This window comes from Rhinopithecus roxellana, chromosome 7, assembly GCF_007565055.1.
Source record: "Rhinopithecus roxellana isolate Shanxi Qingling chromosome 7, ASM756505v1, whole genome shotgun sequence".
Classification (NCBI taxonomy): domain Eukaryota; kingdom Metazoa; phylum Chordata; class Mammalia; order Primates; family Cercopithecidae; genus Rhinopithecus; species Rhinopithecus roxellana.
The window spans coordinates 93,018,307-93,162,485 of NC_044555.1; the positions used below are offsets into that span (position 1 = coordinate 93,018,307).

Sequence of the window (144,179 nt, forward strand, 5' to 3'; positions counted from 1 at the left end):
GGAAAGGATATGAACAGACATTTCTCAAAAGAAGATATTCATACAGCCAACGGACACATGAAAAAATGCTCATCATCACTCGCCATCAGAGAAATGCAAATCAAAACCACAATGAGATGCCATCTCACACCAGTTAGAATGGCAATCATTAAGAAGTCAGGAAACAACAGGTGTTGGAGAGGATGTGGAGAAATAGGAACACTTTTACACTGTTGGTGGGATTGTAAACTAGTTCAACCATTATGGAAAACAGTATGGCAATTCCTCAAGGATCTAGAACTAGATGTACCATATGACCCAGCCATCCCACTACTGGGTATATACCCAAAGGATTATAAATTATTCTACTACAAAGACACATGTACACGTATGTTTATTGCGGCACTATTCACAATAGCAAAGACTTGGAATCAACCCAAATGTCCATCAATGACAGACTGGATTAAGAAAATGTGGCACATATACACCATGGAATACTATGCAGCCATAAAAAAGGATGAGTTTGCGTCCTTTGTAGGGACATGGATGCAGCTGGAAACCATCATTCTCAGCAAACTATCACAAGAAGAGAAAACCAAACACCGCATGTTCTCACTCATAGGTGGGAACTGAACAATGAGATCACTTGGACTCGGGAAGGGGAACATCACACACTGGGGCCTATCATGGGGAGGGGGGTGGGGGGAGGGATTGCATTGGGGAGTTATACATGATATAAATGATGAATTGATGGGTGCTGACGAGTTGATGGGTGCAGCACACCAACATGGCATAAGTATACATATGTAACAAACCTGCACGTTATGCACATGTACCCTAGAACTTAAAGTATAATAAAAAAAAAAAAAAAAGAAAGGGTCTTGACATAGAAATATGTTGGCATGGGTGAAGAACAGAAGGGCTATTAGAACTTGATATGCATGGGATATAAGAGAGAGGAAAAAAGTCAAAGATGACTAACTAGGAAACTGAGTGAATAGTGGGAGCTATTGACTGAGGTGTGGAAGAATCTAGGAAGAATGAAATGGGTCAGGGTAGGAAGCAAAAGCTCAGTTTTAGTCATGTTAAGTTGGGAATCAGTAAATCTTCAAGTGGGAAACTGAATATATAAGCTTAGAGCTCAAGAGGAAGGCGTGGGCTGGAGATAGAAATTTGGGATTCATCAGTATAGGTGGTATTTATAGCCCTGGAACAGGAAAGGATTATCAGCAAGGGAGTAAGTGGGGCTAGAGAAGGGAGAAGGGCCAAGGACTGAGTCCTGGGGCATCCTGACTCAGAGATTTGGCTTTGTCAGATCTGCATTGTCATCCGAGACTCTCCCTTCTCAACTATACTACCTTTCCCCTTTCTATTCGCAAGTGTCAAGTCTGTGTCATGGTCTGAGGCATTTCCTGACCAATCTTGCTTCCTCCCCTTTTGTAATTCACAAGCAAGACCCCAATAAACTTCTTACACTGCTAATTCTGTCTCAGTGTCTGCTTCCCAGAGGACCTGAACTGACACAATTGGTACCAGGATTGGTCTGAGAAAGTAGGAGATGATTGGGGTTTTGGCATTGGATCACTTAATGAAATGAAATGAGGACTTCTTCTCAAGTAGTATGTGGACCATGGATAGTCCCTGGTACAAGATGGTGGCCCAACTGCTAAAACTGTCACTGGTAGTAACTTGGGAGAGTGTTCTGGTAAAAAGAAAATGCTCTGGCAGGTGCAATGAAGGACAGTGGACTTGGCTGGCTGTCATTAAAGTTCATGGATACCGTATGAAGGGACAATTAAGTGGCTGAGGGCAGTTAACAATTGAAAACTAAGCATGAAGGCCAGAGGACCTCTTTGGTAGCTCATAAAGATGTTCTTATCTCCTTCAGTGAGAGAGCAGAAAAACCTAGAGATCAAACTCAGGATAACCAAGCTTCAAAGATGACTGAAAACTCATCCAAGGCAGGTCCACGATACCCAAGTCAGCACTCCAATTAGGCAAACCCAGGATCGTGGCAAACAGCATGAGAACGTCTAAGTGGGTGCTCCCAAAGATTTTGACTCTTCAGACTGCTCTAAACCTTTAGAGCCTGCAGCAGTAACTCATCTCTCCCTATTAAGGGCTGGCATTCACCCCATCCTTTGTGGAAAGACAGCACAAAGGCCTTTCCCTTATAAGGCACCAAGTTCTGCCTCCACCTTTTCTCCTGGCTATAAGACCAGCAACTAGGGTTAAATCAGGGTGTAAGCCAGCCAGGGATGTGCTGGGCCTGGTAAGGAAGGAAAAGATCTATACCCCAAAGGAGCTGTAAGACCTAGCCAACAGATACTAGGAGTCAAGAGAGGTCCCATGAACTGGATTTAGAGTATTTGAGCAATGGGGCCAGAACATAAGACTAGGTAAGGGGAGTTTATTGATTTGGCAGCACTGTCTAGGAAAACAGGATTTAACACTGTGACAAGGACCCTAGGAGTTGGTGGGAACTGGCAGTTAGGGTGGCCACTAGAACCCTGGGGAAAGTGATAACTCACATTGAGTGAGGATGAAATGCCTAAATTGCCAGGGCAGATGGTTAGGAAAGGAACTAAGTAGCACAGGAAGGTGAGCATGCTGGAGTAGTTATATAAACTGAGTCCAGAAGACCAGCCAGAGAATTATGTTGCACAGGAGGGCTCAGGAGATGCACCATTTACCAATGCCATGTGGAATGCCCTGGTGAAAGGGGTGCCAGCATCACCAAGATGTTCCATGGTGTTGTTCCTCTGCAAGCCAAGGTGGACTACAGGAGAGGCAATCACAGAGCTGGGCTTGCTAATGGAAGCCAAAGTTATAAGGGCCAAGTGGCTGAAGTCAGAAGGCTGCACTTACCATAATGATTAGCAATCCAAGGAGCAGCCAAGGACACTTGACCCTCGAGGAGTCAAGAGGATTACTAGTGCATATTGTCCCTAGAGGCAAAATAGGTGGACTGCCAACAAGAATATCATTTAATTACATAATTTTTAAAGTGGCAATAGATGAACAGGAGGTTGAGGATCAGCACCCCTATAAAAAGCCATGATCTCCTGCTTAGTTCCTGGATCTGAGTCAGTTATCAGACTTAGGACTCACTGACTGAAGAGGTGGCTAGGTCCCCTGGAAGAAGAACCCTACATCACCGTGGCAATTATAAACCATAGTTTGAGTCCTTCTCCCAAAAGGACCTAAGACTTAAATGACTCTACACGAAGGACAGACATTTAGAGACTACTGGAAATTGATGTCTAGAGACCCAAAAAGTCTCTCTAACAAGGGATTCCAGGTAATAAGCAATGAGGTAGAACACAAATTTGGATACAAGTTAGTTTACCTATATAGGAGTACTCTCCTGGTATACACCTAGGGAAGGACCCTGGAAGACAGCACAAACACAATTCTAGGATAGATCCTAGTAGCATGAAAAACATGTTGTCTGACACTAAGTGCAGTAGAAATGCCTACATTGCCCTGGCAGATAGTGAAAAAACGAATGAGAAGGCTTGGGGAGGTGGACATGCTGGAGTGTGTATGTTATGTCAGGCCAGAAGACCCAATGGAGAATTCTCTTGTACAGAAGGACTCAGGGAACATCCAGTTCACCCAGGCCATAAGGAATGTGCTGGAGACAGGGATGCCAGCATCACCAGTAAATTCAACGTGGCTCTCCTCTGCAGGCCAGAATGGATGGTAAGTGGGGCAATCACAGAGTTGGGCTCATAACTAGCAACAGGGATGATGGGGCCTCTTCCATCCTGGAAGGGCCAGCAATTCATTCTCACAGGATGGACATTCATTCTGAATATGGTTTTGCCTTTCCTGCCCACAGAACCTCATCCAGCACCACCATACAGGGGTTAAGGAGTACCTGATCCACACCATGGAATCCAACACAGCACAGCATCCAAACAGGGAATTTATTTCATAGCAAAGGAAGTTTGGGAGTGTGCCTGTGACCACAGGATCCCCTAGGCATGTCACATTCCACACCATTCATAAGTAGCTGGCCTGACAGAGCAATGGAATGGCAAGGAGCAGCTGAAGCACCAGCTCAGAAACAACATGCTGCAAAGATGTGGTAGCATCCTCCAGGATGCAGTGTAAGCACTAAATTAGAGAACTCTATATGGCAACATCTCACCAAGAGTAAAAATACATGGGTACAGGAACCAAGGGGTGAAAGCAGGAGTACCATCATTCTCAATAACCTACTAGTAGCAAGACATTGTGCTTTCAGTCTCCACAATCTGGGGCTCTACAGTATAAGAGGCTGGCACACTCTTGCCAGGGGCATAGCAGGAGTCCCATTGAACTATACGCTACAGATGCCACCAGAGCATTTTGGAGGTCAGAGACATGGTAAGTAAGAATTAGAAATACTCTGTCATAAGGTGCCTGAACTACTCATGAAGCCTTATAGTGTTAGTTGAAGGCTGACTTACATTAGTTAAAAATGTACGTTATAGGCTGGGCATGGTAGCTCATGTCTGTAATCCTGACACTGGGAAGCTGAGGCAGGAGGATCGCTTGAGCTCGGGGGTTTGAGACCAGCCTGGCCAACACGGTGAAAACTTGTCTCTACAAAAAAACACAAAAATTAGCCAGGCACCATGGCACACATCTGTAGTTCCAGCTACTTGGGGGGCTGAGGTAGGAGGATCACTTGAGTCCAGGAGGTCGAGGCTGCAGTGAGCCAAGATCGAGCCACTGCACTCCAGCCTGGGTGGCAAAGTGAGACCCGGTCTCAAAAATAAATTAATTAATTAAAATGTATATTATAAGCTATAGGGCAACCATTGCAACTGATACATTAGGAGAGGAGATAAAATGGAATCATACAAAAAGCTCAATTTAAACCAGGAAAGGCAGAAAAAGACGATGGGGAAAAAACAAAGAACAAGAGCAATAAATAGAAAACAGTTATAAAAATGGGCACAAATACACACTTAGAAGAAATAAGACCTGGTTTTCAATCATCAGTACGGTGACTAAAGTTAATGTGAATCAACTGTACATTCCAAAATACCTAGAAGAGGCCGGGTGCAGTGGCTCACGCCTGTAATCCCAGCACTTTGGGAGGCCGAGGCAGGTGGATCACCTGAGGTCAGGAGTTCAAGACCAGCCAGACCAATATGGTGAAACTCCATCTCTACTAAAAATACAAAAATTAGCCAGGTGTGGTGGCATGTACCTGTAGTCCCAGCTACTCGGGAAGCTGAGACAGGAGAATTGCTTGAACCCGGGAGGCAGAGGTTGCAGTAAGCTGAGATTGCGCCACTGCACTCCAGCTAGGATGACAGAGCGACACTCCATCTCAAAAAGAGATGAAGAAAACCTAGACAATGCCATTCAGGACATAGGCATGGGCAAGGACTTCATGTCTAAAACACTAAAAGCAATGGCAACAAAAGCCAAAACTGACAAATGGGATCTAATTTAACTAAAGAGCTTCTGCACAGCAAAAGAAACTACCATCAGAGTGAACAGGCAACCTACAGAATGGGAGAAAATTTTTGCAATCTACTCATCTGACAAAGGGCTAATATCCAGAACCTACAAAGAACTCAAACAAATTTACAAGAAAAAGCAAACAACCCCATCAAAAAGTGGGCAAAGGATATGAACAGACACTTCTCAAAAGAAGACATTTATACAGCCAACAGACACATGAAAAAATGCTCATCATCACTCGCCATCAGAGAAATGCAAATCAAAACTACAATGAGATACCATCTCACACCAGTTAGAATGGCAGTCATTAAAAAGTCAGGATACAACAGGCGCTGGAGAGGATGTGGAGAAATAGGAACATTTTTACACTGTTGGCGGGACTGTAAACTAGTTCAACCATTGTGGAAGACAGTGTGGAGATTCCTCAAGGATCTAGAACTAGAAATGCCATTTGACCCAGCCATCCCCTTACTGGGTATATACCCAAAGGATTATAAATCATGCTGCTATAAAGGCACATGCACACGTATGTTTATTGTGGCACTATTCACAATAGCAAAGACTTGGAACCAACCCAAATGTCCATCAATGACAGACTGGATTAAGAAAATGTGGCACATATACACCATGGAGTACTATGCAGCCATAAAAAAGGATGAGTTCGTGTCCTGGAATCATCCAGCTGAGAATGCTGGAAACCATCATTCTCAGCAAACTATTGCAAGAACAGAAAACCAAATACTGCATGTTCTCACTCATAGGTGGGAATTGAACAATGAGATCACTTGGACACAGGAAGGGGAGCATCACACACTGGGTCCTATTGTGGGGAGGGGGGAGGGGGTAGGGATAGCATTAGGAGATATACCTAATGTAAATGATGAGTTAATGGGTGCAGCACACCAACATGGCACATGTATATATATGTAACAAACCTGCACATTGTGCACATGTACCCTAGAAATTAAAGTATTAAAAAAAAAAAAAAAGGATCTGGAACTAGAAATGCCATTTGACCCAGCCATCCCATTACTGGATATATACCCAAAGGATTATAAATCATGCTGCTATAAAGACACATGCACACGTATGTTTATTGCGGCACTATTCACAATAGCAAAGACTTGGAAACAACCCAAATGTCCATCAATGACAGACTGGATTAAGAAAATGTGGCACATATACACCATGGAATACTATGCAGCCATAAAAAAGGATGAGTTTATGTCCTTTGTAGGGACATGGATGCAGCTGGAAACCATCATTCTCAGCAAACTATTGCAAGAACAGAAAACCAAACACCGCATGTTCTCACTCATAGGTGGGAACTGAACAATGAGAACACTTGGTCACAGGAAGGGGAACATCACACACTGGGGCCGGTTGTGGGGTGGGGGGGGGATAGCATTAGGAGATATACCTAACGTAAATGACGAGTTAATGGGTGCCGCACACCAACACGGTCCATGTATACATATGTAACAAACCTGCACGTTGTACACTTGTACCCTAGAACTTAAAGTATAATAAAAATAATGACAATAAAAAAAGAAAATAGCTAGAAGAGAATAATTCAACAAAAAGATTTATGTTTAAGGTGATGGATATTCCAATTACCCTGATCCGATTATGTAAATGCATCAAATCATCAAATTATCACATGTATCCCAAAAATATGTACATCTAATATGTATCAATTTAAATAAATATACGAAAGAAAATAGTTATCAAAATGGTAGATATTAGTCTGACTATATCAAAGTCACTTTAAATGTGAATGGTTTAAATGCACCAATTAAAAGACAGAGATTGTCATAGTGGATAAGAAAATAAGACCCAATTACATACTGTTTATAAGAAACCCACATTTAATATAAAGACAGAGACATATTAAAAGTCAAAGGTATGGTGGCTCACACCTGTAATCCCAGCTCTTTGAGAGCCTGAGGCGGGAGGATTGCTTGAGCCCATGAGTTTGAGACCAGCCTGGGCAACACAGTGAGACTCCATCTCTACAAAAAAATTAAAAATAAAGTAAAAAGATAGCCACAGATATACAAAAAGAAAAAAAAAACACTAACCAAAAGAAAGTTGGGGTAGTTATATTTCTATCAGATAAAGTAGGTTTCAGAACAAGGAATGTCATCAAGAATAAAATGGGGATCATGCTGCAACTGGCACTCCACAGGTCAGGTGGCTGCACAGTAGTGGCGGAGGTGACCATAGCCACATAATGTCCATGGTTTGTTCATCCATCCATGCCAAATGGATTGTGGGGAAGGTGACTTGGACAAAAATGCAAACGACTGCTAAAGTGAGAGTGACCAGGCTTGTTCTGGATCCCTATTTATTAAAGCATTATAATAAGAGAAAAACCTACTTTGCTCACAATGCCCTTCAGCAGTGCACAATTGGGGATATTGTGCTTCTCAAAGCTTTACCTGTTCCACGAACAAAGCATGTGAAACATGAACAGGCTGAGATAGTTTTCAACGTTGGAAAAGTCATAGATCCAGTGACAGGAAAACCCTGTGCAGGAACTACCTATCTGAAGAGTCCATTGAGTTTGGAAACCACCCAGCTAAGCAAAAATCTGGAAGAACTCAGTATCTCTTCAGCACAGGGAAGGAGGAATGGAAGAAGAAGCCAAAGGGAAAGACTTACATGCTTATTTTATGGAAAAAGAAATTTTTCTAAGTTTCATCATAAACTGTGTCCAATTTCTCTTGGTATTTATAAAATAGCTAAAAACAAATGAAGTAAAGGGCATATCATGGTTTTTCAAAAAGGTTTATGGTCATGCTTCAAATTTTCTTTTCAGTGAATATACTTTCACGTTACCACTAAGTGTGTCTAGCAGTGTGTTGTATTTTGTAAGCTCACTGTTTTAGAAGGTTTTGTTTTTGTTTTTCGAGACAGGGTCTCACTTTGTCACCCAGGCTGGAGTGCAGTGGTGCAATCTTGGCTTACTGCAGCCTCAACCTCCCTGGCTCCAGCAATCTTTCCACCCCAGCCTTCTGAGTAGCTGGGAGCACAGGAGCGTGCCACTACACCCAGCTAATTTTTTGTAAATTTTGTGGAGACAGGGTCTCCCTATGTTGCCCAGGCTGGTCTTGAACTCCTGGGAGTGAAACGCTCACATTGGCCTCCCAAAGTGCTGGGATTACAGGCCTCAGCCACTGTGCCCAGCTGGTTTTCTTTTTTTCATTCAAAGGAATCTTGAATTTATCTTAGAACCTTTATTTTGAGGGAAGAAAGCCTTTGAATATAAACAGATAAGGCCACATTAAGTGAATATTTTGGATGCTATATATTCAAAATAAATATTTTATTTTTCTGACTTCACCAGTTCCAAAGGGAAATAATCAACATGCTTATGGTCAGAATTTTTTTCAATCAAGCTGTATTAATAAGAATGTTGACGTGTGGAAAATAAAATTTTACAATTCTGAAAAATAATAAAATAAAATGGGGCATCATGGGGGTCAAGTCTCAAGAAAACTACAATTTTAAAACGTGTATGCACCTAACAACAAAGCATCAAAATAAATGAGACAAAAACTGATAGAACTGCAAGAAGAACTAGATACATCTACTATTATCATTGGAGATTTCAACACCCCTCTGTCAACAATGGATAGACTAAGCAGGCAGAAAATCAGTACAAATATAGAATGGATTGTAGAGAAGGAAGAAAATGAAACCTAGTGGCAGCCCTGAGACCAACTGCAGCAAGATGAGCTGTAGTTCTTCCCACTAACCTCCTCTTCTAAGTCTTCCCTCAGGAAGACAGAGGTTCACAGGAATTCTGAACAGGAACTCTGAAGTTAATCCAGGCAACACCAAGGGTGGACTGTGGCAAGCATGGAGCTGCATAGCTCAGAGCTCCCATCAAGAAAGACTTTGCCATGAAACTATGAGGAGTGAAGTTAAGCTTACAGCCTCAGGTTGCAGGACCTTCCAAGACTGGCTGCAGTATTCTTGACAAAACCATGCTTTCCCTGGGCAGCCTCCAGTCAATAACTAAGAAAGGTGGCAGTTCTAGGGCCTGGCCACTTCTGCCCAATGTGAGACTCTTTTAAGAGGCAGTCTTTCCTCCAGAACTCCCCACTGGGTTGAGACCAAGACTTTGTCATATTTGCCTTAAAATCTAAGGCAACTCTGCCCAATTCTGTTTCCACCCTTTATCCTTTCACATGTGTCAGATAATGCATCGTAGTTTGAATGCCTTTCCTACCCAATCTTGCTCTCTGCCCTTTTATCTTTCACAGGTATTAGTCACAATCAACATCCTGCATTCCTAACTCCTTATTAGCATCTGCTTCCTAGAAGACCCAAATAGACACAATTAGTCACTCACCACTGCCATCCACGTTGGGGAAATTCTTTAGAATACACTTAATCAAGCATTTCAAGAGTCTCTTCATTATGATCAAAATGTTTTCAGCAAGTTCTTCAGTTTAATTCACAACTAGGAAAATCAGATAATGAAAACCATTTAATACCACAGCCTCACAATCTTCATCAAGGCATGTGTGCTGCCTGGCGCGGTGGCTCACACCTGTAATCCCAGCACTTTGGGAGGATGAGGGGGGCAGATCACAAGGTCAGGAGATCGAGACCATCCTGGCTAACATGGTGAAACCCCGTCTCTACTAAAAATACAAAAAATTACCCAGGCGTGGTGGTACGTGCCTGTAGTCCCAGCTACTCCGGAGGCTGAGGCAGGAGAATGGCATGAACCCAGGAGGTGGAGGTTGCAGGGAGCCGAGATCGTGCCATTGCACTCCAGCCTGGGGGACAGAGCATGAGACTCCATCTCAAAAAAAAAAAAAAAAAGGCATGTGTGCTGCAGCTACAGTTTTTGTAATCATTGCATTCAGTTTATCTGACAGGATAGAACACCGATGAAGCTTATCATATAAGCATACATTTGGGCTGCGTAAAGTTAATCCTAATCATGCTTATGATCATTCAGATTAAGGGTTTTTGTTCCAGAAAGACACAAGATTTTTCTTGAAACTCAGTCAAGTGATGAATTTTCCTTAGGGAAGTCAGTGACTTCCTTGAGCAAAAGTAGTTATATATGGTCATTACCCTAAGCTCATAACAAAGCTGGAAAAAAAAACTTTAACATAACTGTCAAGCATTAAGTGCTTCCCATAATCTTCATGTGTAGCTCAAGTAGAGGAGGCTTTCTTGTGGTCAACAGTGTGTAGATGTGTTAGTTAGTGCTACCATTTGGATGTTTGCTCCCCCAAAACTCATGTGGAAATTTGACCCCCAGTGTTGGAGATGGGGCCTATTAGGAGATCTTTGAGTAATGGGGCAAATCCCTCATAAATATATTAATGCCCTAGGGAGGGAAGTGGTGAGTGAGTTCTCACTCTATTACTTCTCATGAGAGCTGGTTGTTATAAAGAGACTGATACCTCCCCCTTCTCTCCCTTGCTTCCTCTCTCTCCATGTGATCTCTGCACACACTGGCTCCCCTTTGCCTTCTGCCATGAGTGGAAGCAGCCTGAGGCTTTTACCAAGAGGCCCAACATTCCAGCCCGTGGAACCATGAGCCAAACAAACCTCTTTTCTTTATTAGCTCAGATATTTCTTTTTCTTTCTTTCCTTTCTCTTTTTTTTTTTTTTTTTTTTTTTTGTTTGTTTGTTTGTTTGTTTGACAGAGTCTCACTCTGTCACCCAGGCTGGAGTGCAGTGGCACAATCTCAACTCACTGCAATCAACCACTGCCTCCCAGACTCAAGCGATTCTTGTGCCTCAGTCTCCCGAGTAGCTGAGACTACAGGTGTGCACTACCACATCCAGCCAAGTTTTTGTATTTTTAGTAGAGACGGGGTTTCGCCACGTTGGCCAGGCTGGTCTTTTTGTTTGTTTTTGTTTTTGTTTTTGTTTTTGAGACAGAGTCTGACTCTGTCACCCAGGCTGGAGTGCAGTGGCATGATCTTGGCTCACTGCAACCTCTGCCTCCTGGGCTCAGGTGATTCTTGTGCCTCAGACTCCCAAGTAGCTGGGACTACAGGCACACACCTGGCTAATTTTTTGTATTTTTAGTAGAGACAGGATTTTACTATGTTGGCCAGGCTGGTCTCCAACTCCTGGCCTCAAGTGATCTGCCCGCCTTGGCCTCCCAAAGTTCTGGGATTACAGGCATGAGCTACTGCACCCAGTCAGATATTTCTGTATACCAACACAAACAGAGACAGTCAGGTAGACTAGAATCTGCTGCGGTAACAAAGAAACACTGAAATTTCATTGGCTTAACCAAAGGTTGATTTTTCACTCACACAAAGTCTCATGAGATGGTTCCTGTATGAGCAACTGTCCAGGGTGGTTGTCCTCTGAGGGGAAACCCAAGGACACAGGTTCCTTGCATCATGTTCCACCATTTCAGAGTCCTTTGCTTCCTGCTGTACAACAGCAAAGAGATTTATTAATAGCATGAAAAATCATGAAGGGTATTACATGGGTCAGGCCTAGAAATGGCAGTTATCAATCCTACACATGTTCCCTCGCCAAAACAAAACCACATGGTTCCACTTAGGCAAAAAGAAAGCCTGGAAATGTAAGGGAGCATGTAGATATTGGTGGATAGTCTCTGGCATAATAGACTTTTCTTTTGATATAACAGTTTGAAAACATGAAACAAGCTCTAAAGTTGGATTTACCTAAGCTTTTACTCTTTATAGTTTATCCTGACACATCACCTTCAGTCTAAGTTACTCACATAAAGTCATCAATAACCTTAAATTCCTTCTCTATCTCAATTAATTACATCACCATCCACCCATTTGCTCAAGTGCAAAACTTAAAAGTTATCTGTGTTTCTGCTACATAGAAACTGGATAAAAGAGCCAGGCGCGGTGGCTCACGCCTGTAATCCCATTACTTTGGGAGGCCGAGGCGGGCAGATCATCTGAGGTCAGGAGTTCGAAACTAGTCTGACCAACATGGTAAAACCCTGTCTCTATGAAAAATACAAAAATTAGCTGGGCATGGTGGCGGGCGCCTGTAATCCCAGCTACTCGGGAGACTGAGACAGGAGAATCACTTGAACCCAGGAGGCAGAGGTTGCAGTGAGCCAAGATCCCACCAGCGCACTCCAGCCTGGGCAACAAGAACAAAACTCCATCCCAAAAAAAAAAAAAAAGAAACTGGATAAAAGAAAGCCAAAGAGCCCTGTGCAGGAGTGATCCCAGAGCAGCTTCTATGAATATTACAATTCTAATTGGAAGGAATATTCCTAAAGTGAAGATGGATTGGTAGAATTACCTGTGAAGATATGCTCACAATGTCAGGTCCATTTAAAAAAAGAAAATAAAACAGAACGACCTATGAAGAGTATTTTAATATTTCCCTTTGCTCTAAGGCTGTGTTTTATACTAACTTCTTATTGCAGTGTGATAGCCCCTTAAGACTTCCCTAAAGCGAAGAGGGTTCCCTGAATATCCTATGTGAGTATTCAGGTCTGCTTAACAGTTATAGTTCTCACTGTCAATTAATAAACAGACATTTTGGTTCATACATATCTGTATCTTATGAGTAGAATCATTCATTCATTCATTCATTCATATATTTAATAAATATTTATTGAGTGCCTAGTAGGCTACAGTTTTAAATGCCAAAAATATGGAAGTATACCAGATAAAACTTCTGCCCTCATGGAGCTCACATCTTAGTAGGCTAAAGAGAGACAGATTTTGGCCCAGAGTGGTGGATCATGCCTGTAATCCCAGAACTTTGGGAGGGTGAGGTGGGCGGATGACTTGAGGTCAGGAGTTTGAGAACAGCCTGGACAACATGGTGAAACCCCATTTCTACTAAAAATACAAAAAATTAGCCAGATGTGGTTACAGGCGCATGACAGGCGCATGCCTGTAATCCCAACTACTCAGGAGGCTGAGGCAAGAGAATCACTTGACCCCGGGAGGCAGAGGTTGCAGTGAGCCAAGATCGTGCCACTGCACTCCAGCCTGGGCAACAGAGCAAGACTCCACCTCAAAAAAAAAAAAAGAGAGAAAGAGAGAGGTTTTTGAAGAAAAATATACAGTGTATCAGATGGATAGTGGTAAATTCTATAGAGAACAAGAAAGCAGGGAAGGGGGACAGGATGTACCAAGGTGGGGGCTACAATTTTAAACAGAGTATTCAGGCCTCCCTGAGAAGAAGACATTTGAGAAAATCTCTGAAGGGGGTGAAGAAAGTAGCCATTCAGATGCTATGGAAAAACATTCCAAGCAGAAGAGACACCAAGTGCAGAGGCCTGAGGTAGGGAGTGCCTGGCTTGTTTATGGATCAGCAGAAAGGCCAGTGTGACTGAAGTGGAGAGAACGCAGGGGAGAGTAGTGGTGAGGGGTCAGAGAGATAATGTGGGGACAGTGGGGGAATGAGGGAAAGATTGTGTAGGGCCTTGCAGAGCAATGTTAGGATTTTGGATTTTACTTTGAGATGTAGAGTCATCGGAGGGTTCCGAACAGTGAAGTGACACCATCTGACTTTCATGTTAAAAGGATCAGTTGGCCGTATGCGGTGGCTCACGCCTGTAATCCCAGCACTTTGGGCCGAAGTGGGAGGATCACGAGGTCAGGAGTGCGAGACCAGCCTGGCCAACATGGTGTAACCCCGTTTCTACTAAAAATACAAAAATTAGCTGGGCGTGGTGGTAGGTGCCTGTAATCCAGATACTCGGGAGGCTGAGGCAGGAGAATTGCTTTCAGGAGGTGGAGGTGGCAGTGAGCCAAGATCATGCCACTGCACTCCAGCCTGGGCCACAGAGTAAGACTCTGTCTTGATTAAAAAAAAAAAAAATTAAAAGGATCAATCATTCTAATTGCAGATTTGAGAATACAGTGTAAGAGGGCAATGGTGAAGCAGAAAGACCCATTAAGAGATAATCCCAATAGTGCAGGTGATGGATGATAGTTTTTAAAGAGAAAAAGGGGTGTCAACCATGACTACAAGAATGAAGCTTCCGCCAGGTGCGGTGGCTCATGCCTGTAATCCCAGCAATTTGGGAGGCCGAGGTGGGTGGATCACCTGAGGTCAGGAGTTCGAGACCAGCCTGGTCAACATGGTGAAACCCTGTCTCTACTAATAATACAAAAATTTGTCAGGCATGGTGGTGCGCACATGTAGTCCCAGCTACTCAGGAGGCTGAGGCACAAGAATTGCTTGTGCCCAGGAGGCAGAGTGTGCAGTGAGCCAAGATCGCACAACTGCACTCCAACCTGGGTGATAGAGTAAGACTGTGTCTCAAAAAAAAAAAAAAAAAAAATGAGGTTTCCATTTGCCAAGATGGGGAAGGTTAGGGAGGTACAGATTTGATGGGGTAGATCAGGGGTCTCATTTGAGACACTTCATGATTGAGATGTGTATGAAATATAAAAGTGGAGCTATTAAGGGGGTATCTGGACATGGGAATCCAGAGTTTGGGGAGAAGTCCAAACTGGAGATATAGTAGTCCTCTCTTATTTGCAGAACTATTCCAAGATCCCCAGTGGACGCCTGAAAACATGGATAGTATTGAACCCAACATATATACTGTTTTTCCACCTGATAACTGAGAGAGCTACTAAGAGACCAACAGGCAGGTATCATGGACAACTTGGGTACACTGGACAGAGGGATGATTCACATCCCAGGTGGGACAAAGCAAGATTTCATCACACTACTCGGAATGGTGCATAATTTAAAACTTACGAATTGTTTATTTCTGGAATTTTCCATTTAATATTTGCAAACTGTAGTTCACCACAGGTAACTGAAACTGAGGAACATGAAACTTCAGATGAGGGAACACTACAGTATATATTTGGGAGTCATCAGGACATAGATGACATTTAAACCCATGAGACTAGATGAGATCAGCATGGAAATCAGTTTAAATGGAGAAAAAGCTCAAGGAGTGAGCCTGGAGCACTTGAATATTTTAGAGGTCATGGAGATGAGGAAAAACCAACAAAGGAGAACAAGGAGTGACTGGTAGTTATTAAGAGTCAGCCTTCTGAGCCTGCTTGCTGCAGGGTACCCTGATAAAGCTGAATTTCTGGATCTGCAGAGCTAAGAAGTCAACAGCAAGGACTGCTGTCTGGTGAAGTCTAGCTAAGTAGTCAGTCAGCGTTTTCCTTTGACATCTTTTAAATGCAACAAAATCTCATGCAAATTATATGCAAAAACAACAGAATGGCAATATTGTGGTAGATATGGCTAGTCTGTGGTTTAGGGACAGACATTAAACCCCAGAACCATGCATGCCACACTGGTAGGAGGAGCTCCACCCTGTGACCCTCCAACCAGGCCCTCAGGTCAACCTTGGAGAACACCCAGCAGAGACACTGAAAACCACTCCCAGTGAGGCAGAATAGGGACTGGAGTTATGGACCCTAAGGCCATTTCACGCTGACTTCCTAGAACTAAATTGAAAGGAAAACCCTAACTTTCCATGCCTAAGTAACAAAAGGACCAGAGGCTACTCCCTTTCCAAATCCCCACCTTTTCTGGATGGCAGATGGGAAATTGAAAGTACCTCTCACTGGTTGCAAAAGGCAAAGGAGTGCAACTTTGTAACTTCACTTTAGCCTCTGATTGGTTGCACCAATCAGATGTTTGCATAGGAGTATGACCTTTGTAACTTCACTTCAGCCTCTGATTGTGGGCCACCACTTCATTTACATGGGGTGAACACCAAGTGGCCAATGGGAACTCTCTAGGGGTTATCTGGCCCCAAGAAGTTTCTGTATCGGGGGTCTTGAGCCGCTGCTCTGCCGCTCCCACAGAGTGGAGTACACTTTCATTTTAAATAAATTCCTGCTTTCATTCTTTTGTTGCTTCATTCTTTCCTTGCTTTGCTGTGCATTTTGTCCAGTTACTTGTTCAAAACTTCAAGAATCTGGACAGCTTGCAGTCAAGACCCTCTACCGATAACACCAGTGCCCCAGTAGCAAAAGGCTAGTGACTCACTGCACCCCCTTTCATTGCTGCCACAAATACTAACTGACCTAGAAGTAAAAGAACACTTCATACTCCAACAGCTGGACCTTATCAGCAGGTTAGGTTGAGAGAGATTTTAGTTAAGGTTAGCACTCCAAGTCTATGATGGGTTAAATCCCAAAGCCTCAAATCTCTCAAGATATTCTTCCCCCATCCCTGCTGTAATTGAAACCTTGGCTGTCTGCTGACCCCTTTCAAGCCCAAGTTGTTTATTTTCTCATCCCCCCCAACAGCTAAATGCCTCAGGGAGTGCCAGGAGGTGGAGCTCCAGCTCTCCTCGCTCCCCAAGACCACTTTCTGATCTTCGTTCCTCCTCCCTCCTGAGAAATCTCTAGCTCTTCCTTGGCTCATGCTATCTACTTGTATCATCCTCTCCCATTCCTGGTGGCAGTCTTCTATCACCTTCCCAGTCACTACCCTCATTTGTGAAGAATTTAGTTCTGCACTCACAGTCTCTCTGTCCTCTTTGTTCCAACTTCCCTTGCCATTCTCAGTGATTTCAACATTCATGTGGCCAATAACCCAGCATGCACACCTCATGTTTCCTTGATCTGCCCATTGCAAATGACCACTGCCATTTTGGGACATACTTCACAACCCAGAGCAGCAAGATGGGGCCTTGTATCTTGAAGGTTCATATATTTCAATGCATTTTTTTCATTGGTACACCAGCACATGGTTTATAAAAGTTGACAACTCCTTAGTACAGGAAATAGGTAAAAGTGTGTATTGTTTTTACTAGAAGTTGGGCCTGTGCTTCATTCTTTCTGTTTTGTTTTCTGTTAAACTCACTGTGGGTCAGTGATTACAAATGGGATTTTATTTTATTTTTATTTTTATTTTTTAGAGATGAGGTCTTGCTCTGTCACTCAGGCTGGAGAGCATAGCTCACTAGGGCCTCAAACTCCTGGGATCAAGGGAGTCTCCCACCTCAGCCTGCACAATAGCTAGGGCTACAGGTGCACAACACCACACTCAGCTAATTTTTAAAATTTTTTGTAAAGACGACATCTCACTATGTTGCCCAGGCTGGTCTCAAACTCCTGGCCTCAAGTGATCCTCCTACCTTGGCCTCCCAAAGTGCTGGGATCATAGGCTGAGTCACCATGCCCAGCCTATAAATAGGATTTTTAAGTGTCACAGTAGATGAAGATAAACCCCTAACAATCCAAAGATACATATGCACAAGGTCATTCATCACAACATTGCTTATAATTGCAAAATATTGGAAATAATATAAATGTCCATACATAGGTTTATAGTTGAATAAGCTATGGTACCTCCATACAATAGAATACTATGTGGCTGTAAAAAAAAAAAAAAAAGTGAGAAAAGTCTCTACAAACTGAAGTGGAGTGACTTCTAAAATAAAGTCACAGTGAAAAAGCAAAGTGCCAAAGATATGTCTATAGAATGCTACTTTTTAGGTAGTAAATAAAAGGAAGCATTTTCATACAAACACCTGTACATGAATGTTCACAGCAGCATTATTCATAATAGCCAAAAACCAGAATCAGACCAAATGTCCATCAACAGATGAAGGGATGCTATCATTTGAATGTGTCCCCTCCAAAATAAAGGTGTTGCCAATGTGATGGCATCAAGAGGTGGTGCCTTTAACAGGTGATTAAGCCATTAGGGCTTCTCCTTCATTGAAGGGACTAAGGCCCTTATAAAAGAGGCTTCAAGTTGCATTTGGTTAGTTTGCTATTCCACCTTTTGCCATGAGGTGGTGCAGCAAGAAGGACTCACCATACCAGATGCCAGCACCTTGGTTATGGACTTTCCAGCTTCCAGATCTGTAAGCAATAAATTTTTGTTCTTTATAAGTTACTGAGTTGCATGTATTTTGTTGTAGCAGCACAAACTAAAACAATGGATAAACAAATTATGGTACATCCATACTATGGAATACTACCCAGCAATCAAAAGGAAGAAACTATTGATGAACACAACATGGATAAATCTCAAAGGTATTGTGCTGAGTAGAAAAAGCCAATCTCAAAAGGCTACATGCTATATGCTTCCATTTATATGACATTCTTAGAAGGCAACACGATAGGGATAGAGAACAAATCTGTGGTTGCCCAGGTGGGGGTTGGGGAGGGCTTGACTACAAAAGGACAGCACATGAGAAGTTGGGAACAGTTCTGGATCCTTATTGTGGTAGTGATCACACCAGTCTATACATGTGCCCAAATTTCTAGGACTCTACAACAAAACATGGTGATTATGCTGTATATCAATTACACAAAGTATAGTGGTGGAATCTGTGTGGTAAAAATGTTACGACTTTAATTGTAGGTCTTCAGATAGTTATTAGAGATGTATCACTCCAACACTTGGACCATCTACTGGTGTAAAAAAAAAAAAAAATACTGGCCAGGCACGGTGGCTCATGCCTATAATCCCAGCACTTTGGGAGGCTGAGGTGGGCAGATCATCTGAGGTCAGGAGTTCGAGACTAGCCTGACCAACATGGAGAAATCCCATCTCTACTTAAAAAAAAAAAAAAAAAAAAAAAAAATTATCCAGGTGTGGTGGTGCATGCCTGTAATCCCAGCTACTCAGGAGGCTAAGGCAGGAGAATCGCTTGAACCCAGGAGGCAGAGGTTGCAGTGAGTCAAGATCACACCACTGCACTCCAGCCTGGGCAACAAGAGCAATACTCTGTCTCAAAAAAAAAAAAAAAAACCAGCAGTGCCAGGCACAGTGGCTCATGCCTGAAATCCCAACATTTTGGGAGGCTAAAGCAGGAGGAGAATTGCTTGAGCCCAAGAGTTCAAGACCGGCCTGGGCAACACAGTGAGACCTCATCTCTACAAAAAAATTTTGAAAATTAGCTGGGCGTGGTGGCACATGCCTGTAGTCCTAGCTACTGCAGAGGCTGAGGTGGGAGTATCACTTAAACCCAGGAGCTGGAGGCTGCAGTGAGTTATGATCATGCCACTGCAGTCCGGCCTGGGTGACAGAGCGAGACCCTGTCTCTGAAAACAAAAATAAACAAACAAAACAGCAGCAAAGAAACCAAAAGTATCATGCAACTCCCATGAAAAATAACTGAAATTTGGATTACCATGGCCCGGTGTATTAGTTCATTTTCACACTGCTGATAAAGACATACCTGAGACTGCGCAACTTACAAAAGAAAGAGGTTTAATGGACTTACAATTCCACATGGCTGGGGAGGCCTCACAATCGTGTTGGAAGGCAAGGAGGAGCAAGTCACATCTTACATGGATGGCAGCAGGCAAAGAGAGAGCTTGTGCAGGGAAACTCCCATTTTTAAAACCATCAGAACTTGTGAGACTTATCCACTATCACGAGAACAGCACAGGAAAGAGCCATCCCCATGATTCAATTACCTTCTAGTGGGTTCCTCCCACAACATGAGGGAATTGTTGGAGTTACAATTCAAGATGAGATTTGGGTGAGAACACAGCCAAACCATATCACCTGGTAATGAGAGAAAATTAAACTCCATTATGTGACATATGTATCACTTGCACAGTTCCTGATATAGAGTAAGTATTCAATAAACATTTGCAGAATGAGTAAATGAATAAATGAGTGAATGAGAGAGTGAATAAATGAAAAGGCTCATATATTTTGATACAAAATCTTCCTGCTTCAAATATCATCAAAAATTTTGAAGCAGAATAGAAGGACATTTCATCATCACCTAAAGCTAAACACAACAGTCCAAAGGCAAAAGCTGTGGAAACCACATTTTATAAGGTTGTACTGAATTGCAAAGGTTAGACCTGCTGAATTCATTGTTCACACACTTACCAAAACTGCTGCCAAAGACAGAGTGAAAATGATGACTGGGAACAAAGCAAGTGTCTTTGTCAAATATCACAGTTCTTTTTAAAATTACAGATGTGGCTGGGAACTTAAAATAGCAAATATCCAACTTCTGAGGAGGTTGATATTATTTGCTGCAAATTGATGAGTCTATTGATCTTGTGAATTACGCTAATATTTTGGTATTTATCATATTTAACTGAAACCATTTCATGAAGACATCATGTTCTGCCAATCTTTTGCAACTTGTACAACTGAAGAAGAGATTTCCTTCCCTCCCTCCCTCCCTCCCTCCCTCCTTCCCTTCCTTCCTTTCATCTAACTAATGATTGCTGGGCACTAATGTGCCAGCCACCATTCCAGGTAACAAGGACACTGCTGTGAACAAGAGACAAGATCCCTTCCCTCATGGATCTTACATTCTGGTAGGTGGAAATAGACAATAAAATGATGGGAAAGGAAAACAGCAGACAGGGATAAATGCTATACAGAGAATTGAAATGGGGCAATGTGGTAGACTGAATGAGGGCCCTGTAGATTGGGCAGTCAGGCAAAGCCCTCTGAGAGGAGGTAACATTTAAGTTGAGCTCTGAATGACAAAAAGAAATCAACTCTGCAAACTGGGAAAAGAACATTCCAATCAGAGGAAGCAGCTAGAGCAGTGGTTCTCAGCAAGAATAGCACCACCTCCTAGGAAGCATTTTGGAAATTTGCGGGGAAGAGTACCACAGTGATTGGGGTATTCTGCTGGCATTTACTGAAGAAAGGCCAGGGAAGCTGCACATCTGCAAGGCACAAGACAGTCCTGCATCCTTCATGGCTCTCAAAGATCCCATCAGACATTCATGCAGGTGGAAAACCTGTTTACAATTATCTGTGTCGAGAACTTAACTTTGCTTTACTCCTAAAGATAAAACATTTTTTGCACAGTATTTTTGTACATGGCATTTTCCAGGATCGCAAGTACCATGTAAATAGAAGGAAGGTTGTATCTTGCTTGTTTCTTTCGGAACTTCATCAAGAGTTGTTTAACATAAAAAAAAAAAAAAAAAAAAAAAGTTGCCGGCCAGGCGCAGTGGCTCACGCCTGTAATCCCAGCACTTTGGAAGGCCGAGGCAGGTGGATCACCTGAGATCAGGAGTCCAAGACCAGCCTGGCCTACATGATGAAAACCCATCTCTACTAAAAATACAAAAATTAGCCATTTGCCAGGTGTGGTGGCAGGCGCCTGTAACCCCAGCTACTCAGGAGGCTGAGGCAGGAGAATCGCTGGAACCCAGAAGGCGGAGGTTGCAGTAAACCAAGATTGTGCCACTGCACTCCAGCCCACACAACAGAGTGAGACTCCATCTCAAAAAAAAAAAAAAAAAAAAAAAAAAAAAAAAAAAAAAAAAAATTGCCAAGGAAATAAAGATGTGTCATTAAAAGGAAAAAAAAAAATCTCACCAATGGCAAGGCAATGTCACAGAAAACACTGCACCTTCAGAGAAAATTGATAGAGAAGAGAATTTTTTTAATTAATGATACATGGCCATGGCAAAAAAAAAAAAAAAACAGGAGAAAAAGGCAAACAGTATAAAAAGGCACACAGGCTTGGGTGCAGTGGCTCATGCCTATAATCCCAGTACCTTGGGAGGCTAAAGGGGGCAGATCACTTGAGGTCAGGAGTTTGAGACCAGCCTGGCCAACATGGTGAAATTCTGTCTCTACTAAAAATACAAAAATTAGATGGGTGAGGTGGTGGGTGCCTGTAGTCCCAGCTACTGGGGAGGCATGAGAATCGCTTGAACCTGGGAGACAGAGGTTGCAGTGAGCTGAGATAGTGCCACTGTACTCCAGCCTGGGTGACAGAGCGAGACTCTGTCTCAAAACTAACTAACTAAATAACTAAATAACTAAATAATAAAAGAAAATAAAAAGGCACACAGTCAAAACTCAATCTCCCTTCCACCTCTGTTCCCAAGTCTCCCAGTTTCCTTCCCCAAAGATAACCTGATTATCAGTTTTTTGGCTATCCTTCCAGAGGAATTATTTCATTTCTGTTTCAAAGAAAGGAAAGAAGGAAGGTAAGAAGGAGGGAAGAGCGGAAAGGAGGAGAAAGCAACCCCATATAATATTTATTGGTCTGAGCATGAAAAAAATATGAGGAAGAACATTCACACACACACCAAGCTCTTAACTGTGGTTACCTCAGGGCATGGGCAGGGGAACTTAACTTTCTTTAATACACTTCTGGACTATTTGTCTTGTTACAACAGGTATATACTACTTTATAATTTACAAATTTCCAAAAAAGTAAAAAATAAAATTAGGAGAGTGGGAATCAATCAACATTAGTATAAATATAACAAGATAAATTATATTTTAAGAACTACTAGCAAGTTAAACTAAAGTAATGTACTGAGAGATTTCAGTTGGTGAGAAGACAAACTGAAAAATGAAAGCTGGAGAATTTAAAAACCTGCTAGCATCTCCCAAGCCCTGACTGGGGTAATAGGAGGCTGCCTATGGCTTAACTCTCAGCTGGCCACCTTTCTCCTTACATTACAATATCACTTCTAAGATTTTTTTTTTTTTTACTCACTGCCTCTTCCCTTTTTTTCAGTTATCACACATTGATTTTTAGCATAGCACCTCAATTTCACATCATGTACATTTTCCAAAGTTGGAGATTGTTAACCTACTATGCTCTCCACAGACTTTTCAACAAGTGTGAAAAAGGGGCAGCAAGGTTGGCCTGAGTCTACAAGTCACAATCCAAAATAGGATATCCTCAGAGATTTATTTATGTTTAGGATCAATATACATAAGGTGCCCAATGCTAAGCAGATGAATGAGACTCTGGCTGAATAAAATATGAACACCTGGTTAGCACATGATCATGAAAAGACATAACTAAATATATAGTTTTTCTATATATTATTTTCTATATAATATATATTTTTTATATATTTATATATATATTTATATATATATAAATTATTATATATATATTTATTTATTTATTATAAATATATATAAATATATATATATATATTATATATATATTTATATATATAATTTATATATATAATATATATTTTCTATATAAAGAAGGCATCCAATATATAGTTTGGTGTTACTCATTTTACGGTTCAGTGTACCTGTAGTGAAAAATACACATTTTACTTTCAAGGTTAAAATAGGCCAGGCACGGTGGCTCATGCCTGTAATTGCAGCACTTTGAGAGGCCAAGGCAGGTGGATCATCTGAGGTCAGGAGTTCGAGACCAGCCTGGCCAACATGGCGAACCCTGTCTCTACTAAAAATACAAAAAAAATTAGCCGGGCAAGGTGGCACGCGCATGTAGTCCCAGCTACGCTACTTAGGAGGGTGAGGCAAGAGAATCACTTGAATCTGGGAGGCAGAGGTTACAGTGAGCCGAGACCACGCCACTGCACTCCACCCTGGGTGACAGAGCAAGACTCTGTCTCAAAAAAAAACATAACTTGGCTGACCCAATCTCCATACAATGGGGTTATCGCATGAAATGTTCCAGACCCAGGAACTTCCTGAAGGAGCTTTATAATCTTGTCCTGTTGTCCAACAAAGTGCTTTAGGAAGTACCAGTACCCGAAGGTTTCCTTATTGTAATCCCCAAATTCCAATTCAAGCCCTTTTAAAGTCAGGGTCCTCGGGTCTTCAGAGTCATACATCTTTCTCAAGCTTCCCCCAGCCATGAAATTAGCTTACAGCAAGACAGGAGAATTCACAAAACATGAAAATAACCGTTCCCCAATTGTTGAGAGCAGGGCAAGGCTTCTGCAAGTAGAACAAGTTCTCACAGTCAAAACCTTGTAATCTCAAGTGAGACTAACAGTGAAAAATAAAACAGGAGAAACCCTGCAATGCCTTTTAGAAAAGGTTCCTACAGCATTGTGTGTTAGTAAATGTAAACAACTATACAAGCCTAAAAGCAACTATGTATGCGGAACATCTTGCTCACACCAACAGACTGCTGACTGTTCCTTTCCTTGTAATTATTAGTGACATGGCTTTTTTAGAAAAAAAGAGACAGAAATTCTGAAATTCTGAAATTTTTGAACTGATTAAAGAATGCTTGGATTCTGGTCAAGCCTCTCTTAGCCATTCTTTGCCTCTATTCTGTTAGCTTACAGAACCACTGAAAATGTCCCTACTGGAGTTAACTCTGCAGTCCTAGTAGATGCACACTGTAGCCGTTAATGGAAATTGACATAAACCGACCTAGATTTCAAACCAGTCTCTGCTTTGTAGGTAGCTGTGTGAGCCTGAGCAAGTCCTCTCTGTGTCTTGGTTTCCTCTCCTGTAAAAGAATATCTAATCAGAACTAACACATATAAACTGCTTACTCGTACCAGTCATTGTTCATTAACCCTTACAACAACCCCTAGGAGAAAAAAATTATAATCTCTATTTTATAAAGCAACTGACGCACAGAGAGGTTGAGTGACTTCCCCAAGGTCCCACAGCTGGTAAGCTGCAGAGCCAAGAATCTTACGCAGCTTCAAGAGTCCAGATTCAAATCCCCACACCCACATAGCCTCTGTCAATGAGGACATACGTACTTAGGGCCGTTTTGAGGATTACATGAGAACGTCTATAAAGCCCAGTACTTGACAAGTGCCTGAGAGATAGCTGTGGTTGTTAGAATTTTTTACCTTCTGCACTGGGAAACCATCAGGGCTTTTTGGTCAGGCAGGAAAAAAAAAAAAAAAAAAAGAGGTTGGAAGGAAGAGGAGGAGGAGGAGGGAAGAGCCAGGGGAGGAAGACAGAGAAGTGGGATGTGACAGGGAGAAAAGGGGCAAACCAGAGGAGAGGCAGAGAGGGGCGGCGGGGACGCACTGAACATTCAGAAAGCAAGATGTCTAGCAGGCCGGGCCTTGAAAGAACAGTGACTGTTTCGCAACTGAAAGTCGCTACTCGAGCCTTGCCAATTGGGGAGACTAGGCCCATGATATCCGCGGCCTCGGAGCCCAGACCATCCGGGCCCTCGCGCCCCAACCCCCACCAGCCTCGGGCCGGGCTAGGGCGTGGATGGGGCTTCCCGTCCCTCACGCGGGTCCGCCCCATGCCGGGCGGGGCCTGGGGCCCGCCCCCTCCGCCCCCTCCGCCCCCTCCGCCCGTGGCTGGGGAGCCCCAGGCCCGAGCCACGCGGTCTCCCGGGTCCGGGCCGGGGCTCGATGGCGACGTGGAGGCGGGACGGCCGACTGACAGGCGGCCAAAGGCTGCTGTGTGCTGGGCTGGCGGGGGCGCTCAGCCTTAGCCTCACCGCGCCCCTGGAGCTCGCCACCGTGCTGGCCCAGGTTGGCGTCGTGCGAGGCCACGCCCGGGGGCCGTGGGCCACGGGGCACCGCGTGTGGCGGGCAGAGGGGCCCCGGGCCTTGTGGAAGGGGAACGCGGTGGCGTGCCTGCGCCTCTTCCCCTGCAGCGTCGTGCAGCTTGCCGCCTACCGCAAGTAAGAGCGGGCGGGGCCTGGGAACCGGGAGGCCGGACGGGGGTGGGGGGGCGGGGAGCCGCGGCCCGACGCCGCCCTGCTGCCTGGACTCGGGGCCCTGGAATAGGGACGGCCCCCTTGTCGATCACATGTGGGCCCCTCGGGGCAGTGGGCCACTTCTGTGGTCCCCAGCGTGCAGTCCCAATGTTTTTCACGTTCTCTTGGGGTTACCGCCCTGCAAGATGCAGTTTTGTGGTCCGCAGCCCTGGTCCGAGAGGCTTTCCGGATTGGACCAGGCGAGGAGGTGGAATGCAGCAAAGGGTTTGGAGGAAAGGAATAAAAAGCTCTCTAGAGAGATGAGCCCTAACCATTTCCACCGTCCTCCAATTTGGAAACTTCTGCTTTGGCTGGCGTAGGAGGAGAGAGACCCTTTTAAAGGTGTTTTTGTCTATGTGGCCCAAGCCCCGAGAAGAAAGTGCTTGGTGTGAGGAAAGGACCCAATCCATCGATACGAAAAGACCGCAGATTTCTGCCCACACATCTCCCCAACTTAAATGAAGCTTGACTTCAGGCTCCAACAGAGGCTGCAGCTTCCCCGCCCCAAGCAGAGAACGGCCCCCTCAGCCTACTGCTTCACCCCACTGGCCTCATTCTTTGGGCCTTTTCCGCCTTTTGCCACATCAACAGCTGCTCCTTAGGGAAAGATCTTAAGGTGTAAATGCAGCCTTAAAGCTTCCACCGAGCTCAGAGGTACCTGCATTTGAACTGGAAACCAAGCGTAAAAGAATCAATTGGTAGTGATGGCATTTCAGGAAGCAGAGATGTTTCTGTATTGGGGGCATGGTCCCTGTGTTCCTCATTCAGTGGGCACAGTGGCATCTTTGACATCGCCTTGGCTCTGAATTAGACAAACAGCCCACAATTGGGAGAGTCGGTCTTGACCACATAGTTTAGCCTTGGCGGCTAATAGTCAAAGGATTTTGCGTTGACACTGTCACTCACTTGGGAGGCCAGAGCTGGAAGGCTCACCTGGCAGGTGACAAGCCAAATGGAATCATCCTTATCACCTAGGCCTCTAGGCCAGCACTCATTTTGCCTCTGCCTGGAAATAGAGTTCCCTTCTCTTCCTCTGCAGAGGGACTCGTGGGTAGGATCATGACATTTAGTTAAGGCCCTTTTTCCTCCCCACCCGTGCTTGCCCTCATCAACATCTGGCCTGCAGTCTGTAAACAGTTCTCCTCTGAGTCTTAATGACTCAGTTTCTCCCCCATTTCACCCTCTTCTCTACAAAGTAGTGTGGAAATCTTCCTTTGGATGGGATAAAATATGTCCAGAGCGGTGAGGGGCAGAACTTCAAAGGCTGGTTTAAGTATTGTGGCTCTTCTGCTAACCACCTAGTATATGCACATCATTAGACTTTTACAGCTGATGCCTCCTGCCCTGTAAGGTCCATAGGACAGGAAGCATTGTGCCTGTTTTACAGATGCAGAATTTGGGCTCAGAATGATCACACCTCTTATCAGTGACAGAGCTGAGCTCCACTACCTGGCCTTCTGACTCCAAATCTCATAGTCTTTCTGTTATATCTTGCTGCCTCCCTGCATCCATTTGACACTAATTTAGTTAGGCTACATTAAGTCCCCACTGTGTGCACGATGCTGAGAACAATACCAGGATGGAAGGGGCATGGTCCCTGTGCCCCAGGAGCTTACAGAGTAATAAAAGAGTAAGACTAATATGTCCATGACCATAACACACAAGGTAGCATGTGATTGTCGTGAATAATGTGCTCTAGAAATGTACCCTTCTGATAAGTGATGAGGAGGAGAAAATGTGAAGACTTCATAGAGGAGAAAAAAAATTCAGTTTGGCATTGGGAGAATGAGTAGGAGTCTGCTGGGCAGAGATGGGGAGAAAGATACTGCAGTTGATGTCAGCAAAGACACAGAGGTGGGAAGGCAAGCAGCACAACAGGAAATCCAACCAGAAAAGCAGGTTGGAATGAGATATTTAGAGGGTTGGATTAAGGAATTTGGACTTGACTTGGTATCCAAGGGTAGCCATGGGAGGTTTTTGTGGGGGGGTGGGGGGAGGCGTGTTGTGATTAAAGCAATTCAATGGAAATGATCATCACATCGTGGCAAAGATGACTAGATAGGAGGAAGAGTGGAGACAGCAGGGCCAGTTAGGAACCTGTTGCACTAGTCCACATAGCAGCTGAGGGCACCGGCAATAGGTGACCATGGGAGCAGAGAGGAGATGTGTGGGAGAACGAGAACAGAGACTTACATGGGCTAGGTTTGCTAGGAATTTTTTTTTTCCCCTACAGGATTATTTTCTTTCTGAAAACTAAAAGGAAGTATTTTGTTGAATGGCAAGACATAGTTGGAAAGCAAAGTGGTTGATTAATCACAATGCCGTCCTTCCTACATCAACATGATACTCTTGATTCATCATTATACTGATTCATTTCTACTCTTTTCTGACCATGAATTTGCAAAACAGTTGGCTGGGGGCCTGTGATCATGGGTTTGAACAAAACATAAAACATCCAGAATGTTCAGGAAATGGGGTGGTTAAGTGACTTGTCCACAAACACGATTAATGGAAGAGCTGGAACTTGAAGCCAAGTCTTCTGGCTCCTTAGTTCAGGTCTCTGTCTACCATCGCACAGCAGAAATATCTGCTTAGTTGGATTTACGATCAAGAGTCCACTCAGTAGTCTATTGGGAGCTAGATTATTGTAATGGGTGGCTTTCAGATGTATCGAATAGAAGACCCCCCCCTTCCCCCGTAACTTCACAACCGCTTGTCTATCTTGTCTAATAAACATTAGTTTGGGTCCCTGCAACTCTGAAATTGTTCATAACCAACACTATTTCTTTATTGAATAAGCATTTCATGAGCTTATATTTGGCTGCATTGGCTGCTAACCTGTTAGGTTGAAGTATATCCAGGGTGTGTGTTGTATCTGTGCTGGCTGAAAGGAAGGGGTTGCTGCAGTTCACCAGTGTATCCAGTCTCACTGGAAAAAGCTTCTGTGCATGTATGTGTAGGGGTGGGAGGAAGAACAGAAAAGGGAACAGTGCCGCCCTACCTAGCCAATCGAGAGTTTAAGATGCATGGACCAGGATGACGTCACTGGCGGATTATCAGGGTTGCCTGCCCTGACTCTGAGATTCTAGGGGGAACAATTGGTAGGCCTTATCTCTGTATCAAATGGGAGAAGTCTGAGAAGAAAAGGACTTCCTATGGTTCTTCTTTTTAATTGTGTATATTTGATATTGAGACTGTATAAAAGAAACTGATATAAAATACGGCTCCTCTTCCTAGTTCATCAAGTCATTCAGTGAATTAAGGGCCTGTTTCCTCTCCGCTTGCCCCTACCAGTCATTTCCTTATCAGAAGTGTTGAACTCCCTTAGGCTCTATGCTGAGGACTAACACAGGGTTTGATACATTGTAGATCTTCAATAAAGGAGTAGTGAATTAACTATGCCCTAGAAGTGACCAAGTGGGATGGGGAATAAGAGTGGGACAAGGAGAATGAATGGTGTTTCTTTGGGCATTTCAAACTCCACCTTCTAGGTGGTTCCAGCTTGCTGCAGACTGCCCCTCCAGTCAAAAATTTCCTTTTCTTTGTTGGAAGAAGTATCGCTCTGTCGCCCAAGTTGGAGTGCAGTGGAGTAATCTTGGCTCACTGCAACCTCTGCCTCCCAGGTTCAAGCGATTCTCCTGCCTCAGCCTCCCGAGTAGCTGGGATTACAGGTGCGCACCACCATGCCTGGCTAATGTTCGTATATTTAGTAGAGACGGGATTTCACTATTTTGGCCAGGCTGGTCTCGAACTCCTGACCTCGTGATCCACCTGCCTTGGCCTCCCAAAGTGCTGGAATTACAGGCGTGAGCCACCGCGCCCAGCCCCAGTCAAAAATTTCTACTTCCTGAGGTCCCCCTCCAACTTGAGGGTATAGAAGAGGGAGGAACGGTATAGAAGAGGGAGGAACGAGGAAGTAGGCAGGCAGGCAGTACAACTGAGGCAGATGGTCTATTGGTGAATGCCACCTGTTTGAGAAAACCCTCTGTCAAACTGGGTTTTTCCTCTGCTCTCATACCACAACAACAACCCTCAACACAGAAGAAGACTTCTGTGACCAAATGTGTGTAGGGTTTTCCCCACACTCTGATAAATGGACACCAACTAGGTGTCCTCTGATTCAGTTCTGACACTGTCTACCCAGACATAATGTCGGATACCACAGGTTAAGGGCTTGGTCCCCAAGAATGGCCCCCAACCAGACACTAGTCACAAGTCCAGCCTCCAGAACTTTTTTTTTTTTTAAGACTGAGTCTCACTCCGTGACCCGGACTGGAGTGCAGTGCATGATCTTGGCTCACTGCAACCTCTGCCTCCCGGATTCAAACTATTTTCCTGCCTCAGCCTCCTGAGTAGCTGGGATTATAGGTGCCCGCCACCATCCCTGGCTAATTTTTGTAATTTTTTTAGTAGAGGTGGGGTTTTGCCATGTTGGCCAGGCTTGTCTCGAACCCCTGACCTCAAGTGATCTGCCTGCCTCGGCCTCCCAAAGTGCTGGGATTACTGGCGTGAGCTGCCATGCCAAGCCAGGCCTCCAGAACTTCTGACCAACCAGCTTCAAGTTGGAGTTCCCACGACCCCCTCTTTGGATTCGATTAATTTGCTAGTGTGGCTCACAGAACTCAGGGAAATAGTTAATGTTTATCAGTTAACTACAGAGGATATCACAAAGGATACAGAGAAGAGATGGGCAGGGTGAGGTAAGGGGCAAGGGGCATGGAGCTTCCATGCCCTCCCTGGGCACACCACCCTTCAGGAACCTCCACATGTTCAGCCATCCAGAAGCTTCCCAAACCCTGTCTTCTCGGGTTTTATGGAAGCTTTGTTACAGAGGCATGATTGACAACCATGTAGAAAGGTGATTGGATGAAAAGCACATGACCTAAACCCAGCAAGGCCTGTCTGTTCAGACATTTCTTGGCCTCTGTGCAGCATTCCTTTCTCTAGGGCAGAGGTGTCCAATCTTTTGGTTTCCCTGGGTCACACTGGAAGAAGAAGAATTGTCTTGGGCCACACATGAAATACACTAACGATAGCTGATGAGCTAAAACAAAAACAAAAAAAGTCGCAAAAAAATCTCATAATGTTTTAAGAAAGTTTACAAATTGGTATTGGGCCACATTCAAAGCCATCCTGGGCCACGTGCGGCCTGTGGGCTGTGGGTTGGAAAAGTTTGCTCTAGGGTATGGGGCAGGACCCTCTCTGGAATGAGGATCTTTTAACCCACAATCAGATTAGAGTCCTACCTTGGGCAGGTAAAAGGAGGGCAGGAGAAGGTCAAAGAGAGAAAGATTCTGTTTCCTGAGACGTAAAGTGCCCCAACATTATAACAAGGACTAGGGAAGTTAGGAGCCAGAAACCATGGGTGAAAACCAATGTATGTATCATAGCACCACATCACCTTTACTTCCCTGTATGTTTAAAAGCAACTGATTAACTCAAATGACTATTTCAGTTAATGTGGCTAAGATGGGTTGACAAAATGAAGTCAAGACTTGTACAGCTTGAAGGAGATGTTTTTAATCAGTGAGTGTTTACTTGAAAGCAAAAGAGCTGGCCTAGAACCACTTAAATGGTTTCACCTGAATGCCCACTCGTATTTCTCATGCAGCAGCCTCTGGCCTACGGGCAACTGAAAGAACAGGAAATGTACCTCTTCACTGGGGGTTTGAAGGCTAAGTAACTGGGGATGCTCTCATTTTAAAAAGATAGGCCAGGCACAGTGGCTCACACCTGTAATCCCGGTGCTTTGAGAGGCTGAGGCAGGCAGATCACTTGAGCCAGGAGTTTGAGACCAGGCTAGCCAATATAGCAAAACCCTATCTCTACAAAAAAAAAAAAAAAAAAAATTCGCCAGGCATGGTGGCACACATCTGTAGTTCCAGCTACTCAGGAGGCTGAGGTGGGAGGATCTCTTGAGCCTGGGAGGGGGACATTGCAGTGAGCCCAGATCGTGCCACTGTACTCCTGCCTGGGCAACAGAGTGAGACCCTGTCTCAAAAAAAAAATTTTTTTTTTTTTTCTACCAGAGAGTGGGGCTAGGGAGGGAGGGAGAAGGATAGGGAGAGTTTGGAATCAAAGGTAAGTGAACAGAGCTTGGCTAGAATAAAAGTATTTTATCTCTTTTTTTTTTTTTCAGACGAGTCTTGCTCTGTTGCCCAGACTGGAGTGCAGTGGCGCAATCTCGGCTTACTGCAACCTCCACCTCCCTGGTTCAAGCAATTCCCCTGCCTCAGCCTCCCAAGTAGCTGGGATTACAGGCACATGCCATCATGCCTGGCTAATTTTTTTTGTATTTTTTAGTAGAGATGGGGTTTCGCCATGTCGGCCAGACTGGTCTCGAACTCCTGACCTCAGGCGATCCACCTGCCTCGGCCTCCCAAAGTGCCCAGTTCTGGGCTGGGTACGGTGGCTCATGCCTGTAATCCCAGCACTTTGGGAGGCCTAGCAGGGGTGGATCACCTGAGGTCAGGAGTTCGAGACCAGTCTGGCCAACATGGTGAAACTCCATCTCTACTAAAACTACAAAAATTAGCTGGGCATGGTGATGTGTGCCTGTTGTCCCAGCTACTTGTGAGGCTGAGGCATGAGAATTGGTTGAACCTGGGGAGCAGAAGTTGCAGTGAGCTGAGATCGTGCCACTGCACTCCAGCCTGGGCGACAAAGTGAGACTCTGCCTCAAAAAAAAAAAAAGAGAAAAAGAAAAGAAAGAAAGAAAAAACAATGCAATTACTGAGATGCTCAAAGTTATCATTTCAAGAAATTTTGTTCCTTTTAAGTTTCAGCAGAACTAAAAGACTGCATTCCAGTTGGTATTTACCAGGTACTTCTGTGCATTTACACCCCACAGGCAAGCCAGGGTCGACAATTATGTAGCTAAAAGTAGAAAATGCTTTAAGTGGGAAGGACTTGGGATAGATGTAAATAAGAAAGTTGGGCATCTCTTATAGCCAACTAGCGTCATATAAATATAGAAAAATGTAAATGTGTTATTCATGAATGCTTATGTAGTACTATAGTAACTTTTCACTTTGTAAAGTTCTTTGAAATGCTGGAAAATATTTCAAGAACTAGTGGAGAGAACTCTAGCACAATCCATAGCTGATTCCTCTGGCCTTTCCCCCTATTTTCTCCCAGGTTTGTTGTGATGTTCACAGATGACCTGGGCCACATTTCCCAGTGGAGCTCCATCATGGCTGGGAGTCTCGCAGGCATGGTTTCCACCATTGTAACATATCCTACAGACCTCATCAAAACCCGGTTGATCGTGCAGAACATGCTGGAACCATCGTACAGGGGGCTCCTCCATGCTTTTTCTACTATTTACCAACAGGAAGGGTTCCTTGCCCTTTATCGAGGGGTTTCCCTCACTGTTGTAGGTAAGATGGACCTTTTCACCTTGTCCAAGAAAAGGCTATGTCCTCTGAAATTACAAATGTATTGTATACCTTTGTGAGCCACTAAATCAGTTTTACTGAGGTCAAGGTTATATGGGTTCAACCTATATAGAGTCAATTAGCTTTATTCTATTCCATAGCCATACACTTCACTCCTAAACTTTGGCCAGTTACATCCCTGGGAGGGGAGTAGAACAGAAAGTGGAGGTGACAGCAAACCGGTAAGAATGCAATTCTAACCACTCTCCATCTGACTGCAGAAGGAGTCTTCAGTGTACATACACATTGATATGCCATGAGGGCAACTAGGGTAGCAACTGTGTCTTCCGGGGTCTTTGTAACCTTTGCCAAAGCTACACATTTATGGCCCAATTGCAAAATCCAGCAGACTTTTGCCCTTTATCTGAATTTGATAAGGTTGACCACCCCTTCTTCTGGAAACGTGGCTTCGAGGACTCATCCAAGTCCTGGGTGTCTTCCCATCTCTCTGGCAGCTCTTTCTTATCTGACTTATCCGGCCCATCTGGGTCATCTGATACTGCCAGCCCCTGCATGTTGCTCTTCTCCTGGGCTCCTTCCTTAGCTTTCATTTTAGCCTCCCCTTTAGCTTGCTTCTCATCCTCCAAACCCTCCCTAGGTGGCCTCATCTGTGCTAGTGGCTTAAACAAGCGTCAGTGTACTCTGTGACCCTCATTCTCTACCTCTTTAGTAACAATGACCAACTTTTGGGGGGAAGTGCTTACCACATGCTGGGTACTGTGCCAAATGCATTGCATGCACTTTCTCATGAGGCCTTATTTTACAGATGAGGAGATAGATGCTTCAGGAAGCTAAGTGACTTGCCCAAGTCCACATAGATAGAAAGCGGGAGAAACTAGCCATAGAACTCCAGAGCCCTCTGTTAGCCCCTGACTGATACCAATTCCCAATGGTAATATGAGTCCCTGCCGTTGGACACCTTCACCCCATGCTCCCTAGGCACATCAAATTCAAGATTAACCCTAATGTCCTCATTGGTCTCAAACTAGCTCTTCCTCCTCTGTTCCCTAATGAATGAGACTACCTTCCTTTCACCCCATGGCCCAAGCCAGAAAAAAAACCTAGGGATCACTTCAACTTCTTCTCTCACTCCACCCCCACTTGAATCACCAAGCTCTGTCGATTTGACTCATCCTCTTTCCCACAGATCCTTACGTCTCACACTCTCAGGGTCTCCCACAGACTCCAGCTCCTACCTGCTTCTACTCTTGGTCTCTCCTGCCCCAGTCTTCCCCGTGCACCGCTGCCCGGCTGAGGTGATCTCTCCACATGCAATTTCATCGTTTCATGGCCCTCATTTCACTGCTGTCCTTAAAAGTGTTCAGCGACTCCTGAGCTACAGGAGAAAGCCCAAATTCCTTAGGACATTCCAGATCCTTCAGACCTGGCCCCTGCCAGTCTGTCCTACCTCATCTCCTGCCACACCTCCACCTGCATTCATCCTCCAGCCATTCAGAAAAACTTGGATTTCCTGGAAATATGACTCCCTTTATACATGCTGTTCCCTTTGCCTTTCCACTCTGTCAAAGTCTGATGAACTGCTACTCATTCCTCAAGATCCAGTTGAAAAGTTCTCTCTTCCATCAAGTCCCTCCTGAACCCCCAGGCAAAATTAATCCCTTTGATCCTTGTGTACCTAATGCATTTCATATAGCCCCCCTGTTGTGGCACACATCAGGGGCGTTATACTTACTTTTCCCTGACTGTCTCTTCTCCTCGATGATGAGCATCTCCAGAAATTAACCTGTTGCTCTTTAGATTCCCAGCACCTGGCACAGGGCCCGGCACATAACCTAAGCTTTCCAGATGTTTTCTGAATGAAGGTAAATGGAAGGTTGGTGAGCCAATTAAATAAACATTACATTTTTCTAAAGATAAGCAATCTCACTTGTATTATCCCCTATTTTAAATTTCATTTTGAGGGAGAAATTTAGTCCCTCTGTAAACTAAAGATGGCTCCTCAAGTTTCTGGAAGTTTGTGAAAGTGCCACCTACTATATTACTTACCATCTCAGTTCTTAGAAAGGTGAGGAAGCCACACGGTGTAGAGTGCCCACTGGGCCATGATATGACAACGTAATTCCCAAAGGTGAGGTCAGGTGACTTCCCTCACCACCGAGAGTCTCTCACTTTCCAGTTTTCACAGAATGTTTCCTTCTCAGCTAGAGAGTAGTCCCTCCTGTCCTCCAAAACATAATGAGGTGCTGCCCACTGACTTTTTTCACTTGAGTGATTTTTCCCCAAACATTAAAAAAAAGCTTCAAACATCTAGAAAAATTAAAAGAAATATAGAGTACACATCCATGGACCATCTAGATGCTACAATTAACATTTTGCTACTCATCCCTGTCACCCGGGCTGGAGTGCAGTGGTGCAATCTCGGCTCACTGCAACCTCTGCCTCCCACCTTTAAGCAATTCTCATGCCTCAGCCTCCCAAGTAGCTGAGATTACAGGCACACACCACCACACCCAGTTACTTTCTGTATTTTTAGTAGAGACCGAGTTTCCATTTTAGTAGAGATGAAGTTTAGTAGAGACGAGGTCAGGCTGGTCTCGAACTCCAGACTTCAAGTGATCTGCCCACCTCGGCCTCCCAAAGTGCTGGGATTATAGGCATGAGCTACTGTGTTCAGCCAGTCCACTTTTTTTTTTTTAATGATTTCAGTATAACTTGCAAATATCAGTATACTTCACCCCTAAACCCTTCAACATGTGTGTCATTAACTAGATTCAGTATTTGTGTATGGTTCTTTTTTTTGAGATGGAATTTCTTGTCGCCTATGCTAGAGTGCAGTGGAGCGATCTCAGGCTCACTGCAACCTCCACCTCCCGGGTTCAAGTGATTCTCCTATCTCAGTCTCCCAAGTAGTTGGGATTACAGGCGCCCACCACCACACCCAGTTACTTTTTGTATTTTTAGTAGAGACGGGGTTTCACCATGTTGGCCAGGGTAGTCTCGATCTCCTGACCTCGTGATCCGCCCACCTCGGCCTCCCAAAGTGCTGGGATTACAGGCGTGAGCCACCAGGCCCAGCCGTATGGTTCTTTTTTAAAGTACAATTTACATCCAGTAAAGTGGACAAACTTTTAGTGAACCATTTGATGCATTTTGACAAATGACAACCCCTACCAAAATATAGCACATTATCGTCACTCAAGAAAGTTCCCCCATGCTCCTTGAGTTGGAGGGATTTTAGCAACCCCAGAGCCCCTTCTGTTTTCTTTCCCCAGAATTCCCCCAGGAATTTATGTTCTCAAGCCAGTGTTTTCCCAACACAGCAGCAACCTCTCCCTGGCCTTGTTTCACAGGTGCTCTCCCGTTCTCTGCTGGCTCCCTTCTTGTTCACATGAACCTGGAGAAAATCTGGAATGGACCCCGAGATCAGTTTTCTCTCCCACAGAACTTTGCTAATGTCTGTCTGGCTGCTGCAGTGACCCAGACCCTCTCCTTTCCCTTTGAGACCGTGAAGAGAAAGATGCAGGTGAGGAGTTATCCGAGCGGGACGGGGGGTGGAATGCTTTACAGTGTTTGTGGGTGGGTAACAACAGCAAAAAACACTGACCCCAAGTGATGCCAGGTTTCCAAGGAGCTTCCAACTGCTCACACAAATACTGTGCAAACCCCCACACTGTGGCATTTCTGCTGCTAACCTCAGAGCTGTTGGCTTGAGCCCAGGCTGCCTCCTCATTCCCATCCTCTGTTTTTTGGTCTTTTAAGAAGCCTCCAGGCCAGGTGCAGTGATTCACGCCTGTAATCCCAGCACTTTGGGAGGGCTGAGGAGGGTGGATCACTTGAGGTCAGGAGTCCAAGACCAGCTTGGTCAATGGTGAAACCCCACCTCTACTAAAAATACAAAAACTAGCTGGGAGTGGTGGCAGGCGCCTGTAATCCCAGCTACTCAGAAGGCTGAGGCAGGAGGATCACTTGAACTTGGGAGGCAGAGGTTTTAGTGAGCTGAGATTACACCACTGCACTCCAGCCTGGGTGACACAGAAAGACTCTGTCAAAAAAAAAAAAAAAGAAAGAAAGAAAAAAGCCTCCAGATGAAGCTTCCCTTTTCTTTCCTGACTTCCTGATTATATCACTTGTGGCTCTCCTTCCTCCAAGACCAGCAGAGAGTAGAATGTTAAATGCAGCCTGCTAATAATGCTCCCTGTCCTTCCTGCCTCCACAGCAAGGATGCCACTCTTGCTTTCCACACTGTGCCTTACCTCAGTGAAGCAGACTGGATAGGACCAACATAAGCTAGGAACTATAGCTAACAAGGATCCAGCATCCCTGACTCCCTCGCTGAGGGAGGAACTGCATTTAAAATGGGGCAGTATCGGGCCGGGCGCGGTAGCTTATGCCTGTAATCCCAGCACTTTGGGAGGCCCAGGAGGGTGGATCACCTGAGGTCGGGAGTTTGAGACCAGCCTGACCAACATGGAGAAACCCTGTCTCTACTAAAAATACAAAATTATCTGGGTGTGGTGGCACTTGCCTGTAAACCCAGCTACTCGGGAGGTTGAGGCAGGAGAATCGCTTGAACCCGGGAGGCAGAGATTGCAGTGAGCAATTGCACCATAGCACTCCAGCCTAGACAACAAGAGTGAAACTCCGTCTCAAAAAAAAAAAAAAAAAAAAAAAAAATGGTGGCACCTTAGTGAGACCACTGAGGCAAAATCTTAGAATCAGAGGTTCCAAAGTGAGTAATTGACTTAGCCTAGAATAAGCCAATTTTGATCAAAGAAAAATCAGACTAGTTCAAATAAGGTTGGATGGGTAACAGTTATATCTGTACAGTGGCGGCAGGCCCAGAATCCTAGCAGGGCTGAGGTGCTGTATCTTCTCTTAGCCCTGCTCAGGCCCTTAAAATTCAAAAATAGCTAATGCATGCTGGACTTAATACCCAGGTGATGGGTTGATAGGTGCGGCAAACCACCATGGCACGTGTTCACCTATGTAACAAACTTGCACATCCTGCACATGTACCACAGAACTAAAAATTAAAATTAAAATTAAAAAAAATATTCCACTTCCATGGGCTAGCCTGTCTCCATGGCCTCTTCTGGGCAAACCCTGATTTATACAAGCAATATATTCCTGAAGAACTCTGTAGAAATTAATTTGGGGTCAGCTAAATCCAAGTTTAAATGATCAGTCCCAACCAAGTTTGGTTTTCCCCTGTGACTCTAACTTGTCCTTGCTTGCTCAATGCCTCTCCCCGCTCCGCTTTCCCTCTGTAGTTTCCCCGGCTGCCCTGGGCCATCTCTTACCTCAGCACTAAACAGCCTGAAGGTGCTTATCAAAACTGCCTTCAGACAAATACACACTATGATTACACTCAATAATGCCACTCCACTCCCTGAAACTTTATCTGTCTGGGTTGCATTCCTTTCCTGTCCTTGTCCAAACAGATAATTGTCACATCATTGTAACGGTAGTATAGGTGCAAAGTTTTTCTATTCAGTATAGGTGCAAAGTTTTTCTATTCGTTGGTAAGAAGTCTTTATATATTAAAGATATTAACCCTTTGTCATACATCTCACACATTTTTCCCAGTTTGACATTTGGCTTCACTTTTTTTTTTTTTTTTTTTTTTGAGAGACAGAGTCTTACTCTGACACCCAGGCTGGAGTGCAGTGGCACAATCTCAGCTCACTGCAACCTCCTCCTCCTGGGTTCAAGCGATTCTCCTGCCTCAGCTTCCCAAGAGCTAGCACTACAGGCATGTGCCACTACACCCAACTAATTTTTGTATCTTTGGTAGAGACGGGATTTCACTATATGTTGACCAGGCTGGTCTCGAACTCCTGAGCTCAAGAGATCCACCTGCCTCAGCCTCCCAAAGTGCTGGGATTACAGGCATGAACCTCCGTGCCTGGCTGACATTTGGCTTCTAGTGCTGTTTATGTGTTGGTGGTGGTGGTGTTTTGTTGTATATATTTGTAGAATTTTGTCTAATTATATCTATTACTTTTTTTTGTTTCTGACTTTGCTTTTCTGCTTAAATGTAAAGTCTGCTTAGTGCATGCTTATCTTTTTTTTTTTTTTTTTTTTTTTTAGTATTTCTAATTTTAAAAATAATGCACATTTGGAAGGCCAAGATGGGAGGATCACTTGAGCCCAGTAGTTTGAGACCAGCCTTAGCAACATAGCAAGACCTTGTCTCTACTAAAAATAAAAAATTACCTGGGCATGGTGGTGTGTACCTGTGGTCCCAGCTACTTGGGAGACTGAGGCAGGAGGATTACTTGGGCCCAAGAGGTCGAGGTCACAGTGAGCTATAATCCTGCCACCGCATTCCAGCCTGGGTGACAGAGAGAGACCCTGTCTCAAAGAAAAAATAATAATAATAATGCACATATACTTTAAAATGGTTAAAAATGGTTCATTTTATGTATATTTGACTACAGTGAAAAAAAAAGTAATACACATAAGTCGTAGAAAATTTGGGAGATACAGAAAAATGCAAAAAGGAAAATAAATTACCCACAACCCAACACCCATGGATTATAATGATTAATAGTTTTCCTTCTATGGATCTTCATACATATACATATACACACACACACACATAAAAATATATGTAAGGTTATTTCTTTTACAAAATTGTGTTCACACTGTATATAAAAAGTAGTATCCTTAGGCCGGGCGCGGTGGCTCACGGCTGTAATCCCAGCACTTTGGGAGGCCGAGGCAGGTGGATCACCTGAGGGCAGGAGTTCCAGACCAGCCTGGCCAACATGGCGAAACCCCGTCTCTACTAAAAAATACAAAAATTAGCTGGGCATGGTGGCACGTCCCTGTAATCCCAGCTACTTGGGAGGCTGAGGTAAGATAATCCCCTGAACCTGGGAGATGGAGGTTGCAGTGAGCCGAGATTGCACTACTGCACTCCAGCCTGGGCAACAGAGTGAGACTCCATCTCAAAAAAAAAAAAAAATTGGTATCCTTTTTTCACTTATTATATAATGGGTATTTCCCTGGGCCATTAAGTATTTAATTATCAAATAATATTGCACCATATGGATGTGCCAAAAATATGTAACAATTTCTCTTTTTTTTAGTATTTAGGCTTTTTCTAATTCTTGAGTTGTGATAACATTGTAATGAAAACCTTTGTATTCTTTTAATATCTGTGACGATATCCTTAGGCTATATTCCTAGAAATTGACTTACAGGTCACAAAATATGAACAATTCTAAGACTGTTCATGAAATATGCACTCCAGAAAGGTTGTAAGTTTGTAATTTCATCAGCACTAAAGGAGTGGTTCAACTTCTAAACTCTAAATATTAATTGATATTAAATATCAATATTGTCACTTTTTAAATAATTGTGAACCTAATAGCTGAAAAGTAGTATCTCATCATTTTAATTTTAACTTGATTGATTATAAGCAGGGTTGCATTGGCCCTTTGTATTTCTTTGTAAATTTTGTATTTATGTAGTCCTTGCCCTATTTTTCTAGAATATTCAACTTTTTCTATTCATTGGTAAGAAGTCTTTATATATTAAAGATATTAACCCTTTGTCATACATTTCATGTATTTTTCTCAGTTTGACATTTGGCTTCTAATGCCATTTATGTGGTGGTGGTGGTGGTGGGTTTTGTTGTTTTGTTTTGTTTTGTTTTGTTTAGACAGGGTCTCGCTATGTCGCCCAGGCTGGAGTGCAGTAGCAGTTCAAGTGATTCTCCTGCCTCAACCTCCCAAGTAGCTGGGATTATAGGCACCCGCCACCATGCCTGGCTAATTTTTGTATTTTTGATACAGACGGTTTCACCATGTTGGCCAGGCTGGAGTGGTGATGTTATATTGTACATATTTTTAGAAATTTATCTAATTATATCTATTAGTATTATTTTTTATTTCTGATTTTGCTTTTTTGCTTAAAAGGCCTATTCTATCCCATAATCCTATGACTGTTCACTTATATGTTCTTTAAATACTTTTTTTACACTTGGCTTCTTTTTTTTTTTTTTTTGAGACAGGATCTCACTACTGCCCAGGCTGGAGTGCAGTGGTGCGATCTCGGCTCACTGCAGCCTCGACTTCCTAGGCTCAGGTGATTCTCCCACCTCAGCCTCCCGAGTAGCTGGGACTACAGGCATGCACCACCATACCCAGTCAATTTTTTTTTTTTTTTGAGACAGAGTCAGGCTCTGTTGCCAGGCTAAGGTGTAGTTGCGCCATCTCGGCTCACTGCAACCTCCGCCTCCCTGGTTCAAGCAATTCTCTTGCCTGAGCCTCCTGAGTAGCTGGGACTACAGGCACGCGCCACCATGCCCAGCTAATTTATTTTATTTTATTTATTTATTTTGTATTTTTAGCAGAGACGGGGTTTCACCATGTTGGCCAGGGTGGTCTCGACCTCTTGACCTCGTGATCCACTCACCTCAGTCTCCCAAAGTGCTGGGATTACAGGCGTGAGCCGCCATGCCTGGCCATCATACTCAGCTAATTTTTCTACTTTTTGTAGAGACAGAGTCTTGCCATGTTGCCCAGGCTGGTATCAAACTCCTGGACTCAAGCAATCCTACTCATCTCAAACTCCCAAAGTGCTGGGATTATAGGCGTGAGCCACTGTGCCCAGCCTTATACTTAACATTTTAATACATTTAGAATTTACCTGGTGTGGCAGGGTGCAGTGGCTTGTGCCTGTAATCCCAGCAATTTGGGAGGCCGAGGTGGGTGAATCACCTGAGGTCAGGAGTTCGAGACCAGCCCGGCCAACATGGTGAAACCCTGTCTCTACTAAAAATACAAAAAGTGGCCGGGTGTGGTGACGTGTGCCTGTAGTCCCAGCTACTCAGGAGGCTGAGGCAGGAGAATCATTTGAACTCAGGAGGCAGAGGTTGCAGTGAGCTGAGATCGTCCCACTGCATTCCAGCCTGGGCGACAGAGCAAGACTCAGTCTCAAAAAAAAAAAAAAAATTTACTGGTGCACAGGTGCTGTGGCTCCTGCCTGTAATCACAACACTTTGGGAGTTTGAGATAGGTAGAATCACTTGAAGCTAGGAGTTCGAGACCAGCTGGCCAACATAGCGAGACCTGTCTCCATAAAAAAATACAAAAATTAACTGGGCACACCTGTAGCTGGTGCACACCTGTAGTCCTAGCTACTTGGGAGACTGAGGAGGGAGGATCACTTGAGCCCTGGAGGTAGGGGTTGCAGTGAGCCATATTTGTGCCACCACACTCCAGCCTGGGTGACAGAGCAAGATTCTATCTAAAAAAAAAAAAAAAAAAAAAAAAAAAAAAAGAATTTTCCTGGTGCATGATGTGAAGCAGTCATCTAAGTTTTTTTTTTTTTAATAGTTTACCAATTGTTTAAGCACCATTTTTTAAATAATTATTCTTTTCTCCACTACTTTATGCTGTGACTTTTGCCACATACTAGGGTCTCTGTCTATCTTAATGACCATAACTTTAGAAAAATGCCGTTTTTTGTTGTTGTTGTTTTTGAGATAGAGTGTTGCTCTGCTGCCTGTGCTGGAGTGCCGTGGCGAGATCTCAGCTCACTATAACCTCCGCCTCCTGGGTTAAAACGATTCTCCTGCCTCAGCCTCCCAAGTAGCTAGGACTGCAGGCGTGTGCCACCACTGTGCCTGGCTCATTTTTTGTATTTTTAGTAGAGATGAGGTTTCACCATGTTACCCAGGCTGGTCTCAAACTCCTGACCTCGTGATCTGCCCACCTTGGCCTCCCAAAGTGCTGGGATTACAGGCATGAGCCCCCACCCCTGGCCGAAAAACACCTTTTAATGTCTAGTGGAATATAGCCTTCCTCATTGTTTTTCTTTTCAACATTTCCTTGATTATTTTCAGGCATTTGTTCTCCTGATAACTTTAGAATTACCTTGTGATTATGATTGCAATTATGTAAAACCCATACACTTGGAGTAATTTATGTAAAATATTTCATCTTTTATTCAGAGACACAGTATGTCTCTCCTTTACTTTCAGTCTTCTTTCTTTAGCTTGAACCAGATGAAATTACCAATATTCAACTTTGTTGACATCATTCAAACAGCAATTTCATCTAGTTCAAACCTTAGAAAAGTTGTTTTCTTCACAGGGTAATTATGCTCTCTCCAAACAAACAAACAAAAAAATAGTTTCTCTTTAAAAATCTGGGGAGAAGTAGGGTGGGAAAGAAGTATGATATACTTTAAGTGTTTTATTCATTTTTTTTAAAATCCTGGTCCTAAGAATTTCTCACTGCCAGTGGCATCTCTCCAGCACTTTCTGCCACTTCATGCATAGTTCAAGGCTTCTCGAGCTTAGCTTCCTCCCCATAGTGGGCCAGTCCAAAACCAGGGCGTTGAGCCTCAAGGGGTAGGGCTAGTCAGTGAAAAAGGGTTTCAGGCCAAACGCAGTAGCTCACATCTGTAATCCCACCACTTTGGGAGGCCGAGGCAGGTGGATCACCTGAGGTCAGGAGTTCAAAACCAGCCTGACCAACATAACGAAACCCCATCTCTACTAAAAATACAAAAAAAAAAAAAAAATTACCCAGGTGTGTTGGCACATGCCTGTAGTCCCAGCTACTTGGGAGGCTGAGACAGAAGAATCGCTTAAACCTCAGAGGCGGAGGTTGCAGTGAGCTGAGATCACGCCACCGCACTCCAGCCTGGGTGACAGAGTGAAACTCTGTCTCAAAAAAAAAAAAAGAAAGAAAGAAAAACGGTTTCAGATGAAGTCCAATGACATCTAAATGGGAGGGGGGAAGGGTCCCAGTCTTCCCCATAAACCTTAGTTTTGCTTTCTCTTCCTGGAAGCTAGAACAGTGACCTCATCTGGGAGAATCCAGCCAACACTGCTTTCTACACCATCTGCATGCTATACCCCTAGCACAACAACCCACTATAAACTGGGGTAAGATACACTAGAAGTGGGTATTTGGGGGAAATCCTGATCATCTTTTTCCTTGTATGGGAGCCTTCCAGATAATGCATATATAGAGCATAAGAAGAAGTTTTTAAATAGATGCAAAGTCATGATGATTGTAAAAAAAAAAAAAAAAAAAATCTGAAGAGGTAATTGCACCGTTTTTACAAAATAGGATCAGCATGTAATTATGAATAACAATATAAATGTCATCCAAAGATATAGGAAGTGAACTTTTAGGGTTTCAGTGAAAATGCCATTTTGCAGGGGTTAATAAACATACTTTGTCCACCCTATATTAAAAAAAATATATCACCCCCAAGACAGAACTGCACGCTGCTTTTAAATGCAAACATGGCATTGGGTTTTTCTGGCCATTAGATGTCACTGCAGTAAATAGAGAGTAGCTGAGCACCACCTGATTGGAGCCTGAAGTTCAGTGATCTCTGTCAAGTTAAAAACTTCATAATCCCTGCTTGAAATCCATCTTCGGTTTGCAGACTAAGAGGCCTAGAAACCACAGGCTAATGCTAAACTTGTTGGTTTTGTTATTGTTATTTGTCCTACAAAGCACACACTCCAAATTTACTGAAAAGAGAGGGCTTTAAAAACAGTCTGTCCCCGCTGGAGCAGGCAGGGTTTGCCAGCAGAATAAGTAACGAGGGACCTTTGCAGGGCCACTGGGCTGCTCTAACCTGAGCACACTTAATGGCAACATTTGCATTCCATTGGCTTTCCTCACTGCACTGTCTGTCATGAAGCAAATCAATGGCAGGTGTCTGTTGGATAATGAGCTACACAGGGAATTTTTCTCAATCCCTGCACTGACTGGCCCCTTTGTCTGGATGTCTCTTTCTCTTAATATGCTTTTCTCTAGACACACACAGCCCATTTAATGGCACATCAGGTTGGAACTCCTTTGAACATAATGACAGTAATCAGAAGTCTTGTTTAACCAGCTGAGCCCTTCCTTCATCATGCTTACACTCATTTTATCCCTTTTTCCTTTTCTTGCCTTTGCTCCTGGCTGGCATGCTAGAGAATGGAGAGGTAAATAAATATGCATGTGCATGTCTTGATAGAATGACTTCTGGTGGGAAGGGGGGGTGGGGCAGGCCTGTGCAGACATGGAATGAGGTGCCCCCAACTTGGTGTGCTTTCACGAACCCCAACCACCCTGCCTGAAATCCTCTTCTCCAGGCTTCAGTGCATCTTAGCTCAAGCCCTTCCAGGTATAGCCTGGCCTTTTCGTCTATTTCCCACACCTAGCCCAGGGCCTGGGCCAGAAGAGATGGCAGAACTTAGTGTATTCAGAGAACAGGTAAGAGGGGTAAAATATTGACAGAGATGAATTCATCTGATTAATCTGTGCACCCCGAAAAAGAACCAGGGAGTCCTGAGAAAATGGCTCTCTGCACAGGTGCATATGGAAAAGAGAGGGAGATAGGCTGGGGAATACTGCCCTGAAAATCCAGGGAGCAGCTGAGAATGTAGGAGCCTTGGAATCTGGCAGGCCTTCTGAAAGGATCAGGAGGGAGGCACCAGACACATGCTTGGTTCCCCCACAACTCTGCCCGACACCCTCCCCTATTGCCCATATTAGGTGTCTCCATTTCATCAAATATAAAACCAAGTATGAGCCTGTTGCTTTATACCCCAGTGGACTTTGACCCCATCACAGCTCACAAGGTAAGCAGGATTGGGCCAGGTCAGCATTTGAACTGAAAGCACATAAGATGAAGGACAAAGGTGGTATCCGAGTGGTACAGCTGACTGAGCAGAATACACATGGTCAGTGAATAAACAGAGGCTCCAGCCTACTCAAATAGAGATGCTCGACACCTCGGGTTACCTTTGCTGAATTGGACACAGTCACTTCATTCATTCCCTCTCAGGGCGCTCATCCCCTCTTGTAGTTTTTCATTTTCATATCTACATCTTCAACCCTGACCTCCCTTCTGAGCCATGGTCCCACATTTCCCACAGCCTGCTCGACATCACTATTTGGCTATTGTATCCCCACTGTCACCTCTAACTTAATATGCATCAAGCTGACTTCTTCTTTTCCTAACACTGTCATCCCAGAGTTTTCCATTTCAATTCCATCGTTGCCCTAATGACTCAGGCTGGAAATCCACAACTTGTGTTTGACTCTTCCCCTTCCCCTCACCCGGTCAACCTTGAGCCCAGTTGCTTCTTCGTTCCTAACATTCCCATGCTGGTCTTTCTTTCTGTCACTGCCTCTTGCCCTAATCTTGGACCTTATCAGCTCATATCTAGGCTATGACAGTAATCTCCTCATTGGTCTCCAGGATTAATTCTAAAAATGACCTTAAGCATTGAATATTAATATGTACCAGGCACTGTGCTAAGTGCTTTATGTTCATTATCTCATTTAATCCTTACAACAGCCCTACAAGGTGGGCACTGTTATTAAGTCCATTTTACAAATGAGAAAACTGAGGCACCGAAATGTTCTATAGCCTGCAAGTTCACCCATCCAGTAATTGAGCTGGGATATAAGCCCAGGGAACTTGTCCCCAGAGTCAGTGCTCATTTCAGTCCTCTCCAGCCCAGCCCATATGGGATTCTGTCAGATGAGTCTTTCTCAGATCTGTCTGTATTATAGCCTCTTTTTTTTTTTTTTTTTTTTTGTGAGACAGGGTCTTGCTGTCTCTCCCGGGCTGGAGTGCAGTGGCACAATCACAGCTCATTGCAGCCCCAACCTCCCGGGCCTAAGCAATCCTTCCACCTCAGCCTCCCAAGTGGCTGGGACCACAGGCATGCACCACCTATGCCTGACTAATTTTTTAAATGTTTTGTAGAGATCAGGTCTCCTGGTCTCCTTATGTTGACCAGGCTGGTCTCAAACTCCTGGGCTCAAGCCATCCTCCCGCTTTGACTTCCCAGAGTGGTGGGATTGCAGGCATGAGCTACTGTACTCAGCCTATTGTGTCCTTCTTGATTGTCCCCAGAGAAAAAAGGCTGAGCCCCTTGGCTTGGCATGTTTCCCTTACCAACTTTGCGATCCTCGTTGCACAGAGGCTCTTTATATAAGAAGTTACAAAAACAAATGCCTGCAGAAACTTGGAAGTAACATGAAAAACAGAATGTAGGGAATCCCAGATAACATATACTCACCCTGTAAAGAATAAGCCTTTAGGCTGGGCCTGGTGGTCCACGTCTGTAATCCCACCACTTTGGGAAGCCAAAGTGGGTGGATCACTTGAGGTCAGGAGTTCAAGACCAGCCTAGCCAACATAATGAAACCCCATCTCTACTAAAACACACACACACAAAATTAGCTGGGCATCGTGGCAGGTGCCTGTAGTCCCAGCTACTCAGGAGGCTGAGGTGGGAGGATCAGTTGAACCTAGGAGGTGGAGGTTGCAGTGAGTTGAGATTGTGCCACTGCACTCCAGCCTCCGTGACAGAGCGAGACTTCATCTCAAAAAAAAAAAAAAGCCTTCAAATGCATTCGGAGCCATCATGACTTTCAAAAGCATTCTGAAGAGCTAAACTTCACTGTGCTAACAAAATGTGATTTGCATCTAAATATGGATAGCAGAAAGGAATAAAGAGAGCCAGTAGAGGCTGTGGCCAGTTCCTCTCCTCCAAAGGACGGATGCCATTTAGAAATGTAGGCCCAGTTTTCAAAGGAGTCTAAAATCCAGATTTTTATGTAAAATCTCCCAGTTTTTCACTGCCGGCAAATGAAAATTGTTAGGTACTGGCTGGGCTAAACAAAACACACATTTGTTTGACCTCTGCTCTATTCAAGCCTCCAAGTTCATCAAACTAATCTTCTTAGCCCCTTCTCCCAAGCCCTGAAGACTAAGTGCATTTCACATTCCAGTCACCAGGCCTTTGTTCATGAGGTTACCTCTGTCTTGGAACATCTGTCCCAATTTTCTTAAAGGCTCAGCTGAGGCTTGTCTCAGTGATGGCTGTCTTTTCTCACCTACTATAGCACATACCTGTTGTTTAAGAAATGAGTTGGCTTTTCCAACCCCCAAAACAGCTGTCCTATCTTGATGGATCAAGGTAGATGTTTTGCCTTTGTAGAACCACAATGGAGATGCTTCAGCCCACTTCGGAGGGGATTCTGGGGCAAGAGAAGCTGGGTTAACTAACAGTCTACTCAGTTAATAACTACAGATGCTGTATTTTCACTGTCCCCCACCCAACCCCCAAGGGCATAGTTATTTTGTTCTAAGAGCTTTGTGGGTGAATACCACCCCCCACCCTTTTTTTTTTTTTTTTTTTAAACAGAGTCTCGCTTTGTTGCCCAGGCTGGAGTGCAGTGGTGCAATCTTGGCTCACTGCAACCTCCGCCTCCTGGCTTCAAGTGATTCTCCTGCCTCAGCCTCCCGAGTAGCTGGGACTACAGACATGCGCCACCACGCCCAGCTAATTTTGTATTTTTAGTAGAGATGGGGTTTCACCATGTTGGCCAGGCTGGTCTTGAACTCCTGACCTCAGGTGATCCACCCACCTCAGCCTCCCAATGTACTGGGATTACAGGCATGAGCCACTGTGCCTGGCCCAATAACCCCTTTTAAATGATGCTTTTAGCCTATATATGCCCTCTGATCCAGCCAGTTTCTTTTCCATGGCATTTCTCTCCATGCCCTACCTCTTCCCATCTTAACACTATTGCCCTGCTGTCCCATCACTATAAAAGCCGCCTCCTGAAGTCTTCTCCCATCTCCCCAAGCAGTAGTCTCCCACTCCTGAATAGCTCACTCTTGCTAGAGCTGTCTTATGACCCATGCTACATGCTTCCTTTTGTTATTATCTTTTGTGTCCCTTATTTCCTCTAGATTGCAAACTCTTTGCCTGTGGGAAGTATGTCTTACACATTTGTATATCCTCACAACATACAGCCTCATGTAGCAGACACCTAATACTTGTTTTAAAATGAATGAAGTTTAGGGACAGCTTAGGAGATCTCACTGTCTGCTGGGTGAGTCCCAAGTCCGTGTGGTTGTACCTACCCAAGATGAAAGTAAGAACACCCAAGCCTGCCTCCTGCTCAACTTGCTGCCCTAAGAAAACCTCTGCATGTCCCGTGTCTAAAACTGTCTATGCACTTCACTCTGAGAATGCATTGTCTTCCATCTCCTACCCTAGCAATCAGGTTCTATGCATCTCAGTGCAAACAGCCGTTAACGTTTCAGGATAGACAAATATGCTAAAAGGACAGAAGGAAAAATTCTTGACACCATCTTGATTTATACTTCCTCTTCATTCCAGCCTCCTGGTGCTTTGTATGGTGGCTGGAAGTGCTTGACAAATCATAGCACCATCAAATTTATACAGTCGTCCCTAGGTATCTGCAGGCCATTGATTGCAGAACCCCTTTCTGATACCAAAATCCACTCATTTCTCAGCCCTGAAGTTGGCCCTGTGAAACCCGTAGACACAAAAAGTTGTCCCTCCTTATACAAAAGTCCCACATCCCAAATTTGGTTGTGGATGCAGAACCCACAGAAACAGAGGGCCGACTGTATTTATTGAAAAACATCCACATATAAGTGAACCAGGACAACTCAAATCCATGTTGTTCAAAGGTCAACTGTAGGCCAGGCACGGTGGCTCCTGTCTGTAATTCCAATACTTTGGGAGGCTGAGGCAGGCCAATCACCAGAGGTCAAGAGTTCGAGACCAGCCTGGCCAACATGGTGAAACCCCCCCATCTCTACGAAAAATACAAAATTATCCCAGCATGGTGGCCCATGCCTGTAATCCCAGCTACTCAGGAGGCTGAGACAGGAGAATAACTTGAACCCAGAAGGTGGAGGTTGCAGTGAGCTGAGATTGCACCACTGAACTCCAGCCTGGGCAACAGAGCAAGACTCCGTCTCAAAAAAAAAAGAAACAAAACAAAAGAAAAGAAAGAAAAACAAAGGTCCACTGTATTTTGTTAGTTGATTGCTTTCTGTAAATGTGACCAGATCTGAATGAATGCATGTAAATCTATGCTGTACTTTCTTGGGGAGGTTTTTGTCAGGGATAAGGATGGGGACAAACTATGTTAAGGGAAGTGATGACAAGAAAGCCTTCCCTGCGATTAAGAAATTATAATAATATATACTTACCTAGCAGGCGAGATACCATGATCATGAAGGTGGTTTTCCCAGGGCGAGGCTTATCCATTGCACTGCAGATGTGCTGACCCCTGCGATTTCCCCAAATGTGGGAAACTCGACTGCATAATTTGTGGTAGTGGAGGACTGCGTTCATGCTTTCCCCTGAGGGAAAAAAAAAGAAATTAAAATAATATAATAATAACTACCACTTATTGGTCATTTAATGTGTACAAGGCCGTTGATTCCATTTAACTGTCTTTATTGACCCTATGAAATAAGTACTCTTAGTACTCCTGTTTTATAGATGAGGAAACAAGGCACAAGGTGTAAGTCACTTACCCAACTATCACATAGCTAGTAAGTAATGGCGGAGCTGGGACTTGAACCTATGTCTCTCCTTCCTCAGGCCCTTCCTTATTCACCAAGAGTACAGGAGCCTAATCCTGTAGGCGAGGTAATCGGATCATTTCGACTTCAGTTCCCTTGCCCCAGGTGCTGGACTAGAGGATGAGGGAGCAGGAAAGCAAACCTTGATATTGGGAGTCCACAGCCTCAGTGCAAGACTCCGGAGTTGAGAAAATCAATACTTTGCAAGCTCAGAAACTGACAGGCCAGAGTCTTGTCTTATTCCGTTCAGGCTGCAATAACAAAATATCATAAACTAGATGGCTTATAAACAACCAAAATGTATTTCTCACCGTTCTGGAGACAGAAGTCCAAGGTCAAGGCAGATTTGATACCTGGCGAAGGCCAGCTTCCTGGAGCCTTCTTGCTTTGCCCTCACATGGTGGAAGGGGGAGCTAGCTTTCTTGCATCTCTTTTAAAAGGACCCTAATCCCATTCAATGAGGGCTTTGCCTTCATGGCCTAATCACCTCCCAAAGGCCCTGCCTCCTAAAACCATCACCCTGGGAGTGAGGATTTCAGCAGATGAATTTTGGGAGGACACAAACACTCAGAGCATAATGAGCCTGGCTTTGGCCAGGGAATGGTTAACTCGAGTTAGAGAGAGAAAAAAAATCTTTGGAAAACTGGGCTGTCCTGGGGCCTGCTTTAGTCCCTGGCAGTCTGGCAATGGAAAGCCCTACTTGTGGTTTTGACTTGAGAAGCCATAATGAGCAGTGAGCCACAGGCATAGACCATTCAGTAGCCACAGGCCTTTGGCCAGCCTTGAACGACAACTGCTCAGAGGGACTGGGAAGAAAGCCCGCCTACCACAGGGGGCAGGGCAGGGAGCAGAAGCAAAGCCCCAGAATGGGAGAGTAAATTGTTGTAACTATCCCTGGGAGGAGGTGCAGGTTTTCTGCCTACTTCAATATTTCCCGGTTGGCATAGCATCTACTCTCAGTAGGAACAGAGTTCTATTTTCCTAACAGAGTCAAATTACCTGTCCAAAGGTACAAACACTGCTAGGTTCTGAGCCTTCAGGGTAGTGGGAGAGGAGGGCAGCCTTACCTTTAGTTTGTTGTATTTTCAACTCTCCCTGCTGTCATCTTACTTTTAGGTCTGGCCCCTTTGTGAACCAAATTCTTCTAACTGAGTAGCATTGTGTTAGCAGTCAGAAAAAAAAAGATGCTTTTCAAATATAGGTAGATATCTAGGCAAGGTGGCTCTGTATGAGCATCACTATTAAAGTGAAAGGAAATGAAAAGTCTCCTCCCACCCTTTTTTTTTTTTTTTTTTTTTTTTCAGAAGATATAGCGTGCCCGAAATACTTTAGGGATGGCAGCTGTAGAGCATAGAAACAAGACTAGTCCCTGGAGGGAAGGCAAGGAAGGCATGGGGAAGAGCTTTCCTAACTCCACTGAGTGTAAAATCACTCTGTCCTCTTCACCTGACCTGAGCTGGCTTATTCCTCGGAACAGATAAAGATCTGGGAGTCAAAATGACCACCCTGTGCAGAGCAGGCTTCTTTGAACTCCAGCTAAACAGTAACAGCACCTAAGATAGGATCTTCCCACCCTCACTCCCCACCTCAAAGTGGAGGTGAAGAGGGAGGTAAGGGAAAGGGAGAGAAAGGTCCCAGGAAAGGTCTGCTGTCAACAGGGAGGACCCGCAGCTGGCTGGGAGCATTCACAGGAAGCACCAATTTTCACCTTCTTTTTTCTGCAGAGCTGTCACTTATTTGCCTATGATGGCTGTGTTCCTCTTGAGGCTGTAATGGTTAGACTAGCTCAGTGGGTAACAGTGTGGACTTTGGATCCCATTCTTGCCCCTTACTCCCGCTTGAACTTGTGTACCCCACATAACCCTTCTGAGCCTCATCTTCCTCATCTGTTTTGAGGGTAAGAATGGTGCCTACCTCATCTACTTGCAGAAAAGACTAAATTCGTTTAGTGCAAATGCAGAGCCAGGTCCGTAATAAGTACTCTCAATAATGCTAAGATGCCATGTTTATTGTTCTTGAAGCATCACTTCAAAATCTGTGCACAGCATGGAAGGCCTGATTAGAACCATAAAAGCCAGTCCAAGGCCAGGCGCGGCGGCTCATGCCTGTAATCCCAGCACTTTGGGAGGCCGAGGTGGGCGGATCACTTGAGGCCAGGAGTTCCAGACCAGCCTGGCCAACATGGCGAAACCCCGTCTCTAATAAAAATTTAAAAATTAGCTGGGCATGGTGGCGTGTGCCTGTAGTCCCAGCTACTCAGTAGGCTGTGGCATGATAATCACTTGAACCACGGAGGTAGAGGTTACAGTGAGCCAAGATCGCGCCACTGTACTCCAGCCTGGGCGACAGAGTGAAACTCCATCTCAAAAAAAAAAAAAAAAAAAAAAAATCCAGTCCAGATGCGTTTCCATGCTTCCTATGATTACTGTAAACACACAAATGAGCTGGGGTCACAGAACCTCAATAGACCCTCAATATGTATAGCTAATGATGAGCAGCAACAGGAATCGAGAGTTAGTACAGAATTTTTTGGTTTGGTTAGTGTAACAACAGGCTTTACAGAGAGGCTCCATGCGCAAGCACTGCACACATCTGTATGTTCCCAGCCTTCTGAGAACTGTCACTGCCAAATCTTTTCCTTCACCCTCCCCACCCTATCTCACCCCCAGGCAAGGTGACACTCTCAAAGTTGGCACAGCAGGCAGCACATGCCAGGTCTGTGACCTGGGCCTCAGCAGCTCTGCTCACTTGCATGGCAATTGCTTTCTGCAGTCGGGCCCAACTGCACTTTGGGTTTCCCCACCCCCACCCCCAATCACCACACAGGAACTGGCTGTTTCTCTTCTCTCTGTCCAAGCTGAATACTAACCTACTGTGGTTTGCTTGCTTCCCCCATCGTGATCGCAGGCTTTCTGAGCAGCTAGTCAGCCCTCTAGCCTGCCACTGAATCGGGAGGCATTCACGCTATAGGGGATCAAGGGGAGCTTGTAGGCTTGCCTTGCTGGTGGGCAGCTGCCTACAACCACTCATACCTATGTCCCCGCTGCAGAGCCCAGGTGCTTCTCAGATGTACAAGGACAACTATTTGGGTCCCGGCTATGCCAAGAGAAACATGGGTCATGTGGTTCACAGGATAGAAAGGTTCATTTACTCCAATATGATTGGCATGGTTTTTTTTTGTTTGATTATTAGAGATTTGCCAAAAGACTGGAGCCTTCTGCCACAACTGCCTCCCCCACATATATGTCCTCAGATGGTTTGTGAATTGGGCAGCTTAGTCATCAGGTCATGTCCTCCACATCCACAGAAGATACAAGTTGTTTCCAGATAACATGCAGAAGGTTCTGAGCTCCTTCCTGTGTGCTCCAACTCGAAGACTCTTTTCCTTTCCCTATGAATTTTTTTCCTTTTCTTTCTCTGGTCTTTCCTTTTTAATGCCCTTTTAAAATTAAGTATTCTGTCTTTTGAGTGGGTAACACATACACATGATACAAAATCCAAAAGGTGCAACGAGTATATGCTGAAAAGTCAACCTCTCTAACCTTTGTCCTTAGCCACCCAGCTCTCCTGTGAGTCAATATTGTTGTTAGCAGTTTCTTACCTGTATCTTCCCAAGGATGGTCTATACAAAGATCCACATAAACTTGTATATTTATGTTCTGTTTTTAGGTCAGCAGCAGCACACTACATACACTCTTGTGTGCCCTGTTTTTTTCCACCTGAAAATGTATCTTGGCTGGGCACAGTGGCTCACACCTGCAATCCCAGCACTTTGGGAGGCTGAGGCAGGTGGATCACTTGAGGTCAGGAGTTCAAGACCAGCCTGGCCAACATGGTGAAACCCCGTCTCTACTAAAAATACAAAAATTAGCTGAGCACGGTGGCAGGCACCTGTAATTCTAGCTACTCGGGAGGCTGAGGCGGGGGAATCACTTGAACCTGGGAGGCAGAGGTTGCAGCGAGCCGAGATCACACCATTGCACTCCAGCCTGGGTGATAAGATTGAAACTCAGTCTCAAAAAAAAAAAAAAATCTTGGAAATGATATCACATCGAACCAGATAGAGCTGCCACATATTTTTCATTTATGACATAGTATTCCACAGTATGATACACTGTTTATTTAAGTAGTCCCGGATTGATGGACATATGGATTATTTCCAGTCTTCTGCTATTACTAACAATGCTGTAACAAATCTCCTTGTTACATACATTTTTCACACACATGCAAATAGATCTGTAGGATAAACAGGGGTCCCCAACCCCTGGTCCGTGGCCTGTTAGGAACCGGGCTGGCCCACACAGCGTGAAGTAAGCGGCCAGCAAGTGAGCATTACGGCCTGAGCCCTGCCTCCTGTCAGATCAGTGGTGACATTAGATTCTCATAGGAGTGCAAACCCTATTGTGAGCTGTGTGTGCAAGGGACCTGGGTTGCATACTCCTTATGAGAATCTAATGCCTGATGATCTGAGATGGAACAGTTTCATCCCAAAACCATTCCCCCCAACCCCTTGTCCGTGGAAAAATGGTCCTCCGTGAAACCAGTCCCTGGTGCCAAAAAGGTTAGGGACTGTTGGGCTAAATTCCTAGAATTTTTGCTTTGGTCAAAGGGCATATGTGTCTTGCATGTTTTTTTAATTTTTATTTTTTTGAGACAGAGTCGCCAGGCTGGAGTGCAGTGACACAATCTCAGCTCACCGCAACCTCCACCTCCTGGGTTCAAGCAATTCTCCTGCCTCAGCCTCCCGAGTAGCTGGGACTAAAGGCACATGCCACCATGCCCAGCTAATTTTTGTATTTTCAATAGAGACGGGGTTTCCCCATGATGGCCAGGATGGTCTCCATCTCCTGACCTCATGATCTGCCCGCCTCGGCCTCCCAAAGTGTTGGGATTACAGGCATGAGCCGCCGTGCCCAGCTGTGTTTTACATCTTTATGAGTATTGTTCAGTTATTTCAGTACTCATGGAAAGGTTGAACAACAAAAACGCTGCCTCTGTTGGAAGACCTCTGAGGAATTTATCACAGGAATAATCCAGTGCTTTGCTTTTAAGTCTTTGTTCTTTATTTGTATCTACTGCATGTTTGTTCTTTCTTTCCTTCAATATGTATTAAATACCTCTACTGTGCACTAGGTAAGCTTTGAAGCCAAAACCATAAACAACAAATGTGGTTGCTGCCCCCACGGTATTTACAGTTCTATGAGATGGAGCAGTTGGGGGCAGGAGTACACATGAACGAAATAATTACACACTGAGTCATTACAAACTGTGTTAAGTGTCATGAGGGAGAAACACAGGGTGACTGAAAGTGTTCAATAGGCTCCTGACTTCGTGTGGAGGTCTCAGAAGACTTCCCTGGGGAAATGATGTTTATTCTGATCAATAAGACAGACTTAGCAAGGCTGAGGAAATGGCAGGTTTGAAGTCCTAGAGGAAGGAAGGAGCACGGATTCTGGCTAGCAGCATGGATTACAGGATCTGGAAAGGGTCTTCAAGGTCATTGTGTTTCAGTCTCCTCATTTGACATGTGAGAAAACTAAAGTTCAGGGAGCTAAATGACTTGACCAGGGTTATACAGATAGTAACAAAGTCAGGCCGGGCTACTCTGATTGTTTCAGATGATGCCAGGTTGCAGAATCCAGTGTGCTCATCCTGGGAGCTGTGGGTCTGAACTAGACAGCTATGGAATAGTTGCCTGGGTTTGTGTAGGAGGACTTAAGTTGAGGTTCTTGTGACAAGCTGCCGGACATGTTTCATTTCTCTTTACTAGTAAGATACAGTTTGGATGAATGGCCATTCCAATCTAGCGGGTTGGTTTGGTCTTCAGCATACTTGTCTTTCTTACAAGTTTGAATAATAATAACAACAATGGTGGTTAATTCTTTAGCGCTTGCTCTATGTCAAATACAGTTCTAAGCAATTTACATGTATTAAATCATTTGACAGCAGTTCTGTAAGGTAGATGTTATTATTATTACCCCACTTTACGGATGAGGAAATTGAAGCTCCAGAAGCTAATTTGCCCACCATCACAGAGCTAGTGAGTGGCAAAGCGGGGGGACTCAGTCCAAACAGTCTGGCTTCAGGACCCATGTGCTTTGTCTCCCAGGCACTCTCAGTGTCAGCAGCAGGTTGATGAACTCGGGTTTGAGCCCAGAGATGCCTTGTGCCATGGAAGGTCCACATCAGTGGCTCTCAATGCTGGCTGCACATCAGAATCAGCTGGGGAACTCGTAAAAAGTGCTAGTGTCCAGGCCCTCATCCCCGTTCCGTTAAATTGCGATCTCTAGGGGTGGATCCCAGTCACTGAGGGTTTTTAAAAGCTTCCGCGGTCAGCCTAATGCAGCTAAGGGTTGAGAGGTACTGGGATCTAGCCTTGCCATTCCTTTGCCCTTTGGGAGCAACCAGCAGCCCATACTTGCCTTTGTATTTTGGACACCCAATTAGTAGGACACTTGTAGAGGCACTTACTCATACCACAGCACAGGCTCCTGTCTCGGCATAAAGAACTCATTCAGTGTACATGCTGTGGCAACCACATCCACCAATGATGTGTGGCAACAAGTCTGTAAAGGGCTGAGAGAGTATTTTCAGTCCTGAGCATCAGGAGACAGTGGAGCTTAGTGAAGTGGAGCTTGGCTCTGAGTCAAACAGACCCAGATTCAAGTTGATGCTTTGTGTCATGGTCTGTGATTTTAGAGACTGGTGTTTATCCTCTCACCAACTCCATTTTGTCATCTATATAATCAAGCTAATATGATAATACTACCTCTTTCATGAGGCTTTTGTGAGGATTAAATGAGATAGTATATAGAAAGCAATCAGTGGGCCAGGCGCAGTGGCTCAAGCCTGTAATCCCAGCACTTTGGGAGGCCGAGGTAGGCGGATCACCTGTGGTCAGGAGTCCGAGACCAGCCTGGCCAACATGGTGAAACCCCGTCTATACTAAAAAATAGAAAAATTAGCCAGGCTTGGTGGCAGTCACTTTTAATCCCAGCTACTCAAGAGGCTGAGGCAAGAGAATCGCTTGAACCTGGGAGGCGGAGGTTGCAGTGAGCCAAGATTGCGCCACTGCACTTCAGCCCAGAAGACAGTGAGACTCTGTCTCCAACAAAAAAAAAAAAGAAAGAAAGAAAGAGAAAAGAAAACGAAAGAAAGCACTCAGTGCTAGGCCATTTCTTTATTTCATGACTATCCACATAACTTATGTGAGTAAACAGCTGTGTTTGGGAAAAGGTACTAGTGACACTGATATTGACAGAAATTTGACTTGACATTTAATGAGTGCCTGGTATGTACAATGGAGAGTGAAAGATCCTGAAGAGCTAGGATGACTAGGAAGGCCCCGTGCCTGCTGATTGGCTTGCTGGCTGGGAGGGAGCATAAAGACTTACACCCAGATAACTCATATAAGGTAGAGTGTGCCACAGCAGAGGTCTAAATGAGAAGCTAAGGGAGGCCAGGTGTGGTGGCTCATGCTTGTAATCCCAGCGCTTTGGGAGGCTGAGGCAGGTGGATCACTTGAGGTTAGGAGTTCGAGACCAGCCTGACCAGCATAGTGAAATCCCGTCTCTACTAAAAATACAAAACAGCTGGACATGGTGGCGGGCACCTATAGTCCCAGCTACTTGGGAGGCTGAGGCAGGAGAATCACTTGAACCTGGGAAATGGGGAGGTTGTAGTGAGCCGAGATCGCTCCATTGCACTCCAGCCTGAGTGACAAGAGTGAGACTCCATCTCAAAAAAAAAAAAAAAAAAAAGCTCAAGGAGCACAGGATATGGAGAGAGAGAGCCCCAATTCAAACAGAAGCTGGAAAACAATTATAAAATAACCAAGGAAATATGAATACTAACTGAACTCAATATATGATGATATTAAGGAATTATAAATTTTTAGGTGTGATAGCAGTATTATTATACATATTTTTTAAGGAGCAATTATAGTTTAGATAAACATAATTCCAATTAATAATATGTAAGTCAGATGAATTGAAATGATGTGTCATGGGGGTAGAGATGAAAGAAGATTGGCCACGTATAGCTAATTGTTGAAGTTGGGTGATAGAACTTTGTGTTCATTTTACTGGCCTCTCTACTTTTATATATGGTTGAGATTTTTCATAATAAAAAGTTTTAAAAAGAGGGCCGGGCACAGTGGCTCATGACTATAATGCCAGCACTTTGGGAGGCCAAGGCAGGCATATCACTTGAGGCCAGGATTTCGAGACCAGCCTGGCCAACATGGTGAAACCCTGTCTCTACTAAAAATACAAAAATTAGCTGGGCGTGGTGGCACACACCTGCAATCCCACCTACTTGGAAGGCTGGGGCAGGAGAATCACTTGAACCTGGGAGGCAGAGGTTGCAGTGAGCCAAGATCGTGCCACTGCACTCCAGCCTCAGTGACAGAGTGAGACTCCGTCAAAAAAAAAAAAGTTTTAAAAAGAGGTAAAGTTGCGGCCAGGTGCAGTGGCTCACGCCTGTAATCCCAGCACTTCGGGAGGCCGAGGCAGGTGGATCACGAGGTCAGGAGTTCAAAACCAGCCTGGCCAAGACGGTGAATGCCCATCTCTACTAAAAATACAAAAAAAATTAGCCGGGTGTCTGTGATCCCAGCTACTCCGGAGGCTGAGGCAGAGAATTGCTTGAACCCGGGAGGCAGAGGTTGCAGTGAGCCGAGATCGTGCCATTGCACTCCAGCCTGGGCAACACAGTGAGACCCCGTCTCAAAAAATAAAAAATAAATAAAAGAGAGAGAGAGGTAAAGTTGAAGAAAAGGAAGGAAACAAGCAGTACACAATTGTGGAATCAGGAAAAATTTCAGGATGAGGTAGCATCAGACTTGGGCATGGGTGACTAGGGTGAGTTGATGTTGCAGTTTAAATCTGAAGGTAGTCTGCTGGCAGAATCTCCTCTTCCTTGACAGGCTTCAGTCTTTTTTCTTTTAAGGCCCTCACTGATTGGATGAGGGCCACTCACATTATGGACAGGAATTTGTTTTACTTAAAGTCTACTGATTTAAATGTCAAACTCATCTTAAAAATGCCTTTACAGCAACATCTAGACTAATGTTTTCCCAAATAGCTGGGTACTGTGGCCTAACCAAGTTGACATATGAAATTAATCATCACAGGGTGGCAGTGGGAAATGATACTAGGAAAACCGGTAGGGGCCAAATTGTAAAGGGTTTTGAATTCTGTTAAAATTGTCTTTAGTAAGCTTCTTTGGAAAAGTTGTCTTCTCAAAATGTTTTCTTTAGAAAATTGAGAATTATTGAAGGCTTCTGAGCAAAGCAATGGTAGCATCTGATGAGTTTGGAAGGGTACTTGGCTGCAATGTGGAGGATGAGTTGGAGAGGGCAGAGACTGAAGATCAAATGATGGGTAAGGAAACTGACCCTCAAGAGAGATGATGTGAGGTACTAGGAGCAGACTTGAAAAGTATCCAAAGCACAGATTATAATGCAGGTAGCAGCAAGAGATCAGACTGAGCAGTAGGCAGAGGCCAGGTCATGGAGCACCTGGTAAGCCAGATTAAAGAGCCTGGAGTTTATCCTGATGATAATGGGGGACCCACTGAAGAGTTGAAGTCAAGGGAGTAAAATGATTAAATCACTCTGACTGCTAGATGGGGGATAAGGGCAGGTAGACCAGCTAGTAACAGTTGTAGTAGTATGGGCAAAAGATGATGGTAGCTTGGACTAGGGTGAGAGTGGAACAGAAGAAAAGTAAACAAATTTGGAGTCACTGGAACTTGGCTAGTGATGGAGAAAGGTGAGAGACAGAGAAAACTTAAAAGTAACTCAGGTTTTGGGCCTGAGCAAGTAGGTTGATGACAGTGCCATTTGCTGACATGAGGAAAACTAGAGGACAGTCAAGATTGGAGTGGAGCAAAATCAAGAGTTCTGATTAGGACATACAAAGTTTCAGATGTTCAGTAGACTTCTGAGTGGCAATGTCAAGTAGGTAGTTGACAACATGATCCTGTGGCTCAGAGGAGAGATACAGATAGAAATTTGGAAATCATCAAGCAGAGGAGAACAGAAAGAAGGCCAGCGCAGTTGAAGGGTTTTGTGACCCTTGGGTAACAAAAGAGTGACCCAAGATAAAGTTGAAAAGGTGGGAGGGTCGGGCATGGTGGTGTATGCCTGTGGTCCCAGCTACTAGGAAGGCTGAGGCAGGAGGATCACTTGAGCCCAAGAGTTCTGGACTGTAGAGCACTCAGCTAATCAGATGTCCACATTAAGTTCAGCATCACTATGGTGACCTCTTGGGAGTGGGGGACCACCAGGTTGCCAAAGGAGGGGTGAACCAGCCCAGGTTGGAAACAGCAGATCAAAACTCCTGTGCTGATCAGTAGGTGGGATTGCACCTGTGAATAGCCTGCGTTGCCCACTCCAGCCTGGGCAACATAGTGACACCACATCTCTGCTAAAAAAAAAATTTTTTTTTTTTGAGACAGAGTCTGCTGCGATGTCCAGGCTGGAGTGCAATAGTGTGATCTTGCCTCACTACAACCTCTGCTTCCTGGGTTCAAGCCATTCTCGTGCCTCAGCCTCCCGAGTAGCTGGGACTACAGGCATGCACCACCACACCCGGCTAATTTTTGTGTTTTTAGTAGAGATGGTGTTTCACCATATTGGCCAGGCTGGTCTCAAACTCCCAACCTCAAGTGATCCGCCCACCTTGGCTTCCCAAAGTGTTGGGATTACAGGTGTGAGCCACCGCACCCAACCTAAAAAATATTTGAAAAGGAAAAAAAAAAGGTGGGCAGAGCAGATCATATAGGACCTTGTAGCCTACAAGCATGCTGGAACCACTTCCTACTGGCTCAGGAAAACTGACTGTTAAATTTCAGGAAATTTGGGAGCTGGTTGACTTCCCATTTGGCAGCCTGAAATCAGCCATAGTAGGAGTACTGATGCTGTTGAAATTGGTAAATGCTACAATTCAGCCCTTTTTCTTTATTTTCCCCCAGAGAACCAGTTGTTAAACTTTACCACCATATTAGTACTATGGCTTGTAGGCTCCAGTAAGAAATTTAGATTTTATTCTAAGAGTGATGTAAAGTCATTAAAATGTTTTAAGCAGGTGAGTAAAAGGATCTGATTTTTAAAAATCACTGTACGTGGCCAGGCACAGTGCCTCACGCCTGTAATCCCAGCACTTTGGGAGGCTGAGGCAGGTGGATCACATGAAGTCAGGAGTTCAAGACCAGCTGGGCAACATGGTGAAACCCCGTGTCTACTAAAATACAAAAAAATTAGCCGGGCATGGTGGTGCATGCCTGTAATCCCAGCGACTCAGGAGGCTGAGGCAGGAGAATCGCTTGAACCCGGGAGACAGAGGTTGCAATGAGCTGAGATTGCGCCACTGCACTCCAGCCTGGGTGACAAAGCAAGACTCCATCTCAAAAAAAAAAAAAAATTAATTAATCACTGTACAAGAATGAACTCTCAGCAGGAGAAGGCAAGATTGCTAAGAAAACTGCTGCAACAATCCACATACACACTGGTGCCTTGGCAGTGCAGGTAGAGTTCAGTCAAGAAATTTGGAAGATTGTTAAGGTCCTAAGACTGGCTATAGATGGGTCTTGATTTATCACAAGTTGATTATAATTGACCTGTTATGTAATTCGTGTTACTTAGTGTCTTTTTGTTTTAGCTGTGGGGAGCACTAGATTACAGAATGATTCCCTTGACTCATGACTCGGGGCTTTTTACAGTTCTTACCAGAAACTGGCAGATGATAAATCAATCATCTCATTTGGTAGCAAAATAAGGAGGTTACTTTCCTGCATGAACATAATTTCCTTTTTTCAATATTTCAGTCTTACATTAGCAGGAGGAACTTGAAGGCTTGTGATTAGGCAGATTCTTTGTAAGGGAGAAGGAGGCTTAGTATCCCTTTGGTAACAGTTCTTTACTGAGAGGGTAATAAGGAAAGGAGCTTGAATCTGAACAATGCTAAAGGAAACACTTTAAAGTAAGACATCCAGCCATTTTGAAGACCCCTAGCCATTTTGCCTACTGTAAAACAGAACCATCTACAGTGTCTTATGAAGAGAGAAATGAAATGAATTTTGATATTTGTCTTCTACAAAGATTCTACATTACATTGTATAAGTCTTGATCCTCCATTTTTATAACTCATGCATAAAATTATGTGAAAATGCTTTAAAAATTCCAGCCCACTTTTATACTGAGCATTTTATGTACTCATTCAGCAAGCCATTCATTGAGCACCGGTCATGTGTCAGCTGCTGGTTAAGGCACTAGAGATATGGAAATTAAAAAGACCCAGTCCTCACAGAGTTCATAGAACACTAGGAAAAACAGACATGTAAATTGGACATGATTACAGTACAATTGTGAAAGAGAACTCTTTGAAAGAGTTGTCTGTATTTATGTACCATCTCCACTCTTTCTCTTCCCATTCTCTCTCTCTCTTTTTTTTTTTGAGACAGAGTCTCACTCTGTCACCCAGGCTGGAATGCAGTGGCACAATCTCAGCTTACTGCAACCTCTGCCTCCCGGGTTCAAGCAATTCTCCTGCCTCAGCCTCCCAAGTAGCTGGGATTACAACCAGGCTGGGAGATTCAGCTTGTCCATTTCATATTCTGTTTCTCACGATCATCTGTGTTTGCTTGTCACTGCACCTTAAAGAGAAGGCATAACTCTAGTTTCACCCTTCACCTTGATAGAGAAATCTTTTTTTTTTTTTTTTTTTTTTTTGAGACAGGGTCTTGCTCTGTTGCCCAGGCTGGAGTGCCGTGGTACAATCTTGGCTCACTGCAGCCTCAACCTCCTGGGCTCAGTCTATCCTCCTACCTCAGGAGCTACGCCCTCCTGAGTAGCTGGGACTATAGGTACATGCCACCATGCCTGGCTAATTTTTTTTCTTTTGTAGAGATGAGGTTTCATCATGTTGCCCAAGCTGGTCTTGAACTCTTGAGATCAAGCGATCTGCCAGCCTCAGCCTCCCAAAGTGCTGGAATTATAGGCATGAGCCACCGCACCCAGGCATTCTATATTTTTAAAGCATAGAATATTGATCCTCTGAGCTGGATTAATGAGGAAAGATATAACAATCATTAAAATAAAATAAAGAATTGTGAAATTGCATTAATTTGCATGCCACCAACCTAAAATTCTAATAACCCAGGGCTTAGTAAGCAAATTAGTCATATAAACAGCATAATTATAGGGATATTTAAACTGTTTACCAAAAGAAGCTGCTTTTAAAGCCTGCTGAAGTACCTATTTATTACTAATAATGGCTAACATTATTGACACTTATAATGTTGCTGGCACTCTTCATTGTCTTGTTTAATGTTTACAGCAACTCTAAGAGCTAGGTATTATCACTCCCATTTTTGAAATAAGGAATTTGAAGCTCAGAGAAGTTAAGGAACTCACTGGGTGCGGTGGCTCACGCCTGTAATCCCAGCACCTTGGGAGGCCGAGTGGGTGGATCACTTGAGGTCAGGAGTTTGAGACCAGCTTGGCCAACATGGCAAAACCCTGTCTCTACTAAAAATACAAAAATTAGCCAGGTGTGGTGGCACGTGCCTGCAATCCCAGGTACTCAGGAGGCTGAGGCAGGAGAATCGCTTGAACCCAGGAGGTAGAGGTTGCAGTGAGCCAAGATCATGCCACTGCACTACAGCCTGGGTGACAGAGTAAGACCCTGTCTCCAAAAAAAAAAAAAGAAAAGTTAAGGAACTTGCTTAAGATCAAATAGCTAGTGAGTAGAGAGACAAGGGTTCCAATCCAGGTGTGTGTGATGCTAAAACCCACATGCAGAACATTCGTGCTCTACCTAGGCTTCCACAGATCACTCAACCATGCATGAAAGTAAGGCCTGAAAAGTGTCTCTACTAGGTTGCCTTTCATTAATCTAGTTCCAGTCATATATAATAAAATGGAGTGTCTTTCCAAAATTTCATAATTTAGATTTCACTCATTTAGGCCGACTCCCCGCCTATACATACCCACTAGTTGGAATTAGTGGCCTTTTACTATGTGCTGTATTGAATGTCCTTATAGTTGAGGATCATGAGAGAAGCTGAAGTCTAACTTGGACAAGATGATGACTGGCATTGCAGGGTTATGCAGCAACAGTAGTGGGGTGGGGTGTCCTGCAAGGGCATGAGTTATGTGACTATCAGGTGTGGCATAAGTTGTAGTACAAAGCCTTGGAGCCTAGAGGCCAAGGTCACAGAGTCACCAGGAGGCAGGATCCTGGAGTGCAGATTGCAGTGGCCCAGTAGGCAGAGCATCTGACCTCTAGGCCTGCCTCTGCTACGCACCAGCTGGGGGCTTTGGTTAAGTTGCTCTGCTTCTCCAGGTCGTAGGTTTTCGTTTGTGAAACGAATAATTGGAAGGGAAGATCTTAGGGTCCCTTTCAGATTTGGATCTCTGGTTTAGGGATCTGCGTTATCAGAGCCTAAAGTAATCAAGGCCTTGGGGATCTAGTAATCAGAAGGAGAGCAAGAAAGAGCCAGCTTTCATGGTCAGGGGCAACAAAGAGGTGGCTCATGCCTGTAATCCCAGCAATTTGGGAGGCCGAGGCAGGAAGATCACCTGAGGTCAGGAGTTTGAGGCCAGCGTGGCCAACATAGCGAAACCCCACCTCTACTAAAAGTACAAAAATTAGCTGGGTGTGGTGGCATGCACCTGCAGTCCCAGCTACTCGAGAGGCCAAGGCAGGAGAATTGCTTGAATCGGGGAGGCAGAGGTTGCAGTGAGCTGAGATCACATCACTGCTCTCTAGCCTGAGTGACAGAGTGGGACTGCATCTCAAAAAAAAAAGTCCAGAAAGCCTGATTTGAATCAGTAAAATCGAGTTTTCACACAGCTTCTCTGATTGTAATTCATTCTTCTACAGATTTTTAAGGAGGGTGAAAGAGAGAAAAGCTAAGTAAAATGTGGTCCTAGCCATCACAGGTCTCATAGTAACCTGAGGAAAAGAGACAGGAAACAACTAACAATGAAATGTGTTCATTACCTGCTGTATGACCTTGGTCAAATCACTTAACCTGTCCCGAAGCCTCAGTTTCCTCAACTGCAACAGACACATAAGCAGTCAATAAATGTCAGCAGCTATGTATCAGTAGTGGCAATAGTAATATGGACTACATGTGTGATATTCTGTACTATGCCATTACATCTTAGTAAAATAGAACCATCTGTCTTGTGAAGAGAGAAATGAAATGAATTTTAATATTTGTTTTCTGCAAATATCAACTGCTGGTTAAGGCACTAGAGACACGGAAATTAAAAAGACCCAGTCCTCATAGAGTTCACAGAACACTATGACAAACAGATATGTAAATTGGACATGATTACAGTACAATTGTGAAAGAGGCCTCTTTGAAAGAGTTGTCTATATTCACCATCTCCAATCTTTCTCTTCCCATTCTTTTTTTTTTTTTTTTTTGAGACAGAGTCTCATTCGGTCTCCCAGGCTGGAGTGCAGTGGCGTGATCTCGGCTCACTGCAACCTCCACCTCCCAGGTTCAAGCAATCCTCATGACTCAGCCTCCTGAGTAGCTGGGATTACAGGTGCCCACCACCATGCCTGACTAATTTTTGTATTTTTAGCAGAGACAGGGTTTTGCCATATTGGCCAGGCTGGTCTTGAACTCCTGACGTCAGGTGATCCACTTGCCTTGGCCTCCCAAAGTGCTAGAATTACAGGCATGAGCCACCGTGCCCGGCCCCATTCTCTCTTGAATCCATTCCAGTCAGACTTTTGCTCCACCACCCAATAAACTTCTCTTTTATTTTTTGAGACAGGGACTCACTCTATCGCCCAGGCTGGAGTACAGTGGCACAATCATGGCTCACTGCAGCCTCAACCTAACGGGCTCAAGCAACCCTCCCACCTCAGCCTCCCAAGTAACTGGGACTATAGGTGTGCACCACCACACCCAGCTAATTTTTATATTTTGTGCAGAGATAGGGGTCCCACTATGTTGCCCAGGCTGGTCTTGACCTCCTGGGCTCAAGCAATCCTCCCACCACGGCCTCCCAAAGTGCTGGGATTGCACATGTGGGCCACTGCACCCAGCCAGAACTTCTCTATTTATGATAACCAGTGACCTCCATGTGTTTAGATCCAATGGTCACTTCTCAGTCTTCATCTTACTGGGCCCTCAGCAGCTCACCACTCCCTCCTCCTTGACATACCACTTTCATTCGGCTTCCTGGACACCACACTTTCCTTTTTCCTTCTTCACTGACTGCTCCTTCTCAGTCTTCTTTTCTGGGCCTACTATTCCCTTGACCTCTAAATGTGGAAGTACCCCCAGGCTCAAACGCTAACTGATCTCATCTGGTCTCCTTGCTTTAAATACCATCCGTGTACTGATGACTCCCTAATTATGTCTCCAGCCCTGACCTCTCCCCTGAACTCCAGACTCCCCATCTCCATTTGAATGGCTAACAGGCATTGCACAGTTGAACTCCTGATGTTTTCACCCACCCTCAAAAAACAAACAAAAACAAAAAGCCAACTTGCTTCTCCCATAGCATCCTCCATCTCAGTTCATGGCACTTCCATCTATCCCGTCACTCAGGCCAGAAACTTTAGAGCCATCCTTGACTCTCCTCTCACACCCTCATCCAGTCCATCAGCCAATCCTGTTGACTCCACCTTCAGAATATATGGAGTCTGACCACTGCTCACCACTCCACCACTAGCATCCCAGTCCAAGCTACCATCATCTCTTGCCTAAATTACTCTAGTAATCTCCTAACTAGTCTCCATCCTACTTTTCCCTCCATCCTTGAGTCTTTTTCAACACAGCAGCCAAAGTGATCATGTGAAAATATAAATTAGGTCATGCCATTCTTCTATTCATAACCGCCCCCCAGTGACCCATCTTCTCAGTAAAAGGCAAAATGCTTACTGTGTGTGTGCCCTACCAGCCTTATATGACCTAGCCACCATTTACTTTTCTGAAGTCATATCCCATTACTCTCTATTTTGTTCATTCCATTACCACCACATTGGCCTCTCATTGCCTCTGTAACACCCCAAACATGCTCCTGTCCCAGGGCCTTTGAAGATATCTGTACAACTTGCTTCCTCACTTCCTTCAGATCTCCAAAAAGCCATCTTCTTGGTGAGGTTCTTCTCTGATTACCCTAATAAAAACTTTAGCATCCTCCAGACACTCCCTATGTTCCCCCTGCTTTTATTTTATCCAGAGCACTCACCTCCTCTTAGTATTTGGCATAATTTGCTTTTTTATTTTCTTTGTCTACTCTTCCCCTGCAATTAGAATTTCAGCTTTATAGGAACAGGGACTTTTGTCTGTTTGGTTCACTAATGTATCCTGAGTGTCTGGCATATAGTAAGTATCAATAAATATGCAAATAAATAAATAGGTTTTACAGGGGATAATGGGAGTATAAAAAAGAGCTAAGGAGTGCAGTCAGTATGATTGGGGTGAGTGATGCTTTTCATGCTGGAAAAGTCATGAAGGGCCTTACATGTCATTCTAAGGAGCTTAGATTTTATCCTATAGGCAGTAAAAAGTCAGTAAAGGAGTCAGTGGTCTGAATTGGAATCTTAGAAATGCGTTCTGGCTATAGTATAAAGAATGAGGCCAGGCATGGTGGCTCACACCTGTAATCCCAGCACTTTGGGAGGCTAAGGCAGGTGGATCGCCTGAAGTCAGGAGTTCAAGACCAGCCTGCCCAACACAGGGAAACCCCGTCTCTACTAAAAATACAAAAATTAGGCAGGTGTGATGGCATGCACCTGTAATCCCAGCTACTCAGGAGGCTGAGGCAGGAGAATCGCTTGAACCCAGGAGGCAGAGGTTGCAGTGAGCTGAGATCATGTGACTGCACTCCAGTCTGAACAACAGAGTGAGACTCTGTCTCAAAAAAAAAAAAAAAAAAAAAAGGAAGAAGAATGAATGGGAGGCTGCATGTGGGGGCTTACACCTGTAATCCTAGCACTTTGGGAGGCCAAGGTGGGAGGATCACGTGAGCCCAGGAATTCGAGACCAGCCTGGGCAACATAGGGAAACCCTGTCTCTACAAAAAATACAAAAAGTAGCAGGGCGTGGTGGCGCACGCCAGTAGTCCCAGCTACCAGGGAGGCTAAGGTGGGAGGATCACCTGAGCCCAGGAGGTTGAGGCTGCAGTAAGCCGTGATTGCACCATTGCACTCCAACCTGGGAAACAGAGCAAGACTCTGTCTCGGAAAAAAAAAAAAAAAAAAAAGGAAAGAAAAGAAAAGAAAAAGAAAAAAGAAAAGAAAATAATTGAACAGGACAAGAGTGGGTCCAAGAGGCCAGTAACAGACTGCTGCAGTAATGCCCACATGAGATGGTGGTAGCCTGAATTATGGGAGTGCCAGTGGGGATGGAGAGGAGGAGCTGCATTTGAGAAATGCTCTATTTAGAAGACAAGATTGATAGGACTTGATGATTGCTTGGATAGGGCAGTAAGGGTGGGCAAAATGAAGGAATCTCAGGTTTCTGGTTTGGGGTAGCTTGTTAAAGAGTTGGGCCATTCATCACTGAGATAAGAAATACAGAAGAAAGAATAAATCTGACACCGTCAAGGAGAAAGGCAACAATGGGTTCTAGGTGTGTCGAGTTTTGAGTACTTGTGTACTATCCAGGTAGAGCTGTCCAGTAGGCAGTTGGGTGCTTGGTTTTGGAGGTCAGTGGGAAGTCAGAGCCAAAGATAAAGATTTGGGAGCCATCTGCCTATAGGAGGTGTTTAAAGCAAAAGCTATGGTAGAATTTCCTAGAAAAGGTATATAAATTGAGGAGGACCAAAAGAGTTGCTGGATATCAGTGCCAAATATTGCCCCCTAAAAAATCCAGTATTAATATAGCCAAAAAGAGCCACTGGATTTGGCAACCTGGAGGTCGACAATGGAATACATTTCATTTATTCAAATGTTTATTAAATATCTTCTGTGTGTTAAGGATACTAAGGATACAGAAGTCAATAAAACAGACCAAAAAATCCCTCCTTACATGTAGCTGAAATTCTAGTTGCAGGGAAGGAGCAGATAAATAAAGGAAATAAATAAGTAAATTATTCCAAGTATTAAAAGGCAGTGAATGCTCTGAAGGTTAGATAAGCTGCCTAGGATCACAGGGCCAAGTAAGTGAAGAAACTAGGACTCGAAATGAACCTGCTCAACTCCAGAGTTGTGCTCTTCTTACTGCTGTACCACACCTCCTCTCCCACATTGATAGTCTTGCTTCCATTGCCACAGAATGCCATATAGCCCCAAGTAAATGTTTCAGAAACAAACCAAAGTACATGCATAGCTTAATCTAAACTCAACACCATTTCTGAAAGCCAGGTATGAGGGGACATCCCCTTCATAGTGGACAGGTAGTACCAGTTTTATATGTAGATGGTATATTGAAAAGTCATTTCATCTGATCGTAAAATGATTTTTCTAAGAGGATGGCTGGATGCAGTGGCTTATGCCTGTAATCCTAGCATTTTGGGGGGCCGAGGCAGGCGGATCACTTGAGGCCGGGAGTTTCAGACCAGCCTGGTCAACATCATGAAACTCCGTCTGTACTAAAAATATAAAAATTAGTCAGGTGTGGTGTTGTGCACCTGTAGTCCCAGATACTCGGGAGGCTGTGACAGGAGAATCACTTGAACCTGGGAGGTGGAGGCTGCGACAGGAGAATCACTTGAACCTGGGAGGTGGAGGCTGCAGTGAGCTGAGATTGTGCCACTGCACACCAGCCTGGGCAACAGAGTGAGATTCTGTCTCAAAAAAAATAATATTATTAAAGGATAAAACGTTCCTTTCAGAGATGGAGCATTTTGGTAATAATAGGGTTCGGTCAGGATGGCTCTGAAGGTGGTGATGATATCCAAGGGGTGGCCAAAATGGTATAAAGGTGAGGATCACTGAAGCCAAAGGCCAGAAAATGGTCATGGGCTGGGTCATCTTTATAGATGCCAAAGTTACCTAAGATGATGGCAAGGCTAGGAGAAGGTGAGCAACCAGGTGTCACAGTCTTCAATGAATGTGGGAGAGTGGCCAGATTAGTAGATCATAGTAGGCCAAGGAGTACGGTTCAGTGACATCAGCCCCAGCTAAGTGCTTCTGTCATGAGAGTGAAGGAGGAAGGGTTTGGGAACAGCAACAGAGAGCGAGAAGAATGCCACCATCGCTCTGCTCCCCACCTTGTCACATCTATGAGGTGGAGAAATGAACAGCCTCCACTTGGGAGCTCCACAGGGGAAGGACCAGTAAAGACAAGGAAACAGAAGAAGACTTTAAAAAGGCTAAGGGCATGGGATTATGTTTATCATGTCCAGAAGGCATAGGTTGGGAGGGAATGTAAGTATGAAATTGAATCTGTCCCAAATGTCTGCTTCCATCCAGGCAAAATAAACCACAAATATATGGACAGGGTATCATGATTGTATTGCATGTTAATATCCATTCTAAGCCCATAGAACAAGAAGAACCCCACAGCAGCCATTCTTTGCCATCATCTTGGCCAGGAGCCCAGCATCCAGAGTGTAGACTTGAGACCCTGGCTCCTTCTGCTAGGACATTTATTTCCTAGTGTTTCACTCACCTCATCCCAGCTTCTGTTCCCTGCCAGGCTCAGAGCCCCTACCTCCCGCACAGTGGAGGAGTAGATGTCCATTTCTCAGGAGCAGTGGACTGCTTCCGGCAGATAGTGAAGGCCCAGGGGATCCTGGGGCTCTGGAATGGATTGACAGCCAATTTACTGAAGGTGAGAAGAGCCACCAGTCTCCGCTGCTCCTCTGCCTCTTCCAATTCTACCCTCTTCTTTTGTCACCCCCAACCCCCACCACAGTTTGCTTGGAAAACCCCCTCTAGCACTAATGGGTAGCACAAGGCCCATGAATGCACACTGTCTGTTAGCCCTGTAGAGAAGGAACCTGTGCAGTGGTGGAGTATCTTATACCCCATTCCAGAGGAGCTGAGCATTTAGTGCAGAGATATCTAATATGGAGGTTCATAGGCCCCTAAGGGGAACCTAACCCCTCATCCTAAAATTCTATGCAAAAATATATGTGTATATGCATATGTGCATCATATTCCCAAAGAACTCCATGACCAAAAAAAAAAGTTAAGCACTCTGGACTAACCTTGCACTAGCTGGCATGTAAATGATTCCAGTCAAGGTCAGCATATAGTGACAGGCAGTATCAGATAGTCTGCGTGCATATGACCCAGATCCAGCGCCTCCCAGGCAGGTCATGCCCTTCAATCACTGTCATTCCTCTCCCAACCCACACTGAACCAGCTTTCCTTTTGCCATCTTCCCTGATTCCAAAAAGAGTTACCATTTGTGTTGCCACCACCATTATCTCACTTTACAAGATAATTTACTCTGATCCAAGTTGACTGCAGACACATTGATGTTTTCTTTTTAAGAATTTAACTTGATTTTCATTTTCGGTTTTAACAGATAGCTCCATATTTTGGAATTATGTTTAGCACCTTTGAGTTCTGCAAGAGAATCTGTCTTTATCAAAATGGTTACATTCTGTCTCCACTGAGCTATAAATTGACCCCAGGAGTCGATCAGAGTTTGCAGCCACAGGAATTACGAGAATTAAAGAAGTTCTTCAAAACGAGAAAACTGAAGTCTAAAAAACCAACTCTATAAAATGGAATGGAACGAGAAGTGCACTGACTGACAGCGTGTTGCAATCACAGATAAATGTAGCCTCATAACTGTACACCTGAGAAGGGATGAGAAGCTACTGTTATCTGCTGCTCTGGGAAATGAGACGGTTTGGCCATGCACCACCTCAAATCTCCAAACTGATGTCCCTGTGGACACCTGCACCATGAGAAGGTTTCCCAACAAGAGTGTATCATGATGGCATTCCACGAGATTTTATAACCAGAGTCTAGCAGTGATAAAATGTACAATTTACGCTCTGAATAGAAACATGACACCAAAGGGCATTGCCATGACATCTCAAAGCAACAGGTAATTGAAGTGGCTGAGTGAGGTCAGCCACTGGGTCACTTGTAATCAGTGCAAAGCTTGCACAAACCAACATCAGCCTAGTTTCACTCAGTTTGACCAGAGACTTTCCAATACAGTCTGTTGTTGTTTTGTTTTTAGAGATAGGGTCTTGCTTTGTCACCCAGGCTGGAGTACAATGACACAATCATAGCTCACTGCAGCCTCGAACTCCTGGGCTCAAGACATCCTCCTGCTTCAGCCTCCTGAGAGTTGGGACCATAGGTGCACACCACCACACATAGCTAATTTTTTTTTTTTTGTGGGGGCGGGGGGACGGGGGTCTTGCTATGTTGCCCAGACTGGTCTTGAACTCCTGGGCTCATGCAGTCCTCCTGCCTTGGCCTCCCAAAGCCCTAGGATTACAGGTGTGAGCCACTGCACCCTGCCCCAGTACAATCTTTCTTGAACTCAAATTTTTGCTGACTTCTGAGTACACACACCACAGTGTAAATTATGCCTTATCAGAAACTAAATGAAAATAACGAACATTTAAAAGCTATCACCATTGTAGTAGAGTCATCCTTATTTTTTGAAATTTGAAGCATCCCAGGCTTATAAATCTTGTGTTTCACAAAGACAGTTTATACCATGACTGCTTAATTATCCCCCCAAAGAACTTCTGATTGAAGTCATGTACAGTTCAGTGGCCTAAATTCTCTGCCTTTTTAACTTGCTTTGCAAGCCTACCCTGAAAATAAATTATTTAGTCAAGTTATTCTCAAAGATGTCCCAGTTGCCTAGAAAGGATCAAATGGAACATTTGACACACATACCCAAAAGAATGTAACTGACTATAAACACTTTAACCTAATCATCTGTATCAAACTTCCTAAAAATCAAATTTCAGGACTGTTCCACCTTAGAGATTCTATGTAAAGTTTAAATAACTATATTTTTCAAATAGCACCTATCTATGCACTTAAAAATGCATTAATATCCAACATTAAATTGTTAATTTATACACACACACACACTCCTACACAGAGATTTTCAGTATGTTGCAAGTATTTTTTCTGATTAAATGTATTTTCCAAAGAAAAAACGATGTGTTGGTCATTTATTGCTAGTCTGAGTTATAAAACTATGGTCAAATACATACTGGCCAAATCTGTAAACTCTCAGAGCCTTATCCTATTTAAGTATACCAAAATAATTCACTTTTCCAACTGCTGCGGCATTCTGTTTTATGGAGAATGGCAGTTAACACACACACATGGAAATCTCATCTGTAGCTCAATCTGTTAGAGTTTGGAGGGTGGCAGATTCTTTACCCAGAGTGAACAGTTCATGTTTATTACTCTTTATTTTCCTTGAAACAGACAACTTTTCAAACAGTTATGAAAGCTGCAAAAATATGTTTTCCTTTTTTTTAACTAACTCTAAAATCCTAACCTCACATTATTTCATGATAATATCTTGTGTATTCTTCCACAAGTAATTTTTTTTTTTTGAAAAAAAAATTGTCACCCAGGCTGGAGTCCAATGGCATGATCTCAGCTCACTGCAACTTCCTCCCGGGTTCGAGAAATTCTCCAGCTTCAGCCTCCCGAGTAGCTGGGATTACAGGCACCCGCCACCATGCCTGACTAAATTTTGTATTTTTAGTAGAAACGGGGTTTCACCATGTTGGCCAGGCTGGTCGCGAACTCCTTACCTTAGGTGATCTGCCCACGTTGGCCTCCCAAAGTGCTGGGATTACAGGTGTCAGCCACCGCACCCCGCCCTTCCACAAGTATTATTAAATAGATAGCTAAGCTCTTGCAGTTGTCATGCACAGAAATGTTTTCTGAGCTGCAGTTTTGATTTTTTCTTCATTAAATTAAGTGGAGAAAATAATATGCCTGATTTTTCTAATTTCAGAAGAGCTCTAAAACTTTTGTTCTGTTTCTAAAATAAACTTCCAGCTAATTTCATTTTCTTGGAAGTATGAAAAGAGAGTTCTGCCTTTCTGCTTTATGGCTGACAGTGAGCACCACACTGAACTAAGTACTTGAGAAGGATTATAACGATGTGTGATGTAATATTGACTCAGGAGGAATTTATGGTCTTAAGGAACAAAACGTACCTACATATATGAAATGACTGATTACAAAGCAAATACAAGCAAAGGCATGATAATGTAGTACCAACTGTTCATAAGATTGCCAAGGAGCTCTATACAAACTTAGTGAATAAAAAACTAAAGGGATCATCACATGGGAGAGAGACTAGTGATCAACAGGGATTTGGGGAGGTTGTGAGTCTTTTTTTTTTTTTTTTTAAACAGAGTATCGTTCTGTCACCCAGCCTGGAGTGCAGAGATGCAATCTTGGCTTACTGCAACCTCCACCTCCCAGTTCAAGTGATTCTCATGCCTCAGCCTCCTGAGTGGCTGGGACTACAGGCGCCTGCCACCATGCCCGGCTAATGTTTGTATTTTCTTGGTAGAGAGGGGGGTTTCACCATGTTGTCCAGGCTGGTCTTGAACTCGTGACCTCAGGTGATCTACCTGCCTCAGCCTCCCAAAATGCTGGGATTACAGGCATGGCCTACCGCACTCAGCCATGAGTCTTGAGCTAAGTTTTGAAGGAAGTTAAGGGATATGTATTGGTCATGAGTAGGAAGACATTGCAGGTTAAAGGCAGGGCATATGCAGTGTCACAGAGATGGAAGCAAGCAAAAGTGGGTCAGAGCAAGAAGAGTAGCTTTGTGCATTTATTCAACAACTGTTAGTTACTACAGACACAGTGGCACAAAAGGCAGATAAGGTCCTTGCCCTCAAGGAGCTTATATTCTAGTGAGAGTGGCAGTCAATAAACAAGTAAACTAATCAATAATTTAGGTAATCATGGACTGTAATGTTACAAGGGTGCTTATATACAGGGTGCTTTATTAGAGAATTATGTGGAGGTAAGGGGAATATTTTATTTTTGGTTTTTGTTTTGTTTTGTTTGAGACAGGGTCTCACTCTGTCACCTAGGCTGGAGTGCAGTGGCGCGATTTCAGCTCACTGCAACCTCTGCCTCCCCAGTTGAAGCCACAGGGGAATATTTTAAATCATGGAGCCAGAGAAGTCTACTCTGACAGGTGACATTTGAGATGAGACCTGAAGGATGAGAATGAGCCAACTATGCAAAGAACTAGGGAGGGCTGGTCAAAGTGCAGTGATGTTTACAAGTAATTGACCACAACCTGCTACAGATTTCTTTGTTCTTCCCACTCCCACTGCTTCACTTGACTTGCCCTACAAAAAAGAAAAAAAAAAGGGGCCAGCGCAGTGACTCACGCCTGTAATCCCAGCACTTTGGGAGGCCAAGGCAGGCGGATCACTTGGGGTCAGAAATTTGACACCAGCCTGGCCAACATGGTGTAACCCCGTCTCTACTAAAAACACAAAAATTAGCCAGGTGTGGTAGCACACGCCTGTAATCCCAGCTACTCAGGAGGCTGAGGCAGGAGAATCCCTTGAACCCAGGAGGTGGAGGTTGCAGTGAGCCAAGATCGCACCACTGCACTCCAGCCTGGGTGACAGAGCGAGACTCTGTCTCAAAAAAAAAAAAAAGAAAGAAAGAAAAGAAAAGAAAAAAGAAAGAAAAAAAAGAACGAGGGAGAAGAGCATTCCTGGCAGAGGGAAGAACAAGTGCAGAAGTGTGGCAGTGGGAAAGCCTTTGTGAACAGAAAGGAGGTAAGGGTAGCCAGAGTGTGGTGAGAGAGCAGGATGACATGAGATTGGAGAGAGAGAGCCAGATCTTATGTGGCCACGTGGGCCAGAACAAGAAGTCAAATTTTATTCTAAATGCTGTGGGGAGGCATTGAAGGTTTTTAAGCAGAAAAGCGACACAATCTAACTTTGATTTTTTAAAAGATTTCTCAGTTGCTGTGTGGAACATGGATTGGAGGGAAGCAAGGCTGTGAGTGAGAAGACCAGTTAAGAAGCAATTTCGGAAGTCCAAGCAAGAAAGGATGGCGTGGACTAGAATGGTGGCAATAAAGATGGAGAGGAATGAATGAGTTCAAGATGTATTTTGGAGGTGGACTCAGCATGATTTGCTGAGGGATTGAATGTAGGGAGTTAAAGAAAGGAGTCAAGGGTGGCACCTAGGTTTTTGGTTTTTGTTTGTTTTCATGAGATAGGATATCACTCTGCTCCCCCAGGATGGAGTGTAGTGGCGCAGTGGCGCAATCTCGGCTCACTGCAACCTCCGCCTCCCAGGTTCAAGCAATCCTCCCACCTCAGCCTCCCGAGTAGCTGGGATTATAGGCATGCACCACCATGCCTGGCTAATTTTTGTATTTTTTTTTTTTTTGCCTTTATTCCATATCTTTATTTCTCCTGTAATGAAGCAATATGAAACAATGCAAAGTATACAAGTTTAGGGTTAACATAGACCTTGGTACAACTTTTCTGAATTGAGGGTTTTTTTAGCCACAGTCTCTACAACCTGTGGAATAGACTTAATACCTCTCTCAGTAGGTGTTTTCTGGTGTAAGATAGTAAATACAAAGTTCATAGCACCGTACCTAACGATGATTCCTTTTAGTCAGCTTTTGCTGAGAGCTAAGAGAGAGAAACAACACCAAAAAAAAAAAAAAAAGAAAGAAAGAAAAGAAAAAAGAAAGAAAACTAACTATAAAGCTTTCAGATAAAAATTTAAGACGGTGTTCATCTCAAATACAGAATTACAGAGTATGTAGTGCCCGGGCCTAAGGTTCTTTTTGGGTAGTAGACATCGAATTATTCTTGTGTTGCTTCTGGTAAAACTCTCATCCCACAGAAGTAACAACCAAAGCACAGAGAAAAATCGTGACTTTTGCTTGGGGGCATGATAAATCAGAGAGAAGAAGGAGCTAGAACCCAGTGTTTTTGTTGCACAACATTACCTCTAATGACGCAGTCATTGGTGATGTCTGCTGTTTTATTGAATTTTTATTTTTATTTTTTTTATTTTATTTTATTTTTATTTTATTTTTTTTTTTATCAATTCATCATTGATATCATGTATAACTCCCCCAATGCAATCCCTCCCTCCTCCCCCCTCCCCCCTCCCCATGATAGGCCCCAGTGCGTGACGTTCCCCTTCCCGAGTCCAAGTGATCTCATTGTTCAGTTCCCACCTATGAGTGAGAACATGCGGTGTTTGGTTTTCTCTTCTTGTGATAGTTTGCTAAGAATGATTGTTTCCAGCTGCATCCATGTCCCTACAAAGGACGCAAACTCATCCTTTTTTATGGCTGCATAGTATTCCATGGTGTATATGTGCCACATTTTCTTAATCCAGTCTGTCACAGATGGACATTTGGGTTGATTCCAAGTCTTTGCTATTGTGAATAGTGCCGCAATAAACATACGTGTGCATGTGTCTTTGTAGTAGAATAATTTATAATCCTTTGGGTATATACCCAGTAGTGGGATGGCTGGGTCATATGGTACATCTAGTTCTAGATCCTTGAGGAATTGCCATACTGTTTTCCATAATGGTTGAACTAGTTTACAATCCCACCAACAGTGTAAAAGTGTTCCTATTTCTCCACATCCTCTCCAACACCTGTTGTTTCCTGACTTCTTAATGATTGCCATTCTAACTGGTGTGAGATGGTATCTCATTGTGGTTTTGATTTGCATTTCTCTGATGGCGAGTGACGATGAGCATTTTTTCATGTGTCTGTTGGCTGTATGAATATCTTCTTTTGAGAAATGTCTGTTCATATCCTTTCCCCACTTTTTGATGGGGTTGTTTGTTTTTTTCTCGTATATTTGTTTGAGTTCTTTGTAGATTCTGGATATTAGCCCTTTGTCAGATGAGTAGGTTGCAAAAATTTTCTCCCATTCTGTAGGTTGCCTGTTCACTCTGATGGTAGTTTCTTTTGCTGTGCAAAAGCTCTTTAGTTTAATTAGATCCCATTTGTCAATTTTTGCTTTTGCTGCCGTTGCTTTTGGCGTTTTAGACATGAAGTCCTTGCCCATGCCTATGTCCTGAATGGTACTACCTAGATTTTCTTCTAGGGTTTTTATGGTATTAGGTCTAACATTTAAGTCTCTAATCCATCTTGAATTAATCTTCGTATAAGGGGTAAGGAAAGGATCCAGTTTCAGCTTTCTACTTATGGCTAGCCAATTTTCCCAGCACCATTTATTAAATAGGGAATCCTTTCCCCATTTCTTGTTTCTCTCAGGTTTGTCAAAGATCAGATGGCTGTAGATGTGCGGTATTATTTCTGAGGACTCTGTTCTGTTCCATTGGTCTATAGCTCTGTTTTGGTACCAGTACCATGCTGTTTTGGTTACTGTAGCCTTGTAGTATAGTTTGAAGTCAGGTAGCGTGACGCCTCCAGCTTTGTCCTTTTGACTTAGGATTGTCTTGGCAATGCGGGCTCTTTTTTGGTTCCATATGAACTTTAAAGCAGTTTTTTCCAATTCTGTGAAGAAACTCATTGGTAGCTTGATGGGGATGGCATTGAATCTATGAATAACCTTGGGCAGTATGGCCATTTTCACGATATTGATTCTTCCTAACCATGAGCATGGTATGTTCTTCCATTTGTTTGTGTCCTCTTTTATTTCACTGAGCAGTGGTTTGTAGTTCTCCTTGAAGAGGTCCTTTACATCCCTTGTAAGCTGGATTCCTAGGTATTTGATTCTCTTTGAAGCAATTGTGAATGGAAGTTCATTCCTGATTTGGCTCTCTGCTTGTCTGTTACTGGTGTATAAGAATGCTTGTGATTTTTGCACATTAATTTTGTATCCTGAGACTTTGCTGAAGTTGCTTATCAGCTTAAGGAGATTTTGGGCTGAGACGATGGGGTTTTCTAAATATACAATCATGTCATCTGCAAACAGGGACAATTTGACTTCTTCTTTTCCTAACTGGATACCCTTGATTTCTTTCTCTTGCCTGATTGCCCTAGCCAGAACTTCCAACACTATGTTGAATAGGAGTGGTGAGAGAGGGCATCCCTGTCTTGTGCCAGTTTTCAAAGGGAATTTTTCCAGTTTTTGCCCATTCAGTATGATATTAGCTGTGGGTTTGTCATAAATGGCTCTTATTATTTTGAGATACGTTCCATCAATACCGAATTTATTGAGCGTTTTTAGCATGAAGGGCTGTTGAATTTTGTCAAAAGCCTTTTCTGCATCTATTGAGACAATCATGTGGTTCTTGTCTTTGGTTCTGTTTATATGCTGGATTACGTTTATTGATTTGCGAATGTTGAACCAGCCTTGCATCCCAGGGATGAAGCCCACTTGATCATGGTGGATAAGCTTTTTGATGAGCTGCTGAATCCGGTTTGCCAGTATTTTATTGAGAATTTTTGCATCAATGTTCATCAGGGATATTGGTCTAAAATTCTCTTTTTTTGTTGTGTCTCTGCCAGGCTTTGGTATCAGGATGATGTTGGCCTCATAAAATGAGTTAGGGAGGATTCCCTCTTTTTCTATTGATTGGAATAGTTTCAGAAGGAATGGTACCAGCTCCTCCTTGTACCTCTGGTAGAATTCAGCTGTGAATCCATCTGGTCCTGGACTTTTTTGGTGGGTAGGCTATTAATTGTTGCCTCAATTTCAGAGCCTGCTATTGGTCTATTCAGGGATTCAACTTCTTCCTGGTTTAGCCTTGGGAGAGTGTAAGTGTCCAGGAAATTATCCATTTCTTCTAGATTTTCTAGTTGATTTGCGTAGAGGCGTTTATAGTATTCTCTGATGGTAGTTTGTATTTCTGTGGGGTCAGTGGTGATATCCCCTTTATCATTTTTTATTGCATCTATTTGATTCCTCTCTCTTTTCTTCTTTATTAGCCTTGCTAGCGGTCTGTCAATTTTGTTGATCTTTTCAAAAAACCAACTCCTGGATTCATTGATTTTTTGGAGGGTTTTTTGTGTCTCTATCTCCTTCAGTTCGGCTCTGATCTTAGTTATTTCTTGCCTCCTGCTAGCTTTTGAATGTGTTTGCTCTTGCCTCTCTAGTTCTTTTAATTGTGATGTTAGAGTGTCAATTTTAGATCTTTCCTGCTTTCTCTTGTGGGCATTTAGTGCTATAAATTTCCCTCTACACACTGCTTTAAATGTGTCCCAGAGATTCTGGTATGTTGTATCTTTGTTCTCATTGGTTTCAAAGAACATCTTTATTTCCGCTTTCATTTCGTTATGTACCCAGTAGTCATTCAGGAGCAGGTTGTTCAGTTTCCATGTAGTTGAGCGGTTTTGATTGAGTTTCTTAGTCCTGAGTTCTAGTTTGATTGCACTGTGGTCTGAGAGACAGTTTGTTATAATTTCTGTTCTTTTACATTTGCTGAGGAGTGCTTTACTTCCAATTATGTGGTCAATTTTGGAATAAGTGCGATGTGGTGCTGAGAAGAATGTATATTCTGTTGATTTGGGGTGGAGAGTTCTATAGATGTCTATTAGGTCCGCTTGGTGCAGAGATGAGTTCAATTCCTGGATATCCTTGTTAACTTTCTGTCTCGTTGATCTGTCTAATGTTGACAGCGGAGTGTTGAAGTCTCCCATTATTATTGTATGGGAGTCTAAGTCTCTTTGTAAGTCCCTAAGGACTTGCTTTATGAATCTGGGTGCTCCTGTATTGGGTGCATATATATTTAGGAGAGTTAGCTCTTCCTGTTGAATTGATCCCTTTACCATTATGTAATGGCCTTCTTTGTCTCTTTTGATCTTTGATGGTTTAAAGTCTGTTTTATCAGAGACAAGGATTGCAACCCCTGCTTTTTTTGTTCTCCATTTGCTTGGTAGATCTTCCTCCATCCCTTTATTTTGAGCCTATGTATGTCTCTGCATGTGAGATGGGTCTCCTGAATACAGCAGACTGATGGGTCTTGACTCTTTATCCAGTTTGCCAGTCTGTGTCTTTTAATTGGAGCATTTAGTCCATTAACATTTAAGGTTAATATTGTTATGTGTGAACTTGATCCTGCCATTAGATATTAACTGGTTATTTTGCTCGTTAGTTGATGCAGTTTCTTCCTAGCCTCGATGGTCTTTACATTTTGGCATGTTTTTGCGATGGCTGGTACCGGTTGTTCCTTTCCATGTTTAGGGCTTCCTTCAGGGTCTCTTGTAAGGCAGGCCTGGTGGTGACAAAATCTCTAAGCATTTGCTTATCTGTAAAGGATTTTATTTCTCCTTCACTTATGAAACTTAGTTTGGCTGGATATGAAATTCTGGGTTTAAAATTCTTTTCTTTAAGAATGTTGAATATTGGCCCCCACTCTCTTCTGGCTTGTAGAGTTTCTGCCGAGAGATCTGCTGTTAGTCTGATGGGCTTCCCTTTGTGGGTAACCCGACCTTTCTCTCTGGCTGCCCTTAAGATTTTTTCCTTCATTTCAACTTTGGTGAATCTGGCAATTATGTGTCTTGGAGTTGCTCTTCTGGAGGAGTATCTTTGTGGCGTTCTCTGTATTTCCTGAATTTGAATGTTGGCCTGCCCTACTAGGTTGGGGAAGTTCTCCTGGATGATTTCCTGAAGAGTGTTTTCCAACTTGGTTCCATTTTCCCCCTCTCTTTCAGGCACCCCAATCAGGCGTAGATTTGGTCTTTTTACGTAATCCCATACTTCTTGCAGGCTTTGCTCATTTCTTTTTCTTCTTTTTTCTTTTGGTTTCTCTTCTCGCTTCATTTCATTCATTTGATCTTCAATCGCTGATACTCTTTCTTCCAGTTGATCGAGTCGGTTACTGAAGCTTGTGCATTTGTCACGTATTTCTCGTGTCATGGTTTTCATCTCTGTCATTTCGTTTATGATCTTCTCTGCATTAATTAGTCTAGCTGTCAATTCTTCCACTCTTTTTTCAAGATTTTTAGTTTCTTTGCGCTGGGTACGTAATTCCTCCTTTAGCTCTGATAAGTTTGATAGACTGAAGCCTTCTTCTCTCCTCTCGTCCAAGTCATTCTCTGACCAGCTTTGATCCGTTGCTGGCGATGGGCTGCGCTCCTTTGCAGGGGGAGATGCGCTCTTATTTTTTGAATTTCCAGCTTTTCTGCCCTGCTTCTTCCCCATCTTTGTGGTTTTATCTGTCTCTGGTCTTTGATGGTGGTGACGTACTGATGCGGTTTTGGTATAGGTGTCCTTCCTGTTTGATAGTTTTCCTTCTGACAGTCAAAAGGACTGTCTGTTGGTCTGTTGGAGATTGCTTGAGGTCCACTCCAGACCCTGTTTGCCTGGGTATCAGCAGCAGAGGTTGCCGAAGATAGAATATTGCTGAACAGCGAGTGTACCTGTCTGATTCTTCCTTTGGAAGTTTCCTCTCAGGGGTGTACTCCACCCTGTGAGGTGTGGGGTGTCAGACTGCCCCTAGTGGGGGATTTCTCCCAGCTAGGCTACTCAGGGGTCAGGGACACACCTGAGCAGGCAGTCTGTCCGTTCTCAGATCTCAACCTCCGCGTTGGGAGATCCACGGCTCTCCCCAAAGCTGTCAGACAGAGTCGTTCGCGTCTGCACCGGCTCCTGCTACTTCCCCTGTTGGTCTTCAGCTGTGCGCTGTCCCCAGAGGTGGAGACTACAGAGACAGGCAGGCTTCCTTGAGCTGCTGTGAGCTCCACCCAGTTCGAGCTTCCCAGCGGCTTTGTTTACCTACTTAAGCCTCAGCAATGGCGGGCGCCCCTCCCCCAGCCTCGCTGCTGCCTTGCGGATAGATCGCGGCAGACTGCTGTGTTAGCAGTGAGGGAGGCTTCGTGGGCGTGGGACCCTCCCGGCCAGGTGTGGGATATATTCTGGTGTGCCTGTATGCTTACAGCGCAGTATTGGGGTGGGAGTTACCCGATTTTCCAGGTGTTGTGTGTCTCAGTTCCCCTGGCTAGGAAAACGGATCCCCTTCCCCCTTGCGCTTCCAGGTGAGGCGATGCCTCGCCCTGCTTCAGCTCTCGCTGGTCAGGCTGCAGCAGCTGACCAGCACCGATTGTCCGGCACTCCCTAGTGAGATGACCCCAGTACCTCAGTTGAAAATGCAGAAATCACCGGTCTTCTGTGTCGCTTGCGCTGGGAGTTGGAGACTGGAGCTGTTCCTATTCGGCCATCTTGCTCCGCCCCCTAATTTTTGTATTTTTTGTAGACATGGGATCTCATCATGTTGCCCAGGCTGGTCTCGAACTTCTGAGCTCAAGTGATCAAGGCCTGCCTCGGCCTCCCAAAGTGCTGGGATTACAGATGTGAGCCACTGAGCCTGGCTGGTTTTTGCCTTTTGACTTGAGAACAGGTAGATGATCTTGCCATTTGCTGATGTGAGGAAGACTGAGGAGGGACAGAGTTTTGATGGGGAGGAATTAAAAGTTCTGTTTTGGACATGTTAAATTCAAAATGCCCATGAGACATGCAAGTAGAGCAGTCAAGTAGACAGTGGGCTGGAGCACATGCTGTCTGTGTAATTGTCCAAACCAGTCATGGTGAGCAGAATAATGGCCCCCACCAAAGATGTCCACACCTTAACCCCCAGAACTTGTGAATATGTTACCTTTCATGACAAAAGAGACTTTGCAGATGTGATTACTGTTACAGACATTGCGATGGAGGGATTCTCCTGGATTCGTTGAGTGGGCCCCATCTAATCACAATCCTTAAAATCACAAGTGGGGCCAGGCACGGTGGCTCACAGCTGTAATCCCAGCACTTTGGGCGGCTAAGGCAGGCGGATCATTCAAGGTCGGGGTTTGAGACCAGCCTGGCCAACATGGTGAAACCCCGCCTCTACTAAAAATACAAAAATTAGCCAGATGTGGTGGCACATGCCTGTAATCCCAGCTACTCAGGAGGCTGAGGCAGGAGAATCCCTTGAACCCAGGAGGTGGAGGTTGCAGTGAGCCAAGATCACACCACTGCAATCCAGCCTGGGCAACAGAGCGAGACTTTGTCTCAAAAAAAAAAAAAAAAAAAAAAAATCACAAGTGGAAGAGGAAGACAGAAGAATGGGTCAGGGAGATGCAAGGATGGAAGAAGAGGCAGGAGAAATGAGGCCTGAGAAGAACTGGACTCGCCATTGTTGGCTTTGAAGACAAAGGTTTCCGGGTGCCAAGAAATGGGTATGGCCTCTAGAAGCCGAGCATGACCCTCAGCTGACAGCCAGCAAGGAAACAAAGGACTTCAGCCCTACAGTCACAATGAACTGAACTCAGCCAAGAACCTGAATGAGCAAGCTAACGGATTCGCCTCTGGAGCCTCCAGAGAGGCACGCAGGCCTGTCGACCCTTCAATTTTGGCCCAGTGAGACCCACATCAGACTTGTGACTACAGAACTACAAGCTAATAAATTTGTGTTGTTCAAGCCAATGCATTTGTGGTAATTTGTTATAGCAGCCATAGGAAACTAGTATATCAGAACATTATTGATAATTATTTCAGGATAACAGGGACAAGTCTAGAGTGTGGGGAAGAGTGATGACTGGAAATAGGAATTTGGGTGTCAGCAGATAGATGGCAAGGGACTGAGTAAGAGCAGCAAAGGAGTGGATGGGAAGAAACTTCTGGGGGAGTGGGAAGCAACAAAAACTGACACTGAGGATGGTGGCTAAAGAAAGGCCTTGGGGGGAGGGATTGCATTGGGAGTTATACCTGATGTAAATGACGAGTTGATGGGTGCTGACGAGTTGATGGGTGCAGCACACCAACATGGCACAAGTATACATATGTAACAAACCTGCACGTTATGCACATGTACCCTAGAACTTAAAGTATAATAATAATAAATAAATAAATAAAAAGAAAAAAAAAAAAGAAGGCCTCAAGATGTGACTTGAGGCCAGGCACGGTGCCTCACGCCTATAATCCCCGCACTTTGGGAGGCCGAGGTGGGTGAATCTCTTGAGGTCAGGAGTTCAAGACCAGCCTGGCCAACATGGTGAAACCCCATCTCTACAAAAATACAAAAATTACCTGGGTGTGGTGGCGGGCACATGTAATCTCAGATACTCGGGAGGGTGAGGCAGGAGAATTGCTTCAGCCTGGGAGGCGGAGGTTGCCGTGAATTGAGCTCACACCACTGCACTCCAGCCTGGGCAACAGAGCAAGACTCTATCTCAAAAAAAAAGAAAAAAAAAAAAGATGCGACTTGAACCAGGCATGCTGACTTGAAGCCCTAATACAGTCTATTGTGATGCAGGTGCCCCTAATCTAATCACAAAGACAATGAGGAAGAAAAAAACAAATACAACAACAATAGAAGACTGGAGAAGGGATAGACACGGGGAAAGTCGTGTACTAGCAGAAAGCAAAAATAAATTATTCAGTCATTCACATCTCTCCCTTTTGTTGTCATTGCTAGCCAAATATGAAAGTAATATCCAAACTAATTGATATAATATTCAGGTCCATTTGACAGCTGTTACTTAGGAACTGTCTAAAATATTCCAATGGGGCCAGGCACAGTGGCTCATGCCTGTAATCTCAGCACTTTGGGAGGCCAAGGTGGGAGGACTGCTTGAGCCCAAGGAGTTCAAGACAACCTTGGGCAACACAGGGAGACCCTGTCTCTACAAAAAAATTTAAAAATTAGCCAGGGGTGGTGGCAGGCGCCTGTGGTCCCAGCTAATCAAGAGGCTGAGGTGGGAGGGTCACTTGAGCCCAGGAGGTCAAGGTTGCAGTGACAGTGAGCCAGGATCACGCCACTGCACTCCAGCCTGGGCGACAGAATGAAACCCTATCTCAAAAATAAATATAAATAAATAAATAAAATATTACAATAGGATGATGGAAATGAGGGGTGTGTGTTTGACATACAGCAAAGCACATACAGCTAGAGTAGTCATCAGAAGATAAATATCACATATTAGATCCTGAAACAAATATTTTTGCTCACATTTCTAAAAGGAAACTTGAAATAAAATTTTGTGTGCTCATTATGTTTACTTTGGAATTAGAATAAATTATACATCTTTATCAAAGATGAATCTGTGCTCCATTTTCAGTAAGCCCACCTGGGGATCCTGATTGTTATGCCAAGGTGCCTGATTTTATATATATCAAATTACATTTAATTATATAGATGCAATATGTCATCTTCCCCATAAAGTTATTTAGTCTTATTCAGACTAAAGTTGGAGATCCATAAAGCAAAATGTATATGTGCAGGGGGTGTTTTGTGTAAATTTAGGGGTATACGTACAATTTTGTTATATGAATATATTGTTTAGTGGGGAGGTCTCATCTTCGTGTAACCATCACCTGAATAATGTACATTTTACCCTGCACAGGTTTAGAAGATAGTCACAGCTTATAAAATTTATTAAAATATATAAATATTTCTAAGTTAAATTTTTCTGAGTTAAATTAGTTCTATGCAATTGGGCCATGTGCAATGGCTCACGCCTGTAATCCCAGCACTTTGGGAGGCCGAGGCTGGTGGATCACTTGAGGTCAGGAGTTCAAGACCAGCCCGGCCAAGATGGTGAAACCCCATCTCTACTAAAAATACAAAAATTAGCCAGGTGTAGTGGTGCGCACCTGTAATCCCAGCTACCTGGGAGGCTGAGGCAGGAGAATTGCTTGAACCCGGGAAGCAGAGGTTGCAGTGAGCCAAGATCACGCCACTGCACTCCAGCTTGGGCAACAGAGCAAGACTGTCTAAAAAAAATTATTTATATACAATTGCATTTAAATGGTAACTAACCACCCCCATTGGGCAACATAGGGAGACCCTGTCTCTACAAAAAATTTAAAAATTAGCCAGGGGTAGTGGCAGGCGACTGTGGTCCCAGCTAATTGAGAGGCTGAGGTGGGAGGGTCACTTGGGCCCAGGAGATCAAGGTTGCAGTGACTGATGTGGAGGAACTGGAACTCTTGTACCCTGCTGTTGAGAATGTAAAATGGTACAATCACTCTGGAAAAAACTTGGGCAGGTCCTCAAATCGTTCAACATAGAGTTACCACGTGACCCAGCCATTCCACTTCTAGGTGACAACTCCAGAAATAAAAACATATGTCCACACAGAAACTTGTATAGGAAAGTTTATAGCAGTGTCATTCATAATAGGCAAAAAGTGGAAATTAGCCAATGTCCATCAAATGATGAATAAACGAAATGGGGGCCAGGCATGGTGGCTCATGCCTGTAATCCCAGCACTTTGGGAGGCCAAGGCGGGTGGATCACCTGAGGTCCAGGAGTTCAAGACCAGCCTGACCAACATTGTGAAAACCTGGATCTACTAAAAATACAAAAATTAGTCAGACGTGGTGGCACATGCCTGTAATCCCAGCTACTTGGGCAGCTGAGGCAGGAGAATCGCTTGAACTCAGGACGCGGAGTTTGCAGTGAGCCAAGATCATGCCATTGCACTCCAGCCTGGGCAACAAGAGTGAAACTCCATCTCAAAAAAAAAAAAGTGGCATATCTGCACAATGGAATACTACTTAGCAACAGAAAGTAAATAGCTATTGATACACACAACATGAATGAATCTCAAAAAGTAACATGCAAAGTGAGAGAAGCTAGACCCCAGAAAGAAGAGTACATAATATATGATCTCATTTATACAAAATTCTAGGAAATGCAAAATTCTAGGAAACTAATCTATAGTGACAGCATATCAAAGGTTGCTTGGGGATGGAGAGATTACAAAGGGGCACAATAAAATTTTATGTGGTAATGGATATGTTCGTGATCTTGTGGTGACAGCTTAACACGTGTATACATGTGAAAAAACTTGGCAAATTGTGCTCTATAAATATGTACAGTCTTATTGTCTGACAATTACATCTCAATAAGACTGTTGTTTTAAGCAGTCACCCATGGGCTGGAATCCACCGACTGTTGTTTTGTTTTGTTTTGTTTTGTTTGAGACAGAGTCTCACTCTGTCACCCATGCTGTAGTGCAACGGTGAAATCATGGCCCATTGCAACCTCCACCTCCCTGGCTCAGGTGACCCTCCTGCCTCAGACTCCCGAGTAGCTGCGACTATAGGCATGTGCCACCACACCCAGTTAACTGTTTAATTTTTTCATAGAGATAGGGTTTCACCGTGTTGCCCTGGCTAGTCTCAAACTCCTGGGCTCAAGCGATCCTCCCGCTTTAACCTCCCAAAGTGCTGGGATTACAGGTGTGAGCCACTATGCCCAGCTGTATTTTTCTTAAAATTAACAAAATCTAACACATATTAAGTGATATTCTATGCATATATTATCTCATTTGCATGTGCCTACAGTCCTCTGAGGTATAGGTACTACTATCATTCTCATTTTACAGCTGAAGAAATTGCCGTTTGGAGAGGTAAAGCAATTTACCCAAGACCTGACAGCTAGCAAGTGGCAGAGCCAGAATTTAAACTTAAGCAACCTGGTTACAGGGCCCACCCTCTTAACCACTGGGCTAAATTACCTTTCTCTTCTTATTTGCCCCAGATTCCCAGACCCAGATGCTCAAATCCACTCAATCTTATAGACACAAAAGGATAGAGCCATAGAATCTTAGAATTGGAAAGGGTGTAGAACTCTTTTCCAGACCAACCCAGCGATCTCCTCCATAGCATCCCTAACAAGTGGCTATTCTGCCTCAACCTTTAGCCTTCCCAGTAACAAAAAGTTCACCCCATCATACGGCAACCCATTCTACCTTTAAGTAGCTCACATTTTACAAAGTAATGTCTTTTTGAGCTGAAGTCTACCTTCATGAAACTTCTACCAGTGGGTGTTAATTCCATATAGAATGTTTAATTTATGAAGACAGTTATGATGTCCTTCTTTCACCCAAATCTCTTTCCCAGTTAAATATCTCTCATTCATTCAGCCATTTCTCATAATACATGACTTATAGACACTTCACTTTCCTGACTGCCTTATTTTAATATGCTCCAGTTTGTTAATGTCCTCTTAAATGTAGCATCCAGAATTAAACGTAAAACTCTATGGGCTGGCCAACAGAAACCCAAGTGGAACGGAAAGTCCCTCTGATCTGGTCACTACCATTCTCTTAGCGCAACTCAAGACTCATTAGTATTTTTTGGCATTGCCAACCCACAGTGAACTAGGACCTAGTTCTCTTCTTCACACATGCTACCATTAAGCTCTATCTCCTCATCCTTAAATGTGTTGCACTAAATAGGGCATTAAAACCCTTTATTGCGGTGCTTCCCATTTTATAAGCCTGGGTTTATTCTGGACTTTAGCCCTTATGACTCAATTCCTAGAGGTTTGTGACATTCTTTGGGCTTTGTCCTTGGAAGCATAGTCCTCCTTCTGTCATATATACATGTACTTTTACGATTTGAGCTCATCAGAGAATAATCTCTAAGGACACTGTAGTTTATTAGAAATCTCTCCCTTTTTAATTTATCATTGGAACTTTTCCAAATTCTACAATTTTCAACTGGATCCCTCTCCCTCTTGAGCTATCTTTGTTTTTGGTGTTAGGCCAGGAGATCATACTTATCTTTTCTCTGATCCTTTTGAAGTCTACCTTACACATACACATACATATACCACACGCGCACACACACACACGTTAATTAACCTATGTGACCATGCCCAGCAATTTTTTTTTTTTTTTTTTTTTTTTTTTTAGTTTTTTTGCTTAACAGATATCCAGATGACAGGATCACATTCCCCAAGATTCTTGGCACTTTCACTTCGCTAACCAAATCTTCCTTATTTATTATCAGGATTAAGCCCAGCTTAGCAATTGACCTCATTGCTTCTTCATTCTTTTGAGAACTGTAATTACACTGTATCAGCAAGGGAGCCAAGAATCTGTCAGATGTTTTCTTAACTTTAAGATGGTCTTAAAAATAAGAAAAAAGAATGTATCAGATATGTTGCTATCAGAATAACTTCCAGCAGATATTCAGATGTTCTATGTCTCTGATCACCCTTTCTTGTTCGTCTATGTGACAGTTTTATGAAGTGCCATTCATACTTTTATTTATTTTATTTTTTATTTTTATTTTGAGACAGTCTCACTCTGTCATCCAGGCTGGAGTGCAGTGGTGTGATCTGGGCTCACTGCAACCTCCGCCTCCCAGGTTCAAACGATTCTCCTGCCTCAGCCTCCTGAGTAGCTAGGATTACAGGTGTGAGTCACCACACGTGGCTGAATTTTGTATTTTTAGTAGAGACGGGGTTTTACCATGTTGACCAGGCTGATCTCAAACTCCTGACCTCAGGTGATCCACCTGCCTCAGCCTCCCAAAGTGCTGGCATTACAGGCATGAGCCACTACGCCCAGCCCCATTCATACTTTTAATCTGAGCAGTCTCTTGTATACTTCTACAACTATAATCACTTTCATTTATCTGTTTCATTCTCATTGAATGCTTTTCACCCTCCAGAATTACTGGTTATACCTTCTTGATACATTACTGCTCTCCTCTTCTTCTGTATGGCATCTCTGAACCAAGTTTTCCAGATACCAGCCAGAAGTTCCACCCTATCAAATCTATACAATACCTATAAAACTGCATTTTCCTGAGTGTATTAAAATTTTACATTCCCGGCCGGGCACTGTGGCTCACGCCTGTAATCCCAGCACTTTGGGAGGCCGAGGCAGGCAGATTACCTGAGGTCAGGAGTTTGAGAGCAGCCTGGCCAACATGGTGAAACCCCGTATCTACTAAAAATACAAAAATTAGCCAGACGTGGTGGTAGCATGCCTGTAATCCCAGCTACTCGGGAGGCTGAGGCTGGAGAATCGCTTGAACCCAGGAGGTGGAGGTTGCAGTGAGCGGAGATCGCACCATTGCACTCCAGCCTGGGCGACAAGAGAAAAACTCTGTCTCAAAAAAAAAAAAAAAAAATTTACATTCCCTTTATTACCCATATTCTGGGTGTTGGTACATAGATATCTGAGGCCTTAAAAGTGTCATCTCTGACTCTCTTCCTTGTTTTTCCTCGAGAATTACTAGGCATTGCCTTAGCTTTAGTTCCTCTTTACTAGACTTGTATTTTACATAGCTCCCAGAAACACAATAATTACTAACACAGCACTATGTCTCAATGGAGGAATTAGTTTTGATTAACTGACCAGCCATATATCATTATCAACATCATCATTATCATCATCATTAATATTCTTCTCGGCTGGGTGCAGTGGCTCATACCTGTAATCCCAGCAATTTGAAAGGCCAAGGCAGGAGGATCACTTGAGCCTAGGAGTTCGAGGCTGCAGTAAGCTATGACCGTGCCGCTGCACTCCAGCCCGGGTGACAGAATGAGACTCTATTCTCTATTTTCCTGGATGCTTGCTCCTTGTTTCTTTTTCCTTCTTTTTTCTTTAAAAAGTTTTTAAACTTTCAGACTTTTTAAAATGTTGCAAAAACAGTACAAAAATGTCCTCATATCATTTATTCAACTTCTCTAAATATTACATAACCACCATAACCAAGAATAGTATTGGTAATCTACAGATATTCGAACCTCACCAATATAACTAATGTCCTTTTTCTGGTCCAGGAGCCAGTTGAGTGTCATATATTACATTCAGTTGTCAAGTGTCTTTAGTCTCCTTTAATCTGTAACAGTTCCTTACTCTCTTTGTCTTTCATGGCCTTAACAGTTTCGAGAATATCTGACTCCTTAAAATATACACGGTGGTGATAGGCAACTAGGGGAGCTCCAGCTCACCGTCAATTTAGCAAAATACCAAGTGATGGCATGAAGTTGCTTTTAAATGACCCATCTTGTATTTCATCGTCAATAAAACCACACTTAGTTACCCAAAGACTGAGAAGGGAAAAATTCTATGTAATGATTTGATCACCTTTTTTTGTGGAGAGAAAAAAAACTGACAAAACAATGAGCTCTGGAATAGAATACAGTAGAGGCATCATGCTCAAAGAGAGTAGCAGATGTGGCCAGGGCAAGGTCACATGAAGAAAAGGGATACACGAGTGATGGCAAGGTGTACCGAGGAATAATTAACAGTTGAATAAAAATGCATCCATCAGAATGTCAAGAGTTCAAACTAGAAAGGTTTTGAATTTTATTTTTAAATGCACTATAAATAAAATCCACCTCTCTCCAATAAAGCCCTCTGTAGAATTTTGCCTTAGCTCTTGTTTCTCTCACCAGAATAGAGAAATGAACATCGCCTTTGGAGGATATACTCTACCATTCTCTGAAGCTGTTTTCTTGCATCCAGCTACCTCACTATTATAATCAGCTGAGAAACACTGTAGCCTTTCACTAACACAGGTCAAAGATTTCTCCCAGGATCTACAAAGCTAGATTCAAAATTGCTCCTTTGAACACCTGCAATTTGCCTGCATCAGTTTGGATCGCTGGGGTTCTTGAGGTGACTAACAAATTGCAAAGTATACTTTCAGAGGAAGGGCCTAACCATCCTGGAGGGTCCTAGAATTGGGTCCTTTCACAGGCAGATCTGGAGAAGATGGGAGAGGGCAGGAAAGGAAAGTGAAGGATATGAACACTATGTGTTCAGTGTGCAAAGGCCTGCTGGCATTTTGCCTTTGGGAATTCTGAAGTCTGGGCACATAAGGTTCAGCCGCAGTTGCCGTTTTCAACAGTCATCCTTATTTTTATAAACATTGTTATGATTATTCAGACACGGAATTTGTGATTACACTCTCTGCTCCTGTTCTGGACCTGAGTGAGTCCACTTAAGCTAACAAGTAGGTTTTTGAGGACAGGTGTGGCAAATGCTTACCCAGTGAAGGGATTAAGGGGCTCAGTAAGCACTTGTCCATTGGCACAATGGCTGCCAATCTAATTCTATTGATTCCTCTAAATGTTTCTGGAGTTCAGAAATCTATTCGATCCAAGGGCACTTTACCTGGGGTCCTGGGAGCCAAATGTCAACGTAGTTCTTAACCTTCCTAAGCCTCTTAACCTTCTGGGTACAACCTCTATATTTACCTTCTGGCTAAAATCATTTCCCCACCCCCAGCCCAGTCCTTTGGACTCTCCCAGGCCAATTCCTGGCAAGGTCTTTGTTGGAACTGTATTTGCAAACCAGGGTCTGGGGCACGGTGGCAGTTCCTTCGTCTGCTGTTCCCTTAATTTCGTCTGGTTTCACTGGCTCCAGGACAGTGCCCGGTCTAGGGTGGGAAGAGTGAGGCACTCGCCTTGGTGAGAAACAACTCAGTAATTAAGACAAATGATTTTTAATGCACTATTTAAAAAAAAATCAAAAGCAATGCAAAAATTCATGATGAACAAATGATCAGCATTTGAAATACAGACAGGATCCCAACCTGCACTTGCATGACTTTGTCTCGCTTGCCTCACCCTCATTTCAGCCTTGACACTCCAATTAAACTTTATTTACAAAACAAGGGGGCCGGCCAGCAGGATGTTTGCCCCTACGACTTTTTTAAAGTATCACATTAACTACTGTTTATCTCGATGACTGAAGGGTTCTTTTGGCATCCCTGTAACAAATGCGTCTCACCCTAGTTCTGCTCCAAGGGTTTTTGTCCAGGCACACCGTGACCTCACCCTTCCTACCCACTCCGAGGCCTCTGTCAGGGTCCAGCGTTCAAGTCCCGGGTGTCCTCTGGACCCGCCCCTTCCTCCTGCCGGGTCAGGTGCCGAGGGCGAGCCCGGGCGGCGCGGAGAGCGGTCCCGGCCAGCCCTCCACGACTCCTCCCCCTGCGCGCTGGGCCACTCAGCTGCTCTGCCGCCCAGCGCGCCGGGGCCCAGACCCCGCCCCGGCCCCGCCTCCGACGCCTGCCGCTCCGGCGCCGGCTCCCCCTATATAAATCGGCCATTTGCTTCGCTCCGCCCCGCAGCGCCGGAGTCAAAGCCGGTTCCCGGCCTAGTCCCGTCCCGCAGCAGCCTGCCTCTTCTTTCCTTTCAACATGACAGATGCCGCTGTGTCCTTCGCCAAGGACTTCCTGGCAGGTGGAGTGGCCGCAGCCATCTCCAAGACGGCGGTAGCGCCCATCGAGCGGGTCAAGCTGCTGCTGCAGGTACGTCCTGGGATCCAGGAGCCCAACCAGGAAGTGGGGGGAAGGGTCGCACAGAAGGCGGGCGCCCGAGGGGTGGCGGGGAGCGAACTCTAAAGACATGGCCAGGGAAGTGGCTATCGGATAGGCCAGAGCCGGGCGCAGAGGCAGAGCAGAAGGCAAACTGGTGAGAGGCGCCTTTAGTGACCTGAAGTTGTGAGTCTAGAAAGGGGCCGGGGGCGGAGAGCAGGACCAGGCTCTCGGCATCCCCGAGGCGGCCGACTCGGATGGAGCAGTCCCTGAGTGACGGCCTCCCCGGGCCTGGGCGTCAAGGGCGAAGGCCGAAAGCCGGCGTCGGAAAGAGGAACGCCAGTTCTTAACGAAGACCTCAAGGTCGCGGCAAGGAGATAACTGCCCGGGGGAGGCCATGCGCCCGAGTCCGGCGGCCTCCCAGCCCGCGGACGCGCTCAAACCTCGCCGGGCCGGAAGCCGGCGCCGGGAAGCGCGTGTTCCTTTTACGTCCGCCTCTGCGCAGCCGCGGCCACCGCGTCCCCTCCGCCTGCCTCCCTGCGCCGCGCGCTCTCCAGTGCTGGCTCTAGAGGGCGCCCCTGGGCGAGCGTGTAGGGGTGGCGGCGGCGGCGCTCGGGTCACCTCTGGAAGCGGAGTGGGGGCGGAGCGAGACGAAAGCAGCTCAGGAGACCTGAGGCGTAGGCTGCGGTCCCCAAGGTGACCGCGCCCTATGTGGGACTCGCCCTAATGCCTCTGAACCTGGGTTTGAGGTAATGACCTTTATCCCAGGTTTAAAGGTCACGGGTCCGCTGGAGGATGCCCTCTCCCCACTCAGAGGGGTGGAGGCTTAATGCCTCTGGTGCAGATCACCTCTTCCCCTGTGACAGCCTCATGGTTGGGAGGCTCCAGCCAGTATGATATACGAAGACTAGATTTGGGAGAGGGGAGCCAGCCTTAAAGGGTATTGATCCATATGGCATATGCTCTTCTCTTTCTCTTCCGCATGGTTATAACTGTCCCTGTTGGCTTCTTCCTGTCTGTTAGGTGCAGCATGCCAGCAAGCAGATCACTGCAGATAAGCAATACAAAGGCATTATAGACTGCGTGGTCCGTATTCCCAAGGAGCAGGGAGTTCTGTCCTTTTGGCGCGGTAACCTGGCCAATGTCATCCGATACTTCCCCACCCAGGCTCTTAACTTCGCCTTCAAAGATAAATACAAGCAGATCTTCCTGGGTGGTGTGGACAAGAGGACCCAGTTTTGGCGCTACTTTGCAGGGAATCTGGCATCGGGTGGTGCCGCAGGGGCCACATCCCTGTGTTTTGTGTACCCTCTTGATTTTGCCCGTACCCGTCTAGCAGCTGATGTGGGTAAAGCTGGAGCTGAAAGGGAATTCCGAGGCCTCGGTGACTGCCTGGTTAAGATCTACAAATCTGATGGGATTAAGGGCCTGTACCAAGGCTTTAACGTGTCTGTGCAGGGTATTATCATCTACCGAGCCGCCTACTTCGGTATCTATGACACTGCAAAGGGTAAGTTTGCTGTGGGCTTTAAAGTTGTGTTCTTAGGAGACAATTTAAAAGAGCGTTGTACCAACCTAACATTACAAAAGCTAGAGAGTTTTTTTAATTGCTGAAGGAAGCCAAGATCATCCAGTGCAAGCCTCATGCACAGATGACATGTTTAGGGGATGTGGGGAAAGGAAGTCAGTAAAACTCTACTTTTTGGTAAAAGCATCTCTTTCCTATTCCCAGGAATGCTTCCGGATCCCAAGAACACTCACATCGTCATCAGCTGGATGATCGCACAGACTGTCACTGCTGTTGCTGGGTTGACTTCCTATCCATTTGACACTGTTCGCCGCCGCATGATGATGCAGTCAGGGCGCAAAGGAAGTAAGTTCCCCTTGAACAGAAGATAAAGTTGTAGGTGTGGGGCAAGCTGCGGCCACAAACTAGTGATGCCCACCTTTAGAAATGGCTGTCTGTCCAAGTCAAGGGATGGGATTGATAGTATCTGTGTCTATTCCACAGCTGCCTTTGAGCCGGCCCTTCAGATGCCTATGAATGAGGGTGCTTAACTGGTATTAGAGATTAAGACCAGTGGGTAGTCTGTGTCTTCCTGTGGTCACAGCATTAATATTTCAGTGTTGCCCATGCTAATGTGTGAATGTTGGGTTTAAAGCTGATGTTCTTAGAGGTGGGGCTCTGCTTTATTTAGCCTAGTGAATCTTAGGATTTTTCATCGGCCTTCAGTCACCAACTCGTATGTCTTTATTCTTTGCAGCTGACATCATGTACACAGGCACGCTTGACTGCTGGAGGAAGATAGCTCGTGATGAAGGAGGCAAAGCTTTTTTCAAGGGTGCATGGTCCAATGTTCTCAGAGGCATGGGTGGTGCTTTTGTGCTTGTCTTGTATGATGAAATCAAGAAGTACACATAAGTTATTTCCTAGGATTTTTTCCCCTGTGAACAGGCATGTTGTATTATATAACATATCTTGAGCATTCTTGACAGACTCCTGGCTGTCAATTTCTCAGTGGCAACTATTTACTGGTTGAAAATGGGAAGCAATAATATTCATCTGACCAGTTTTCTCTTAAAGCCATTTCCGTGATGATGATGGGACTCAATTGTATTTTTTATTTCAGTCACTCCTGATAAATAAATTTGGAGAAATAAAAATATCTAAAATAAATTTTGTTTGTCTGCAGTTTATTTTCATATAAAAATATATATTATATTTGAGTGCTACATTTGAATAAATACTACCTTTTTAGTGAATGCTACATTTTAATAAATGCTGCAATATCTCCGGAGATGAAGAACTGTCTTTTTAAAACCAATTGTCCGGTGGCTCAAGCCTGTAATCCCAGCACTTTGGGAGGCTGAGGCGGGCGGATCACGAGGTCAGGAGATCGAGACCATCTTGGCTAACCAGGAGGCTGAGGCAGGAGAATCGTGTAAACCCAGGAGGCGGAGCTTGCAGTGAGCTGAGATCCGGCCACTGCACTCCAGCCTGGGCGACAGAGCGAGACTCGGTCTCAAAAAAAAAAAAAAAAAATTGTCAGCCATCCACTTAACAAAGAATAACTTGGTTGTGCCACCCACCAATATTTCTAACACATTAGCAAAGGAATTCAGGCCCAGTGCATCCAAAAACCATTGTTCCATTGCCTATGGATGGTCATAGCTGCATGAGCTTTCTCCAAGAAATACTATGAACCCACCTCCATGAGCTGAATTGTCCACTTTAAAATGGTTACATTTGTTTTACGACTATCACCTCATTTAAACAAAAATTTTTAGAATCAATACCAATTTCATCCAGTTGCCTTCATCCATTTTTGCCTGGCTCAAGCCTTGTTTTTTTTTTTTGACATGGAGTCTTGGTGTGTTGCCAGGCTGGAGTGCAATGGTGCAATTTTGGCCTACTGCAACCTCTGCCTCCTGGGTTCAAGCAATTCTGCCTCAGCCTCCTGAGTAGTTGGGATTACAGACATGCACCACCACGCCCGGCTAATTTTTGTATTTTTAGTAGAGATGGTTTCACCATGTTGGCCAGGATGGTCTCGATCTCTTGACCTCATGATCCACCCACTCGGCCTCCCAAAGTGCTAGGATTACAGGCATGAGCCACCGCACCCAGCCGGCTCAAGCCATTTTTAAAAATTCATTTATTTATCTATCTTTTGAGATGGAATTTCTTTTGCCCAGGCTGGAGTGCAATGATGCAATCTCGGCTCACTGCAACCTCCCCCTTCCAGTTTCAAGCGATTCTGCCTCAGCCTTTTGACTAGCTGGGATTACAGACACCTGCCACCATGCCCGGCTAATTTTTGTATTTTTAGTAGAGACAGGGTTTCACCATGTTGGCCAGGCTGGTCTTGAACTCCTAACCTCACGATCTGCCCATTTCGGCCTCCCAAAGTACTGAGATTACAGGTGTGAGCCACTGTGCCCGGTCTCAAGCCATTTTTAATCCCATTCAGAGTAGAGGATTAGAGCTGGCACAGTTACATAGTGCTGAGATTGCAGTGCTGTTAAAGATTATAAAGAGGGCCAGACATCGGCCACGACCTCAAAACTCACCTTACAAAGAGGAAATAGCATCTGCATTTTGCTTCATGTTAATAAGCCCAGTCAATGGAGGGCATTTATGTTTATTTTCAATAAGCCCTTATTTGGAATCCATGTGACAGTGTTTGGACTTTCTGTATCTCTTGATTAGTGCTCAAATCCAGTGGATTTTGCCATGAGATTTGTACTAAGAATAAAGCATTATGTCTGTCAAGCCACAACATCAAAAATGATAGGGGCCGGGCGCGGTGGCTGACGCCTGTAATCCCAGCACTTTGGGAGGCCGAGGCGGGCAGATCACGAGGTCAGGAGATCGAGACCATCCTGGCTAACACGGTGAAACCCCGTCTCTACTAAAAATACAAAAAATTAGCCGGGCATGGTGGTGGGCACCTGTAGTCCCAGCTACTCTGGAGGCTGAGGCAGGAGAATGGCGTGAACCCGGGAGGCAGAGCTTGCAGTGAGCCAAGATTGCGCCACTGCACTCCAGCCTGGGCAATAGAACAAGACTCCGTCTCAAAAAAAAGACAAAAAACAAAATGATAGGATGGGTGCTCCATGTGCACATGTAAAGCTCATTCCGGAGGAACATGCCACACACTGGCATGTATAAGAGCTATTCACAGAGAGTTCTGCACGGCATGGATGAATGCCCAAAGATCCCAGAGTTTATGTTTGTCCTCTGGCCAGGCACCGGAATCATAGTATAGCTTAGTTGTTAAGAATTCTGTTCTGGTATCAAAGAGGCCTGGGCTGAAGATGTGGACTCTGATGCTCAGTTGTGTTAGGCCAAGTTACTTAATTTCTCTAAACCTTGGTTTTCCTTATCTATAAAATGAGGCTATTAATAATGCCTGTCTCAGAGGGTTGTTACAAAGATTAAATAATTTATGCAAAGCATCTACCATAGAACATAATAAGCATTACATAAATGGTGACTGACAATTCTTAGGAGGCAGATTTCAGGGGCTCTAGAAGCAATCAGACGTACCTGGATTTTAATTCTGGCTCTGCTGATAACTGTGTAACTTTGGGCAAATCACTTAATCTCCAGGAGCCTCAGTTTCCTCCTCTGTGAAGTGGGGATATAATAGCGCTCATATATTTCTTTTCTTCTTTCTTTTTTTCTTGACATGGAGTCTCACTCTGTCACCCATTCAGAGTAGAGGATTAGAGCTGGCACAGTTACATAGTGCTGAGATTGCAGTGCTGTTAAAGATTATGACATCTTTAACAGCTGGAATGCAGTGATGCGCGCTCAGCTCACTGCAACCTCCGCCTCCCAGGTTCAAGCAATTCTCCTGCCTCAGCCTCCCAAGTAGCTGGGATTACAAGCATGCACCACCATACCCAGCTAATTTTTGTATTTTTAGTAGGGATTGGTTTTCGCCATGTTGGCCAGGCTGGTCTCAAACTCCTGACCTCAGGTGATCTGCCTGCCTTGGCCTCCCAAAGTGCTGGGATTACAGGCGTGAGCCACCGCGCCTGGCCTGCTCGTATATTTCTTAGGGGTGTTGTGAGTGAGGGTTAAGCACAAGAAAGCATGTAGAGCCAGAATTATGGTGCCTGGCATTTAGCAAGCACTCCGATGTGAACTTTCTCATAATATGGCACCCAGGTTTGTTGAGTGAAGATTTGCCCAAGTACAGCATTGCTTAAGAATGAATTCAAGCTCACCTTTCTTTTTCTGCAACAGACTAGACATGCTATATTGTGTAGCATTTATACAAAATAAACTTCAGCTTAGGTCTTTTTCAGCTGTAGATTTTGTTCCTGAAAGGGGATAAGAGGCTCTCCAGTAAGGGCTGCATACACGATGCAAGAGGACCCAAGCCCCCTTTATGGTTATTACAATAGATGTGGACTCACTGAGCTGGCAGCTATTAAAATAAACCTAGGACCAGGCATTAATGATCAGAAAGCAAGAAGTGGTGCCTCCTGCAATTGGGTAGCTGACATAGATGAGGTGGGGGGGTTTTTTGTTGTTGTTCTTTCTATTCTTGTTCAATGATTTTTGAAATTTAATTTAAAGACAAAGTGGTTTTAATCTCGCCAAGCTGTGCAGGATAGTGCTATAGAATTCATTATGTCCATTATGCTCATGCGAACGTTGATGGTACACAATCTTAGCAACACCCTAATTTATGCCGTTGTTTTGTTACTATTCAATGCATAACAGGATCCGTGAAGCCTGATTCCAGGTGAGAGAGCCAGAACACAGGTCAGCTTGTGCACAGCCGTGCTTCCTATTCCAAGGCCCTCTGCACTCAGTGACTGGAAGCAGCGTGCTACGGGCGCTCCGGACCGCCGGAGAAAGAAACGAGGGGTGTCTTCCCAGAGGGGCAGTTTTCGTGAATGGTAAGTCATTTAAACCATCATTTTTGTATCAAAAGAGATGCAGAGATGCTAGACAGTCTATTAATTTGAATGCATTTTAAAAACATAAACTGCAAAGAGAGTTGTGGTATACAAGGGCCATTTCTGGCACTGCCCCCAGACTCCTGGGGAAACCAATTCAGTCTCCTCTGCCATTATAGATACTTCAGGAGAAAAATTTTTTAAAGTACTGCTGTACTGTATCATAGATTTTCAAGCATCCGTGTTACTGGGGTAAATTCTATTTCTCCTTTGAAGTTTCTGAACATAGTATTTCTATTTTGCTTTTGAGGTTTTTAATAGTTAACATCTGTACATGGTAATAAAAGTCAAATAGTAAAGAAAATATGTAAAATGAAAAGTAAACATCTTCCTGTCCTGCATTTCTCATCACTAGTCCCCTCCTCAAAAGTCACCGTTATTAGCAATTTCTTGGCTATCCATCCCCCCAAAATTAACGCATATTGCTGTAACGGCCGCTGATTTGTTTTATCGGTATCGTATTCTGACCACCTGGATTCAAAATGGCATGATTCTTTTAGAACCGAGTCAGACTGTGGAGTACCAGGACTAACGGAAGCTGTCGGAGGCAGGAGGGCAGGGAAAGGGTAGCTTCTGGACTCTGAGCAAGGATTTCTAAGTGTCGCCGTTTATTAAAATCCTAACCTGGGTTTTTTGTTTGTTTGTTTGTTTGTTTTTGCTTTGCCAGGGGGAGGTTAGTTTTGGCCGCTGAGTGACCTGGGGACAAGTCACTTCTAACATCAGGGTCTTAGTTTCTTATCCTCGAATGGAGAAATTTGGGGAAGAGACAAACTCTAAAGTCCCTTCTAGTTAAGACGTCCTCCAGCTCCATCATTTTTACAGAAAGCAGAGCCGGTGAAAGGACTGGGATTAGGTGATTTAATCCTTTCAGAGAACGTTTTAAAATATCTAACACAATCGTAAATGAATAGACTCTGACTCAGAGCAGTCATTTACAGACTGTGTGAGTGGGTTGGCATTGGCAAGTAAAATTACAAATGTAAAGATTTACATTAATTTCAGGACCAAGAAGCTGAGCAACAAATTACAGCTCAGTGTTTGGGTCAGAGGTGCTCTGATTTACCTCAAAATAATTAACATCTGTCTTCTCAAAGCCTCATCTTATTATGTGTAATGTGCACTTCCGTATGCAGGTTGAGATTTATTTGAACAACAAATATTAGGCGCTGCAATTTTGGACACAAAAATGCCTTGTGTTCCACTCCAAATGTTTGGAGGAGCTTTCCTATCATTTCAGCCATTATTTGCTTTATGTGCAGGTGAACAAGGTCAGATGCATGGTGCTCTTCTTAGCCAAAGGCTTAAGAAAGCCTTTGGTATCCCGGCAACAAATATAAACAGTGTTCAAGCGACAGATTGGGCAGTTGCTTTCACTGGACCCTCATCAGAGACAAAACTGAGTTAAATTAAAGGAGTCTATTAATCCTTGGCTTTTCCATGACTATCAGGGAAGGGGATAGTGAAAGGAGGGAGTTATTTTGATGGCGAGCATCCATCCTGGGATTTCATTTCCTTGGGCAACTTTCGTAACATGGGGAGGCAATTTAGCACTGTTGAGATTTTAGAGAACATGCCGAATTTGATCACATGGCATGTTACACTGTCTCTAATGTTTTCAGTCCCAGAATGGAGATGGTTATGGTTGCAAAGACATAACCAGAATAAAGTATCAGTTAAATAGCTGTTGACTGGTAACTTCTGAGGGCCTCGCGTTTGGGAATGAAAAGGAAAACTCTTCTGTCTAAATGAGCTCCAATAGCCGGTTTGGCAAGAAACAGAGACATCTCATGGGCAGAGGCAAAGGCAGATGTACTGTGGAGCTAAGGATGCTTCCCCTTTGAAGCCACCCTTTGCATGGGCCCCTCCCAAGCCCTAACCACAGATTCATTTGGTCATATGGTTTGGCAACATTTTCAAAAGATACATTTTGTGTTTTTAAAAAGAGGGAGCCAAAACCATATAAGCTGACACTTCCACAAAACCCAGATTCACTCCTGCCCATGGAACTGGAGTAGATGAAGGAATTTGGAGGCAGCCCTGTACATCAGGGAGAGGTCTGGGGTTTCCTCACCACCTGACCTCCCTCAGAGCACACCACTCCTCTTCTTTCTGATCAGGACTCATGAGAAGCTTTGAGGCTAGAGGTCTCATTTTCAAATACCAAACTTTCTTACTTGACAACAATTCAACTTTTACTTAACTGTTTTGTGCCTTAGTTTCCCCATGTGGAACATGGGGATAACATTAGTACCTACCTCATAGGAATAGTGTGAAGATTAAAGGAGTTAATATATGTAAAGTGCTTAGAACAATGCTAGGCACCTGCTTTACACAATTTTGCTCTTATTATGACTGTTATTGATTTGTTTTTGTTTTTGAGACAGAGTCTTGCTCTGACGCCCAGGCTGGAGTTCAGTGGTGTGAACTTAGCTCACTGCAACCTCCACCCGCTGGGTTCAAGCGATTCTCCTGCCTTAGTCTTCCGAGTAGCTGGGACAACAGGTGCACGCTGCCACACCTGGCTAATTTTTGTATTTTTAGTAGAGATGGGGTTTCACCATGTTGGCCAGGTTGTCTCGAACTCCTGGCCTCAAGTGATCCAACCGCCTCAGCCTCCCAAAGTGTTGGGATTACAGGTAGGAGCCACTGCACCTGGCCCAACTGTTATTGTTTTATTGAAATGCTTTAAATTATTTTCACTGCATTCATGGGAGAATGGTTTAATGGATTTATCCTTGACCTGCAGATTTTCTAAAACAGTCTCAAGAAAATGCTACATATACTATAGAAAGTGGATCACACACACACACAGAGAGAGAGAGAGAGAGAGAGAGAGAGAGAGAGAGAGAGAGAGAGAGAGAGAGAGAGAGAGAGAGAGAAGGTTGTAAAGAAAGAAAAGGACATTTTTGGAATGGACTGAATGAATAGAAACATGTGCTTATGGTGATAATCCTGAGCTCTAACTCAGAGCCCTTATTTTACAACACTGATTATGAAAGAGACCAAAGATCAAAGATAAATCCGTCCTGCCTCACAACCAGACTGCATTGCTCTCCTGACCCAGGGGCCACTGTGTGATCACCAAGATTCTTCTCACAGCTTCCTTTGCTCTTGTAGTATTTCAAGGAAACCATGAGGTCCCAGCCTGATTACCCAACCATATGACTTCACTCCCTAGGGAAAGAAGCGGCAGGGAGGAGAAAATTTACCAAGACCTTTAGAAGCAAAGGATCTCCTTTCACTTTTACAACTAAGTCCAGGGTTCAGGAGTCCATTTATTACAAAAATTGAGCCTCATAGTGGCTTTACCCCGGAAGTCAAGATCAGGGGGTAAAGGCTCTTGGGCTTCTGGGTAAAAGCATGCTGTTTGCCAATTAGGACAGAAAGCTAGGAGTTTGACTACTGAAATTGTGATCCCACTTCGGCTCCATGCTTCTTTGTCTTCGGTCATATCACATCCTGTCACTTGTTAGTGGCTCAGTTTGTCTACCAGGAAACCTGGAAATCGACTTTCCTTGTTTAAGCTACAATATAATTTCTCAAATCTGTGGGCTGTGGTTCTTTTTGGAGTTTCTAGGGCTAGACAGATTGAATTAAGTTAAGCCTGCATCTTCAGATTAAACAATCGATACAAACAGGTAACAGTAATTTCTCTAAAACTACAGAATCAAGATCATAGCTCATTATTTTGACATCTTATATGCCAGATGTTGTGCTACGCACTTTACACGGATTAACTCTCCCGATTGTCTCAACAGTCCTGAGAGGCAGGTATTATTATTCACTCCATTTCACAGTTGTGAAACTGAAGCTTAGAGAGGTGAGGTAATGTCCTCTGAGCTATCTGACTCGGCAAAAGGTTTCAAAGAGAACTTCAAGGTGATCCTGTCCAACTATTTATTTTGGGTCATGAACTGTATTAAAATATGAAAGCCGGCCGGGCGCGGTGGCTCACGCCTGTAATCCCAGCACTCTGGAAGGCCGAGGCGGGCGAATCATGAGGTCAGGAGATCGAGAGCATCCTGGCTAACACAGTGAAACCCCGTCTCTACTATCTCTACTAAAAAAATACAAAAAAATAAAATAAAATAAAATTAGCCGGGCACGGTAGCGGCGCCTGTAGTCCCAGTTACTCGGGAGGCTGAGGCAGGAGAATGGCGGGAACCCGGGAGGCGGAGCTTGCAGTGAGCCGAGATCGCGCCACTGCACTCCAGCCTGGGTGACAGAGCAAGACTCCGTCTCAAAAAAATTAATAATAATAATAAAAATATGAAAGCCGAGTAGTTTCAATACCAACGGACAAAATCCATCTGACAAATATTAAGTAGAAATTATAATAACCTCAGTTGGATAAAAAAAGAGATGACAAAAGAAAAAAATATAATAACCAAAGCACTGTTTATAAAGTCCATTTTTAGAGTACGGGTTATTTTCTTTTTTTGGCCAATTTAAGAATTATGGTCATTAAAAACTACTTGACCCTAAAGCTCCAGAGTTAAATTCGATTTCATTCACATTTCTATGGCTTTTCCAAGACAGATCCTCCTTTTAAATGACGGCTCTTCACAAGGAATACTGAGCCTCTCTCTAAGGTTACAAGCCTGAGGCTGAGGTCATTAGGACTTTGGGTAAGGCCCATACCAACTAACACAACCACAGGAGGGGGTGGTGTTGGCCGCACCCTTACCTCTAGCCACGGCTGGCTCCCAGAAAAATGCGGTGAGGCTGGGCGCGGTGGCTCATGCCTGTAATCCCAGTACTTTGGGAAGCCTAGGCAGGCAGATCACCTGAGGTCAGGAGTTCGAGACCAGCCTGGCCAACACGGTGAAACCCCATCTCTGCTAAAAATACAAAAATTAGCTGGGTGTGGTGGCGGGCACCCGTAATCCGAGCTACTCAGGAGACTGAGGCAGGAGAATCGCTTGAACCCAGGAGGCGGAGGCTGCAGTGAGCTGAGATCACACCATTGCGCTTCAGCCTGGGTGACAGAGTGAGACTCTGCCTCAAAAAAAAAAGAAACAAAAAAGAATAAAAGAAAAAGAAAAATGCAGTGAGTTGGGCTTTGGGCTATTTTATCTGATTGCACCTTATATTGAGAGACAGTACTGTGCGCCTCATGTTCTGTTCCTCCTCCTGCACATGATCTGCAGTTCCACTTGCCATTTCCTACCTATGCCATTCACTTACGTATTTCCAAGCTTGGCTGTACTATTATTTTTTCCCAGCATGCCCTTACCTGCCCCTCTGCCAGGGCATTATCCTTCAAGACCCAGCTCAGATTGCACCACCTCTGGGAGCCTTCCCAGACTCCACCTGCCCATACTCATTGCTCTCTCCTCTGCACTTCTAAAGTAATCTATCTCTGTCAGCTCCACACGGGCAGATATTTTGTCTGTTTCATTCACATGTCCCCAGTGCCTAGAACAGCGCCTGGCACATAGTAGATGTTCAAGAAATATTTGTTAAGTGAATGAATTATAATGTTTATTTCATGGTATCACAGCCAAGTGTTTACTTGTCTGTCCTCATTAAGGGCTATGTCTCGTATCTCTTTACATTCCTAAAGCTGAGCATAGAACCTAACACATAGTGAACATGTGGTAAATGTTTGCTGAAGGAGGAGATAAATGAGAAAATGGGCCAGGCACGGTGGCTCACGCCTGTCATCCCAGCACTTTGGGATTTGAGGTCAGGAGTTCAAGACCAGCTTGGCCAACATAGTGAAACACCGTCACTACTAAAAATACAAAAAATTAGCTGGGCGCGGTGGCACATGCCTGTAATCCCAGCTACTCAGGAGGCTGAGGCCGGAGAATCGCTTGAGCCCAGGAGGTAGAAGTTGCAGTGAACTGAGATCGCACCACTGCACTCCAGCCAGGATGATAGAGACTCTATCTCTTAATAAATAAATGAATAAAATAACCAGGCGCAGTGGCTCATGCCTGTAATCCTAGCACTTTGGGAGGCTGAGGCAGTCGAATCACTTGAGGTTGGGAGTTTGAGACCAGCCTGGCCAACACAGTGAAAACCCATCTCTACTAAAAATACAAAAATTAGCTAGGTGTGGTGGCATGCGCCTGTAATCCCAGCTACTTAGGAAGCTGAGGCAGAAGAATCACTTGAACCTGGGAGATAGAGGTTGCAGTGAGCCAAGATCGAGCCACTGCACTCCAGCCTGGGCAACAGAGAGAGACCCTGTCTCAAAAATAAATAAATAAATATAAATATATATATATATATATATATATTACAAAATAAATAGAGAATGAATGAATGGCATGTTGTAGGGTTTGTGCATTGGTTATTGATTGGCATGAATGAATTTTGGCTCGATCCAGCCACTTGATACCTGGGAACAATTCTGTAGCAATAAATGTACAGGGTCTTTCTTTCTTTTTCATTTTCTTACATAATAATTCAGCAAATGTCCAGGGCCTTTTGACTTGCAGCTATTGTTTTTCCAGCCCCCAGGCTTACAGGGAAGATCTCTGGACACTGCAGGGGTTGGGAAATCAACTGGTTCCTGTACTGCTGCTATGTTGTCCATGCTAGAGAATCAGAGAGGCAGGACCTTGGCACACACCCCTCCCCTCCTGAAATCTGTGTGAAAAACAGCTGACTCCACATCCATCCTGTGTTCATGGGGTTCTGGCCTGTGCCACACATGTGCTGGCCGTTTTGTCATGAGCCCCTAACACAGAGCCCTCCACATAGTAAGTGCCTGATGGATGTCTGGTTGTGATGATGACAATATTGAACAGTGGCTGTCACAAAACATGACTCAGGCCACTCCAAGGAGAGAGGAACAGACATGTTCCTGGGGCACTTAAGGACGCTGTGGATAAAGCTGTACCAACTGCACGCCCATGTGACTGATTAGGGCTGATTAGGCCAGACCTGCTCCCAGACCTGGGCCTAATGTTCCCAGCTTCTAAGACAATTTCAGCCACTAAAAGCCCACGAGAACCCTTGAGTGAATGTGGCCCTCTTTGACCTGCTCAGGAAGCAGGCAGTTTGTTCTCTCTCACTTGTGAGTGGGAGGCCTCCAGGAGTGCAGCAGCGGACTTGCTCAGGAGTAACATCCCTTGTCATTTCTTGAACTTTGACTGTGGGCCAGGCACTCTTTTAATTGTGTCTGGGTACCTATTTAATCCTTTCAGTGGCCTTCTGATGCAGGTGCTAGCATTACCATTTCCCAGATGAGGAAACCGAGGCACCTGGCAAGCCACGTGTAACACCTGCAGCTGAAAACAAAGGGAACCCCTCCCCCAACTTAGAGTCAGGAAGCAGCACTTAATGGTGCCGTGCCTGGAAAATAAGCACGCAGACCCAGAGGAAGGGGAGAGGTTCAGGCTCTTTGGGGACCATCAGCCTGTCTGGGGACCTACCCCATGTGAGGAGCCCCTGGAGAGGCGCTTGGTGCAGTGGTTAAGAGCATGGTTCCGCCCCTTTCTAGCTGTGAAATGGTGAGCAAGATTCTAAGTCTCACTGCCTCAGCTTGCTCAGCCGGAAAATGGGGTCAAGAACACCACCTGCCTGGCACTGTAGTGAGGGTGAAATAAATTAGTATTTGCGAGGCGCTTGGCACAAAGCCTAGCACATAATATGCGCTTAAGTGTTTGTTAAATGACTACGGGCTCTCTCAGAGTCGGCCCCTTCCCTTTAAGCGCCGGTTTTGTAATCTGGCAAACTTTGTAAAGAGCGCTCTCAGCGCGGTGGCTGCAACAGTCCGCTAGGACTGTGCGGAGTAGCAGCAGCAGGAAATGCCCCCGCCCGCCAGGCGGGGAGCTGCAGACAACTAGGAGCGAGGAGGGCTGGGCACGCACAGAGCGAAAAACGCTGCTATTGCGGGCCTAATGGCGGTTGAAAGTCGCGGAAGTGCAAGGTTGGATGAACGAGACAGGCTGAGAAAGCCGCAGCGGCAGCGGCCAATGGCCAACTCCTTCCTTTTCCAGTCCACGCGCCCAGGCGGGTCTCCGGCCGCCTCTCGCAGCTGCTTGCAGAGGACGCGCTGCTTCTCGCCTCGGCCTGGGCACCGCGGCCGATCCCGCTGGGAGAGCTGTGTCCTCCACGCAGGCCGCTTTCCACCAAGCTGAGCTAAACCCACCGCCTCCAAGAAGCCTCCCCTGGCCGCTCCAGCCAAGCTCTTCCTCCCCCGAACCCCCAAAGCATCATCAGCACTGCATAATTTAGAACCTGGATATGTGCCGGCTGGTCACTATGTCCCACGTATCGGACAAATCTTGGCTCAACGATATCACACTTTGCATTTCTCCCCCGAGTCACACACGGCCCTTGGCATACCGGCAGCCGCAAAGCGTGTGCCCAGCAAACACCTGGTGTACCTCTACTAGATCTCACTGTATTGGCTCCCAAAGGAGACTCTCAGGATCCCTGATGTCGCCAAGCTCTGGGGTGGCAGAAGGGACACCTGGGAGGATGCCTGCACGGCCTCAGTTGCCACTTCAAGCCTTCACTGACCAGATGAGGTCGGTGTAGCCCACATCAGAAGGTAATGCCTTCGTGCAAAGGAAACCCTCTGCCGGGGAATCCATTGATATGGAAACATTTGCTGAACCCCAGCTTTGGTGCAGAGCCCTGTGCTGGGCACCAGGGACACAATGAGGAATAGACAGGATTCTTGTGATGATGGGAGGCAGTGTAGAAAAATGAGAATGGCAAGAGATTTCGAGTCAGGCTGGGCGCGGTGGCTCACGCCTCTAATCCCAGCACTTTGGGAGGCCAAGGTAGGCGGATTATTTGAGGTCTGGAGTTCTAGACCACCTTGACCAACATGGTGAAAGCCTGTCTCTACTAAAAATACAAAAACTAAAATAAAAATAAATTAGCCAGGCGTGGTGGCGCATGCCTGTAGTCTCAGCTACTTGAGAGGCTGAGGCAGGAGAATCGCTTGAACCCTGGGAAGTGGAGGTTGCAGTGAGCCAAGATTGCACCACTGCACTCCAGCCTGGGCAACTGAGTGAGACTCCGTCTCAAAAAAGAAAAGAAAGAGAGAGAGAGAGGGATTTAGAATCAGAAAATGCCCCACAGGCACTAGCTGTGTGGCCTTGGGCACATCATGTCACTTCTTTGAGTCTCAGTTTCCTCTTCTGTATCTCTAAGGGAGTCTGGAGTAGGGTAGGGGTGGTCAGATCTATTATGATAGCCAGATTTATAATGTTTTAATTTTCATGAGAACATATTTAGCCATAAAGTAAGTAGTTTAAATTACATTTTTAACACTACACATTTTTTATTTTTTATTTATTTATTTATTTATTTATTTGAGATGGAGTCTCGCTCTGTTACCCAGACTGGAATGCAGTGGCGTGATCTCAGCTCGCTGCAACCTCCGCCTTCTGGGTTCAAGCGATTCTCCAGCCTCAGCCTCCCGAGTAGCTGGGATTACAGGCGTGCACCACCATGCTCGGCTAATTTTTTGTATTTTTAGTAGAAGCGGGGTTTCACCATGTTGGTTGGTCAGACTGGTCTCAAACTCCTGACCTCAAGTGATCCGCCCACCACGGCCTCCTAAAGTGCTGGGATTAGAGGTGTGAGCCACTGTGCCCAGCCACATGTTTTCATTTTTTAATTGATACATAATATTTGTACATATTTATGGGATACCTGTTATATTTTCATATATGCATGCAGTGTGTAATGAACAAATCCACCTATTTAGCATATCTATCACCTTGAGCATTTATCATCTTTGTGTTGGGACCATTTCAAATCTTCTAACTATTTTGAAATGTACAATATATTGTTGTTAACCCTAGTCACTCTACAGTGCTACAGTACTCGAGAATTTATTCCTTCCATTTATTTATTTTATTTATTTATTTAGTTAGTTAGTTAGTTAGTTAGTTAGTTAGTTAGTTAGTTAGTTTTTCTTTTGAGACGGGGTCTCGCTCTGTCACCCAGGCTGGAGTGCAGTGGCACGATCTCGGCTCACTGCAAGCTCTGCCTCCCAGGTTCACGCCATTCTCCTGCTTCAGCCTCCCGAGTAGCTGGGACTACAGGCATCCGCCACCCCGCCTGGCTAATTTTTTGTATTTTAGTAGAGATGGGGTTTCACCACGTTAGCCAGGATAGTCTCGATCTCCTGACCTCATGATCCACCCACCTTGGCCTCCCAAAGTGCTGGGATTACAGGTGTGAGCCACTGCGCCCGGCTTATTTATTTTTGAGACAGAGTTTCATTCTGCCGCCCATGTTGGAGCACAGTGGTGGGATCTCTGTTCACTACAACCTCCACCTCCTGGGTTCAAGGGATTCTCATGCCTCAGCCTTGTGGGTAGCTGGGATTATAGGTGCTCACCACCACACCCAGCTAATTTTGTATTTTTAGTAGAGATGGGATTTCACCAGGTTGGCCAGCATGGTCTCGAACTCCTGACCTCAAGTGATCCTCCTACCTCAGCTTCCCAAAGTGCTGGGATTACAGGCATGAGCCACTGCACCCAGCCTTCTTCCTTCCATTTAGCTGCAACTTTGTAACCAACCTCTCCCTATCCTCCCCTCCCCTCTACCTTTCCCAGCCTCTAATAATCATAATTCTACTCTCTACTTCTATGAGCTCAGGGATTTTTTTAGCCCCCACATATAAGTGAGAACATGCAGAACATGCCTGACTTATTTCACATAACATAATGTCCTCCAGGCTCATCCATCTTGTCATGAATGACAAGATCTCATTCTTTTTTATGGCTGAATAATATTCTGCTGTGTATATGTACCACATTTTCTCTATCCATTCATCCATTGATGGACACTAAGATTGATTCCATATCTTAGCTATTGTAAATAATGCTGCAATAAACATGGGGAGGCAGGTATCTCTTCAATACACAGATTTCCTTTTTGGGGGTAAATATCCAGTAGTGAGTGGAATTGCTGTATCATATGGTAGTCCTATTTGTAGTTTTTAAATTTTTTTTAAGAAACCTCCATATCATTTTCCATAATGGCTGTACTAATTTATATTCTCATCAACAATGTACAAGTCCCCTTTTCTCTGCATCCTCCCCAGCACTTTTGTCTTTTTTTTTTCTTTTTTTTTTTTTTTTTTTTTTTTGTCTTTTTGACAATAACTATTCTAGCTGGGGTATACATTATATTTTTTAAGTTGAAACGTAAAATGGAAGTGATGGTGTTTTGTGAAAACCAAATGATAAAATACTTATGAAAGCTGTTAGTAACTGAAAGAGGTACCACAAAGGTTCATTATGTTTACCACTGCTAAAATATATAGGAAGCACCCAGTTAATGTTTCTTGAGGAGAATGGAAATGTTTCCTGAGTGATAGGATCCATATATAAATATGAGAGTTAAGAATGCCAGAACAGGCCGGGCGCGGTGGCTCAAGCCTGTAATCCCAGCACTTTGGGAGGCCGAGACGGGCGGATTACGAGGTCAGGAGATCAAGACCATCCTGGCTAACCCAGTGAAACCCCGTCTCTACTAAAAAAATACAAAAAACTAGCCGGGCAAGGTGGCGAGCACCTGTAGTCCCAGCTACTCGGGAGGCTGAGGCAGGAGAATGGCGTAAACCCGGGAGGCGGAGCTTGCAGTGAGCTTAGATCTGGCCACTGCACTCCAGCCTGGGCGCCAGAGCGAGACTCCGTCTCAAAAAAAAAAAAAAAAAAAAAGGAATGCCAGAACATCTGACATGTGCCAAATGAGCTGTCCAGATGATAAGTATTTAATGGATTCGCTTAGAGAGCAATCACTGGGGGCGGGTGGTCAGGGCTGCACGGTGGAGGTGAGATTTGAGTTGGGTCCTGATGACTGCATTGATCTTTGGTGAAGAGGTATGGGGAAGACAATCCAGACAGAGGGAAGGGCATGCACTAAGGCCACAGAAGCAGGAAGATATGAATGATTGGGAATGCCAAGTGCAGGAGGACAGGGCCCTCTGCCTCTGCTCTACCCTCAGTGCCTAACACAGTCCCTGACACATAGTAGGCTCTCAATATGTGTTTGCTCACACACAAAGTAGGATGGGTGTTGGACAATGAACACAGATGTGGTGTGAGGTGTGGGTTGAAGTGGAGGAGAAGAGGAGACACAGGTGTCCGTGGTTGTTGCAACAGCAAAGGGATTAGGGACAGGCTAGGGTGATGGCAATGGGAGTGAAAGGACAGGTATGGCAGAGAAAGCAGAATAACAGAACTTGTTGTTTGTTTTTGTTTTGTTTTGTTGTTGTTGTTTTTGAGACGGAGTCTCACTCTGTCTTGCAGGCTGGAGTGCAATGGCGCAGTCTTGGCTCATTGCAACCTCCGCTTCCCGGGTTCAAGTGATTCTCCTGCCTCAGCCTCCTGAGCAGCTGGGATTCGATTACAGGCACGTGCCACCACACCCAGCTAATTTTTGTACTTTTAGTACAGACAGGGTTTCACCATGTTGGTCAGCAGTACGAGACCATGTTGGTCAGGCTGGTCTCGTACTGCTGACCTCGTGATCCACCTGCCTCGGCCTCCCAAAGTGCTGGGATTACAGGCGTGAGCCACCACGCCTGGCCAGAACTTGTTATTTTTGAAAGGAAACTGTGGAGAGATGACGCAAATTAGAAAAGAGAGATGGTATGAGCTCAGAAAGGTGCGGAGACCTGCTGCGTGTGTTTTACTGCCAAAAAGCACAGAGCTGAGCCTGTCTGCAACCCCCTGTCAAAGTGTAAAATAACCCGGAAGACTCACAGGGGTTCTCCTGGCCCTGGTCAGTGAAAGTCGGAATGACCAATTCCCAGACGCTGCAAATTTTTCGGGCAATGACATTTTCCCAGAAATTTTAGAGACTGCCTGTATCCCCCCCCCCCCCCCCCCCCCCCCCCCCCCCGCTTCCTTCAAATTGTCAGGACAGCACAGTCCACAAGGGGGCAGATTATATCTGGCAAAGTCCAATTATGATGGCAATACTGGTGAAATTAAAAGACAATCTCCCGGCCGGGCGCTGTGGCTCACGCCTGTAATCCCAGCACTTTGGGAGTCCAAGGTGGGTGGATCACTTGAGGTCAGGAGTTCAAGACCAGCCTGGCCAATATGGTGAAACCCCATCTCTACTAAAAATACAAAAATTAGCCGTGTGTGGTGGCAGGTGCCTGTAATCCCAGCTACTCGGGAGGCTGAGCCAGGAGAATGGCTTGAACCGAGGAGGCAGAGGTTGCAGTGAGCTGAGATCGTTCCATTGCACTCTAGCCTGGGCGTCACAGCGAGACTCCATCTCAGGAAAAAAAAAAAAAAGACAATCTCCCCTCACAGGTGCTTCAGCTATCTGAACAAGCACAAAAAGAGGATATCAATGCCATTCATTTCCCCAGCCCTATTAGCAGGAGCTGCAACATCAGAGGTGTGCGTGTTGCCATGTGGCAATGAGGCAAGCGCTGGGAAGCCGAAGAGCCAATGTCCCCTACAGGGGACATTGGTTATTGGCCAAACTTGACACTTCCTCCAGCTTCTAGCTCCTGGACACCTCACCATTTGCATCTCCCTAACAGGGCCAGGAAACAGCAGAGTGTGAGGCCCAGTGGGCCTGATGGTGCTAGGAAGACCCCTGCAAACTGAGATCAGTTGGGCAAGTGCCCACTGTAAGCTGAGCCCAGGATTGGGTGTGGGGAGGTGGAAATCCAGGAGAAATCAAAGACTCCTTCACTAAACCCAATCTGATGGAAGAGAAAAAGCAAGCCCACACTGGTTCAGAGATCACAGAGACCTGGGTTCAGATCTTGGCCCCATCACTTCTTAGCACTATGTTATAAGTCAAGCTGCTTAACTTCCTGAACCTCAGTTACCTCATCTGTAAAATGGGGAGGTTAAAAACAGTACCCACCTCACAGGGTGGTTGTGGGGTTTCAGTGAGATACTGCATAAATGAGATAGGGCCTGGCTCACAGGTAGTGCTCAGTAAATGGTAGCTGGAATCCATGTTATTGTTCCAGTAACAATAAAGCAATGTGGTAGCACTGACTATATTGAGTACAGAAAAACCCTGGAAGACACAAGTGGCAGGTGGGAAGTGGGTTTTTCCCTGAGTGATTGAAGGTGAAGGGGCAGGAGGTGTGAGAACGGAGCAGGGAGGGCATTCCAGAAAGAGGGAAAGAGAGGATGTCTTCAGGGCTGGCGCCATGGGTCTGCATCAGCAAGGACGGAGGCTGCTGTGATGGGGCTGAGTGGTTTCAGGCCCAGCCCAGCCAGGTACAGGCAGCTGCTCAGCTCCCTGACTGTGCATTAAGAAGTCAGTGAAGAAGTAATATGAGTGGCCAGGTGCGGTGGCTCACGCCTGTAATCCCAGCACTTCGGAGGCCAAGGCTGGTGTATTGCCTGAAGTCAAGAGTTCAAGACAAGCCTGGCCAACATGGTGAAACTCCGTCTCTACAAAAAATACAAATATTAGTCAGGCGTGGTGGCAGGCACCTGTAATCCCAGCTACTTGGGAGGCGGAGGCAGGAGAATCGCTTGAACCCGGGAGGTGTAGGTTGCAGTGAGCCGAGATCATGCCACTGCACTTCAGCCTGGGTGGCGGAGCGAGACTCGGTCTCAAAAACAAAAGTAAAAACAAAGAAGTAATATGAGGGAAAGTGTCTCGGATGATTGTAAGAGAAGTCTCTCGGTCTCCAGCCACAGCATTTTAGAAGAGGAAGGCAAATCCATGGCAGCAAGCTACGGAAGATGAGACCCAATCTCCCTCTGCAGGTGCAGAGAAGCTGATAATATGGGATAAGTTTCTTTCTTCTGGGCCTGAACATCTATCTAGAATTCCAAGAACATGACCCAATGGGACCCAGAAGCCAGCCCACAAAACCGTCAGCTATCAACTGCAAAATGCTAATCCCAGGCCTGTGTCCCCCGACCCCCAAACTCCCCACCCCAGGGACAGTAAACTGGAAGGCTATTCTTGACATTTCTGATCCCAGGGCCTGGTCTAAGGTTTTCATTTCCATGCTGGGTTTTGTTTTTTTGTTTTGTTTGTTTTTTTTAGACAGAGTCTTGCTCTGTCACCCAAGCTGGAGCGCAGTGGCGTGAGCTCACTACAACCTCAACCTCCCGGGTTCAAGCGATTCTCCTGCTTCAGCCTCCCAAGTAGCTGGGACTACAGGCATGTGCGACCACATCCAGCTAAATTTTTGTATTTTTAGTAGAGACAGGTTTTTGCCCTGTTGGCCAAGCTGGTCTCGAACTCCTGACCTCAAGTGATCTGCCCACCTCAGCCTCCCAAAGTGTTGGGATTACAGGTGTGAGCCACCGCACCTGGTCCATCCTGGTTCTATAAGTTTAACTTCCCCTGTAAGTAGATCTTTTTAGGGCCCTGACAGAGCCAGCAGAGCTGGGCTCATTTCCTGTTTGCCCAGATGCTAATCTGCCATATAACCCTTGGTTACACAGGCCCTTGGAAGGAAGCCTCCGACTAAATAGCCCCAAACAAGTGATAATAGAAAAGCCTTTTATATTTAGCTTTAGGATATTGTAAGTGATTTTTGGCAGCATATTTCTCTTCCTAAATAGAGTTGGATTGGGCTAATTAAAATTAACTTTATGGGATGCAGAATAGAAGAGTGGTTAAGAGCCTTTATAGACCAGCGGTATGGGCGCTCAGCCACACAATCTGGTTTTCAGTCTAGTCACCACCTTTTGCTAGCTGTTTATCTCCCTGAGTTTCTTCATCTGCAAAACACAGATATAGCCAGAATACCTTTCTCACTGGGTATTTGTGAGGATTGCATGAAGACTAATACATGTAACACAGCCTGATGTCTGGCCCCTGGAAGCATTCAATAAACGGAGGCAGTCATAGTTATCACGACATTATTTCCCTAGCAGACCCACTGGGCTTTGGATAAAGGAAGTCTAAAGGTAGCCTGGGGGAGGGGTATATGAGGGAAAAGTCAGGCCAGGATTAAAAACTGTCAGCATCGGCCCAGCACGGTAGCTCACATCTGTAATCTTACCACTTTGGGAGGCGGAGGCAGGTGGATCACTTGAGGTCAGGAGTTTGAGACTAGCCTGGCCAACATGGCAAAACCCTGTCTCTACTAAAAAATACAAAAATTAGCCGAGTGTCGTGGCAGGTGCCTGTAGTCCCAGCTACTTGGAAGGTTGAGGCAGAAGAATTGTTTGAACCCAAGAGGCAAAGGTTGCCATGAGCCAAGATCATACCTGTGTGACAGAGTAAGACTCTGTCTCGCAAAAAAAAAAAAAAAAAAAAAAAATTGTCAGCCTATAATCCAGAAAACAACAATCCACCTGTGGATAATTGAGTTATCCACTTGTTATTCTTTTTTTTTTTTTTTTTTTTTTTTTGAAACAGGGTCTCCCTGTTGCCCAGGCTGGAGTGCAGTGGTGTGATCAGAGCTCACTGCAGTCTCAAACTCCTGGCCTCAAGTGATCCTCCTGCCTCAGTTTCCCAAAGTGTTTGGATTACAGGAGTGAACCACCACTCACGGCCAGAATGTGATTTCTTGGCCCTTTTTCTCAGGATTGTGCTAGCTAGCAGGTTTAGGCTACAGTGAGCAGATGGCGTTGCCCCAAGCCCAGTTGGATGCAGTCTGTCAGGAATCACTTCTCTATGCCAGGGAGTAGGTCTGGCTAGGCACAGGTATGTGCTTGCAAGGTAAATAGTTGTTACTGACACAGTCACCTTTGTGAGGGAAGGAGGAGGCCAATGGCTATGGAAGGACAAAACTCCTTCTGCCTTAGGCGGGTCTTACCTGCCTCTGCATTCTTGTCAGATTATATATTGCTCTTGTGATGTGTTTGGAAAAAGACAAGAAAACACACCTTTTTTTTTTCTTCTTCTTCTTCTTCTTCTAGCCAGGACCTCTGGCTACAGGTAGAGGGACTTCTTAGAAGTCACTGTCATGGCTGAAGGCTCAATTCTGTCCTAAGCCAGGAAGCCAAATTGGTAAATTCAGTCTTTTTTTTTTTTTTTTTTTTTTTTTTTTTGACAGGGTCTCACTCCTGTCTCCCAGGCTGGAGTGCAGTGGCACAGTCTCAGCTCACTGCAGCCTCGATAGCCCAGGCTCAAGTGATCCTCCCACCTCAGCCCCTCAAGTAGCTGGAATTACAGGCATGAGCTACCACGCCCAGCTAATTTTTGTATTTTTAGTAGAGACAGGGTTTCACCATGTTGGCCAGGCTGGTCTCGAACTCCTGACCGCAGATGATCTGCTGGCCTCAGCCTCCAAAGTGGTGGGATTATAGGCGTGAGCCATCATGCCTGGACTAGTAAATTCAGTCTTTATATCATGGCTCCTCCATTGTTGTCAATAACTCTAGCACTGTAAACATGCTTTTGTGAGCTCATGCTGCTATTTACTTCTCTATTACACATTTACATATTTGTGTCTCCCTGTTATCACATTCATCTTTTGAATGGGTAATATATTGGTAATATATCCTCAGATACCAAATTGACAAGGTATAAAGGGTTTACAGTAACAAGTTAGTTTCCCTCCCACCCCTGTTCCCTCGCCACCCACAGGTAATCTCCATGACCACATTCTGGTGTTCCCTTCCAGAGATAAGCTATGCCTATCCAGGCATCTATTATTTTAGGTGGTAGCGTTCTTCCTCATATTTGTATCCCAGTGCCTAGAGAAGTGCCAAACAAGTGTGCTGTCAAAAAAATCTTGTTGGTTGCATGTTTGTTGCTCCAGATTTGTTGCCCTCATCCCAGCCATGGGTGCCTGAACTCTCTAGCTGAAATTTCCAGAAGCTTATCAAAATTTTACCTGGGGCCAAGCGTGGTGGCTCATGCCTCTAATCCCAGCACTTTGGGAGGCCAAGGCAGGCAGATCAGCCTGGTCAACATGGTGAAACCCCGGATCTACTAAAATTAAAAATTAGCTGGGCGTCGTGGCGGGTGCTTGTAATCCCAGCTACTTGAGAGGCTGAGGCAAGGAGAATCGCTTGAACCTGGGAGGCAGAGGTTGCAGTGAGCTGAGATTGCGCCATTACACTCCAGCCCAGGCAAGAGTGTGAGACTCCGTCTCAAAACATACAAAAAAAAAAAAAAAAATTTTTTTTTTTACCTGTTTGGACTTGCAGCTCTGGCTTTATTTTCTCCAGACTGAAATTTACAAAGAAGCTACCGGGGCCTTGCTTAATATAAACAAGTTATTCTCTTTCACAATAGAACTCTAAAGAGCACTCTGATGCATGGATTTTCTTCCCTGCTCTGCTCAGTGTAAAACAGAAGCTTAGTCCCAGCTCCTCTTTGTTAGGTGACTGTTCCCCGAGGCAAGGGTTAAAGAGACTTTGATGCTGCTCATCTTAGGGGAGTCTCTACGCATACTCATCTCAGAATTCTGGCTCAGGAAATGAAATGCAGGAGTTTCCACTGCAGTATTCCTCAGTCCTTGACAGAGCTGGGTTTTCCAGAAGCATCCAGACAGCAGTGCCACCTTCATATTCTCTCATATTCTCTCTCTCTCTCTCTCTCTCTCTCTCTCTCTCACACACACACACACACACGCACACACACACACACACACACACACAACTTTTTTCTCCCTGATGTGGCTAGGAGACAGGCTGGACTCCTGCACTTAATCCATATAAAAGAACCTAAGGAAGAAAGAAAAAGGCAGGAGTAAGAGGGCCACTCCCTGTCCTGTTCTATGATCACGAGGCTTGTAAACTTAAAGAGGCAGCAGGGCAGAGTGCCGAAGCAAACAGAGGCTGCCTGGGCTGGAATCCTGACTCTGCCATTTATCACCTGTGTGACTTTGAAACCACCTTTGCAAAATTATAACTGAGGAAGTTATGATAGTGCAAGAAATCAGACCTAACCGATTCCATCTTGCTTGTAACCTTGAAGCTGTCCTTGTTCATTCCTGGGCATAGGCCGAACTCTCCATTGCAATTCCCCTGTCTTGATAAATCGTCTCCGTCTAGGCAGTGAGCAAGGTGAACCCACTGGGCAGTTACAACTCTGGACAAGTTATTTAACCTCTCTCTGCTTCCATTTCTTCCACCGTAAAATGGGGATAACTGTACCTACTTTAAAAGACTTGTTATGAGGTTTCAGTGAGTTAACAGATTGTAATGCATTTAGAACGGTGCCTGGGCATGTGGTAAGTGCCATATACATGCTATTTATTTATTTATTATTTTCATTTTATTTTATTTTATTTTTGAGATGGAGTCTCACTCTGTTGTCCAGGGTGGAGTGCAATGGCGCAATCTCAGCTCACTGCAACCTCCACCTCCTGGGTTCAAGCAATTCTCCTGCCTCAGCCTCCCAAGTAGCTGGGACTACAGGTGCCCAACACCATGCGTGGCTAATTTTTGCATTTTTAGTAGAGACAGAGTTTCACCATGTTGGCCAAAAACTCCTGACCTCAGTTGATCTATCCGCCTCGGCCTCCTAAAGTGCTGGGATTACAGGTGTGAGCCACTGCGCCCGGCCTACACATGCTTTTTAAACAAAACGAAAATGTCCATGTCAGTGGTTCCTGTGTTAGATGCATGTCCCTCTATTCCCTGGCTATAAGTTTCAAGGTTTTCACTTACTGATCTGGGGCCCTTTGGTGCTTTTTTCCTATTGGGAAAAAGCTAAATGTTATATTGTATGGTACATTTCTTACACTGAAAGGAAAAACTAAAAAATAGCCTGTATCTAGGCTAAAATTCCTGTGTAAAGGCAAGATAGTGTCATCCAAAGTTCTTACTACACTTTTTTCTGGTGCTGCTCTTGGGGCCCCCACTGTGCCTCGAGAGGGCTGGTAAGAGTCCACAGGGGAGCTTCCCCTGCCCGGGCCATCTAGGAAGAGTTGCTGTGGCTACTGAGCTGATCAAAGGTCTCAGCCTCCACAAAGAAGCATGTGCTGCTGTGGCAATGGGCCTGAGGATACGGGGCCCCAGGGTTGCAGAGCAAGACAACAATCCAGAATCCAGCTGTTGTCTCAGCCATCATCTGAGGTCATTCTGCCAGATTGGCAGGCTGTGCCCTAGACCACAGAGGTGGCCTCTGCTCTTCAAAGGGCTGGATTGTCAGCCCAGCCCTCCTAGGCCTTCTCTCCAGGCTTCTTCTTTCTACATTATCCTAACACAAACAGCTTGACTTGCAAGTGACATTGCACCAGAAAGACTTCCAAAGTTAACTCACCTAGCCTAGGAATCTAGCTCTGCCGGGGGCTCCTATGAGGGATTCCGTAGGAAAAACCAGAAACTGTCATCTAGGAAAGCTTCAGAACTTCAGAATAGGTCCTGGGCAACCCTTGATCACTCTCAGAGACTCACTCAGGTTTTGGCGTGCCTCAATTACGGAAACCCTCCTGACCCTAGTCACATTGCAACTGCATTTCCTTCCTGTGCCTCCGGCTCAGTCAGGGTTGGGCCCTGGCGTGCCAGAACAGCAGGAGTTCAAAGAGCACATCGCCTGCTTCTCAGATCTTGCACAGTTCAGTGCAGTCCTATGCAAAGGAAAAAAAAAAGTGTACCCTTAACAACCAATATGCACATACAGACTCATTCCGTAAACATTTGTTGAGTGCCTGTACCTTATGAACAAGGTCCAGTACCAAGTACCAAGGGGAGGGGAAGAGGATGCAAAGTTGATTTAAGCATAGTCCTTTCCCTTAAGGACTTTGTCCTCTGCCAGAGAAGCCAGTCGCACATATATAAATGGAATTAGTTTATTAGTTTAATAAAGTGGAATTAAAACGAGCTGTACCATAAGATCAAACTATTTATTGACTTGACATTTGCTGAACAGATAATGTGGGCCAGGCACTGTACTAGGAGTAAGGGATACACAGCAAAGAAGAAGAGAGAAAAAATCCTACTCTTATGGAGCTTATATCCCAGTGAAGCAGGTAGAGAAGTAAGAATTACAATATAGTGTTGGCCGGGCGCGGTGGCTCACTCCTGTAATCCCAGCACTTTGGGAGGCCGAGGAGGGCAGATCATGAGGTCAGGAGATCGAGACCATCCTGGCTAACATGGTGAAACCCCGTCTCTACTAAAGAATACAAAAAATTAGCCGGGGGTAGTGGCGAGCGCCTATAGTCCCAGCTACTCGGGAGGCTGAGGCAGGAGAATGGCGTGAACCTAGGAGGCGGAGGTCAGTGAGCCAAGATTGCGCCACTGCACTCCAACCTGGGCGACAGAGCAAGACTCCGTCTCAAACAACAAACAACAACAAAAAAAGAATTACAATATAGTGTGACAAGAGTGTTAAGAGGGGTCAGCAGTCTGAGATTTCAGAGCAAAGAAGGAAGAATGTTTAACTAACTGACATCTGGGGAATCTGGGAACACTTCGAGAGGAAGCTCCATCTCGGCCGGGCGCGGTGGCTCATGCCTGTTATCCCAGCACTTTCAGACGCCAAAGTGGGCAGATCACTTGAGGCCAGGAGTTCGAGACCACCCTGGGCAACATGGCAAAACCCTGTCTCTACTAAAAATACAGAAATTAGCTGGGTGTGGTGGCACACACCTGTAATCCCAGCTACTCGGGAGGCTGAGACAGGATAATTGCTAGAACCTGGGAAGCGGAGGTGGCAGTGAGTCAAGATCTCACTACTGTACTCCAGTCTGGTTGACAGAGCAAGACTGTGTCTCAAGAAAAAAAGGAAGTGCCATCTCAACCATAGCTGCCATGTGGCATGGCTACAATGTGAATGTTGTGCATTACCAATTGTAACAGTCCAGGCTGAAGGATAAATAGGAGTTAGCCAATAGTACTTAGCAGGTGTGGAGAACCAAAAATGGTTCAAAATGGCTAGAGTGCAAGGGCCAACTGGCAAATGTGGATGGAGGGAGCATGAGAGTTGGAAACACATCATTTTGCAAATATCATTATAAAGATCGGATGAGCCAGATGTGGTGGCTCACGCCTGTAATCCCAACACTTTAGGAAGCTTAGGTGGGAGGATCACTTGAGGCCGGGGATTTCAAGACCAACCTGGGCAACACAGCGAGACCCTGTCTCTACAAAAAATTAAAAAGATAAGCTGGGCAAGGCGGTGCAAGCCTGCAGTCCTAGCTACGCAGGAGGCTGAGGTGGGAGGATCACTTGAGACCAGGAGTCTGAGGCTGCAGTGAGCTATGATTGTGCCACTGCACTCCATCCTGGGGGACAGAATGAGACCCTGTCTCGAAAAGAAAAAAATATCAGATGAAACACAACATGCCAAAATCTGTGGGATACAGTAAGAGCAGTACTAAGAGGAAAGTTTGTATCAATAAGCAACTATATCAAAAAAGTATAATGGCCGGGCGCGGTGGCTCAAGCCTGTAATCCCAGCACTTTGGGAGGCCGAGATGGGTGGATCACGAGGTCAGGAGATCGAGACCATCCTGGTCTACACGGTGAAACCCTGTCTCTACTAAAAAATACAAAAAACTAGCCGGGCGAGATGGCGGGCGCCTGTAGTCCCAGCTACTCGGGAGGCTGAGGCAGGAGAATGGCGTAAACCCGGGAGGCGGAGCTTGCAGTGAGCCGAGATCCGGCCACTGCACTCCAGCCTGGGCGACAGAGCGAAGACTCCGTCTCAAAAAAAAAAAAAAAAAAAAAAAAAAAAAAAAGTATAATGATTTCAAATAAACAACCAAACAATGCACCTCAAAAAACTAGAAAAGCGGCCGGGCGCAGTGGCTCACGCCTGTAATCCCAGCACTTTGGGAGGCTGAGGCGGGTAGATCACTTGAGGTCAGGAGTTCGGGACCAGCCTGGCCAACATGGTGAAACCCCGTCACTACTTAAAAAAAAAAAAAAGTTGGGCGGTAGTGGCGCGTGCCTGTAATCCCAGCTATTAGGAGGCTGAGGCAGGAGAATCACTTGAGCCTGGGAGGTGGAGGTTGCAGTGAGCCGAGATCATGCCGCTACACTCCAGTCTGGGTGACAGAGTGAGACCCTGTCTCAAAAATCAAAAACAAAACAAAGGAAAATACTTTTTCTTTCTGGGAGACTCTAAAACCTCTCAGAGAATGAGGTGTACGTGAAGGATATGGCAAGGATGCCCACCTAGACATCTACGAAGGAAGCTCAGCACTTTACCTGAGATACAAATTAAACCCCTAGGAATAATGAACGCATTCCTTAGGACATGAATTTACGCCTGAGATGGGCTCAGTAGGGTGAGTACAAGTAAACTCCCATGGCTGCAGATAAAAGATTACCAGAAGTGATACTGAGGCTCCTGGGAATGAAACTAACTCTTACCATGCAACTAACTTTTCCCACACAGATTATGCTAAAGGAAATGCTAAATCATCTTTCTATTCTTTTCATAGGAAATGGTCTACAAATTATTATGGTATGAAGAGAATTTCATTTTTCTTTTCTTTTCTTTTTTTTTTTTTGAGACAGAGTCTCGCTCTGTCGCCCAGGCTGGAGTGCAGTGGCGCGATCTCAGCTCACTGCAAGCTCCGCCTCTCGGGTTCACGCCATTCTCCTGCCTCAGCCTCCTGAGTAGCTGGGACTATGGGCACCCAACACCACGCCCGGCTAATTTTTTGTATTTTTTTAGTAGAGATGGGGTTTCACCGTGTTAGCCAGGATGGTCTCGATCTCCTGACCTCGTGATCCGCCCGTCTTGGCCTCCCAAAGTGCTGGGATTACAGGCTTGAGCCACCGTGGCCGGCCGAGAATTTCAAAGAATAAAGAACAAAACAGAATAGCAAAAGCATAGCAGTATATCAGGCAGTCAATAAAAACCTTATGTGTGTAGATTTTTGAGATGTTTGTGATATATGTCAGTTTTTCAGGTTGTAATTTGTTGTGATATATTTTCTTATTCAAATAAATAGTCACCTTTGTTAAAAAAAATTTGAATCAGACAGGAATTATCAATGGATGCTAGATCTAGGAGGGATTTTGTTTTGTTTTGTTTTGAGACAGAATCTTACTCTGTCACCCAGGCTGGAGTGCAGTGGTGCAATCTTGGCTCACTGCAACCTCTAGGAGGGATTTTAAATGAGAAGCAGAATATGTGCATGATTTTAAAGCATCTCCCACAGCCTGCTTATTACCTGCAAGGGAGGAAAAGATGTAGCCATACAGTAGAGAAACTGGGCACCACCTTTAGTGATCAAAATTAACATCACTGATGAAAGACAGATGTACATCAAGTGCCTGCAGATAAGATACCGTATTACCTGTGCAGTGTGCCAGCAGACATTCATGTCCCCAATCTAATCATGAGGAAATATCAGGCAATGCTCTGTTAAAAAATGCTAGCGGGAGAAAGAACTGTATTCTTCAAAACTATCAAGGTCATAAAACACACACACACGCACACACACACACACAAATGCTGTGGGCCAGGCGTGGTGGTTTATGCCTGTAATCCCAGCACTTTGGGAGGCCGAGACGGTTGGATCACCTGAGGTCAGGAGTTTGAGACCAGCCTGGCCAACATGGTGAAACCCCGTCACTACTAAAAATACAGAATTAGCCGGGCGTGGTAGGGCATGCCTGTAATCCCAGCTACTTGGGAGGCTGAGGGAGAAGAATTGCTTGAACGTGGGAGGCAGAGGTTGCAGTGAACCAAGACCATGCCATTGCGCTCCAGCCTGTGCGACAGAGCGAGACTCCATCAAAAAAAAAAAAAAAATGCTGTGGGAATGTTCTTTAGAACATTTTTTTCCTCTCAAGTACAGGAGCTACTCTAGGGTCAGGTATTTCATTTAGCTTTTTTTAAATCTGGAACAGGATATCTCTATTCTTACGAAATGTACACTGAAGTGTAGTAGTAAAGGACCATGATATATACAACTTATTCTCAAATGGTTCAGAAAAAGTGTGTGTGTTTATAGTATGCATATAAAATGTATATACATCATGTGTATATATTATGTGTGTATGTGTATATATGTATACATAGTGTGCATGTATAAAATGTATATACATAATGTGTGTGTGTATCTGTATGGAGAAAGAGCAAGAAAGAGAGAGAACACAAATGATAAAGAAAATGAGATAAAATGTTAAAAGCAGATGAATCTGGGTAAAGAATATACACATGTTCCTCGTGCTCTTTTTATTTTTGCACATTTTGTAAATTTGAATTATTATTATTATTTTTGAAAGAGTTTCACTCTTGCCCAGGCTGGAGTGCAGTGGTGCAATCTTAGCTCACTGCAACTTCCACCTCTCAGGTCCAAGTGATCCTCCTGCTGGCTCCTTTTTTTTTTTTTTTTTTTTTTTGGCATTTTTAGTAGAGATGGGGTTTCACCATGTTGGCCAGGCTGGCCTTGAACTACTGAGCTCAGGCGATCCACCCGCCTCAGCCTCCCAAAGTGCTGGGATTACAGACGTGAACCACTGCGCCCGGCCTGAAATTACTTCCAAATAAAGAGTTTTTTAAGTATAGGACGGGAGTGGTGGCTCACACCTGTAGTCCCAGCACTTTGGGAGGTTGGGGCGGTGGGATCACAAGGTCAAGAGATTGAGACCATCCTGGCCAACATGGTGAAACCCCATCTCTACTAAAAATACAAAAATTAGCTGGGCATGGTGGCACACGCCTATAGTCCCAGCTACTCGGGAGGCTGAGGCAGGAGAGTCACTTGAACCCGGGAGGCAGAGGTTGAAGTGAGCCGAGATCATTCCACTGTACTGTAGCCTGGTGATAGGGTGAGACTCTGTCCCAAAATAAAAATAAGTAAGTAAATAAATAAAAGTATGGTAAGACACAGAGTACCAAGGATTAGGGAGGGAGCGGTGAGAAATGAAAGCAGAAGCTAGATCTTGAAAAGACCTGCTCACCATGGTCAGAATCTGGACTCTGGGGCAATAAAAGGTGTATTCTCAAAGGAGTGAAAGGAGTCGGGCATGGTGGCTCATGCCTGTAATCCCAGCATTTTGGGAGGCCGAGGTAGGAAGAGCTCTTGAGGCCATGAGTTCAAGACCAGCCTGGGCAACATAGAGAGACCCCCCCGTCCCTACAAAAAAATACAAAAATTAGCCAGGTGTGGTGGCACGCACCTGTAGTCCCAGCTACTCAGGAGGCTGAGGTGAGAGGATCAATTGAGCCCAGGAGGTCAGGTTTCAGTGAGCCATGATCACACCGCTGTACTCCAGTCTGGGCAGCAGAGCAAGACCCTGTCTCCAAAAAGCAAACACAAGACAAAAAACAAAAAGGGTGTAGGGGAAGGGGTTGACTTTGGAGGAAGTACCAGGATGCAGAAAAGATGGGCATTTTGCAGGCTGAGTAGAAGGATGCATGGTGGTCATCTTCTTAGCTCTGGTTATGTTTGAGCAACACATCACAGTACAGACACAAAGATGAATGAAGCATGGTGGGCTCTTCCCAAGAAATCTGGTGGTGTCACATCCTGGAGGGCTGGTTGGGGCAGTGTCCTGGAGATGTCAGAGGCGGCCACAGAAGGGCGTGGGCGTCAATGGCACCTTGCAGGACTGGAGAGGGGTTGGTGCAAGCTATATCTTATAGGGGACTGTCTCTCCAGCTGGCCTAGAGGATGGGGGTTAAGAAGAGACTTGAGTTTTGTAAGAGAAAAAGCCTCCCTCAGACTCTGAGGAGGATCAGGATCTGCCCACCCAGAGGAAGAAATGTGTGGCTCTGTCAGTTTTTCAGAGAACTATTTGCTGGCTCTCCCCACAGAAAGACCTTGGGAGGGAAGCACAGTCACCTGTCGTGGCAGGAGCTGGCAAGCTGAGACCTCTGCCTTCCACCGGCCCTGCCTTCTTCGGGGTTGGGCTTCTTCATGGGCTGTCCCTTCAGAACCCAGCCCACACCTTTTCAGGAAGCCACGCCCCAAAGAATCCCCGCATCACCCTTCTCTGGGCCTTCCCCTGACTGCCTCATTGGTGTCAAAACTTTTTTTTTTTTTTCGAGACGGAGTGTTGCTCTTGTTGCCCAGGCTGGAGTGCAGTGGCACGATCTCGGCTCACTGCAACCTCCACCTCTTGGGTTCAAGCAATTCTCCTGCCTCAGCCTCCTGAGTAGCTGGGACTACAGACATGTACCACCATGCCCGGCTAATTTTGTATTTTTAGTAGAGACGGGGTTTCACCATGTTGGTCAGGCTGGTCTCAAACTCCTGACCTCAGGTATTCTGCCCGCTTCGGCCTCCCAAAGTGCTGAGATTACAGGCATGAGCCACCGCGCCCAGTCTCAAAACTTTCTTCTCAGTTCACATTCCTTCCTTTCTGCCAATGCCAATGCCAGTAGGGTGAATCAGATAACCTAGAGTGGTGAGCTAGCTAATACGGCAGCGCTGTCCCCAGAAACTACTGGAATAAGGGGGAACATCAGGCACCTACAACCTGGAGAGAAAGACTTGTTTGTCAGGCAGGTCTGCTTCCTGCTGCCTTGGGCACTTCCTTCGGGACTGGTTGGTTGAGAACGGATTGGAGGGTGGGGTGGGGATACTGGGGGAACTGGAGGCAGGAAAGCTCATCAGGAGGCGTTGCTGCACTTCTACATAGATGGGGGCCTGACCTGAAAACTAGGCCTATGGGGGTGTGAGACGAGTGTTTGCCCAGATTTCCTGCTTGGCCAGGTAGGTGAGTGGCAGTGCCACTCATTGAGAAAGGGATCATCAGGCAGGACAAACTGTGAGTTTGAGGGGCAAGGAAAGGATGACAAGTTGTGTTGGGTAGATTCAATCTGAGTTGCCTATAGGACATGTAAGTGGGACTGTCCAGGAGGCACTTGGATGGAAGTGTGTATGTTTCGAGCACAGAAGCAAAGTCTGGTCTGGAAACAAGAGTATTAATTTTCTCTGTCTCTCACTGTCTCTCTCTCTCTCTCTTTCCTTCACACACACACACACGTGCAAACACCAGAACTTTCAAAGCTGGTTGCACTCACAGGGTCATTAAGCCCAGGACATGTTGACAAGGGTGTGGAGGTGTAATCCTCAGGGATATGCAGGGAGGGCTCCTGGACAGTGGTTTTTACATCGCCTCCTTAATTGTCCGTAACCATAACCATGACCCATAGCCATAAGGACAACAGGAATTGTGGTCCCCCAGAGATTTTTTTCCTACTGAAACTCCATAGTCACACCTCTTTGCAGACTTTATGGCAGGCCTTCCCTTTTTTCCAAACCCCTGTGAATAGTGTCAGACAGCATCTGCTGGAGGATGTGTGTGAATGCTGGAATGCAGGGGGCATGGCAAGGAGTGGAGCACTTGTAATTCTGTTGAGGTTGGAGCCCTCTCCTTTCAGAGTGCATTGAGTTCTTAGTGTCTGCACCCTTGCCCCAATCAATTTCCAATCCCTGTGTTGCAGGGAGGGCAGCACCACCCTCTCAGTCGCACAGGATGTTCTCAGGCTGCTGCCAAGAGCAAATGGCTCCCAGCCAGCACACTTCTGCCAACCCTGGTAGGCACAGCATGTAGCGGTGCACATGTGGGTGGGGACAGAGGTGACTTTTCTCATAGATTGGGAGAAAAAAATGGCATCTGAACTTCCTGGTTACAGAACATTTGGCTAGTAGAAACCTTTGTGTGTGTGTACATGTTGGGCGGGGGGGGGGGGGGATTAGTGAGGTTCCCCTCCCCCCAAGTGTTAGCAGTAATGAAGGACACTCTTTGTACAAGACATCAAGATGAGCACTTCCACACAGGATTCCACACTGTGCTTCTGTTTCACCAGGAAGAAATCTTGAATGTCAGCCAGGCTTGTACTCATCAATTCATTCAGCCAGTCTCTGAGGGCTGGTCCTTCTACTGAGTGCTGCCTAGGGTGGGGCTGAGGACTGTGCCCCTGGAGAGCTGCCAGCCTAGGTGCAAACACAGAACCTTCATTCATGCAATGACATCAGAGCAGCCCATCACAACACTGCCCCAACGGCATCAGAGCAGTTGCACCTGATAAGTTTCCCAGAGGTTACCTGAGGAGCAAAGACAAGTGTGTGTGGCCCAAAGGAGATAGCATATAGGGCCTGCACGCTGAGGACCGCCCCAAATGCTGGCCCAGCTTTCTTCACCAGGGAGGGTCAGATTCCAAAGCTGACTAAGCCAGTCAGCATGAGGCCCAGACCCAAATCCCACTGCCAGCCACTTCTGCTGCTGAAAAGGAAATAGGACCGAAAATGTAGACTTCAAGTGCAAACACTGGATCACCCTTGGGAGTAGCTTCCAGAGCTCTGGGTAACATCCTGGAGGCAGAAGGGAAAGGTTTGCCCTGCCCCCCAGCCCACAGTCTCCAGCATCACCAGCCTTTCTGGAAAGCCTTCCAAAATCAATTTCAGCCCAGCCAGGAGCAGGGCCAAGTTGACAGAGGGCTGAGCCAGAGCTCCCCTGCACTCACACCTTTATCCTTCTCTTCCTCTTAGACTTGAGTGCTTGCCACGTGTGCATTCCAGAGTCAGTGCAAGTGTCCCTGGCTCTCTTTCATCCCTTCCCACGCAAAAAGAGGCCACCCACCCATGGAAAAGCCACTGTTGTCAATCTGTCCCCAGAACTCTCGCTCAAGGTAGCAGTGAGGCTTTGGTGCCAGCTAGGGTTTGCTTTGGAATCTGGGAGCTCCCATCAAAGGTGGTGGGTTGTGGGGCCCTGAATGAATGGCAAAGGGGCATGGGAGTAGCGATGAGGGTCATTCAGGACTTGGAAATGTAGTTGGCCCCAGGTATGCGCTGGAGCTGGCTCCTTCTGGCCCATTAGCACCAGATGCTATATTTTCAGAAGTTTTGTGAGTCAGTCATTAAGCATAGCACTTATTTTAAAATATATAAAATTACAATTAAATAAATTATATTAAAAACTAAGGTAATCAATGTCCCAAAACTCATTATATCCTAATCATTTTCTTTTTTTTTTTTTTTTTTTTTTTTTTTTTTTTAGACAGAGTTTCGCTCTTGTTGGCCAGGCTGGAGTGCAGTGGCACGATCTCAGTTCACCGCAACCTCTGCCTCCCGGGTTCAAGCGATTCTCCTGCCTCAGCTTCCCAAGTAGCTGGGATTACAGGCATGTGCCACCACGCCCAGCTAATTTTTTTGTATTTTTAGTAGAGATGGGGTTTCTCCATGTTGGTCAGGCTGATCTCGAACTCCCAACCTCAGGTGATCCTCCCGCCTCGGCCTCCCAAAGTGCTGAGATTACAGGCGTGAGCCACCGTGCCCGGCCTTCATTTTACTATTACCTGTGCTTTTCAGATTATTTATGTCTACAGTTGCTGTAGAGTTGAAATACTGTATAATAGTGTGTAATTGTGTCTCTTCCCAACATCACATTGAAGTTAACGACTTGAAATCAGCCATGGTGGGAACACTTACAACTCAGAAATCAGCAAATGCTATAAATCAGGCTTGATCTATTCTTTCGTTGTCTATCTACAGGAAAGAAAGCAATAGAAACAATGTTAATAATGCAGATAAAACTCAAAGGTGTGCCATATCTATAGCTGTTAGATTGTGAGTCATGCCAAAAAATGACAAATCAGTCTTCCAGAGTTTGAAAACCACTAACCTATTCAGCAAGGAAATCGGCCACACACGGTGGCTCACATCTGTAATCCCAGCGCTTTGGGAGGCCGAGGCTGGCGGATCACTTGAGGCCAGGAGTTCAAGACCAGTCTGCCCAACATGGCCAAACCCTGTCTCTACTAAAAATACAAAAATTAGCCAGGTGTGGTGCCGTGCGCCTGTAATCCCAGCTACTCAGGACGCTTAGGCATGAGAATCACCTGAACCCGGGAGGCAGAGGTTGCAGTGAGCCGAGATCACACCCCTGCACTCCAGCCTGGGCAAACAGAGTGAGACTCCATTAAAAAAAAAATAGAAATCACTCACATTGTGGACAAATGAATACAGTTCTGATATCATTGTTTCTCACTTAAATGAAAATATCAACCAACATTCATGTCAGAATTACATTTGTTCGGCCAGGCACGGTGGCTCACGCTTGTAATCCCAGCACTTTGGGAGGCCAAGGCGGTTGGATAATTTGAGGTCAGGAGTTCGTTAGGCTGGCCAACATGGTGAAACTTCGTCTCTACTAAACATACAAAAAATTAGCTGGGCATGGTGGCGCACCCCTGTAATCCCAGCTACTCGGGAGGCTGAGGTACGAGAATCGCTTGAACCTGGGAGGCAGAGGTTGCAGTGAGCCGAGATCATGCTACTGCACTCCAGCCTGGGCAACAGAGTGAGACTCTGTCTCAAAAATAATAATAATAATAATAATAATAATAATAACAGTAAAGTTCTGGGTAACAGTAGATTAAATGTTTATTTAATCCATTTATCCAACTAATATTTATTGAGCATCTACTGTGTTTACTGAGTACTGATTAGGTGCCAACCTGTAATATCAGCTGCTCAGGAGGCTGAGGCAGGAGAATTGCTTGAACCCAGGAGGCGGAGGTTGCAGTAAGCCGAGATCGTGCCACTGCAGTCCAACCTGGGCAACAAGAGCAAAAATTCTGTCTCAAAAAAAAAAAAAGAACAAAAAAGAACTACATTTGTTCAAGTGCAACAAGAGTTGGGCAACAATCGATGAAAGCATTCTGTGAGAATCACTTGGCTATATTGTATTTACAATAAATAATATTGTATATTTTATTGTTATGGATAATTCGTGTACTACATATCCTTTACATCAGTAAAATTTGTAATTAATTAGCTTATGTACATAAACATACACAAACGTACACATACCTTATTACCCCACCCAGAGAGCTGGTCGTTAAACATTTACAAACACACCACTGGTTAAGCCCAAGGTTCACAACTACTTTGGCACCAGAAACACAAGGTTCAAAGGTCCCAGAGGTACTCCAACCCTGACCAGAACATGGTGGAGGGCAGACAACATGGCTAGAAAACATCTATGTGTTAAAAAAGCAAAGCAAACAAAAACTTTTTTTTTTTTTTTTTTTTTTTTTTTTTTTTTTTCTCTCACTAGGCCATAAACTCCATGAAGCTAGGAACTTCATCTCCGTCATTCATAGTGGTATCCTTGGCACCTAGTCAGCTCAATCAGTTTTTTGTTTGTTTGTTGTTTTTGGTGTGTTTTGTTTTGTTTTGTTTGAGATGGCATCTCACTCTGTTGCCCAGGCTGGAATACAGTGGCCTGATCTCAGCTCACCACAACCTCCGCCTCCCAGGTTGAAACAATTCTCCTGCCTCAGCCTCCCGAGTAGCTGGGGTTACAGGCATGCACCACCATGCCCAGCTAATTTTTGTATTTTTTAGTAAATAAAGGGGTTTCACTATGTTGGCCAGGCTGGTCTCGAACTCCTGACCTCGTGATCCACCTGCCTTGGCCTCCCAAAGTGCTGGGATTACAGGCGTGAGACACCGTGCCCGGCCAAAAGCCCATTACTGTTTTTTTGTTTTTTGGTTTTGTTTTGTTTTTGAAACAGAGTCTCACTCTGTTGCCCAGGCTGGAGTGCAGTGATGCAATCTTGGCTCACTGCAACCTCCGCCTCCCAGGTTCAATTGATTCTCCTGCCTCAGCCTCCTAAGTAGCTGGGATTACAGGCGCATGCCACCATGCCCATCTAACTTTTTTTTTTTTTTTTTTTTTTTTTTGTATTTTTGGTAGAGACGGGGTTTCGCCATGTTGGCCAGGCTGGTCTCCAACTCCTGGGCTCATGTGATCCACCCACCCTGGCCTCCCAAAGTGCTGGGATTACAAGCGTGAGCCACCGTGCCCAGACAGTTTTTGTTTTTGAGACAGACTCCCACTCTGTCACCCAGGCTGGAGTGCAGTGGTGTGATCTCAGCTCACTGCAACCTCTGCCTCCCAGGTTCCAACTATCCTCCTGCCTCAGCCTCCTGAGTAGCTGGGACTACAGGTGTGCACCACCACACCTGGCTAATTTTTGTATTTTTGGTAGAGATGGGGTTTCACCACGTTGGCCAGGCTGGTCTCAAACTCCTGACCTCAAATGATCCACCCACCTCAGTCTCCCAAAGTGCTGGGATTACAGGTGTGAGCCACCGCGCCCAGCCGGGAATTCTTATATACCAGAAGAAGGGCATCACTTGACGTTTGGGAAAGGTGTGTTTTGCGGCAAGTGGGAAAGAGGTTGTTTGTTGATTGGTTTATTTTTTAGAGATGGGGTCTCGCTATGTTGCCCAGGTTGACCTCGAACTCCTGGGCTCAAATAATCCTCTGCCCTCAGCCTCCTGAGTATCTAGGACTATAGGCATGCACCACCACACCTAGCTTGGACAGGTGTGTTTTTGTTTTCATTTTTTCACATTTTTAAATTTTTTTAATTCTTTTTATTTCAATGGCTTTTGGCATACAAGTGGTTTTTGGCTACATAGATGGATTATATAGTGGTGAATTCTGAGATTTTAGTGCACCCATCACCCAAGTAGTGTACATTGTATCCATTTTACAGTTTTTTTTATCCTTCACCCACTCCCACCCTCCCCTTTCTGAGTCTCTAGTGTCCATCATACCACTCCATATGCCTTTGTGTACTGATAGCTTAGCTCTCACTTCTGAGAACATACAGTATTTGGTTTTCCATTCCTGAGTTACTTTACTTAGAATAACAGCCTCCAGCTCCATCCAAGTTGCTGCAAAAGACATAATTTCATTCTTTTTCTTTTTCTGTTTGGAGATGGAGTTTTGCTCTTGTCGCCCAAGTTGGAGTGCAATGGCTCGATCTCAGCTTACTGCAACCTCCACCTCCCAGGTTCAAGTGATTCTCCTGCCTCAGCCTCCCAAGTAGCTGGGATTACACATGCTTGCCACCACGCCTGGCTAATTTTTGTATTATTAGTAGAGATGGGGTTTCACCACATTGGCCAGGCTGGTCTCGAACTCCTGACCTCAGGTGATCCACACACCTCAGACTCGGGAGAATCGCTTGAACCCGGAGGCAGAGGTTGCACTGAGCCGAGATCATGCCACTGCACTCCAGCCTGGAGGACAAGAGCAAAACTCCGTCTTAATAATAATAATAATAATAGTAATAATGGCCATTCTGGCTGGGGTAAGGTGGTATCTCATTCTGGTTTTAATTTGCATTTCCCTGATGATTAGTGATGTTGAGCACGTTTTATGTGTGTGTTGGTCGTTTGTATATCTTCTTTTAAGAAATGTCTCTTCATGTCATTTGCCCCCTTTTAAATGGGATTATTTGTTTGTTCATTTTTTCTTGCTGATTTGAGTTCCTTGTAGATTCTGGATATTACTCCTTTGTTGGATGCATAGTTTGCAAATATTTTCTTCCATTTTGTGGGTTCTGTTTACTCTGATGATTATTTCTTCTGCTGTGCAAGAAGCTTTTTAGTTTAATTAGGTCCCATTTATTTTTGTTTTTGTGGCATTTGCTTTTGGGGTCTTAGTCATAAATTCTTTGCCTGCCTAGGCAAAGAACGTCCAGAAGAGTTTTTCCTAGGTTTTCTTCTATAATATTTTATGATTTCAGGTCTTAGATTTAAGTCTTTGATCCATCTCAAGTTGATTTTTGCATAAGGTGAGAGATAGGGATCCAGTTTCATTCTTCTACATGGGGTTAGCCAGTTTACCCAGCACCATTTACTGAGTAGCGCATCCTTTCCCCAACTTATGTCTTCGTATGCTTTGTCAAAGATCAGTTGGTTATAAGTATTTGGCTTTATTTCTGGGTTCTCTATTCTGTTCCATTGGTCTAATATAACTACTTTTATTTTATTTTATTTTTATTATTTGAGACAGAGTCTCTCCCTGTCGCCCAGGCTGGAGTGCAGCGGCGTGATCTCGACCCACCGCAACCTCCGCCTCCCAGGCTCAAGTGATTCTCCTGCCTCAGCCTCCTGAGTAGCTGGGATTACAGGCACGCACCACCACGCCCGGCTAATTTTCATATTTTCAGTAGAGACGAGGTTTCACCATGTTGACCAGCCTAGTCTCGAACTCCTGATCTCAAGTGATTCTCCTGCCTCAGCCTCCTGAGTAGCTGGGATTACAGGCACGCACCACCACACCCGGCTAATTTTCATATTTTCAGTAGAGACGAGGTTTCACCATGTTGACCAGCCTAGTCTCGAACTCTTGATCTCAGGTGATCCACACGCCTCGGCCTCCCAAAGTGGTGGGATTACAGATGTGAGCCACTGTACCCAGCTAATGTAACTACTTTTATATCAGTACTATTTTGTTTTGGTAACTATAGCCTTGTAGTATAATTTCAAGTCTGGTAATGTGATACCTCCAGATTTGTTCTTTTTGCTTAGGATTGCTTTGGCTATTCTGGCTCTTTTTTAGTTCCATATGAATTTTAGGATTTTTTTTTTCTGACTCTGTGAAAAATGATGTTGGTATTTTAATAGGAATTGCATTGAATCTGTAGATTGCTTTTGGCAGTAGGGTCATTTTCACGATATTGATTCTACCCATCCATGAGCATGGAATGTGTTTCCATTTGTTTGTGTCATCTATGATTTCTTTCAGCAGTGTTTTGTAGTTCTCCTGGTAGAGTTCTTCCAGAGAGGTATGTTTTTAATAAAATAACTTATCTTTAAATGGAAGCAAAAACGTGTGGAAAACATCCCAATTGGTGAGTCGGACTGAAAAGAAATACTGCAATTTCTGAACACTTTGGATTAATTCACACCTGATAGTTTACCAGAAGACTCAAAGATGACATTTGGGTCTTCATGTCCCATGACGACCTTGTCTGAGTCAGAGGAATCCATGGCTCAGCCACAGGGTGGCATTTTATGTTCTTGTGTTCTCACATCCTTCAAACGTCCTCACTGCTGCATATGCACACCCACACCTTCTTCCCACATCCTGAAACCACTGCCCGAAGACAGGCCAGGTGATCGGCAAAATGAAGCCCCTCAGCTTCCAGTGAGCAGACAGAAGGCTTCTTCTCAGCCCCTCCTTCCCCTTGCTACTTCCCAGAGGAGACACAGGCTGTGGCCCTATGATTTTTAGGAGCAGTCCCTGTCCCCAGTTGCAGTATGGGTTCAACTCCCAACGATTTATTAGTCTTAGGCCTCTTGCTCTGCCTGTATTTTATGATGTTCAGAACAACTCTATGAAAATGATAAGGCTGGCATTTTTCAATCCTGCCTCTGCACTGCAGGTAGGGGTGGAGCCTCTTCAATAGTGTTTTCCTGCTGGGCATGGTGGCTCATGCCTGTAATCCTAGCACTTTGGAAGGCTGAGGCAGGAGGATTGCTTGAACCCAAGAGGTCGAAGCTGCAGTGAGCCATGATTGTTCCATTGCACTCCAGCCTGGGCAACAGCGTGAGACCCTGCCTGAAAAAGAAAAAAAAAAAAAAAAAAAGTAGTGTTTTTTTCTTACTACTTCTCTTTTCAGAATGCTTTCAACTGCCTGCTATTTTGAGTCCAAATTCATGGCATGACCTTCAAAAACAAGTTATCATTAATTCAGCACTTACTATGTGCCAGACATTGAATCTCTTGTATCCCCTGAACCTAGTAACAACTGTAGGACAGGTATGCCACTGTCTTTCAAATGAGTGAATAAATCCTCAGAACAGCCAGAAAAGCAGGTATTATGATTCCCCATTCTATTAATGAGAAGACTGAGGCCTAGAGAAGTTAAGCCATTTGCCTGAGGTCACAGTTAATAAGAAGAAAAATCAAGATTCAAACCCAGGTCTGTCTGATTCTAAATCTTGGGGATGCTGTATATATAGATCTTTTTATTTTATTTTATTTTATTTTATTTTATTTTTATTTTATTTTATTTTGAGATGGAGTCTTGCTCTGTCACCCAGGCTGGAGTCAGTGGCACAATCTCTGCTCACTGCAACCTCTGCCTCCCAGGTTCAAGTGATTTTCGTGCCTCAGCCTCCCCAGTAGCTGAAACTACAGGCGTGCATCACCACACCCAGCTAATTTTTGTCTTTTTTGGTAGAGACGGGGTTTCACCATGTTGCCTAGGCTGGTCTCAAACTCCTGGCCTCAAGTGATCCACCCACTTCAGCCTCCCAGAGTGCTGGGATTACAGGCGTGAGCCACAGTGCCCGGCCATACATGGCTTTTTAAGTCTTCCCCACCCTCAGCCTCCAGAGAGCAGACAGACAGGAACGTTCTGGCCTAGCAGACACAGCCCTGTGATATTTTTGGTTCCAGTTATTACCGTGGAGATGGTCACAGCTTTCCAGGCATACGGAAGCATGCCAGCTGCCCCATCTAGACACCACCCTCCACAAATAGCTTATCATACTCTGAGGATTGCAGTATAATAAAGCAGCTGCCCCTGGGAACTCCCACAGCCTTCCCAGGATAAACACACTGTTGGCCAGTCACAACCGCTGGTCCACCCCTGGAAGACGGACTTCTCGGAAAACCTGGTGGTAGAAGGATTTCCTTCTAGGGAGCTGCTGTGCAGCCAGTAACCAGGGCTGCTCTCAGGGAGAATGGCTCCACCTTTCATTGTGCAGGCCTCCCTGTAGCCAGCCCTGTTCCTGTGGAACCTACTGACCTCTTGTGGGCAGAGTGTAAATGCGCTGCAGCTGGACAGCCTCAGAGGGTGCCGGCTTCAGCCAGCTCCTCAGTTTGATTTATCTCTGACCATGCTGGGGTGTGCTGGTCTCTTGACCTCGCTACGCCTTGGTTTCCTCACCTGTACAATGGGGATAAACAAAGATCCCTGTCCTACCTGAAAACATGAGAAAATACTTTTTTTTTTTTTTTTTTGAGAGAGTCTCGCTCTGTTGCCCAGGCTGGAGTGCAGTGGCGCGATCTTGGCTCACTGCAACCTCCGCCTCCTGGGTTCAAGCGATTCTCCTACCTCAGCCTCCTGAGTAGCTGGGACTACAGGCATGCGCCACCATTACCAGCTAATTTTTGTATTTTTAGTAGAGACAGGGTTTCACCATGCTGGTCAGGCTGGTCTCGAACTCCTGACCTCGTGATCCACCCGCCTCGGCCTCCCAAAGTGCTGGGATTACAGGTGTGAGCCACTGTGCCTGGCCGAGAAAAGGCTTTAATTTAAAGGAGGGAAATATATGAGTAAATTCAAGATGCCAAGGTCCCAGGTGGATACTCACAAAATTGCAGTACCTGACCAGAATGATTAGATATTATCCAACAGTGCTCATTAACCTTTTTCAGTTTGCAGCACACATAGAAAATGATATTTGTGTTGCACAAAGAAGGAGCCTTCTTGTGGCCAGAGCTGCCCCAGGGTCAGCCCAGCTTCCCCAAAGGCTGAGAGCCACAACATCTCAGGATTCCTGGAATCTTTTTGCAGCACATGGGGTTGACAGATGTGACTATATTATACAAGCAGCTGCAGAAGCAGTGAGCCTTGTCAGGATTATCTTTCTCCTCTTTCCATATAAGTCAGTTAGCAAAACGTTTGGGTGGGTAGCCCTGCCTCTTAGACACCCACAGAGTCCATAGACACAGGTAGGAATCGTCATCGCACAGTTGGGCAAGAGTCTTATATGCCTGGCCCAGGCACAAGGCAGGGTTCCGCAGGCTCTGCATCCTTTGTGCTTCCTTTGTAATGCAGAGAAATTAAGAGATCACAGCAGATTGCGTTTTGGGATAATCTAGTTCTGTCAGAGACCAAAGAGCCTCCTGCCTCCCCTCAAACCTCGTTTCCTTTTCTCCTGCTGCCTACTTGCACTTCATTGACTCATTCATCCGACAAGCACTTAATGAGTGGCAACCAAGAGCCAAACCCCGTGCCAGGTCATGGGATTACAGGATGAAACTGTTGCCTTCAAGGAACTCAGTCTCATAGAAAGAAAGACACAGAAAGAGAGGCACCGGGTAGGCTGCAAGAGGCCCAGTGGATGTCTGTAGAGGAGAGGAAGTGTGAGGGCCTAAGTCAACCTCAGAGAGTCGGGGACACTTGTAAAGACACCTGAAGATTAAATAAGGGGTGGGGGAGGGAAGAATAACCAGGGAGGAACAAGGCAGCTTTGCAGAGAGAACATGTGCAAAGGAGGCCCCAAGACATGACAGAATGAAGCATGTTCAAAGCACTTCAAGTAGCCCAGTTGTGCTAGAATATAAAGTGCTAGATGGGGCAGGGGCGATGGAACCAGACAGGCAAGGGCCACATGAGAGGGGTGCCAATTGAAGGGGTTTTTATTCAATACTTCATCATTTATTAAATAGTTCAGCCACAGGCATGGTGGCTTACGCCTGTAATCCCAGCACTTTGGGAGGCTGAGGTGAGTGGATCGTCTGAGGCCAGGAGTTTGAGAGCAGCCTGGTCAACATGGCGAAACGACTCTCTACAAAAATACAAAAATTAGCCAGGCATGGTGGTGGGCTCCTGTCTTCCCAGCTACTCAGGTGACTGCGGCACGTGAATCGCTTGAACCCGGGAGACAGAGGTTGTAGTGAGCTGAGATCGCACCACTGCACTCCAGCCTGGGCAACGAAGTGAGACTCCATCTCAAAAATAGATAGATAGATAGATAGATAGATAGATAGATAGATAGATAGATAGATAAATAAATAAATAAATAAAGGCAATAGGGGGCCACTGGGGCATCTTAAACAGAAGAGTGCCATGATCCAAATTAAATTTTTTTTGTTTGTTTTTTTTGAGACGGAGTCTTGCTGTCTCCCAGGCTGGAGTGCAGTGGCACCATCTCGGCTCACTGCAGGCTCCGCCTCCCGGGTTCAGGCCATTCTCCTGACTCAGCCTCCCAAGTAGGTGAGACTAGAGGCGCCAGCCACCACGCCCGGCTAATTTTTTGTATTTTTAGTAGAGACGGGGTTTCACCGTGTAAGCCAGGATGGTCTCGAGCTCCTGACCTCATGATCTGCCCGCTTCGGCCTCCCAAAGTGCTGGGATTACAGGCATGAGCCACCACGCCCAGCCTTACATTTTGTTTGAGATGGAGTCTTGCTATGTTGCTCAGGTTGGCCTTGGCCTCCTGGGCTCAAAAGATCCTCCTGCCTCAGCCTCCTGAGTAGCTGGAACTACAGGCACGTGCCACCAAATTACTTTGGTTGTTGGGAAGTAAGTACTAAGGGAGAGAGATTGTGCTGAGGCAAATCTGTTTTCTCACTTGAGTAACCAGATACACAGTAGCATTCACTGAATCCGGGAACATAGGGAGGATCCAGTTTGAAGCAGGGAATGAAGACAAGAACCATTGTGAATACATTGGGTTTGAGATACCAGGAAGACATGAACGTAGGGGCTTCTAATGGTCACTTGGATATAAAAGTGTTTCATGGGTAGACACAGTGGCTCACACCTGTAATCCCAGCACTTTGGGAGGCAGAGCGGGGAGGATTGCTTGAAGCCAGAAGTTTGAGGCTGTAGTGGGCAATGATCACACCACTGCACTCCAGCCTCTGCGCTCCAACCTGAGCAACAGAGCGAGACCCTGTCTTAAACACATAAATAAATAAAGTAAGTAAAATTAAAAAATAAAGCGGGAGAGGGCCAGATGCAGTGGTTCACTCCTGTAATCCCAGCACTTCGGGAGGCCAAGGCAGGTGGATCACCCGAGGTGAGGAGTTTGAGACCAGCCTGGCCAATATGGCGAAACCCCATCTCTACCAAAAAATACAAAAATTGGCCAGGCGTGGTGACGGACGCCTGTAGTCCCAGCTACTCAGGAGGCTGAGGCAGGAGAAGCACTTGAACCTAGGAGGTGGAGGCTGCAATAAGCAGAGATTGCGCCACTGCACTGCAGCCTGGACAATAGAGTGAGGAGACAAGAAAGAAAGAGAAAAGAAAAGAAAAGAGAGAAAGGGAGGGAGGGAGGGAGGGAGGAAGGAAGGAAGGAAGGAAGGAAGGAAGGAAGGAAGGAAGGAAGGAAGGAAGGAAGGAAGGAAGGAAAGAAGGAAGGAAGGAAAGAAGGAAGGAAGGAAAGAAAAAGAAAGTGGGAAAGGGCCAAGTGTCCTAGAAATGAAGGGAAGAGGGGATAGACATCAGAGCCACACTCACACAGAAGTCAAATAAGACAGGGCTGAAAAAGGAGAACCATTTCAGCAGTGATGGAGACCGAAGCAAGACCACAGTGGGCTTCTTCAAGAAGCTTAGACTGTGAAGGGGAGGAAAGAATGAAAGCTAGAAGTAGGCTCTGTGTCAAAGGAGGTTTTTGTTGAAGGCATTAGTTCAAATGTACATGCTGAGGAGGAGAGATGAAGAGGGAAAGGTTGAGGCTGCAGGAAAGAGAAGAGGTAAGTAATAGAGCTAAGTCCAAGGGGAAGTGAGGAGGACTGAACTGAACACATAGGGGAGGTGGGTGTCAGCCTGGGGCAGGAGGAGGGAGTTAGGGGAGGGGGAGAGGGTGGTGCAGGTTGGATTTGCTGAGCAGACTCTGAGATGGAGATTAGCACGCAGGAGGTTTCTTAGGGAGTGCTCTTGGGATCATCACGCGTGGAAAGGAAGAAATGGAAGCAGGATCGGAGAAAGGAGACATTGGGCTGCAGTGTAGATTCAACAAAGCCCTCAGCCAGACCTATGGGAAGCTCTGAAGCTGAGAGTGGAGACAAGGGGGCCAGGCCTTTATATCCCCGCATCAGTCATTCAATGGACACAGGCTGCCCTGGGAAGGAGGCATGCCCTTGGGCAAAGTGGGTCTCTTCAGCTGAGGCTGTCCCCAAAGGGGTCCACCAGCTGAGGGCTGTCTACTCTTACCGGCTGAGTCTTTCCGTTGTGATCAGGGAAGCACATTGCAGTGTCTCTTACAGAGAGGAAGGGGGCGCTATTGCATTTGAGTTGAATCTGCGACCCAGTTGGTGTGAAGCTGAATTCAAGCTGAAGTTGGCTTGAATTTTGCTCCGTGAAAATGGAAGTCAATCTTTCGGATGAAAAGGGGGCTAGCTGGGGTTAGGGCTAGAGGAGAGTGAAATGATAATGAAATGGCTGCTTCAAGACACTGAAGATGTGCTGACCAGGGACATACAATAGGATTGCCAAGCGGTGTTAGGGTCTTAGTTGAAACTAAAAAAATCATTTTAGCAGGCCCTAACAGTGTTGCGATTTCAAGGCTCTGTCATTCTTGGTCACTTGGATATCTTTCCTTCCTCCTGTGGATTTTGTTAGTTTTTATGAGCAAACGTCTATATTATTTAGAAGAGAACATTTTGTGAGAACCTGTTCCTAAATTCTGCAACTTTTTACCTAAACTACTTCCTGAACCAGGCCTAAATTCAAGGCCTTCAGTATATAATTATAATTTTCGCTGCAACAATCTTTGCTGATGCTAATGATGACAATCTTGCTAGTGGCAAACAAAACTGTGTGGATATTAAAATATTATAAACCAATTAGAAAATGACTTTAGGCCTGACAATAAAGAAGATAAACATTTGTCTACAAGTAGATGAATAAAAAATCAGGATTAAATCTAATTAGTAGGCAAATACAAAATGTAGAAAATTACAAAGGAAAACGAAATTTGAAGCTTCAAGAAAAAAATGCTGCTATAATAACGAAATATAGAACAGGTGGTTCATCAGGTACTAAAGTGACAATAGCCAAGTACACCGTCCAATTAAACAATTGGCTTTTAAAATCCATACAGGAATTATGTGGATGGTCATTCAAAAACAATGTCTCACTGTTCTGTGAAGAAAGGGTCCCCTACATGAGGGGGAGCAGTTACAATGAGAATTCACTAGGGCTAAAGTGTAGGCTAGGTAACCAGCTGTGCCTTGCTCACGAAACCAGCTCGTTATTCCTGAGTAACTATGAGCAAGCAACAACCATGTTCATAGTAGCAGTAGCAATACAGTTCTTTCGTTTTGTTTTCTTGAGACGGAGTTTCACTCTTGCCGCCCAGGCTGGAGTGCAATGGCGCAATCTTGGCTCACTGCAACCTCCGCCTCCTGGGTTCAAGCGATTCTCGTGCCTCAGCCTCCCGAGAAGCCGGGATTTCAGGTGTCTGCCACCACGCCCAGCTAAGTTTTGTATTTTTAGCAGAGACAGGGTTTCAGCATGTTGGCCAGGCTGGTCTCGAACTCCTGACCTCAGATGATCTGCCTGCCTCAGCCTCCCAAAGTGCTGGGATTACAGGCATAAGCCACCACGCCCGGCCAGCAATACAGTTCTTAGGGAAAAAAAATGAAATGTCCAGTTCAAGAATAAAATCAACATTCATGATGGGGCCTCACTCAGCCTCCCTGCACGGATTTGTCACTGAACATACATTGCAACAAAGGCTTTGGTGCCCAAGCGACTCCAATAGTAGAAATTTTAGGACATAAAAGATGGAAGACCCATGGGGAAACTCTTTAGGAGGAATTAACCAGATGTACCCTAAAATCACTCTAGGGCCGGGCGCGGTGGCTCATGCCTGTAATTCCAACACTTTGGGAGGCCGACACGGGCAGATCACTTGAGGCCAGGAGTTCGAGACCAGCCTGGCCAACATGGCGAAACTCCATCTCTACTAAAACTATAAAAATTAGCCAGG

The 144,179-nt window shown here is 45.0% G+C and overlaps 2 protein-coding genes, 1 non-coding gene and 1 pseudogene across 4 annotated transcripts; all 4 read left to right on the forward strand.

Moving 5' to 3' along the window:
* Positions 1–7,660: 7,660 nt before the first annotated feature.
* LOC104655324 lies at positions 7,661–8,203 on the forward strand (annotated as a pseudogene).
* A 16,889-nt stretch (positions 8,204–25,092) lies between these two features.
* On the forward strand, positions 25,093–73,659 carry SLC25A43 (solute carrier family 25 member 43). 2 transcript variants are annotated; one of them, XM_030934774.1, is made up of 5 exons: positions 25,093–25,729; positions 32,942–33,183; positions 36,552–36,724; positions 71,218–71,352; positions 72,055–73,659. In XM_030934774.1, exons 1-5 carry the CDS (start codon positions 25,455–25,457, stop codon positions 72,253–72,255), a joined length of 1,026 nt encoding a protein of 341 aa, XP_030790634.1. In that variant the 5' UTR covers positions 25,093–25,454; the 3' UTR covers positions 72,256–73,659. The 2 variants fall into 2 exon arrangements, with proteins under 2 accessions (XP_030790634.1, XP_030790635.1); XM_030934775.1 differs by lacking the exon at positions 71,218–71,352 and having other exon boundaries at positions 25,334–25,729; positions 72,055–73,654.
* On the forward strand, positions 50,213–50,376 carry LOC115898934. The gene has a single exon (XR_004058582.1). It is a non-coding gene; the product is annotated as a U1 spliceosomal RNA (small nuclear RNA).
* Positions 73,660–93,651: 19,992 nt separating the features above from the next.
* SLC25A5 (solute carrier family 25 member 5) lies at positions 93,652–97,139 on the forward strand. Its single transcript, XM_030934088.1, has 4 exons — positions 93,652–94,456; positions 95,486–95,972; positions 96,195–96,335; positions 96,727–97,139. Exons 1-4 carry the CDS (start codon positions 94,346–94,348, stop codon positions 96,882–96,884), a joined length of 897 nt encoding a protein of 298 aa, XP_030789948.1. The 5' UTR covers positions 93,652–94,345; the 3' UTR covers positions 96,885–97,139.
* The last annotated feature ends 47,040 nt before the right edge of the window (positions 97,140–144,179 follow it).

Bases quoted from the DNA above. Each gene is read 5' to 3' on its own strand.
- SLC25A43 (XM_030934774.1), top strand. From the start codon at position 25,455: ATGGCGACGTGGAGGCGGGACGGCCGACTGACAGGCGGCCAAAGGCTG. The intron at 33,184-36,551 runs GTAAGATGGACC...CTTGTTTCACAG, and splicing joins GGTTTCCCTCACTGTTGTAG to GTGCTCTCCCGTTCTCTGCT. The intron at 36,725-71,217 runs GTGAGGAGTTAT...GTTCCCTGCCAG, and splicing joins CCGTGAAGAGAAAGATGCAG to GCTCAGAGCCCCTACCTCCC.
- SLC25A5 (XM_030934088.1), top strand. From the start codon at position 94,346: ATGACAGATGCCGCTGTGTCCTTCGCCAAGGACTTCCTGGCAGGTGGA. The intron at 95,973-96,194 runs GTAAGTTTGCTG...TCCTATTCCCAG, and splicing joins TATCTATGACACTGCAAAGG to GAATGCTTCCGGATCCCAAG. The intron at 96,336-96,726 runs GTAAGTTCCCCT...TATTCTTTGCAG, and splicing joins GCAGTCAGGGCGCAAAGGAA to CTGACATCATGTACACAGGC.